The sequence below is a fragment of the Ixodes scapularis genome, unplaced genomic scaffold, assembly GCF_016920785.2.
Source record: "Ixodes scapularis isolate PalLabHiFi unplaced genomic scaffold, ASM1692078v2 ptg000323l_1__unscaffolded, whole genome shotgun sequence".
In the NCBI taxonomy this organism is placed as follows: Eukaryota; Metazoa; Arthropoda; class Arachnida; order Ixodida; family Ixodidae; genus Ixodes; species Ixodes scapularis.
Window position 1 is genome coordinate 1,345,663 of NW_024609965.1, and position 125,062 is coordinate 1,470,724.

General features: G+C 46.2%; 3 protein-coding genes and 1 non-coding gene across 4 annotated transcripts; 2 read left to right on the top strand and 2 right to left on the bottom strand.

The window, feature by feature from the left end:
* Positions 1-12,410: 12,410 nt before the first annotated feature.
* LOC115332002 (putative nuclease HARBI1) lies at positions 12,411-20,135 on the bottom strand. Its single transcript, XM_042287797.1, has 4 exons — positions 19,830-20,135; positions 17,441-17,925; positions 16,541-16,780; positions 12,411-12,871 (listed from the first exon to the last, which is right to left on the bottom strand). The coding sequence occupies exons 1-3, from the start codon at positions 20,133-20,135 to the stop codon at positions 16,543-16,545; spliced, it is 1,029 nt and encodes a 342-aa protein (XP_042143731.1). The 3' UTR covers positions 12,411-12,871; positions 16,541-16,542.
* Positions 20,136-22,777: 2,642 nt separating this feature from the next.
* Positions 22,778-80,643, top strand: LOC115330892 (flavin-containing monooxygenase 5-like). The gene is made up of 5 exons (XM_040212720.1): positions 22,778-22,926; positions 27,774-28,191; positions 45,764-46,090; positions 64,547-64,750; positions 80,344-80,643. The coding sequence occupies exons 1-5, from the start codon at positions 22,778-22,780 to the stop codon at positions 80,641-80,643; spliced, it is 1,398 nt and encodes a 465-aa protein (XP_040068654.1).
* A 13,443-nt stretch (positions 80,644-94,086) lies between these two features.
* Positions 94,087-94,159, top strand: Trnat-ugu. Its single transcript has one exon. It is a non-coding gene; the product is annotated as a tRNA-Thr (tRNA).
* A 13,624-nt stretch (positions 94,160-107,783) lies between these two features.
* LOC121834058 lies at positions 107,784-110,044 on the bottom strand (the record flags this gene model as incomplete). The annotated part of the gene is made up of 3 exons (XM_042287798.1): positions 109,887-110,044; positions 108,711-108,894; positions 107,784-108,083 (listed from the first exon to the last, which is right to left on the bottom strand). Coding segments are annotated over exons 1-3 (642 nt in total), but the record flags the coding sequence as incomplete, so codon positions are not given.
* Positions 110,045-125,062: the final 15,018 nt, after the last annotated feature.

Here is a 125,062-nt window from a genome sequence, read left to right on the forward strand (position 1 = left end):
TCTTTTTTTTTTCTGGGGAAACGTGGAAAGGGGCGAAGAGGGGGGGGGGGGGGGGGGTTCTTTACGAGGGATCCGCGAGTCGCTCTTGGACTAGCAAAGAGCCGCGGTTTGGCCTCCCCTGATTTAACGTATCGGTTGTTCCTGTTAAGAATATTCTAAAATATGAGTTCCGCATAAAAAAAATATCTGAGACTGGCAATATTCTGTCAGACACCATTCCTTCGCTGACGTAGGATGTTTGATATCTTCTGTTTTAGTTTACAGGTGAAGGTTCGTCTCAATAATTATTAATTATTAGGTGTACGTTCAATTGCCATTCTTTATCCTTATCAATAAATCTACGCGGGGCCTTAATTACATTGAAAATTTAGGCTTGAGAGTCCAAGAATATCAATCTGCAGAAGACTGACAGTGTGCAGTCGAGAATCTGAGTTTTAGAAGAATAGGCTAGGTGTTCATGCTACCGCCAGGAAAAAAGGCAAATGGCACTTCATCGCTAACTTACCAGTTTGAACCGAATATCAATGGCGTTGAAACGATTTTTGTTGAAGCTGGAAGCTAGGAATTCATCGAAATTAACACAACAACATCAGCCTCCGACAAATATCGGTACAACGGCACATATATTAGAAGATGCAGGATTTTTCAGGTTAAGACCCGAGAGGCCTAACTGGCTACCGGAGGGTCACTACGCAACAGCCCTTCCACTTGTGGCGTAGAGCATCGTATTGCCGAGGCAGAAGAAACATAGTATGGAGCGGGCTGGTAGCAAATAAAAAACGTAGTAGAAGAATGAAATAAATGTAAACGACACGAAATGCAACTAAACTGCAGCAGAGTCGGTCGCACTTCCCATCATACAAGCACAGATTATATCCTTTTTCGTAGTTCCACATATGATATAAAGTTTGACTCTTTATCAATCGAAGGATTATCCAGAATTTTCAGGTTATACCTCTGGACATTTCTATAGCTTTTTTACCAGGGCCTACACAATTCATACACCATGTCTTGGGTAAGGGCGGTCAAATGTTTTCGGATTATAAAGTAATAGAAGGCTCGGAACACCCCTACGGAACATCTTTTTCACTCCTCACAAATCTCCACTTATTTAACTTTTGACTCCTTACAACATTTTATATGTAAAACATCTTCATTCGCCGTTAATAGTTTGACCTGCTGAATTAGTTTGTACATTGGACCTCTTGGCTTACATTGCTCAATTGACCAATCTCAATAAACGTTCAACGCATGCATGTCGCCGCCATAAATTTAGTTCATATGACTACAGTCAAGAGCGGCGGCGGCCGCCGTGTGAGGATTATGCGCGTAGACGACATCGTAGCGCTGCTGTTATGAGCCCTAGGAGCGTCCCCCGACAGCCTCGTCGTCGGCGCTGCCCGGCGTGTACTACTGTGGTTCGACTGGAGCTTTCGCGACGCAGAAGAAGTGCTAATGTGAAAATTTGTCGGTTTTTTCTTTGAGCTAATGCCTGTAGAATCTGTACTTTCATCTACTTTCATTATTCGCGTGTTTTTGATGAAGATCATTTGATTATCATCGACTCCCCTCCCCCCCCCCCCCCCCTCCTCCCTTTCCCAGTACTGAGAGATCGTTCAGCAACGCTGTCGCTTCTGGCTTAATAGCTGCGAAAGAAACGAAGCGATGCTGATATAACGAAAAAAATACAGAATTGAAACTCAATAAATCTCACTTTTTCAATGGTGAGAGCAACAATAAAGTGGTGTCTTGTTTTTCGTCATCGTGTTGCTGATGCGGGGACCAGCGTTGCGTAAGGTGCAAGGCCAAGCGCGTTTGGGAATCGCCACTGTGCCACTGCAACTGACGAACATATAGCAAATTGTCTTTTGTGGAAGGCGGTTTATGAAGAAAAATACCTCGATTGGGAGTACATGAAGCATTTAAATGCAATATGAACACAAATATCAACAACCCTTAAAATGAAAAAAAAAAAATATATTCTCAACTCACTGCTTTATGCCTCTTCAAAAGTGGTTATAGACTTCATCGATATACACAGCAAGCACATGCCAGATATGCAGCAACATACTACGCAAAAAGACTACAAAATAGTCATAATACTGTAAAATCCTTGATGTTTGCGAGCCCTCAATTTTCGCGAATTTCAAGAAATTGAAGAATTCGCGAAATTTCAGGGCGCGCGAAAATTTCGGTCCTCAAGATTTTCAATGCAGGCGTCTGGAATTCGCGAAATTTAGTGGTCGCGATTATGTCATCTGTGACCGATTCGCGAAAAATAGGGGCCGCGAAAATAAAGGGATTTACAGTATATTGCGGCATAAATTCCTAACCTCTTCGCCATTGACGATGTGCACATAGTCACGAAGAATGAGGCGCGGTTCAAAATGCCTCTCGCACACCGCTGATGTCTCGGCGAGGCCCGTTTATCTTCTCGATTAACATTTTTTTTCCTACTGTAGTCTGCGTGACTCCTTCTTTGACGCACGAAACAGCGACGGCTTAGGATCGCTGGTGCTCCGGCTGCCCTTGTTGACCGGGTAGCCCGACCTGCATCCCGGCGCGAAGCAGTGCGTGTGTCCGTCTTCTTCCTTGAATTTATGATCGAGACGGCAACGGAACGGTGAAGACTCCCCACCAGTACACCACAAAGAAAGGTTCTACGGTGCTATACGTTCGGGAGAAGCGTACCGCCTCAGTTTCCTCTTCTTCACTCATCGCACATCTGCCATCTGCCACAAATTTTGCTAGGGCTCGGAACTCCAGCGCCACTCGCGGCATCTACGTTGACCGTCTTCACGCAGCTCATTCTAAGCGGGCGTCGCTCTTGCCACTACATCCTCTAGAACACTGTAACAGGACGCAGGCTCCAGTTCACGACGTAAGTCGCATAGCCTCGTGCTCTGCTCGAAAAAGCCCTCGGTGAGGTTGTCGCGCACGCAGAAAAACTTTGGTTGCCAGGATGCATTGCGGCAGCGGTGGCGTAATTGAACTAGCTGTGCGACCCGTCTATTGAGTCGTTGAATTCCTTGACTCTTTACTAATTGAACCGCTCACCTCGCCAAATCGTTTTTTTTTAATTTCTTGAACATATTAACCACCATAAATGCAGACCTATTGAATCATCTGACTCGTAGCCACGTTTGCTCTACCGACTCATTTAACGTGCATGCATCTTATATCCCTTGAATAAAACACCCGTCGCTCTCGGGCAGGGGGCGCTAGCGCGTTAGCTCTCTGCGGCCATGTTCTGCTGGCTGCACCCTTTACGTATATTACGTATCATATAAGCACCGCTGTGACGTCCGATTCTGCATGTGCCGCGTTCAAATGCAGGCTTCTTTTATATGCCCCATAACAAAACGTCTAAAATATAAATAGTACGCAGTTCATGCGCGGCCTCGGCATCTTATCAAACATTTCATCGGCTTTATTATTTATATTGCTTTCTTTTATACAGGGTGTCACAAAAGAAAATTTACACTGTCTTTTTTACCGCAAAAATAAACTAGGCATCGCCGAACGCTCATTCTCTGCCCAAAGGTAGAGATAAAGGTCACAACCAGATGCCAAAGTTTCAACCTGATCCGATAACTTAATCAAAAGTTATAAGTGATTTTCTGAAAATTTCAATGGGAAATGGAGCCCATTTTTGCCTGTTTTCGGTTTCTGGTGCCATAGAGCCCCATGTGTTTGAAAACTCCGTCGGCTGCCATTTTCCCATTGAAATTAGAAGCGCGAGCTCATAGCGTTGGCAGTTGCTCTTAATTCACGAGAGCGTGTGCCGCCGAGATGTGCCCCAGAGCAAAGAGCTCGCGCTTGTAGCCTTTCCTGCCGTACATCATAAGGTGAAACAGAGTATACAGAACAACATTAGCAGTTGTTTCGCACCGCGAAAAGCTCCAGTCAAACCACAGTAGTAAGCGCCTAACAGCGCTGATGATGGGGCTGACGGGGGCGCGCTCCTAGGGCACAGAACAGCAGCGCCATGGTGTCGTCTACGCGCAAAATCTTCACAAAGCGGCCGCCGCTCTTGCCACTACAACCCCCTCTAGAACAGTGTAGCTGTACTTTCGTTCCGCGGGCCTGCATGTTCACACTTCTGTTAACGAGGGCTAAAAGGTCGCGCTGAAGCCGCCTACGAAAAAGGGTGAACAGAGTATAGGAAGTATTCACTGGCGGCCATAGTTGTGTGCACGACTACTGAGCCCGTGCTGATGGCGAGCTTCCCCGCTTCTTTTGCAACGTGCATTCCACACCATCAAGATTGCCCGTCTCAGCAGCCTATTATTGTGGGCTCGTTCAGGGCATGCGCTCTAGACATCGGCTTCAAATATGGCGCCCAGTGAATACTCCATATAGAAATGCACGTCTCAAAACCAGGAGTGCGGTCTAGCACGTGCTCATAGCTTTCGCTGCAATCTCAGCTTAAGGATAAACAGAATGTAAGGTGCATTCAGTGGATGCCATATTTGATTGCGCTGTTCAAAGCGCATGCTCAGAACGAGCTCACATTACTATGCTGTCAAAACTTACACTCTTGATGGTGTGGAATGCACATTAAGAAAAAAAAAAAAAAACTGTTGTAGCTTGCCGTCAGCACGCGCTCAAAAATTGCGCACACAGTTATGACCGGGCACGTCAGGGGATTCTAGTGCACAGCAGCTCGGATAACGTGGAGCGAAAGCTCGGGCGGCTCTACGGTGGGCGGCTCTAAGCCCTGGGCCGGTTTGCTCATCTTGCGGCTGCGGACGCGGCCGCGGCCAGGAGGGATTTTTCTGTCACGTGACCAGCTCCTTGGGGACAAGAAAGTACCTAGCGTCCCTTCCTAATGGCGGAGAAATCCGTGTCGCTTCGAGTACAAAAGTCTAATTTCGCTCGCAGAAACTGACTGCACAGGCTTTCAACTGAGGTCCAATTGACCGCCCCATCATACGTTAGGAGCGGCAGGTAAAGTTACGGCCAGGGAACGTAAATATAAACCAAAATAAAGGAAAAATCACGCTAAACAAAAGCGGCGGTTGTGTATTTATATATATGTGCCAGCGAAGTCAAGCATCGGGTGTGTGGTCGAGTGAAGAAGAAGAAGTGCTCGCCATTGAACGCCCGAATTTTCGCCTTCCGATTTTAAGTCACTTACTGGGGCCCTTGTGGCCCTGGGACCTGCTGCAAAGAAGGCAGCGATTTAGCAAGACGCAAGATGAGCTCCAAGGAGAGCAGCATGACGGTCCTCGTTGACCGGGTAAATGAACAGGCAGTGGAATGCTCCAAGCAGTCCAAGGAATATCGTATCATTCTTCCACGTCTACCGACAGGTATGCTAGTTACAAACTCCCTCTTTCTGCATGCGGACATGTCCGGAAGGCCCTACAAGGCGACAGACTTCAAAAAAGTTCTGTTTTCGATGATTGAACGAACCGATTTAATAGCATTGGGCCCATATCAAATGAGCCATGTCTGGATGGCTGTCTTCGCCAACGGAGCCGCAAAATGCAAAATCAAGGCATGCGAAGAGCTTGAGATCAAGCAAAAAAGGTGCCTCGTGATTGATCCAACCAAGGACGAAATCAAGATGAAGCTTCTGTTGCTACCACCTCAGCTTCCAGACAGTGAAATCAAGAAGGTGTTGGAACCGTTTGGAACGGTCAAAGATATAACAAGAGAGAAGTGGAGATTTTCAGATCTCGAAGAAACAGACACCCTGACCCGAATAGTGACCCTCGCCCTCAAAGACCATCTCACGGTTGACAAGGTCCCACACACGCTGAACATCTACGGAGTGAACACCCTGGTGGTCATTCCCGGACGACCTCCGCTCTGCCTGCGCTGCAAAGCGATTGGCCATATCCGCAGGCAGTGCTCGACCCCCCGCTGCACGCAGTGCTGGCGATTTGGCCATTCGACCGAGGAATGCATTGTTACCTATGCATCTAAGCTACAAGGTAACGCCTCTCCAGTGGCTGATGTGAGCGAGCACATCATGGACGTCGATGAGATGTTCACGAAAGACTTGGAACCAATGGGCGAGTCTCAGGAATCCCACGAAAATACCTCCAGTTCAGGTGAAGGGCCCTCGGGTCAACATGATGAAGCACCCAAGCCTAGTCGGGAAGAGGTCTTAACGCAAGAAACGCTAACTAGAACCAAGGACGACAGCTCAACCAACAAAGCCAAGGAGGCAAGAAAGTTGTCCATCCAATCAACTTCGCCTACTTCGAATGAGGGAAAAGACGAGAGGACGACAAAGAAGGCGAAGGTGGACACAAGTGAAGCCCTTCTGAATGAGGAACCTTGCTGCTCTAAAGATGCCCTCGTCGTTAGCGAAGATGAACGAGGGCGCGTGGACTTGCAAGAACAGCGGGGAAAGTCGAAGTTTAAGGAACGGAAAAAGACAACCTAACCCGATCAGAAGCCAACGTGTAAATGACCACAGTCAACCTTGGCACCACCCAGACGAGTACTTTCACCATATGCTCACTTAACGTTAGAGGTATAAATTCGCGCAAAAAACAATATCAGCTGTTTCGGTTTTTAGAACCGCACAACATCGACATAGTAGCACTCCAAGAGACAAAAGTTTCTGAAGGAAATGTTCTGTTCTCGGCAAACACCCTATGGGCAAGCTCATTCGACATCTACCACTGCCCAGCAATTGATTATTCTGCTGGATATGCGCTCTTGTTTCGAAAAGGTTTTGACTATCGAATGTGCAGTTTAATCGAAGGTGCGGATGCAGGAAGGCTCCTAGTTGCTAATGCCCTTATACAAGGAAACCCCTGCCGCATAGTCGTTGTTTACGCGTACAATGACCAAGCGCAAAGAGAAAACTTATTTAATCAAGTAAGGATACATGCTGATACCAGATTCGATGTTATTATGCTCGGAGATTTTAACTGTGTTTTGCATGTCAAGGACAGAATTCCGAACAAGAAAATTATGGACCCAAGTGTAGACGTTCTCCGAGCTCTGGTTAGGGATTGCGACCTTATAGATGTTTGCACAACACAGAACGTTCTTCAATACACACACTTTCAGGGTTCATCACATGCGCGTTTGGACCGAATCTACGTACCTAGTTCGGCTAGTAGAGCACTTAGTAACTACAATGTGATCCCTACATATTTTTCAGATCATTGCCTGGTCATTGTCAGTGTAGATTCGGATCGAAAAAGAAGAAAGGAAAGACCACAGTCATGGGAATGTTGGAAAATGAATGAAACATTGTTAGGAGATAATGAATTTCAAAATGCAGTAGAAGGTCCCATACATGACCTTGAACAAGTCAAAACCGGGTGGTGCCAAAGTTGGGAACTGTTTAAAATGAGGATACGGGAACAAGCGATTGAGAGGTCATCGATAATTAGGTATTATGAAAAAAAAGAAGAGAAGCGCTTAAATGGAGACCTCTTATACCTATACAATCTTGAATGCCAGCAGCCAGGGATGTATAAAAATGAAATCAAAAACATTAAGAAACAAATCGAAGATTACGACAAGAAGCGCTATGAAGGAGCTGCTGTGAGGACTCGCACCCTACGACTAATTGAAGGTGAACAGCCCACGAAGAGAAACATTCATGCTGAACGAGAGTACGTCCGAAAAAAGTCAGTGTCAGTGATAAAACTAAATGGTCAAGAATTGACAAACGAAAACGATATTCAGAATGCATTCGTCTCTCATTACGCCGAACTTTTTGCAACAAGTAATAAGTCTCCCCATCCACGTCTGCGTGAAATAATAGCAAAATTGCCCAGCTTAGAAAATGAAACGAAGGAAAAACTAAATTCTCCCCTTGATATACAGGAGATTACGCAAAACATCACCGAAATGAAAAGTAATAAAGCTCCCGGTCCTGATGGATTGCCTGCAAGCTTTTATAAAAAATGGAAGGAAAGACTAACACCAATTCTTTGCAACGTTTTCAAAGAATCTTACGCCGAGGATACCTTGCCACTGTCGTTTCGGAAGGCACATACCATACTTATTCCGAAATTCAAGGACCCAATCAAGCTGCAAAGAGTTGAAGGCTACCGACCTATCAGTCTCCTGAACTGTGACTACAAGATTTTGGCTCGAGTGCTGGCTGGAAGACTTCAAACAGTAATAAGTCGAGTCGTCGGTGATCATCAGACATGTTCCATCAAGGGAAGAAACATACAAACTAATCTCCACACCGTACGATCAATGTTGGAGATATGCCAACGTACACAAGACTCTGCAGCTATATTGCAACTTGACCTCGCAAAAGCGTTCGACAGAGTGGACCACTATTTTCTTTTTGCGCTCTTAAAGCACCTAAATATTGGCGAAATTATTGAAAAAGGCGTAAAGCTTTGTTACAAGGACATATCGACAAGATTACTTCTAAACGGATCTCTGACAAAATCTATACTAGTTCGAAGGTCGGTACGCCAAGGTTGTCCACTCTCGCCGCTACTCTTCAATATCTACCTAGAGCCTCTCTGCAGAAACATCATCAATGACAAAGACATACAAGGGTTTCGCCTTCATGCGTGCGAAGTCAAACTCCTGGCTTACGCGGACGACTTGGTCCTGATTTGCTCCAACAAACCAAGCATCGTAACAGCGATGTCACATGTTGACGACTACTGCCCAGTGTCTGGTGCTTTGGTGAATAAGGATAAAAGTAGTGGTTCGTGGTGCGGGGAGTGGGGTACAACACCTGCCAAGTTCGTCGACATCGAGTGGACAACGAGCAAGCCGCAGCTTTTAGGTGTGCCACTGAATGTCATGGACAATCCGAAACCCATGTGGGATTCTTTAGAAACCAAAGTCAAGTCCGCCGTTCGTATATGGAAGCTAAGATACCTTTCCACGTTTGGCAAAGTAGCCGTTTGCAATATATTTCTTTTGTCAAAATTAACATACATTCTTCAGGTCATGCACTGTTCTAGACTTACAGTTAACAGGTTTAACAGGATTTTTGCAATGTTTATTTGGAATTCAACATACGAGCCCATGCGGAGATCAAACCTCTTCCGACGAACGGAGGACGGCGGCCTAGGTCTTGGGCATATCTTTGTTAGGCAGCTAATGGCGAGATGGAAATTTTATCGAACACCACAGCACCCGTTTCTAGAAACGTGTAAAACATATTTCTTATCAAAGTACACAGGAACAGCAGTAAATACAGAGTCATCGAGCAAAACGATCACTTTACGCGGCTTCTACAAAGAGGTAGCAGACACCATTGACTTCCTGAGAGCACGGTTTACCGGTGACTTCTTAGAGACATGTTCCAAGAAGAAGTTACTTAAATGTCTACTAACTTCTTTGTTTCCAGACCCACTGTACCGATTGGGTGTATTTGCTGCTCCCCCTAACTGCGAAACTGATGTTTTAAAAAGAGTCAAACGCTTGCCCATTCCACCGAAGTGCAAGTCGTTCTTTTTTCGCTTTCACTCGCGGACAATACCTGTAAAGGAGTGGCGAGAGTCACGGGGTTTTGACGTATTTTGGAGCACAAACTGCAGGCTCTGCAAAACAACTGAGACATTCACCCATGCATTTGTGCTCTGTGTTGATGCAGTCTTCTTCTGGGACGTTTTCAAGAGGACAGTGAAAAAAGACTTTGAAGTCGAAGAAAGTAATTTCCGTTACCTACATTTTGGAGACCAGTTAGATACGGTTCTCGACACATTAGTTGTGATAGGTTTATATAGCCTGTGGAAGACACGGAAAGTTGATACGGACGGAGGGGTTGCCAAACCGTCTTGGGTGAACTTTAAGAATATTGCCACATTCGTTTGTCAGAGCATGCTAGCGTGCTGCGAAGATAATGAAGAATGGAAACAAGCCATAGAAGGCATCAGTCGTTCGCCTGACGTCATATGAGTCCGTGTCACTAGACCAGGATTTTAACACTTTAGGGCCCTCTTTGCCAACTCCCTGTAGTGGAAAACTGAAGTGTGCTGTACATCCTTTGTTTCCAACTATTTCCGAGCTTTCTAATATTACTAGTAACACTCTCTTTGTGTAGGTTGACAACCGTTCAATTCTTTTGTGTCTTTGACGCTTTGTACATAATGTAAATTGTATATAGTGTTCTCGTGTATGTACCCATGTAAATAAACACTTTTAAAAAAAAAAAAAAAAAGTTGTGTGGTCGAGTGGTTAGAGCGCCGGGACTTGTCCCGTTGGGAGAGTTCCGGGTTCGAATCGCGGTAGATACTTTTTTTTTTTTTTTTTTCTAATTTTGCGCGTGTTTTTTTTTATTTTTAAGTGTAATCTTTGTTACTACTCATCCACTCGGAGTACTGCGCCTTACACAGTTTTTAATGTTTGCCCCACCTGTTGGGTCGACAAACCGGAAGAAAAAAAGATTACGGTAAGCCAAGTTAACGCCCTACTACAATCGTTTCATAATGTTCATTGAAAGGAAACCAAGATCAAGCGATGTTAACGCGCAAATACGAACGTTTCATAATTTTCATTAAAAGGACACGAAGATTACAGCATCGGTATGACTTTCTCACAAACGGGGTCGAAACAAGCATCCTTTCCCAGCAACTACAATTTTATGTGTTTTTAAATATACAACGCTCTGGCTACGACTCTTTTCAATAACAGGAGACTCCTATTTAGTAAAACTAGAAACCGCAGTTGTGACAATTAAAAAAATATATATATTCCCCGAAATATACACACACACACACAAAAAAAAAATAACAGCCGTGGATGCATTGATTGAGCGAAATCCTACAAGCAAGGCAGCAAGTCAAACGTCTGACAACGTCGTAAAACCGAAATAAAAAAGATTATACTTTTACTTGCATTGAATGTGATAAAAGTTTTATTTTTACTCTTTACATCTCGCTTTGGCAATCGTTTTGAAATATTAACAAATTACTTGTTGAATTTTAGTATGAATAGCAGACGATCACAACCGAATGCAAAAATGAGTCAGGCGTCGACATCGCAAACCATCTCTCAAATGCAAACGCCTAAAATGACTTTGGATCAACAAATGGAATTAATTAGAGCAATTGGAGAACGAAAACAACAAATTCTAGAGAAATTCAGCAGCACAGTTACCTGGCGAACGAAGAGACAGGCATGGGAAGATATTGTCAATGACATAAGCTTTCCGCGGAGTGCACGGCAGCTGCAGGAGGCATGGCGGAAGTTGGTAAAGAAAGCCAGAGACATGTATGCGCTCTTCCGAGCGCATGAACAACGAACTGGTGAGTCAGAACTACCCCCCCCCCCCCCCCAAGAATGTTATATAGCTCATAGGGCCTTGTCTACATTCATAGTGGGAGTGCAGTCAGGCAAAGTATAGAACTTGAACCTGCGATAAAGCAAATTTCACTAGGAAAAAAAAAAAAAAAAGAAAGAAAGCTCGGTAATACCAACAACCGTAGGATATAAAATCAAACACGCGCCGGAGTGAGTAAGAAGCCCATGCAAATTTAATTTGCTTATTACGATTCACCATAGGCACTCTAATATAGTAAAATATGTGGAGGGCTAGTACTAGGAAAAGATGTGTTGTGCCTACTGGGAGAAAGCTATAGTCGATGACAGGTCAAGAATGAAGGGAGAGAGAAAGGAGGGTGGGGAAAGGAATCAGGGGGCTCTGTAGAATAGACGAGGTTTCCCCCCGGGGGCTCTCTCTAGCTTGCTTTCTCCTCCCCACCTTTCATTTTCCTCTGCTTTCGCTCTTGACCTATCATCGACTGTTGTCTTTACACTTAGAACACGCCTCTGCCTTAACGCAACAGGTGCTGGCCCCAACCCGCACGTAGTGACGCCCATCTTCCAGGCTGTGCTGGACGTCATTGGGCAGGACTCGCCGAATTTGGGTGGCCTGGATGACGTCATTGTCGGCGACACCGAGACGTATGCAACTAGCGTTCATTCAATCTTCAGGAAAATCAAGCTGCTCACTGAGGCTCAGTTGCCAATATCTCTATTTTCAGTAATCGTTTCTGGATAAGTCCTGAATTTCTGGATGCACAGTGGAGCTTATCACCTGCAAAAGTGTTTAATTGGTATTTTCTATGTCATCTTCCTTGCTTTTTTTTCTTAACTCGAAAGGTAGCTGGAAAACAGCGGAAACAGAAAGCCATAAAATATGTATTTATCAGTTTGGGAACATGGTGGACATTAACTTTTTAATTCAACAAATAAGAAGCCCTTTTTTTTTTTTTTTCTGCGCAGTCGATGTAGCAAAAACCAGGAGAATTTGAAGTTGTGGAAAGCTTGCGAAAAGGACTGTTTGCACTTTTATAGTGTGTGAGTGCACATATATTGTAAAAAAGCAGAAAGAAGGACAGGCGATACACTCGTGAGTTATTTGAACAAAAAAATATCTTATTTCTTATTTCTACATGCTACTAAACAAAGAAATTACCTCCAGCCGTACATCGCCTAGTGATGATGTGAGTATAGTAAGGTAAAGTTCAGTAATATTTTCACACCGACCAAAATGTATTCGAGGTGAGGGTAGAGTGAAGGAACCGATTATTGACAGATGTTTCTCAAATGACACTGGCTTCACTATAAACAGGCGGCACAAAACTGCAACCGAGATAAGTCCTTACTACTTTTCCCAATACTGCGTAAACATACCTAACACAAAAATGGGCTGCTGGAAACTGTGAATTGTTTTAACAACGCAAAATGTGTGCCTTTTTCGCACTCGGCTAAAATCAGCATCCACATGGTTCTGTACAGTATTGGCTCTGCTGAAGTTCTGCTGCCACCGCACGAACGGGCTGCTAGGCAGGAGGCTGGTCAGCCCGGAAACCTTGGCCTTAGGGCAGACGAGCCCCTCCCTCCTCCAGGCATCCGACCAAGTCGCTGGTGCAGGACGGCTGCGCGTCGTTTCCAGCGGCGAAGTGAGGAACTGCAAGAGTGTAAAGCAGAGAACATTGAGCTTGACAAAGCAGCCGCTAAGAGGGCACTGGATGCCGCTGAAGCAGTAATCTCAGCCGCCGCGGCGGCAAAAAACTATTACGAGGAGGCTGCGATTGCGCAACGGATGGCTCGGGCGGAAAAGGCAGAGTTATTTAAGTTAAAAAAGCTCAAGCTCGAGCTAGAAATTAAGAAACTTGAAGCTTGAAACTTGAACATGACAACTAACAAAAAGCGTTTTTTCGTAGTGGCAGCCGTCAGGGCCGGCTATACACCCACAAGAGCTCTGGGCAAACTCCGGCCATGCGCCTCATCCACCCCCCCCCCCCCCCCACACCCCACCTTTTTATATACGCCCCCATTTGAAGCTTACTTTCTGAATGGCGTAGAAGTAAAAATTCTGTTGCAAATCAGCGCTGTGTCTGTGTGTTTCCTTTTACTGGTCCTTCGTCTTTAGCGCTGTTTTAACCCATTCAATCGTCCCCTATCTACTAGGTACGACATCACGTTGTAAGTAAACATGCAGTAGTGGCCGGTGATGGCCCAACAGGAGCGTTTTCTCAGGCGAGAACCACATTCTAAACACGAACGGCGATTGAGCATATGTGCCGAGAGAGTGAGGGAGAGAAGGAGACGAGAGGGATCGTCAGAACGCTGGGCTCCGATACGAATGATCAGTGGGTAGACTCAAAGCTATTTAGCTTTGAGCCTACCCACTGATCATTCGTATCAGAGTATGCCTTTGTCTCCACTGCGCCCGTCGAACGCGTTCGAATACGAAAGCCACCACACGCTTGACGTCGGCGTTCCGCGTTTTTAACGCGTTCGACGAGCATAATGGAGACAAAGGCAGCTAGCTTTGAGTCTACCAACTAATCATTCGTATCAGAGCTTGACGTTCTGACGACCGCTCTCGTCTCCTTCTCTCCCTCAGTTTCTCGGCGCATAGCGTCGTGTCGGGCACCGTGCTCATATAAATCAAAAAAAAAAAGTGAAAGCCGTTTACAAATCCCTGTAACGCCGAATTGGAGCGCAGCTCTTGAGGAGGAGGAGTGAAGGGTACTAAGGGTAGACCCCTCCCCCTTCTCCTCCTCCTCCCCTCATTCTGTAGTATGCTCGGGGGGGGGTCACGTGACCTCGGGGGGGGGGTGTCACGTGACTTCGGGAGGGGGTCACGTGACCTCGGGGAGGCGTGACCTGGGGGTCACCTCAAGGTCACGTGACCCCCAAGGTGACCCCCACGTGACCTTGGGGGTCACGTGACCTGAAGGGGTCACGTGACCTCGGGGGGTCACGTGACCTCAGAGGGGTCACGTGACCTCAGAGGGGTCACGTGACCTCAGAGGGGTCACGTGACCTGGGGGTCACGTGGGGGTCACCTTGGGGTCACGTGACCTTGAGATGACCTTGGAAGGGGTCACGTGACTTTGGGGAGGAGACCACGTGACCTCAGGGGGCACGTGACCTGAGAGGGGTCACGTGACCTTCAAAGGGTCACGTGGGGTCATCTTGGGGTCACGTGACCTTGAGATGACCTTGGGAGGGGTCACGTGACCTTGGGGGTCACGTGACCTTGGGATGACCTTGGTTACGCCGACGCCGACGGCGACGGCGACGCCAACGCCGACGGCGACGGCGACGCCAACGCCGACGGCGACGCCGCTCAAGCCGGGAACGGGCCCCTAAGAGCTGCGCTCTAAAAAAAGTTGAAAGGAGGGGCGTGGCGGCGCCCCCCGTTTCATGGCGCCTTGACCGCCCAGGTAGCCCACCCCTAGGGCCGGCGCTGGCAGCCAAACATAACTGTTAAATAAAAACACTGTGATATGATTTTAGAACTTTTTAGAGCGCAGCTCTTAGGGGCCCGTTCCCGGCTTGAGCGGCGTCGCCGTCGCCGTCGCCGTCGGCGTCGGCGTAACCAAGGTCATCCCAAGGTCACGTGACCCCCAAGGTCACGTGACCCCTCCCAAGGTCATCTCAAGGTCACGTGACCCCACGTGACCCCCTGAAGGTCACGTGACCCCTCGAGGTCACGTGACCCCTTCCAAGGTCATCTCAATGTCACGTGACCCCAAGATGACCCCACGTGACCCTTTGAAGGTCACGTGACCCCTCTGAGGTCACGTGACCCCCGAGGTCACGCGGTCGCCTCCCCAAGGTCACGTGACCCCTTCCAAGGTCATCTCAAGGTCACGTGACCCCACGTGACCCCCAGGTCACGTGACCCCTCTGAGGTCACGTGACCCCCCGAGGTCACGTGACCCCTCCAGGTCACGTGACCCCCAAGGTCACGTGGGGGTCACCTTTGGGGTCACGTGGCCTTGAGGTCACCTCCAGGTCACGCCTCCCCGAGGTCACGTGACCCCCTCCCCGAAGTCACGTGACACCCCCCCCGGAGCATATTAAAGAATGAGGGGAGGAGGAGGAGAAGGGGAGGGGTCTACCCTCCCCTCAGTACCCTTCACTCCTCCTCCTCAAGAGCTGCGCTCCAATTCGGCGTTACAGGGATTTGTAAACGGCTTTCACTTTTTTTAGAGCGCAGCTCTTAGGGGCCCGTTTCCGGCTTGAGCGGCGTCGGCGTCGCCGTCGGCGTCGGCGTCGGCGTCGGCGTCGGCGTAACCGCGCGGTGCATCATGGGAATTGTCCCATAATGCACCGCGCGAGCCCCCCACCGAGGTCACGTGACCTCGTGGGGGGCACGTGACCCCCCCCGAGGTCACGTGACCCCCCAATGACGTCATCGTCACTGATGACGTCACCAGCATCCACATCGTCATCATCATCATCACTGATGACGTCATCATCACTGATGACGTCACCGGCATCCACATCGTCATCGTCATCATCACTGATGACGTCACCGGCATCCACATCGTCATCGTCATCATCACTGATGACGTCACCGGCATCCGCATCGTCATCGTCCTCATCACTGATGACGTCATCAGTGACGTCACTGATGTCGTCAGCGGCATCCACATCGTCATCGTCATCGTCACTGATGACGTCACCGGCATCCGCATCGTCATCGTCATCATCACTGATGACGTCACCGGCATCAGCATCGTCATCGTCATCATCACTGATGACGTTACCGACATCCGCATCGTCATCGTCATCATCACTGATGACGTCATCAGCGACGTCACTGATGACGTCACCGACATTCGCATCGTCATCGTCATCATCACTGGTGAAGTCATCAGTGACGTCACTTATGACGTCATCGGTACCCGCATCGTCATCGTCACTGATGACGTCATCAGTGACGTCAGTGATGACATCATCGGCATTGGGGGTCACGTGACCCCCACCTGGTTAGTTTAACCCCCCCCCCCCCCCCAGTGCCCTTCCCTCCTCCTCCTCAAGAGCTGCGCTCTAATTCGGCGTTACAGGGAGTCGTAAGCAGCTTTCACTTTTTTTGGCAATGTGACATTGGTGTTATGTTTGATGCAGTATCTTGTAGTCTTTCAGTATGCAAATAAAAATACTGCTGTTTTTATTTATCCTCTTGTCACATTCCTACTGTTCTCTTTGAGACAACCTTAAATACATTATGCGAAAGAGGTACAGTTAACAAGTTCAAATAACAAAGATGAATCATTCACTTTAGAACATAATGTCTGCGAATGCCTCTCACGCAATATGGAATAAGTCTACTTACATTCACGAAAAAAACCGGGCCACAATAGCAGCTCGGGCTGCCACGCTGTCTGGCCGTATTGCTTCTATGGGATCGGTGGGAACCTCACTTGGCAGGGAAGTGCTGGGAAGGCTGCACGGAAACCATTTGGCGAGGTTGTGGAGGATGCAGCAGGCCACCACGATGTCGCAGCATCTCTTGGGTAGCATCCGGAGCTCAGCGTGCAGGCAGTTAAACCTTCTTTTCAGTTGGCCAATGGTCCTGCAAAAGTGGCCGGATGCTGCAGTATGTATAATGAACTACAGGGGCTTACATTTTAATTGGAGGGCACTTCTGATTGCTCCTCGCATCGTTGTATCAAAACAAAGGTAAATTTTGAAGAATGCACAAATGGCACCCCCTGCACTTTTGCACAAACATAGTGAATTTTTTTAAACCTATGCATAATTTGTTAGATATAAACTTGTTAGGCTGATTAGATTATCTTCAATATATGTGAAAAGAGTGTAAAATTATAATAATTGGACGCTAAAGAATGGTTTCTCTCAATCGCATTCTGCACCATAAATAACCAAAGATAATATTCGAGCTAAAAGCTACGTTGTAAAAAAAGCGGAAATGAATGTAACGTGCACTTTTTTAGTTGATATAGTTCACTTTTAGCCAATTTTAAGCGGGGAGCAAGGCAAAAGAATAAGACTAAATTATTTGAAGGCTTCATTTTTATTTAATTAGTGCCGTCATCAACTTTGTTTATGTATTTTTCACATTCATATTAGATGCACTTAGCTGTATTTTTGTCAGCATTCATCCTACCAAATGTCTGACGAATGCTTGAGGGTTTCTATGTGACTAAGATATAAATGATTTGAACCACTTAGATGGCGATAATGAACAAATCATGTTAATGTATGTGCTTACCTTTCCACGATACACCTGGTCGTGATGTGAGCTTTGTTGTATTCCTCCTCTGGCGATGACGAGGGCACCAGGAAGGGTGTCATGAGCCATGGCTCGCACGCATATCCGCTGTCGCCCAGCAGCAAGCCGTCGTAGGTTCCATTGGATAGCTTTACGGAAAGGGCGCTCTTCTTGAAGATCTTGGAGTCGTTTGCACTGCCAGGCCACCTTGCTAACACATGACGAATTTGGAATGCAGCGTCCACCACTAGCTGCACGTTGATGGAGTGGTAGCCATGGCGGTTGACGTACGCTTCTTCGTGGTCCGACGGTCCTTGAATCCGAATGTGCGTACCATCCACAGCACCCACAACGGAAGGAAAGCCCGCCACCTCAAAGAACTGCTGCTGCACTTCAGCCGCCTCAGCTTCATTTGGCCACCTGCATTGAAACATTTGTCGTCTGCTCTGGAATCTGTGCACTAAAATTATTGTCACATACACCCACTTTGTGAAGAGTTACAAGAAGCACTTTTTTTTTAATACGACCAATTACAGTTTCGAAATACCAAAGTATATACATTGTGTGGACTCCTTTTAAAAATAATAATTGTTGTGGTAGATCAAAAAATGCTTCATTCATCATTGTTCAAATTATCGAAAAGTACGAGCTCATAACACAGCGAGTACTTGTAAAGGAATGCATTTTCTAACATTGTAGAGAGGGAAGTACAACTGAGAAACTTTATATTGGCCAAAAGTTGTTCCTTCTGTTTTTTTTTTTTTCTTTTTTTAAATGGGAATTAAAACCTATTCATATTGGTGTTTGAAAGGGGAAAAATAACATTTTGTTTCTAGGGCTCTGGGATCGCCAATTTGTTTTATTATTTCCTCCAGGTATTACGACCGATTGCGAAAATATTAAGGGTTTACAATTATGAATGCTTCAACGCCTTCCACTTCGGTTATTATCGCTCTCGTCACTGATACACTAACCGCCGTATTCAGAAACCTCACTCAAACTACACTCAAACTGAAGGGCCCCTCCACTTCCTTGAGGAAGGCGCGAGGGCCGGCGCTGGCCAATCGCGAGGACGGATCCGCCGTCGCGATTGGCCAGCGCCGGCCTTGCGCCTTCCTCGAGGAACTGGAGGGGCCCTTCAGTTTGAGTGTAGTTTGAGTGAGGTTTCTGAATACGGCGGTAAAGGCTCGTTCGCACACTTGCAACCGAGTAGGACCTTCTGAGGCAAGACCGCGTTTTGAGCCTCTTGCGACGGCTTTGGAGCTGCTCCGCAGCAGCGCATCTGGTCCTACGCCATTGAAAGGGGCTTAGAAATCGGTCTTGTCTCACTCGGTCGTATACTTGGTCGCAAGTAGGTGAACCCGCCTTTACACTCGCTTGTGTGGGCAATCTTAAAGGGACACTGACAGGGTATTTATGCTGGCCGAGGTTTTTAGTTGTACGTGACATGTGAGAGCCCAACTGCTCAGAAAAGAATTTGTGACTCGGAATTCGGTTTCTTTCCACCCGAAAACCGCCGATCGAGAACTGGACTGTTCGAGTCGCGCTCACTCTCTTCAGCGCGAAACACGTGTACGACGAAACCGTCCAATCCGACGTGCGAGCTGCCGGAATGACCTTCGGCAAACGTTGAAAACCCTCGCCTCCGAGCGTCATATTGCCTGATCGGACGTCAGATCGGACGGTTTCGTCGTACATGGGTTTCGCGCTCTCTCCGCGGTCACATGCCGTTTTCTGTAGTTTAGACACAACCACCAGATATGATCAAAGTCGTGGGTCATCGAAGGCACACACTGAATATTAAAAATAGAAAAGACATATGAAACGCATTTTTTGTGTCTTGTAAACAACAACATTTACATTGACATAAAAAAAAAAAGTTGCACAGCCATTCAGTTGCATTGCCGTCTAGTTTAAACTAGGGAGCCTTCAAAAAGGCTCCCTTGTTTGAACCAGATGGCTGTGCATCTAGCCATCTCGTTTGTACGAGATGGCTAGATGCACAGCGAGAAATATAGAGGAGGAGAGAGTTGACTTACGCCGAACCTCTCCTCCTCTGCATTTCTTCTTCCTCCCCAGTTCGGTTTCGGTTTCGAGCAATTGTTTTTTTTTTTTTACTTAAAAATATACGTGATGCTGTAGCAAAATATTGATTGTGTAGTATTCTGACACCATCAAGAATCGCCTGGCAAAGCAAAAAAATATTCTTCAAGTGTGTCACTTTGACACCACTGAACACATAATCCTCCATCAAGTTAGCTGGCATGACATCAAATGAACAGCTAAATCAAGGACTTTATTATAGCCCGGTTAAACGCCACAAAGGGTATAAATATGTTGCCACTTACCGTATTAACCTCTCTGCACGACGCGCTAGTGCTGCAGTCACCTTCCTGACTATCCGCGATGCAGTGGATACGTGGACGTGCACGTAGTCGCCAGCCGTGATGAGAAAGTTCCCGGTAGCGAAAAACCGAAGCGCAACAATCACCTGCAGCTCCGTAGAAACGACTTGACTGCGGCGCGTCTGTGGTTCCAGGTCTGGCCGAAGAAGCTCGACCAGATACATGATGCCGTCGTAACCGAAGCGGAATCGCTGCTGCAGCTCGAACTCGTCGAACACGTCGAGAGGATTAAGGCGCTCTCGGAATACGCGTTCCCTGCCTAGCATCAGAATGCCATACTGCCGATACATCCGTTCTCGCCGAACAAGGCGTCTCGACCTAGATGACATGTCTCTATGTAGGCACACACAGACAGAGAGCGTTGACAAGTCCGTCAATCAGTCGTAGTCAGTCCGTCGGTCGGTCGGTGAGTATGTCGGTGGAACGGTTTAGCAATCGGTCAAGAAACGGTTGAAAGAAATGCAGGTGCGGCAGAACCGAAAATGGCGCAAAACACGCAACAGGTAGGGTAGCCAGACGTTTTGGGACGCAAAAGTAGTCTCTGCGTTTAGAACTATTAAAATAGATGTTGAGCAAGAAACAAAGACTCAGACATAGCAAGGACGGTTTGTAAAAATTATCACAAACAAAAAACACAAAAAAACGCGCAAAATAAAAAAAAAAACTTTTCGCCGGATTTGAACCCGGAACTTTTTCAACGCGACGACCAGTCCCGGCGTTCTAACCGCTCGACTACGCGGCCGATGGTGCGAACCTTGCTGGCACATATATATAAATACACAACCACCGCTTTTGTTTAGCGTGATTTTTTCTTTATTTTGCTTTATATTTACGTTCCCTGACCGTAACTTTACCTGCCGCTCCTAACGTATGATGGGGCGGTCAATTGGACCTCAGTTGAAAGCCTGTGCAGTCAGTTTCTGCGAGCGAAATTATACTTTTGTACTCGAAGCGACACGGATTTCTCCGCCATTAGGAAGGGACGCTAGGTACTTTCTTGTCCCCATGGAGCTGGTCACGTGACAGAAATATCCCTCCTGGCCGCAGCCGCGGCCGCAGCCGCAAGATGAGCAAACCGGCCCAGGGATCCTGGGTTCAATCCCCAGCCCTGCCCGCTTTGATCTTGATGAGCATCGTACCGGCGTGCGGTCGTGAATCGCTACTGCGTGGTGCACGTTAAAGACCGCAGGCTAGCGGGTGTACTGCACTGGCTAGATTTCGCATCTACAGCTGGGAGACAAGTCGCTCGTTGCGGCAGACTACGTTCGAGACTGCATAAATATACACACACCCCAATTTTTCGTTAATACTCTCTCAAGACGAATTCAAGCATGGTGCCCCAACTGGTGCCCTATGAGTGCAAGCATGTGCACCTTGAGCATGAACATAGCTTTGGAAAAGTTTTAATTTCACGGACTTCTCTGCACGAGCAGAGGAATGGCGGTGGCCAGTTTCCATCTGTCAAGCATGGCGCTCGTGCAGAACAAGCATTCTTCAAGGCGACATGTACGTAATTATGTTTCGTGCCCCTTTCAGAGTCCCTCGTAGAAGCTCTCGCTTTCGAATCTGACGAACGTTCGCGCGCTGAGCTGTGACTCTGCAAACATATGAATGATGTATCGATCACATTCCAGCAAAAGGAAGAGGACTTACAATTTTCGTGTTTATTTTCCCCTTATTAACGCTGTCATTAGCACCATACTTCTAGCAAAATGAGCAGCGAATCGAGCATAGAATTAAGAATCGTCTATTATTTATTTGGTGCCTACATCACCCGGTGGGCATCACATTAGGGGGACGGAAACAATTATACAAAAGCTAACGTATAGCGGAACAAACAACAAAAAATACCAAATCATCCAGGAGAAACATGCTCATATATACTTCAATAATATGAGAACACGATCAACAGCAAACACAGGCCGAGCAAAGTAAACCGTAAAAATAAACTACAATAATCTGATTTCATCAAAAAAGCATTGAAAGTTATGATCCTTTACCAGTAAGTCGGGCAGCACGTTCCGGTCACTAAATTTTTGGGGGTCGGGAAGGGGGGGGGGGGGGGAGGTGAAATAAATATTTCAAAAACCCCAGTACGTGTGAAAAATTCTCAGATCTTTTTCTTATTGCCAGTCTGACGCGAAACATAATTAGGTGCCACTATGTATCTTGATTTATCTATCCCGATGCTAAAGTAATATAGATTATGCATCAACTTCGGACGGAGAAACTTTCGTCGTATTTGTGAAGGTATCCATCCGAGTTTGAGATTTGAGATACATTATCGTGAAAATTACAGTTATTTAGCACCTATCTCGCAGCCTCATTTTGAATTCTTCCGATTTTGTTTATAATTATTTGCATGTGCGGGTCCCAAATAATACAGGCATGGTCCGTAATCGGGAGGACGTAATAAATTTAGAAGGTTTCTTTCAAGTGAGCCAAAACGTTTCTGAAGTTGCGACGCATAATGTGCGGCATGTCGCTAGCCTTAGAGCACAATTACTTCACGTGATTATTTCATCTGAAATCATCGGCTAAGGGAACCCTGAGATAGGTTGCCTTAGTACTAATTTTTAAAGGGTGATTGTTTAGGTTGAAAACAGCAGGGACCGTTTTACGTTTTCTAGTGAGTCGAACATGAACATGTTTGGATACATTAAAATACATCTTCCATTTATCACACCACTTTGTAGGTCTTGAGCGTCGTCGTCACCGGACATTTTGCTGTAGAAAACGCAGTCGTCAACATGCAACCTGATACACGATGGAATTGCATGTGTGATACAATTATTAAAGATTAGAACAAGGAGAGAGCCTAAAATTAATTGAAATTTCTTTTAGTATCATGCAGCGCATCAGCAATGACAAAGGGCCACTGCGTGTCTGCATTGTCGGAGGCGGATCGAGCGGCATCCTCGCTGCACGTCAGATGCTTGACGAGGGCTTCGAGCCAGTCATCTACGAGCTGTCGTCCAGTCTGGGTGGCCTGTGGGCCTACCGCGGCGACAGCCAGGAAGGCCTACCGTCCGTCATGTGGTCTACCGTCATAAATAGCAGCAAGGAACTGGGCGCATTCAGGCACGTACTTTAGAATACTTTTGACCGTCTTGGGAGGCAGGTTTCCCCCAAAGTCAATGGACCCTGGCAAAGCAGCACCCTTGCCTTCTTTACCTCCTAGCTGGAAAAAAAAATACTAACTTTCAGATGAACCAACCTCGCAATGTGATTGGCTGATCTGTTTCAGTTCCCATGACAATCGCCATCTTGGTCCCTTAAATCTTCGAAGCTTCTAAAGGGTTGTTTAGATCCAGTGGCGACCGCTATGGATCATCATCGTACTGAAAGAGATCCTCGTCACTATAAGAGACTGTGCTTACAATCAAATTACCAATCATGCATATCTCTACAAATCTCTTAAAACGGTTTTGTTCCTCTTGGATATTCTGAGACAAAGAAATTAGTTTTCAATGCCGTCAAGCACCTACACCAAATCTCGTGGTGGTGGGAAGGTACGCGCTTGTCGCACATCTTCGCACCGCCACGAGATGCGGCGTTGCACGTCATGGCGGCGCCGCATCTTGGTACTCGAGGGTACCTCGATAAAGCAAGCTGTCACCTGGAATAGACCTTTTGCTAAATTGCTCAACCACTAAAAAGCATGCTGCGAGTGTAGGTACACGCGCTGCACGCGCTGACTTTAGCAGTAGTAACTCTTCTAAAGGAAATGCTTAAAACAAATTGCGTCTGGCACACGGGTTTATCAACACTTTATTTCGGTGCTTTGCTTTGAATGTTTTATATTTGAATGCAAGTGCGTGTGGCGCGCGTACATACATTCCCAGCATTATCCTTGATGCTTGGGTAATTTAGCAATAGGTCTACTGAGATCAGCTAACAAAGAATTGAGAGGTGATACAGAAATTATACTACATGAATAAAAATGGCAACAATACGGGGAGCTTGGCACTACTTTCCAAAGATTCAGGGAATTTAGTTTAGTATACAACGCTGTCAAAGTTACTGTCGTGAGCGCGTGGCTTCATCCATGGTTTTGCTTGCGAGAGAACGCGTGAAATGATCGACGAGATTAAACCCCATTCACAAGCTAGCAACTTGGACGGCAGCGTCGTACACTAAGTATGAGAGAGAGTAAAATCCTACTTAATCAAGGGAAAGCAACAATAGGAAATGATGAACCAGCATGCTCGTAGATATATCTTTGACAGGCACACACTCAACCCAGCATTCCCGTGGGGTTCGTGCAGGAGAGACGGCTGTCTCCGAGAAGTCCCAAGCCTACGGTCTCCCGGAGACAGCCGTCTCCTCTGCCTTGGAAAATCAGGTATCCCGGATTGCCGGTGATAGCCCTCTCCCTCCGTGCAGCGTGAAAGCGGGAGGGACAGCGGGATGCGCGTGCGTTCTCTCAGTGAGGGTTTCCAACATGATTCGGCGCTGAAAGCGCGCTATCTAAAATGCAAAAGAGCGATGTAAGATGTATTTCCCCAGTAGAGTATCTGGGCTCTGCGTCTCATGAGATTGCGTGAAGCGCATTGAAGTCTTAGTGCTCTTGAATTGAGGTAATCGCGCGTGGAAGTTTATCGCACCCGCTAATATATATACTATCTTCTATGCGAAGTTGTGACGTCATACTCCGACTGCGTTATCCTTTGGTGCGCGCGCTGGCTGTTGCCTGTTCCTGCCGTCTCCCGTGTCATGCAGCTGTCCATTCACTTTCGCGTCCCCTCGAGGCGCCAAGCAAAGGCGTCGGGCCGTGGATCGCACAAACCGAGGTTCGATTCCCACTGAGTCGCTTGCAAAATCTCAAGAAAATATTCACGCCTCGTTACGAGTATGTGCGATTAATTCTGATTAAGAGCGCCTTCGTTTTCTTTGGCATTCCCTACTATGGATTGTGCATCCTTTATCTTGCCCTCGCCTTTGTGCGGCCTTTTTCCTATTGTACCCGAGCTAGACACTTTTTGCACAGAATCCAGCCGATATTCTGCTCGCATGCATTCTATAAAGGTTCATTCGAAAGTACCCTTAAAGCTTAAGGTAAAACAAAAACAATCACATACGGTTTAGGAATAATATAATTTTAAAGTGTGAATGTGTTCCGCCCCTGAAAAAACAAAAGCAAAACAGTTTTAGTAACTGAATAAATATATGCATCAACGAACGGTCATTTTCCGCCCCAAATGTATCGCTAGAGGACAGAAACAGATGATAAAGTTTCATTACCAAGCATAATGTTATTAACAATTTATAGGCGATTTTCAGAATTTTTCAAATAAAAAATTGCAGTCGACAAAGTTTTCGAATAGAAAGAGCTCTATGGTGCCTGTTACCAAAAACGGGGGAAAATGGACCCCGTTTTTCCATTAAACAATTTTAAAATATAGCAACTTTTGAATAACACAACGCATAATACTGAAACTTTGGCATCTGGTTCCAACCTCTAGCACTGGATTTTGGAGTAGAATAAGCGTTCAGCGAAGCCTATTTTAATTTTGCGATAAATGAACACTGTATTTGCTCATTCGTGCGCTTGTTTAGATTCTTTTTCTTTTTTGGTGAGTGGCGGGGGGGGGGGGGGGGGGGGAGGGGGGGGGGGCAGACGGGGACACGCGTACATCGGGAGTGTGAAATACCTTTGGCCAAGCTTTCGTTTTTTCGATGATCTTAAGAGAGTTACTGGTATTGTTAAATAGCCAAGAAGGTTTTGTTAACACAAAAACTCATATTTTCTAATATAAATTTTACTTACGAGGGAAACAAGGTGCAAGTGAAAAGTTTCGGTTAAACATTCGCTACATCACATCAAGTCTGGAGCGATGTTTTCGTCATCGTCTGAAAACCCGGCGCGCACTAAAGCCAAGGCTACGTATATCCGCGGTATTCCGTTTTGCAAAAATACCAACTACCAGCTCAAGACCAGGTTTTATTCGATCAGTTAATGATTATTTCGCAGGCTGTAAGATCGCAGCGCTTCCCGATATATAAAACAAAAAACAAGGAATAAAACGCGAAGCGAGAAGCGTAGCCTCAGTTGGTCAAGCCTTGTGATTCGATTTTTTTTGAAGTTGGATCTAAAAGCGCAACGCCAAAGTAAAAATTCAATGCCGCAGTTTTCTAAACTGCCCGCTACTGAAGAAAAGCTGTGCGGGGAGTAGCGTTTCCGCAGCGTTGCATAGACAAAAGCGTCTTCTCCGTTTTTAATTCTCGAATAAGATGTTTTAAAGTGAACTATGAATTAGATGTTATACAACTCGTGGATTCAACGGCAATCAATGACAGGAGACGCTGAACAGCCTGACCAACTACTGCTTCATTGAAGCGTGATTCAAGTACAAAGATAAATACGTTTTCAAATTCACTTGTGCATCGTTTGCGAAAGCGCCCCCTATTGAAAAAAAAAGATAATCAACCATACGTCCGATATAGCATAATACCCCATAAAAGGACCATTTGACGTATTATGCTATTTTACCCAATGAAAAGACGCGCAGGCCAATTTGATGTTTGATCATGGTTGTTTACCATATTTTCTTTGTTAGAAGGCCCGTAAATTGCATTGTAGCCGTTCTTCTGTCTTCAATAGTATTCATTTAGCATAATTTGAATTCGATAGATCAGACGAAAAACACCGACACTATTTGAGCATCTTGGTATGCGAACGCAAAAGGAGACAAAGGACACACAAAAACGCGTCAGACACGTACAGCCTTCGTTAGAATGTGTTCGCATACCGAGATGTTTAACCAACGACGTCTCCTAATTTTATTTATCTTGAGAATTCTTATGAGCGTATTACGTGTATAATTTAAGAAAGAATGCCTCGAAGCAATTAAAATTGTTAATTGTGCTAGCAAAACTGCTTCATTTGGATTCTTTGTTTGGTATTACGTACGTCCCATCTCTCGTATGGCCACACGTTGTGGATCCTTTTTTTTTTTCGCGTGTGTTTTTTTTTTTTTTAAATTTTAATAAAGCTCTTTTTTCAGGAGGCTCTATCAGAAAACTGCGCCCAAAGTCCAAAATGGAGACAAAGCGGCCTAGATTCCCTGACCAATTTAGATCTACAGTTCTCGACACTGTCAGCGGAGAAACGATACCAACTCGTTTTACTTTAAAATGGTATTGACCGTCACCAAATTTTACTGCTTACGTTTGTGCCCTAAACGACAATTTTCAACAAGACTACAATTTTAGATTGCAGTCTTTACACGTCAAAACAAACAAAAAAAATAAAAAACAGGGATTATTATTATTTTTTTTTAATTTTGAAACCAGCTGAACTTACAGAGACTATATAAGGAGAGATAGAATAAAATACATCCGGTCGCTGGTCGGATATCTTGCCTCTCCTCACAGTTTTTTATGTAAGTTCAGCTGGTTCCCCATTCCAATATGTAAAATCAACTAGTTCAACACATTTTCATCGTAAGGGATCATCTCTTGCCATTCGCATCATCATGACATGTGTATCTGAGACAACTTCCTTTCCTGGCACATAAGTTAACAATTCTATTGTTATTCCCCATTCATTGGGCCATCTTAAAAGTACCGTAGGTCTCTTTGATATCGGTGAATCAGCCCGCGCACCAGGATAGCCAGCACATGCCACTCGCGGAGGATCACCAATTGATTCGCATCCAACCATAAGGATCTCTTAGCTATAGGGCATGCGAATATTGTATTAAATGTGTTCATTTATGCAATTAATCTATATCTATTTTCATACAAACCCCATTTTCTGTGAAAACATGATGGATTTTTTTCACTCTGCATTCGTTTTATTCTAGTACTTGATTGATTGCTCGAATATTCATTTTCATACTAATTAACTGTTATTCTTCTCTTATCGTCACTATTTATAAAGGCCTACATATCAAGACAGCGTTCACTGTTCTCTATTTCTGCAGCGACTTTCCCCCTCCCAAAGAGGCTCCCAACTTCATGCACCACACCAAGATGTTGGCGTACATCAGGAGCTACGCGGACCATTTTGGCATCACGGGTAAAGTACGCCTGCGTCACGAAGTCCTCCGTGTGGCACAGGCCGAGGACTACGACTCCACTGGTCGCTGGGACGTACTCGTCAAGGATCTCAACGGTGACGTGGAGTGCAGAGAGACCTTTGACGCAGTGTTAGTGGCCTCGGGGCACTACGGGTTCCCTAACGTTCCCACGTTCAAGGGCAAGGAGAAATTCAAGGGCAAGATCGTTCACACGCACAGCCTCAAGGTACCGGACCAGTTCAAGGACAGGAGGGTTGCCGTCGTGGGCATCGGAAACTCCGGCGTCGACGCTGCCGTTGACGCATGCCATGTGGCTGCCGAGGTGAGTCTCACCTGCTTGACAGCGGACACATTGCATTGCAGAAGACACACCCGTCAACAGGGTCAGGACAATGCGTAATACCTTTCCTAAATATAAAACAAAACAAAAACAAAAAACGATTCCGCATGCAAGCAAGCGGAGCTGCTTGCGTCACACTGCGAGGCTCATGGGGAACTTCGATGAGGCTTTTTTTCCAGACCAGCTTTCTCACTTTCAGCGTTCGACTGTTAGATTTTAAATTTTAGTGCAATATAAGCATTGATTTGATTTATTTATTCTCTAAACTGGCTAATTTGACATACCATGTGAAATCTCTACGAGCCCATGTCGCAGACACCGTCAGTGCTCAGGGCGACAGCGTTGCTTTTTAAAGTGGCAGTTTTACGCGCGAGTTCTTACAAGCAAGGCATTCTACTGAACTAAGCACAGGCACCGGCACGTTTGTCTGCAGCGTTGGCATTTAGAGGAACGTTTGGTGTTTGTATGATTATACAGCTAGACGCTCGTCTGCCTCAACGTGCGACTTGTCTCTCAGCTGTAAATGAGGAATTTGGCCAGCGCAGTACAAACCGCTAGCCTGAGGTCTTTAACGTGCACCAGGCAGTAGTGATACACGACGGCGAGCCGGTTTGATGCTCTTCCAGATCAAAACGGGCGAGGGTGGGGTTGAACCTAGGATCCCTAGGTTCTCCAGAACGAGCTTTCACTCCACGTGCTCCGCGCAGCCACGCGGAGCACAAAAAAAAAAAAAAAAAAAAGAAATCGGGCGATTTTTTTTTGTTTGTTTACAATTATAATATAATTTACAGTACTGTATACAAGTAATACTTTACATTATATACAGGCAGAGCGTTACATTTCCGTTAGATTATATTTTTATGTACAAGGAATTCGGTATTACATTAAATATATATATATATATATATATACATTATAATATACATTGTAGATTATACACATTATTATGTATTCATTATATGTAATTTAAAGATATGCAATCCGTTTTTTTTTTCATAACATACAAGCAGTGCGTTCCATTCGCTTTACATTATAAGTTTTTTTTTCTTATTACAGATTTGTTTAAAATAAAACCATGAAAGCTACATTTATGCGGTTTGTGCGTGTGAGTTATACGCCGGAGGGACATTATGTGGGTGTTTAATCTTTGGTATAAGTAGGCTAATTAATTAAGATTTGTTAATTAACTTTTTAATGGGTGAAAATAGACAGATTGCTTCAATTAGGAACTTGTTGAGCGATATCGAAAACTACTAAATCAGTCATTTTCAGAAAGAATATCAGTGCGTGAGAAGCGTAGTATTGCACTAAAGTTAGCACTCGTGGAGCAGGTACAAGGCTAGCGGTTCCGTTAAAGCGCTTGCGCAATGTTCCCACCTCTTCTCTAGCCCCAGCCTTGTACCAGCTCCGCGAGTGGTAACTTTAGCGCACTACTGCCCTTCTCACGCGCTCAAAGTCTTTCTAGAAATAACTGATTTAGGGGTTTCTGAAGACGCTCAGCAAATTTCTAAGTGAAACCATATGACTCTTTTCAAGAATTAAAATTTAATTAACGAGTTTTAAATAATTATCCGACTGATCGCAAAAATTAACTACCCCCATATTGTCCCCCCGGGCGTATAACTTCCTGGCACAAACCGCATAAGTGTAGCTTTCATGTTTTTTTTAACAAATCTGTAAGAATAAAAACAACGGTATAGTGGACATCTACAAAAGCATAAGAGTCATCACAAAAAAGGAGGTGTCAAGTAAACTTTCTAAATCGACTGGTGCTATCGTGGATTAAATTATACCAGGGAAACAACTGACATTTTTCACGACGTATTTCCATTCATCATTTTCATCACAGCGGGCCAATTATGTTTGAACCTACTTCAAAAGAATCATATATATATATATATATATATATATATATATATATATATATATATTAATTTACCCAGGATGTATTTGTGAAAACTGCTTCAATATTCACTTTACGCGTTTTCCATAAACTTCAAAGACCTTGAACTACTAAAACGCCTTGAATGGTATCGAGGTGTTCGGCGAAATGCATGTAGGGAAGGTTTGTCTCTTCCACTTCAATCTTTTTTCAGCGTCCATTTGAAAAAAATCCGAAAGGAATACAGCGTCAACACGAAAAAATAAAAGCATGGGTCAACCTTTCGATAACTTTGCAAAGTCTACAATGAGTGCGTCCGTATGTTTCAATCCCGCGTGTGTTCATCCAGAAGTTTACAACCATGGTATGAAAGTGAAAAAGGTGCTTCATGCCTAAGCCCCAGGCAGAGGCTGTGTACTCAAGCTTCGATCAAACGAGTGACATATAGAGACAGAGCTTAAGAGATACTGAAACAGAACGAAATTTTCTCCTTAGAAAGCTGAGCATCCGGTTAGCATCGTTAATTATGTGCACTGTATGAATGCGCAAGGACAGCTTAGGAGTTATATGAAGACCAAGGTATTTATACACTTACACGGATTCTAATTGCATGATCTTAAAACAGCAAATAGGCGAAACTTTGTTACGACGGGATGCGGACATTGATTTGCACTTGGGGATGCTTATTTCCAATAGCCAAGTGCGGCACAAGTTAGCTAGTGAGATTAAATCAGACTGCGAAAAGCTGATGTAATTTTTGGTTCATATTTCTCGGTAAATTACACAATCATCGGCCGATAATAAAACAGGCGAGATGCAGGTTGGCAGATCTTTAATATATGTGAGAAAGAGTAATAGCCTAGAACTGAACCTTGAGGAACACTTGAGTTAAAGAGGGTTAAAGAGAGATTAGAGCCATTGACTGTTAGAAATTGCGATGATAAAAAAAACACCAAATTCTACGAAGTAAGTTTCACTCGATATTAGGTTTACTTAGTTTTAAAAACAATAACTGATGACTGACTTTATCCGAAGCTTTAGAAAAACCAAGAAATAGGTAGTCCGCCTGTGATGCATGGTCCAGAATAGCATGCAGATTATGAGTGAAAGATAAAAGTTGGGTTTCGCAAGAGAATAATTTCCGAAAGCCGTGCTGATACGGGTTAAACAGGAATTTGAGTCAAGGACGTTGGCAAGATTACAGTGAATAATATGCTGTAAAGTTTTGCAGGCAACGCTGGTTAGAAATATTGGACAGAGTCTATTAGGTGAATGCTTAGGCCCGCACATATATGCAGGCACAACCATTTCCACTTTCCAATCATCAGGTAAACATGGAACATCTAAAGGGTGCTGAAAGAGCTTTGCAGGAATTATAGAGGAAAACGTTTTGGTGTTTGTAAGGATTTTGCAATTAATTTCATCAGCACCAACAGACGAGGACAGCTTACGAAAATCAATTAGTTTAATTATACCTAAACAATCGATTATTACTAGGAACTTTAAAAATAATTAGCAGACTCAAATTCAAAATTAGAATTGTATCCAAGAGCAGGAAAAGGCCTTAGACAGCGTGTTGTTTAATAAACTAGAAATAACATCGTTCGGCAACACCTCGCCTTCCTCGTCGGTTAGTGATACGGGACAAGTTACTTTCCGGTTTATAGTACTGCAAAACTGTTTCGCGTTTTCTATTAGTAATGATGCTAACGTTGCTGTAAATCAAAGTACGTTTAGCCTGGCTTACAGCCTCCTAGTAGTTTTTGGCAGCGAGTTTGTGGTTTCCCAACAACTTTCACATGACGAGCCTTCCGCTGTACGGAACAAACCTTTCCTTTTATTTGCTAGTCGTTTCAGAGTTACGTTTTACCACGGTGACTGTGCGTCAAATTTAATCACGCGGCACGGGATGTGTATGTTACTGAGCCTTGTGGCGCTTTCTTGAAATAAGTCCCAGTTAGATTAACCGTTTGCCTGTCACATGATAGCCAAAATAGATGCACGACAATGCAAAGTTGTTCATTAATAGCTAAAAATCTGCTTTACACTAATGCCTAATTACATTTGTGTCTTTATGTATTTAGCTGTTTTTTATATTAAAAAACAGGTGCAGCAAAGTATGGTCGCTAAGACCGGACTAATACGAAATCGGTGACACAAGGTAAGGGCAGTTAGTGGAGACCAGTTCAAGTACACTTGATCAGTGAGCTGTAATTCTTGCTGGCTGTTCAACTAGCTGATTATGGTTGAAATTGGAACACATGTTTAGGAAGTGATTGCATTGGAATGAAGATAAGATTAAAGTGGGGTATTGGTCTAACCAGGCGATACTGAGGAAATGAAATCCCCCCCCCCCCCCCCCCGAAAAACGAGAAGAAAAAAAAACATTGGTGATTTGGAAAAAATGGTTACCACAACATGAAGAGCATCGTGTAGCTTGCCCACAAAACTAGTGTTACACTGAGGAGTGTGGTAACAGACAGCAAGAATGCATCTCTTAAGATTCATTATCACGTACTCCCAAGAAAGTTCCAGATGAGAAGCTAAATGTACAGTCAGCACGGAATGAAACACGAACGTCGAAACGCGTGGCCATCGACACAGGCTGCTCCAGCTGGCGGGCTCCTGAGAACTAACGGAAATGCGTCGGGGTGTGAGGGTGCGGGTCCTACTAAGATGTGCTCGAACCTCGCGCGGCGCGTCTTGGACTTCTGCGTTTCTCCGGTGGCGCGCTGTGGGCGCCGTCACTCCAGAGCCGTTTATTGGGAGAGTTTGGCTATACTTTGGTTTGAATAGGCGAGCAACAGCCCCTAGCAGTGGTCGTGAGCTCTAAATATGCGACACCACTAATTTAAGCCGTCTTAGCGTTGCTAGAGTGAAAAAGGTCTAGCTATCGATGACTGAAAACTTTGCGCAGGTGAGTTCTTCGTCACGCCAATATTAAAGTGTAGAATAAACGAACGTGCACCCCAAACCAGGCCCGATTTGCTAGAAAAAGCGTCTCAGCTACCGTGGTCTCAGCTGAGGTGGAGAACGAAAGCACTACCAAAACCTGCGCACAAGTCGAGCGCGACTTCGCGGCTCAAGACGCTCGCTCGCCCCACCCTTTGCACTGATTTCTTTCAGCCAGTTTTAGCTTAGACGCTGTTGTAGCAAGCCGGCCCAGAGCAAACTGTCACCGATACTCCATCTGCACAAACATCAGCAGTGCATAAAAAGGCATGGGCACGAGCGCGTGGCTTTGGAAAGTGCCTCCTATGCACGAGTTCTCGTACAAACAAAACCATTTCGCTGAGGTAGGCTCACGCGCCTGTGCCTTCGTCTTTACTGCAGACATATGTGAGATGGAGTAGAGAGGCCCATATTGAGCGCTTCTGTTTCACGCTTTAAATGACGTTTGCAACATTGTGACGCAGCGGCCTCCTGATTGATTGACGCTGTGTCCTACCTTTAGTTTACGCTCTAACCGCGGGGGGAGTTTTCGGCGCTGGCGGCGGCCTTTGCTCCGCCCATTGTCTAAACTCTCCTATTATGTGGCTCTGTCACTCGGGGTACTTTTGCGTCGCCGCACTTACCCCTCATTCACACTGGAAGCGGATCCTCGCTCGCAAAGCGGTTTCGAACGCGGTTGTATAGGGAGTATTCACTGGCGGCCATATCCGTGTGCGCTGCTGCTGAGCGCGTGCTGGCGGCGAGCTTCCGCAGTCCTTCTGGAGCGTGCATTTAGCACCATCAAGGGCGGCAGTTTTAGCAGGCTATTAATGTGAGCTTGTTCAGAGTCAAATTTGAGGGCGATGTTTAGAGTGCATGAGTGAGAAAACGTATTTATTAAAGGAATGGGATACATCAAGAAATCGTGATGAATCCCATTCCTTTGATAAATACGTTTTATCACTCATGCACTCTAAACATCGCCCTCAAATATGGCGTCCAGTGAATACATCCTATAAAGATCCAGTACAATTGCACGCGCACCTGATGTCATCGAATGCGCGCGCAATTGTACTGGATCTTTACACAACTGCGTTCGCAACCACTTCGCGAACGCGGATCCGCTTCCAGTGTGAATGAGCGGTTAAAGTGCATTCATATAGCAGCAAAATAATTTGATGGCCTAGTTGGTTGAACACAGTACACAAAATTAGCGTGACAGGGACGAATACAGGGAAGAAAAGGAAGACAGGAGAGAGCGCTCTGTCCTGTGTTTTCTTTGTTTCCTGTGTTCGTCCCCTGTCGCGCTAATTGTGTGTACTGCCTTCATACACACGCGCGCTTTTGCTTGAGTGGTGACATCTCAACCATTTTCCCGTCCAATCGTTTTTTATGCATTTTGAAGTGCGCGCATTCCGGTTACCGTGTAATCCGGTGTCACTCACCTCGAGCGCGTAGCTTTGACTAATGCATAGACGCTATTTTACCGCCCAAGTCACGCACCGAGTGCGCGAGAGCGTCACGGGCTGGCACATTCAGGGCAACAAAGGATGTCTTCACCCTGAGACAGACAGACATGTAGTCACCCTAGCCGCACTGTCACATCGTCACCCGGTCGACTCCTGTGGCTTGGGAGCGGCGCGAGGAAGTGATGCTATGCGGAGCGCAAGTTCGCCTGCTTCTTGTGCAGGGGGTAGCGGTGACGTCAGAACGCCGAGCCCTGATTGGCTGATCGCGACCCCCTATCTGAGCGTCGTCTGCTCCTTTGCAACGTCGTCTGCGTCTGTCTTATCTTTCCAGCGACTTTCGGAAGTGCAGGTCTTTACGAGCGAGCTCGACTTCGCCTTTCAGAGAGGGCAGACGAAATAACTCGAGCGGTACGTTGTTTTCGTCTAACAATTAGCAGACGCGCATCAAGGAGAGAAGTCGAAGGACTCACTGGCGAGGTGTCCCGGGGTGCCGAGGTTTGTTTGCTAAAAACCGAAAGTGAGGGTGTTTAGTGTCCGCAAGTTCCCTCCCAAATACGTTCACCCTCCTTTCGTGTGCGGCGAGACCCCTCTCTCTTTAACGGCGTCGGCGGGTTGTCGCGATTGGCGCGGTTGGCGCAGTTAACGTCGCCTGCTTTACGTCGGCTAGTCAAAGCGATGGCTGCTTTACCTTTCCTGCGTCTGTCAGAGATTCACCGTTTTTTCACCGGCGAAAACGCAGCCTTCGAAAAAGGTGAAAGGACACACCTGAAGGATACGTCCTTTCTTTTGAGGTGAAGGATTTCACTCTAGTTGCGAATGTCCAGGCGTCGTTTAAAAATTGTAGCTACGCGGTAAAGATGATGCTCCCCGGTAAAGGTGACATTTTAGAGAGTCACTGTGAGTGCCCTCGCGGGGCTGCAAAGTGTAGCCACATGGTGGATACCGCACTTTACGCGGCTTTAAAGGGACTGTCCAAGACGGACCTTCCACAGCAGTGGAAGGTCCGTCTTGCAACGCTCCAAAAGCAGCATGCCGCGGCTGGTCGCTCGCTCAGGTAAGAAGTAAACAACATATTCATCGCAATGTTAAAACGTTTAGTTGCTCGAGTTTTTTTAATGGTACCTCGCGTTTAATGAATTGTTCAAAGGTAATCAGCTAAACACCGATGACAGCCGATGTAGTCACTGTAGATAAACAAATGCGGCTGTGCGATCGGTACTGAGAGCACATCATAGCCCAGAAGTGCTCGATTGCCGCTTGTTGTCACATTTTTTTCGCTCGACTAAAAGACTGTTGTGAGTTAGCGTAGTACGGTATGTATGTGTGGCGTAAACCCATGTGGCAAAAGTTTAAAAACTTGTGCTATCCTGTGGAAGAGAATCCGAGCAAGATTGGTCGAGCTACCCGAGCGGCGACGAAAGTATCGCGGAAGTTATGTCGTTGACTCGTTGACACCAAGAAGTAATTATTGTTATAATGCAATTAAATGCAAAGGTGAAAGCGAGCTGGACAAGAATGACGAAAATAATCCCTGGAGAAGGGGAAAAAGAGGGACAATGGTGTAGATTATAGACGCATTAAAGAAATTAATAATTACATGTATTTTCACTCCTTTACATTAGCGAAGAAAACGAAAGATAAAAAGAAATATAAAAAAAACGCGATAATTGTTTGTTTGTTTTTAGAACTATGAGCAATTGCAACCCAGGTCAGAGATTAAATTAGAAAACATTAAAGCTTGACGGGCTAAGGAAGAATGTTGAGCCAGCACATCTCTTTCTGAGACAAGGCTATTGATGGAGTGCTTATGCAAGATTCCCCGTGAGACAAGGCGGTTTTTGCCTCAAAGAGTTCTCTGGATTTCTTGTTATGATAGCGCTTGGGGATTTTAGTCTATTTAAATATAGGTGTGAAGTGGCAGTCCCGGACGTGTACGGTGAGAAGCCCCGAATAAGGTGATTTAAAAGAAATGCGGTGCTCTCAAAGACTCACATTCAGACAGCGACCTGATTATCCAACGTACGCTTTCATACAAGTGAACGGAATTTCATAACCTACGTTGGCGTTGCGGTGACGTACTTATGAGTATGACTGACGGTGCAACGTTTACTATTTTCAGTTAGCAAATTGATCTTGACATATTTTTTTTTTAGCTTGTTCGGTGCTGATAATGCCACCGATACTTCGTATTTTGAGGCCATTCTTTTGAAGTTGAGAGATATGTTCTGGATAGAAGGTATCACAACCGGCTGGCTTTCTTTTTTTCTCACAATTTCGTTTTCTTCTTCTATTGGGAGTTATCAGGCATTTGGTTACATCAAACAATAAATAATTAAATCCCCGGTGAATGCATGAAACACCAAGTTGGAGTAAGCGCTCTGTCCTGTCCCCTTTTCTTTTCCTCGCTTTTTGCCGTTTTTTTTATTTATCAATTCATACCGTCTTGAAGCTATTATATCTGAATTATTTTAAGTGTTTTAATAATTTCCTTAAGACAACCATTTCGATGCAAATGTGTATTTATTTCAATATAATTGTAAAATACTGCGGGAGATAGCTTGAGTGCCTGCCTGGGGTTCGCGGTATGAAGCCGAAAAGAAGACATCTGCGCGAAAGTCACACGACTGCAGCGAGATATCTATAGCGAATAGATAGTTGCATCTCGTTGCCGGCTACGCCTAATTCTACAAATCGCATTTGTTCGGACAAATGATGATCTGTCCCTACAGGCTCATGGAGTGATGCCTAGCGTTCGACTTCAGCCCAACTTGCCAGAGGCCGCTTCTCTTGCGCCGTTTAATTTAATTTTATAAATTTTAAGAAACACCAGTATTAGACTTTAGTTGACGGACCTGTCACTTATCTCATATCTTCGGTACGTCGTAAGCAAACGTTGATAAAACACTGTCAATTTCTTAAGGCCATTATTATGAAATGATATTAATGAATAATGTAGCGGAGCCCATTGTGAAACAAATTTCCTACTCGGGCTAGATTGAACTAGCTAAATATTGCTCGAGTACTTAATTTTCTTGAAAAAACAAAAAACAAGCGTTTCACAATATCACCTCTTTTGCATTCCCGGCATTATAGAAGTATTCAAAAATTTGATCCCCGAAAACCACACACCTAATATTCGTTATTGAATACATTGTGTATCAGCTTGCGGGAATCCTTCTTCACGATGCATAATTCATGAATTAGTTTTCTTAGTTGTTTATTTTGCTGGAAATTAGTGTCAGCGAGACGGCTGTGTATAATGGTCATTCAATTTGTGTATCATTTGAGTATACTTTTCTTTTCTGTTTTTTTAAACCTCAGAATTTAGTTTCATAACAACTTCGTGGTTATTAAAGTAGCTGAGTACCACTGTTTTATTGCCTGTTTGCTACAAGAGACACGTTTGTATGATAAGCTTAGGTGAAAACGAATTCACATCCATTGTTTTAACTACACACACACACCCATCACCAGCCCACGCACCGCTACCACGCAAACCAGAGAGAAAGAAAAACCGACGATGACAGAGCGGCAACTGAGCACGCGCCCATTCTACCGCGCGGCGGCGCAACACCTCCTAGATAACAAAGCCATAGGGCTGAATAAGATGGCGTCATCGGAGAAGGACAGCAATGGGCACAGATGAGTCACGACGATTCCGTCAACGTTCGGCTCAAACTTGACTCGAAGGAGCACTGGCACCGCACTTGCTTCTAATCTGTGTCCAGCGTTGGCCTTCTTTGATGATGCCATCTCATTCAGCACTACAGCTTTGTAATCTAGGAAGTGTTGCGCGGCGCCTCCGCCTCTCTGGCTGCGCGAAAGTTGTGCTCGTGACTTTGCCGAAAACGAAGGAGCTCGTTTCGATGAAAACACGCCGGTGTCTGTCAGATTGTCAGCGCCGGAGAGAGAGGTAGCGGTTGACCTTTGCTGACGTCAGCGTCGTACCCGGATCACCTTATCCCATTTTTCTCCAACTTTCCCCGGCGCTTACAAACAAAAGACACCGCCGGAGTTTCGTAAACACGAGCCTTCTAATGCTAACGCATTAAAACACGAGCACGCTCACTAAAGACTGAATGTCACGGTGTATTCAGTACAATTGATATAGCCAATCAACGTACAAATTAAAAAAAAGGAACTGCATGAACGTGAAATCTTGAAGCTGCTTGATCGGGTTTATCGGCCCGTAGTGTTGGCTTCGCCTTGATCTAAGGCAAGGCGAAGTCAAAATTCAGGTCTTAGGGCCACACCAGGGAAGGATATCCGGCACGGCGCTGCAGAAAAAACAGCGAATTAATTTTTTTACCAACTGGAGATCTTTTGTCGTGCAACCGAAGTCTGGATTGCAGGACGCCTTCTCAGTAATAGGCCTCCGTTAGACTGTTAGCACCTCGGACAGATTTAAACCCGCCAAATGGGGACCCTTGGCCAGCGCTTTGTCTCAGAGCCACCGCTACTTTTTTTATATATTATTTCAGGTTAAACTTCACCGAGACGGCTATGAAACAAAATGTAGTCGCACAATTGCCACAAGTCACAATGGAATTTCAAAAACAATATTTTAAATTGATAAAAAAAAAAAATTCGCGATCATGGGGGAACTGGATCCGCCCGAATCCTTTTCAAGGCGTCAATTTCCTTTGGGCATTCCAGTAGACAGAGAAACGCGGGTAAAAGCAGCTGCGATACACTCGCAGCCTCACAATTGTTGTTCTTACATTTCTGGCTCGCTCACTGCAAGCATCCACGCATCTGACACCCCGACATTTCGTTCTCTCATCACGTCATTTTGGCCTCTGAGACGGTGTTCTAAGCGGCACATGACGACAAGTGCAAATCAAGACACTCTTGAACACGTGTCGCAATCTCTATTACATATTAGAAAACTGCAAGGTGCCGTGACTGAATGTGAAAGGTTTGCGATTGAATATTGAACTTTACGTGCAATCTCTACATATGCAGCTCGTGGGAAATGTAATATCAAGAGATGCCTCCTATTTATTGTCTTGTTTTTTTTTTTTTCGTTAGCTGACATGAGTCTAGTTTTTAGAGCACGAGGAAATAACACAATTTTAAACTTCATAGAGTATTTAAAAACAATATTCAACAGATCTTTCACGTAAATTATCGTGGCCATTGGAACGTCAGAAGTCGAGAAGAACAATTTTTCAATGTCATAAACTGTGGCCTATTAAATGGTAAATATTAAAGTAACAACTAATAATAAACGTAATATCGATACATTCAAGTGTACTTAAAAAGAGTTATTTAATTCAGCATTACCATTGTGACTGTAGAATACTATGAAAGTTATAAACCTTCCAAAATGAAGCAAAACTGCATGCACGGTGAGCTGCCACCTTAAAGAAGTACTGAAGTGAAAATAAAGGAAAAAAAAAGATTATTTCTTTTAAAGGAAATAATCGAAACCCATTATTTTTTTTTTTTTTTTCGAATTTGTGTGCGAGTTTGTTTTTGCGTAATGTTGACGTTTTAGACGCAATTCAGGTGGCAATCACGTCCCGTTCTAAGCCACGCCTTCAAATCAGTGGCCCCGCCCATTACTACTAGATTGGCTTGGATGCTCGACCGAGCATGCTAGGAAGCCTATTGTCTCCATTTTCCCGGCATCCGGTGCGTCTAGTCTGAAAGCCTGACACCGCCGTCTTGTAGTGCGAGGCGACGCGCGGAAGCCTCCGACATCGTCTGCTATTCTACACAACCGTCGATCGTCGTCTGCAACGTCTGGAAGACGCGGACATGACAGCTGCGCGTCGGTGTGCGTTTTCGCCTTTGTCCGTCTGCTATTCGCCTCCGCACTCAAACCTCTGCAACGCTTGCAAGGCGCCACCATGAAAGTGGTGTTCTAGCGTTTCACCATAAACAAGCCACGGCGCCAGAGTCTAATTCAAGCGTCTTCCAGCGTCTACCGAAGTGCGGTAAATCGAGCGAAAGGACTAAAAAAGTTCACCAAAACAAATATAAAGTCTTTCCAGCTTTTTTGTTCTCGTTAGTTTCTCGCATGTCATCCGCGAGCAAGGTGGGTGTGCTTCACAACGCACAACTAAAACGCGACCTAAAAACATTCGCATTCGCAGGCCAGGTGCACTGCAAAACCTGAAGCTGCTTTCCTTTCGCAAAAAAAAAAAAATGACGGGAACAAGTTTGGATAAACTAGACGCGAGATTGCCGCTAGCCAAATATCTCACAAGTTCGCACCTGCGTAGGTATACTCTCGGTATTGAAACCATGGTGGCAATCACAAGGGCTGCATAGTTCGCAGAGCAGTAGGGCTTCTTTTATGGGAACCAATATCTTTATTTAGCATCAGCATGTGCAAAAAAACAAATCACGCCAGATCAACTAACATACTCAAAGCGAAACTCTATGCATAGGCCAGTCACGCTACCGCCCACTACAAATCCAAAGCTCACCCACAGCGCAAACAGCGCTTCCAAGGGAGTGTGTTTACGACAGTTGCTTGCTGCAAGATAGAGGGGTTGAGATCTTCGCCTAAACACCTCAGTGAACGCAGAACAGATCGCACTTATTAAAATAGACGAGCTCGACGAGATGCTCCCGTTGATTACTCGCTCCGAAGACGCCTACGGCCGTGTTTGCTGTCGTTTGAAACCAAACCGGAAAGGAAACCTCGGGGAAATTTTTGAAAACAATAATGACTCTATCTAAATTATTTGTTTCTCAAACAAAAACAAAAACAAAAAAAACTATTATCGATTAAAACACTATTACGGCACAGAGTGAAAATTTTGCCATTAACATTTCACACGTCAATCACCTCTCCAATCATTGAGAGCCTAGAAGAAGTGCTTAGTTTTGAAAGCACCGTGTGGGACCCGGAGCAGGGCTGCCCGCCCCCCCCCCCCCCTTCCCTAAGTGGCGTCTAACGGCGTAAATATGGGTAGACAAAATTGTCTTATTAGAAATTTTTCAAAATATTATTAAAATCATTAAGAAAATCTTTTCTTCCCGTCAGCGTCCCTTTAACGGTGAATTGGCAGTATTCCATTTCATTCGTTTTGCTTTTTCTCATCTTTTACTTTTCTGGCAACAGCAATACCATAAAACGAGCATAAAACCGATGAACTCTGCACACGCGACATTCACTCGCTCGTAAAACGATTTCACGACGACAGCTGTTAAGGGCTCATCCACCGCACTTCAAATGTTCATGGAGGACGTTGTTGGGCGACCGTCGTCGATGCCGACAGACGCATGAAAAACGTAAACCCTCTACCATTCGCCTCGTTTTTTCCCAGATTTCAATCCCCTGATCCGCTCATTATGAAGCGAGAACGCTGCCACAGAGCCAGGCCAGCTGCTTCCACGCACCGCAATAATAAACCTGGCGAGTTGAGGACATCTGGTCCAATGCGTCTCACGCAGCACCCACTAGGCCGCGCAAGTGCTGAAGATGTCGCATCACGCCATCTGAGTCTGACACCACGTCCGTTAGATGGTTTCTTTGCTTATAAAAAAATGTACATGATTGTAAACCTGAGACTGGACCCCCAGTCTCAGGTTTACAATCATGTTCAACTTACACCAGCTCGCCTGCACTCCATTTTTTCTTTTTAATTGTATCGCACATTTTTAGGCATATTTTTTTTGAATGCGTGAAACGTTCTAGCATAACCAGCGTTTAGGGATATTTGCACCTCGTGACTGCACCGATATGCAATCGGTGTAACGTAATAGACATTTAAGGCTATATTTGGCGGTGAAGATGAACTGGTGTATAGGTCACGTTACATCAGGTCACGTGACGACAATTTGGCCGCTAAATTTAGTTGGGAAACTGAATTTATATAGGTCACGTGACGCCATTTTTCCGCTATATTTAGCGGGGAAGACTGAAATGGTGCTGAAATAACGTGATGTCATTTTTTCCGCTAAATATAGCGGGGAAGTTTAATCAGGCTTCACAAAATTGTTTGAGCCGAAGAACGTTTTACGTTAAAGATAAGCGAGCAGACATTGGGGAATTGTAGTAGACCGTTTCCGCAGACCGCTAAGCACCCGGGTAGCGCTCCGTAATCCGCCACAAGACCTTGAACCATGCAGAGAAGGCTGACGGCGCGCATCCGCAGCTGCGGCGTTTTCTTCACAGATACAGTAGCGGAGGAGAAGAACGGTCTACTACAATACCCTATTGGCGACGGCTGCTCCACGTAAGGTGCCGAATGCAGCAGAAGAAGCGAAGCACGTCACCACAAAGTAGTGTGAAGGTCACCAGGTTTACTCTGAGATACGTAAGGAAACCTTAGGGTCCGATAAGGTGTGTCAGTTATGGTTGCGACTGTACTGCAGATTCACACGGGGCTTTTAGAGCGCAGCTCTTAGGGGCCCGTTTCCAGCCTGAGCGGCGTCGGCGTCGGCGTCGGCGTCGGCGTCGGCGTAACGGGGGGGGGGGGGGGTCACATGACCCCCCCCGAGGTCACGTGACCCCCTCCCCCCGAGGTCACATGACCCCCCGTCCCCCGAGGTCACGTGACCCCCCCCCCCCCCCCCCGAGGTTACGTGACCCCTTCCCTCCCGAGGTCAGGTGACCCTCCCCCCGAGATCACGTGACCCCCCCCCCCCCGAGGTGACGTGCCCCCCCCCCCCCGAGGTCACGTGACTACCCGCAGGTGACGTGACCCCCCTCAGTACCCTTCCCTACTCCTCCTCAAGAGCTGCGCTCCAATTCGGCGTTACAGGGATTTGTAAACCGCTTTCTTTTTTTTTGTGTTATGGCATTGCTTCTTGCAGAAATGTGGAGCTTGAAATAAACGAGTCGCAAGGCAGCACCCTTGTTTATCTTTCTGTGTATTCCTCAGCCTGCTCTTTTTTTTTTTTTTTTTCTCTGATGCTGTTTATAATTATGATGCCTGAAACGTGTCTCCCACTGGTGTGTTTACCACATCCCAAAAAGTGGACCTTCGATGTCCGCCTCTTAACGTCCTACAAGTGTCATGTCGTCGCCTTCCGCGATCCTGGCCGCGTGACAATAGTGGTTGTGGATGTGGCAGATACCTGTTCTGCTGCAGGTCGCTCTTCATGTTGGCAGGCCAGGGAAACTCCAGCAGCCAGGAGTTGGGAGTCAGTGGAGGCCATGAAACCACGGCGCTCGTGCCTTGACGCTCGCTTTCGATAGTACTTTTTGCCGGGACTTTTAGCATCAACTGCCAGAATCGCGGCATCAAAAAACGTGACATGCCTTCTTCCAGGGAGTCATTTGTTGCCACATCGAGGCACTGCTGATATCCGTAGAAAATAGGACGCCAAACACACGAGTCGAAGACTCGTTCTAGACACCGCACTCTAATGAATCGCTTACACGGCCAGGCTTCCAACTTATGAAGCTCCATTGCACCAGAAACTCAATCAGGGCACAGCACAATGTAAGAGACACTCAGGAGTGTGGTGTCCCACGAAAGGGCGTGAGGTTCGTCCAGCGAACAGGCGAAACATGGTTTGTAGCCCAAGTACGGGAATTTAACCCTGCTCACCCAATGTGTGTGTAGAGTTTCCCTTCCTTCCGGTTCGTTAAAACATTTTCCGTCCAAAAATAAAAAAATACCGACGCTGATAATATGCAGTTAAATAAAAAAAAAATAAAAAAACGACCCTGATGATATGCAGTTGAGGGCATCACTTGCAGTCAAAAAGCTCCCCCAATTCTACATTTGCCAGGCCGCATGCCAAACAAGAACACTGTTTCCGAACGGCGTGACAGAAGGAAGCAGAAGTTCAAGAATGTGGCAGATTAGTCAACCGCTGACTATGCGGAGCACAATTTAGTCTGCTTCTTGCACGGGGGATGCGATGATGTAAGAACGCCGAGTTCTCATTGGCTGCTTGAAAAAAAAATACCGGGTAGATCTCAAGGCATCTAACATCGAGGTCTCCCCACTATGCTTCCAATCAAAGTCAATCAGAACTCGGCGTCGTTCTGACGTCACCGGAACCTCTGCGGTCAAGATGCAGACGTCTTGCTCCCCGCATTCATTGGCGACGCGAAGGACGCTTGGGGCGCTTCAATAATTGGTTGTTAAAAATTCTTCCTCCACGCCCGTTTCATTTTTACAGAGCATATCGTTTCCTCGAAGCCTAAGTATAGTACTTCGCTCGTACTTAGTTTAAATAATAAGACGCAAATTGTCGACCAGTTCGGGATTGAAAAAATAAAAAAATCCCCTTAAAGGGAAGTTGAAGTGCTCTTCTATTTAAGGAAAAACACTTCGTCTTTATTTCCTCTCCAGGATCTCGAATATCAAGTTATTTTTGAATTTGGTGCAGGAAGGCAGCAGCAAATGATTTTCAAAGTACCACTGATGGTCCTATATCCCGGAGCGTCTGTCACAAAAAGAGTTCTCGGAACCTCCGATCTCGCGCATCTTCAGCGCCTTTCAAAGCGCTGCACGCGCAATCTTCGTATTTTTAAAAAGGTCAAGAAAATACGTCATGACGTAACGACTGGTGCCAGTGCGGGGGAGGTTGAAATTGCAACCTGGCAACCTTGTATATGCACGCGTAACCCTAAAGCAAGACGCGCTTGGCGGCCGAAATATCCTCTCATGATGTAACGACTGGTAAGAGATTGTTTGTGTTTTCTTGCCTTAAGTCATATCTTCACGAAAAACCATTGTCATACATAGATTCACGGGATAAAACTACGCTAGAACCAACCACCATCTTATTTTCTGAAAAAAGTGTTTCAGCTTCCCTTTAATGGCAACACCGAACGTCTTGGCGCAAATCTCTGGGAGTATTACTGGGTTGAAAGGTTGCAGTGACGTGATTTGGACTTGGAAATGCTGCGACAAGCATTGACTTTATTTTTGCAATCTTGCATCATCAACAGAGCGAATTTGCGGGGGAGAGGACGGAAAGGAGGAAGGCATTACCACACCGTTAACCTAAGTCGACCAAGAACCCCTGTTAACGAAAAGAGATGACATACCCAGATTCTTTCAAGAAACAAATGTTTAGTTGTTGGTAAGATCGTAAGTTTTAGGTCATCAAAATGAATCTGGGCCGTGCTTTGCCCATGACACCATATTCGTCCGTAATGTTAGATCTCCTGCAAACATCTCCCTCAGCCGCATTCCACACCCACGGCCTCTCCAACCCTTACTCAGAAATGCGCTCATGTCATCAAACTGGTATGTTAGGAATCAACCAATAAGTGGTAAAAGTCACCAGCTCTGCGGTATTACCTTGCACAGAAGAACCTGTAGGAAAACAAAACAATTGCGGTTTCCAGGTGTACCTGTCGACGAGGCGAGGATCGTGGATCTCCCGGAGGATGGGGCCGCACGGCAAGCCGATTGACTTTGCGCTGTCCACCAGGGCGCGTATCCTGAAGGGTCGCCTGCTGCCTCTTTCCGTCAGCCTCGACACACACGAAGCGATGCTGAACCGCAACTTCAATCACGAGGCCTATGGACTCCGGCCCAAGCACCGCATAAACGCCCAGCATCTTACCACGAATGACGCCCTACCGTCCCTGATCGTCAGCGGTCTCATCCGCATTAAGAAGACCATCGTTGAATTTACCGAGGACGGCGTACTTTTTGAAGGTGACGAGGAGGTAAGTTGGGAAAGGATCCTGCCTACACAAAGGAATTTCAAAATATACGAGGTGGTTTACGAAACACCGACCATAATTAGGAAGTTCTAGTAGATCGTTTCGATACCATCGATAACGATGATAACAATGCCTGCTAACGAAACCATGCATTCGCAATGGCGTGGGCGATGCATCGGGTATCGTTATTGTAGGTATTGGAGGGATCTATAAAAAGCTCCTATTGTCGTGTTGAGCTACGCATGGCAAGAAAATAAGGTGGACATCGTATTTGTCAGAAACAGATTTGACAGCGACTTGCCTTCGGACAAGAAACCAATTTCCAATGCCAGGCTCGTCGCCCGTGCACATAGTTCACTGCACGAATCATTCCAAAACACGGTTTGGAGAGCTCTCGATGTATGTTGGAGTAGTTTTTTGTGTCCATTATTTGGTACTCATTTAAGACAGCTCCTAATGACGCCCACTGTACGTATATTTTATTACCTGCAGAACACTCATTCCGGTGGCTGTCATAAATAAATGGTCATGACATGTAATGTCTTATTACAGCACACTCAACATTCGCAATGCCGCTCAATTTAGCAAAAGGCGAAGGGACTTCGTTTTAAGGGGAGCCTAAGCTTTTGGTAGAGAACTAAATTAAGAGAGGAATTGGCGTTGATTAAACAATTAGGCAAAGCAGCACCAAATTGCTGCTTTCCTAAACTAAACGGAAATAAAAATAAGAATTAATGATAAAGGGTCAATATATCAAAAAGGGGGAGAGAGAGGGAGAAAGAGAAATTACACAGCGACAAAATGCAGAATAAAAAAGAAAGGAAATAAATTTCCAAAAGCGTCAATTTCTACATCAGTTCAGCTGCACTTTCTGGAGTATTTGGTGCAGCTGAGTCTTCTTGAGGACTTTTAGAAGACCTTCAATAGTCTTATAGCTTGAGCTGGAGGCATCCAAAGACTGAGCACATTATGGTCTACCTATTGGTCATTTATCAGGCTCTGTCTTGTCGTGAATTTCTTCCTTTCAAGGCTTCATTCAATGCCATCGCGCTACACGTGTTGGATTTCATGGACCTTTCTACGTGATATGCAATGGGAAGGGTCAGCTTTACCTATTTTATCGAAGATAATTTTTAGTGAATGCTACTTTAAGTCTTAGACGATGTAATGATGTCTCAATTGCTCTTGGGATTCCAGGTGGGGGTGAATCTTAAAACGTCCCATTCGCATTTGAACCTTGCACATTTTGTCCCATTCTCATTTGGTCCTTCTTGTTTGAACCTTCTCATATGATCCGAATCGTGTTTTTCGCAACTGGGCCCATTCTCGTTTTGCCTGTTATCTGAAAACGTCCCATTCGCATTTTAACCGTGCGCATTTCGTCCCATTCTCATTTGGTCCGCCTTGTTTGAACCTTCTCATAAGATCCAAATTGTATTTTTCGCAACTGGACCCGTTCTCATTTCGCCCGTTCGAGCTACGACCGAATGGCACTAGTTCGGCATGCTTCTAAAGTTGTTATGCCTTCGAGGCTTTGCTGATGAGCCTTACCTTGATTGATTGATTGATTGATTGATTGATTGGGGTTTCATGGCGCAAGGGCTACTAAGTCCAAAATGCGCCAAGAGTGGAACTATTGTATAAGCAAAGGTTTGGAAGAAGAAAGAGCTATAGTAGCTGATGATGTAATTAAACTATGTATATGAGATTGTATAAGTGTATACAGAATGAAGGCGAGTTCGGATTACTAATTAAAATCATAGTCGGTGTATAAGGCCGATGTCCTTAAGAAAATTAAACAAACAAGCATGAGGAATCAGCGGCTGTTCGCCAAGTAAAATAACTAAGTGCAGTGGAGTATGTTCTTGATATATTTGCGAAAAATTTTTGAAACGATCTTGGTCATACTTCGGGCACTCAAGTAGAATGTGTGATAGTGATAGAGGAATGTTGCAACGTTCACACTCTGGAGCATCTTCTCCACGCAAAAGATGCCCATGGGTGAGATGCGTATGACCAATCCGTAGGCCGCACAATACCACCTCATAAAGGCGTTGCCGATGCCGGGCGCTCTCCCACTCACTTAGAAAAGGTTTTACAGCATGCAGTTTATTATGCGTTTCATTATTCCATTCGCGTTGCCACTTAGCTCGAATGCAACACTTCAAAGGGATGTGGTAGTTTTTGTATGGTATTTTTTGCAGGTATATTTGTCTCTCATTTGCAGAATTTTGCAGCACTATCGACTTTTTCATTACCTGGGATGCCGACGTGGCTTGGGACCCAGCAGAAAATTATCTCAATCTGCTTGTACGAGGCAGCGATAACTTTATTTTGTAATTCTAGAACAAGTGGATGTCTAATGCACTTCAGTGATGTAAGTGCTCTTAATGAGCTCAAGGAATCTGTGTAAACAATCGAGTGGCGAAGCCTTTTTTTCGTTGCATAATCAACAGCTAACAGCAGGCCATAGAGCTCAGCTGTCAGTATGGTGGCTGCATTTTGGATTCTCTTTATCTGTTTCACAGATGGCCCTATCTTAGCACATTCAACCAGAGTCTGTTTTAGTCCCATCTGTATACAGGCCTACGTACTGTTCATATTGATTTTGTAGCTGAAAGAATTCCTGCCTCATGACTTCATTTGGTGTAACTTTTTTGGAATGTTTAGTCAGTGTAAGATCACAATTAATGGTATGGTAATCCCACGGGGCTATGGTGGTTAAGCATTGAACTACTGGAGGCCTGAGATCTAGTTCTACAGACGCAGCATAATTCATATTCCTAATTTCAAAAGGAGGAACAACGGTTGGTTTGTTTTCAAACGTTCTCTGGAACCTGATGTTTTCGAGGTTATCGCGGGTAGGGTGCTGAGGGACAGAGCGAACTCAAACAGAATACATAAACCCCAGAGCAAACCTCCTACTTTCAAGGGATGGCTCATTAGCTTCTGCACACAGGCTAAGTACCGGGGAGGTGCGAAATGCTTCAGTAGCCAATCGCAGTCCCTGGTGTTGAATGGGGTCCAACATTTTTAGGACTGATGCTCGGGCAGAGCCATACACAATGCTCCCATAATCAAGCCTGGAGCGAACAACCGCCCGGTATATGCGTAACAGACATACTCTGTTACTCTTATATCATGGGGCTCCGATAGACATAGTCTATCGGAGCCCCACGACACATGTCATAGAACCTTAAGTATATTCAGCGATTTGAGACATTTAAGTTTTAAGTTCCTAATATATGAAACAAAAGTCAATTTCGAATCAAATACGAGTCCCAGAAACGTATGTTCACTTTTTGTCGCTATTGGTTTTTCATACATTTGTAAACAAGGCTCTTGCAGAACTCCACTCCGGCGAGAAAAACACACAGGCAGTTTTCTCTGGCGAAAATTTAAAACCGTTTGTGTCAGCCCATATTTGTAACTTGTTAATTGCCAGTTGGACCCGACGTTCACATATTGAAGGGTTACAGGACGAGACAGAAATTTGAATATCGTCTACATATGTAGAATATTGCACAAAAGGAGGTATAGCACGGGCAATAGAATTCATCTTTACAATGAAAAGAGTTACGCTAAGGACACCTCCCTGGGGAACTCCATTTTCTTGAAAAAACTCCTTGGAAAGGGTTGTTCCCAATCTTACATAAAAAGTGCGACATTGCAAGTAACTTTGAATAGCACTTAGCATTCTACATCGGACACCAAGACTAAACGAATCCTGCCAAATTCCAAAACGCCGGGCCGTATCATATGCCTTCTCCAAATCAAAAAAGACAGAAACACAGTGTAGCCTATTTACAAACGCTTCCCGCACAGTGGTCTCAAATCGAACCAGGTGGTCGAGCGTGGATCGAAACGAACGGAAGCCGCACTGATATTTGTCTAGAAGGTTGCTTTTTTTTAGGTAATATATGTCTTTTGTTTATCATTCTCTCCAGTGTTTTTGAGAGACAACTCGTTAGTGCTATCGGTCTGTAAATGGAAGCACATGAAGCAACTTTGCCAGGCTTAAGCAAAGGAATGACAGTGGCCACCTTCCAAGACGACGGGAAATGACCCTCCAACCAAACACGGTTGAATAAGTACAAAATGAGATCAAGCGTTGAGGGATGTAGGTAGCATAGCATAGTGTAGTGAATACCATCAGGGCCAGGGGCAGTCTGCTTGAGACTATGCAGTACTGCCTCAAGTTCATGTAGTGTAAATGGTACAGGTCCTGTCAAAGAAAAACGGAGCGCCGGAGCGGCGACCGAACTGCATCGCCGCGCTATCTAGCAGCGCCGGCTGCAAATGATAGATGCCGTTTGCGCATGCGCGCGTGTCGTTCGCGGTGTCCTCCGTCTTTCTTCTTTGATCCTCGCATTATCGGCGTCTAGAGCTGCCCAACGGCGTTCCGATAAACACCGCAAGGTGTTCGGCTCGGGCTCGCACGGGGAGATAACACTGAAGGCACGTGTGAGAGAGGGCCAGTGTTGTCGACGAGCACCGCCCCGTGTGCTACCAGGCGTCGATTTTAGGAAGAGCGTTGCGCCGCTTGAACCACCGATAACGCGTGGGTGGAAGGAAGAGAGCGGAGGCCCCAGCGGAAGGCACGTTCGCATGCGCAGATGTAGCCCATCAGTTCCAGCCGGTGCTGCTAGATAGCGCGGCGATGCAGTTCGGTCGCCGATCCGGCGCTCTGTTTTACTTTGACGGGACCTGTACATTATAAGGTTCTTGATTGCCTCCTGAGGTACTTATAGATATTTTCTCAGCATGGAGTTTGTGCCGAATGAAAGCTGGCGTATAATGATCAGAGCTTGAGACAGACTTAAAATGCTCTCCTAGTAGATTAGCTTGCTCCTCAATGCTTTCGGGGCAGATTTCATGTCTAGTCAAAAGAGGGATAGAATGTGCACGGTAGCAGCCATTGATCTTATGCACTCGGTCCCATACCTCTTTGCACGAAACACTGCTGTTTATGGAAGACGTGTATCCCTTGAAGCTATCTCGCTTAGACTTCCTGCGAATCGACCGAGCGCGAGATTTCATTATCCTAAAGGTGATGAGATTAGTTTGTGTAAGGTATCGGCGAAAAATTCTCCAAGCTTTGTTCTGTTTCTTTTTTGCGATGCGGCAGTCGTTATTCCACCACGGTTTTGGTTTTTTGGGAAGATGTGTTTATGTCATGGGTATGGCCATGATTGATGCTTCTAAGATATGCTTGGTGACATGCTCAGCTATGCGATCAATGGAGAGCTCATGGAGAGATGTACACGCTAAAAGGGATGCTTGTTTAAAAACTGACAAGTTTGCTTCGTCAAACTTCCAACGAGGAATTCGCACTGGAAGTGTAACCGGTCGCCCAATGCGATTTAAACTTATGGGAAAATGGTCACTTCCAAATGGGTTAGGATTGACCCCCCATGAGAAGAGGGGAACAATATTGGGTCACAAAGCGACAGCTCAATGGAGGTGAATAAGCGGGTTGGAGCACTAAGATATGTAGCCTGCGAGTTGTTGAGCAAGCACAATCCCGTAGAAAAAATAAATTGTTCAATCATTGATCCTCGCGTATCACATCTTCCACTACCCCATATAGGGTAATGAGCATTAAAATCTCCAAGCATTAAAACTGGTCGTGGGAGTTGGTCATACAGACATTGAAGTTCGTCCCGAGTTAGAGGATGATTAGGAGGTATGTAAATGGAGCAAACTGTCATCAAGTCGTCAGACAAAACACGAACTGCCACAGCCTCCAATGTAGTATTAAGGGGTACCTCAATACATGGAGTAGATCGCTGAACTATTGTTGCTACCCCACCTGAGGTGTGGGAAGAAAGGAGACGGTCTTTTCGAAAAACATGGAAGTGCCTTAAAAAACCAGAATGGTTGTGATTCAAATGGGTTTCTTGAAGGCAAAAGATTAATGGGTGATGATGGTCTAACAAATAGCACACATCATAGTTATGTAGAAATCCTCGAGAGTTCCATTGGAGGAGGACTTCTTCCATCATATGTAGGGTGGTATTTTTCAGAAACTGTCTAGCTAAACTTTGTAGTCAATTTTAATTCGAGGTGCATTTTGTTTTTTGGACGTATCTTTCGGCCTACCTGTAGTATCACAGGTGGCCGAGGGTAAGAACTCTGAACTAGAGTAGGGCCTGTCATCTTGGTACTGGGGCCCGCTCTCGTCCATCGGTTCATCTGGAGCCGCTGCTGGAAGACCCTTAGGGCTCACCAGCCCAGGCGGCTGGCCAGGTATACGGGAGCCACCAGTGGCACGAGAGAGACCACGGCCTTTAGGTGGTTGAGCTGCAGGGGGTGCACAAGGCACAGTCCCCAATGGTTGGTTTTTAGTGGACGGACCGGCATCCACCTTTCGGTACGAGGGCGGAGCTGCTAGCACCGCTCCTGCTGAGGTTGAGGGGGACAAAAAAGGGTCACACAAACCGTTAAAGAACGTCTGTGCTCCCGTTGTAGCTGTTAGCCGTGCAGGTCCCGGGCGCACGGCATCAGCATAGGAGCCCAAAGATTGAAACGAGCAGCGTTTCTTGGCCTCTGGGTAGCTGACGTTTTCTTTTGTTTTGATGGTCAAGATCTCTTTCTCCTGCTTCCACAGAGGGCATGCACGTGAGTATGCTGGATGGGGTCCTTTACAGTTTGCACAACACAGTGAGCTCTCACACACATCAGCTACATGATCCGTGCTCCCACATTTTGCGCATGTGTCACTTTCAGGGCAGCTGCGCGCGCCGTGCCCAAACCGCTGGCACCTAAAGCACCTTTGGGGGTTTGGGATATACGGCCGGACGCGACAGTTTATGTAGCCAGCCTTTACAGAAGCAGGAAGACAGTGACGCTTAAAGGTGACTATGAGATGTCGTGTGGGAGTTTCTGATCCATCTTTCCGGAACATGATCCTCTTTACGGAAACTACTCCAGAAGAGCGGAGGCCTTCAAGGATCTCTTCTTCGCTGCTGTGCAGGAGAAATGACCCCACGAATGGTGTTTAGGGTGCGGTGAGGAGACGCTATGACTTTTACATCTCCAATGGTGTTCAAGGTGAGCAAAGCAATGCTTAGTTTCTTTGAGTTCACTTCCACAAGCAGGTCTCCGGAATACAGTTTTTTGCATTATAATCGTCTCCAAGGCACGAGTCAAGGACCTTGGCAACAGCAAAAGGCGAGAGCTTGGACATTGGACGCTGATCATTTTCTGAATGAAGTACAAAGAAATTCGTAAACATGTCTGATTTAGACCCTTTAGCTATGAGAAGAGGTTCGGGGGGCAGGCGCTTGCGTAGTCGCTAGAAACCGGGTTTCGGTTTAGGAGGGGCGGTCATAAAAAGGCAAAAAAAACTTCGGCACCTGTGGCGCACCACCCACCACGGAGTCCAACAAGGGGACAGGCAACACCTCATAACAGTACGGGCTTGTCTGGGAATGCTGTTCTGCCAGTGGTACCAAGACGCTATAACCAAGCGTGGTTTAGACGAGAGTAGCCATTGACACCCAAGGTTAGCCCTTGCCGCCAAAGAAGGGAGAAAAAGAATCAAGAGAAATGAGAAAGAAATGAAGGAAACAGGACAGGTAAAAGTGAAAGATCGGAGGGGATAGTAGGAGAAAAGGCGACTAGACTGAATCGTCCTTGCCGGGCGTTACAAGGACTCCCGTCTACGAGAAGCAGGGGCTGAAGTGGTGTATTGCCTCACCCGGGGGGCCCCGAAGGGTCCAAACCTACCCCGGGCTCGGCTCAACCACCAGGATGCCCTTTTTCCCGGACACGGGAAAGCCAAGCACAGGCAGACGTGGGCGGGCGAACCCGCATGGCTCGGGGTCCGTGGAGACGCCACACTCCAAACACCTGCTTTCACAGGTGCCCCCTGCGGGGAGCCTTACCTTCCTTGGGCCCCCAACATACCATCAGATATATGTTACGTGTAGAGGTACGCACTGAGAATCGTACAATGACGCCTGCTTCCCTTCCTCTAAGCAAACGAAAAAAAAGCGATGAACATTTAATTTGTAAACTTGGTTTGAACAGAACTAGCATACATAATAGCAGTGGTTCTCAACCATTGATATTTCGCATTCCCCTTCTAGAGAGGCGGAGATGATGGAGGTCCCCGTTTGGGATGAGGGGAATCGAAAGGTATAGGCTATCATAATAATGATTAAATAAATGAATAGAAATAATTGCTAGTCTGAAGTAGACTTATCTCGTTGACATACACCTTAGAGTACTCACCCGAAAATTGGAACGTTTCTTCCCAACATGAAGAAAGACAACTAATATTGCCGTGCTTTACTGATGAGACAAGGCTTCGCGGGCATTTAGGATGCCTTCGCTAGCCCACATTTGAGAACCACTGCATTATAGAAGTGGTGGCATTGTCCCACGTCGAGAGACCCCAAAAAACGTAACATTTCTGAATATGATGTGGCTGCAATAAATAGTTGGTCTGTTTTATGGTCAGCTAGTAGCCTTTCACGACGATCTCGACGCACTGCTAAAATCCTTAGCAGAGAGAATATGTCAGTAGCGTGGCACACACACACACGCACGCACAAAATATATCGATGTATTTATTAATATTACCCCCCCCCCCCCAAAAAAAAAAAACGATTTTTGTGTTGAAGGAGTCAAATGCGACGGGTCAAAGCGAGATATTCTTGAGAATGGCTGTTTTGAAAACGGCCAGGTGAGAAGGGCAAAACGAGAACGGTCCCAAGTGAGGAGGATTGGAATGCGAAAGACGAAACGCAAAAGGACCAAATGCGACGGGTCAAAGCGAGAAGATCTTTCGGAGAATAGTTGCTTTGATAAGGGCCAAGTTGGAAGGGCGAAACGAGAACGGACTCAAATGAGGAGAATTGAATTGCGAAGGACGAAACGGGAAAGGACCAAATGCGCCAGAACCAAGAGAGAAGATCTTTTTGAGAATGGTTGTTTGGAGAAGGGCCAAGTGAAAAGGGCGAAACAAAAAGGGGCTCAAATCCTAACCACCCCATGGTGGAACACGGAAATGGAGCTGATCATCTATTTTCTATAGATATGTGTAGTGATATGGACGAGTTTCCCACATAGATGACATTTCTTTGCTTATATTCCTTAATGAGGTATTCGGTTCGCTTCAAGAAAATTAAATTAAGATCGTTGACGCGTACACGTAGGCATCTCTGGTGGCTTCGCTAGCAGAAATATTCCCGGATATTCCACAATGAGCGTACATAAATGCATAAGTGCGTGATATTCCTGGAAGGAAGCATGGCGTGCAGCTTCCCGTATTTCATGGGCAGCCTGCAAATATGCAGTACATTTTTTTATTGACGAGAGAGTTTGTTAAGTTCACAGGGGGACCCGGCATCTTGCAACAGATAGTTAAATATATAATAGCTACTGTAAAGAAAACAAATGCTCAAAGGAAACAAATAACCTCACATGGCAATCAAGCCATCGTTCCGCCCTTTCGTGCACGTTCCAGAAGATGATCGTTTTCTTCCTCCCTTTATTTCTCGTTGATATCGGCGTGCACACTTTATTTTCTTTGAACACTTTATGAATGCTTGGTAATATTGTTCTTTTTGCTCCATTTGGTTTTACCTGTCTGAACAGCCGTCTTAGAGTCAACAAGTATTGCCCAAAAATTTAGGCTTTTAGTTTTTATATGTTTGACAGTTGATTGTATCGTAGCGAGCTCTGCCGTCCTTGATGATGTAACGCGGCTTATATTTGCTTTTATTGGTATGCCCGTATGGAATGCATGCCCTTAGAGATGATAATGCAGACATCGTGGAACCCCACGTGAAGATGTGACTAAAGTATCAATAGGTCCGGTAGATCTATTCAAGAGCAATTTGCGTTATCACAGGGCTGGGAATTGCTGATTTTGTTGGGATTTCTGAAACATTTGTTGTAACTTATAAAGAAGGGGGGCGGAGGGTACGTACATGGCAAATATGTCGGAATAGCTGCGGTTTGAAAACAACTGGGAATATAACCTTCGAGCGCTCTTATGACTTATTCAAAACCAAATGAATGCTTTTCGGTCGCGAAACTTTTCAGATGGTGTTTGTATACCTGAGTTGTGCAACGAAGATCAGCACGCGAGATACCCTGTGTTTATAAAATAGCAAGCGAGAGTGCTCGCACCTCTGCCAGTTCCCTCAGTTTAGAAGTGCAGTTAAGCAGTACTTAGCACACGCGAAGAACTTCTGCCTGGGCACTTTCGCATTCCTTAAGGAAAGATCGTGATGCTTTCCTTATAAGCACTCCCCGAGTTTCAAAACCACAAGTGCAGAAACAGAGCACCTCAACCTTGTTCCACTTATCATTTTGATTATCAGCGAATGAGGTCAGCTTCTTTTTAACCGTTTTATTTGTGCGTTCAAGGTCATCTGTCTATCCAGGGTTAAATCTATAAGATTGTGTTTCGTAACATATGTAATAATAATTCCATATATCGTAGTTTGGTATATATTTGTATGTTATTGGTGAATACCATCGCAGCAGACTTTCCTGGTCATATGTTGAGACAACGGTGGCAACGATACCACATTGTAATGTCGACGATATTTTGTAATAGCGCATTGTTCATATAAATAGACCTACTTAACACCTATAAACCGTTGTCGTCAGCATAAATCGAGGCATGTACAGTTTTCAAAACATTTTCGCAAGGGCTATGAGGAATATCCTAAATAAAAGATGTCTGATAACCCCTCCTTGCAGAACACCATGCTAATTTTTATAAAAGCAGTTTTTTTTTTTTTCGTTTTCACTACACAATTAATTGTGTCTCTCCCCGAGGTAGCTGAAAATCAAGGCGATTAGACGCCCCCCCTGTTCCAAAGCCTTCATACCATAAAAACTGGCCTCATGCTCTACAGAATCAAGTGCTGAATTTATCCGCGAATACAGCTATTGTTTTATATTTGATGGTTTTCATTTCTTCAATGCTAATTATTCAATAAATTACATTGTACATATGCTGATCCTTCCCCGCCCAAATATATTTACGATGGAAGACAAACGTCCTACTTTTTCTAGATCTCACACTATACGCTCCATCAGCATTCTTTCCATCACTTGGCTAACGCAGTTAGTCAATGCTATTGGGCGGTACGGGTTAATCTTGTCACGAAGGACAATTGATGAGGCGATTATAACGGAAGCAAACTAAGCGTGTAATGGGCGGACTTCAGCCCAAAACAAAATAGAGAAAGGCTAGCGTCGCAAGCGACGATGGCGGCGAAACAGCAGGATCGAACACAGGGGCGAGATTGACTTCGGCTCGCCACGCGGAGTCCCTTTTGTAGACGGGTGGGCTTCTGAAACAATAGGCGTAGAAGATTCGGCTCCTAGAACATTTTAATCTGGAATAAGCAACAGGGTTCTCAAATGTACCACAACGCGATATTACAGAAACAACAAAAACGTGTATCCGGGGCCAGGCATCGAACCTCGGCTTTTCACGAGGGAGGCAAACACCATAATCGTTAGGCCACGGGCACGCTACTTACTTGGTCAGTTGCGCGCGCGGCAATATCTAAAGGTGACTCTCCAGGTTTTACGATATGCGGGACTCGGGCTATTGTTTTATTCTTCGCGTATTTTTTCCATATTTCAACTTGGAACTGTGGAATCTTAGCAGAACGGTTTTAGCACCTTCACCAAGTGGCGCAAAGCTGAGTATCGTACACCGTCCGAGCCCTGTAATGACTTAGCGCCCCTACCGAAGATTACTCTTCAGTCCTGATGTGTTATCGAACCATTTCAGTGTTTCAAACTCTCAATCATTCAAACCCCTTCAGCCCTAGAGACACTTCAGACACATTATACCCTTCAGATCTTTTGGACCTTAAAACATTGTAGCGTTTCAGGCCCTCCGCGTTTCAGCTATTTAGATGTCATAAGGACTATGAAGCATCGACCACATTTTCAATTGTTTAAAACCTCATTGTAAGTTTATTTTAGATATTGTCTTACATGCACGTTCAAACTAATAAATATGATAAGAGCCAACGTTACTCAAACCAGGGCCAAACCAGCTCTTGACAGAAGCGAACATATCAAATAGCCACAAGTGAGTTCTTTTTGTCGGCAGAAATAACTTTCGAGGTACTCACAACGGTGCTGGGTGAATTCTTGAGATAAATGATAGTTCAACTTTTAAAACCGACCGAATGCTCAACACTCGCACAAACACACGCACTTTGTCAAGTTCGCCCGGTCCAACACGCGAAATGATTCAGACAAGACCAGGAGAAACATTATTAAAAAAATAAAAGTAAATCAGGAGGTAAATCAGGTAAATCAAGCAAACGAAAAGTTCAAAGCAGACCAGAGCCCCCATGGTCAAGTCCCCACAAAATGTCGACTCACGCCTGACGTGGCGTGGCTTTAGGAGCGTTGCGGCCTTCGGTGTGGCTACAGGAACCGGAGCGTCGCGGGGTCGTTGTGGACTCGGGCACGGGAGCATTGACGGGTTCGTCGTCGCTTCTGGAATTAGAGCGTTTTCGGGTTCGTCGGGGCTTCTCGAACCGAAGTGTTGCCGGTTTCTTAGAAACCGGAGCGGGGCCGGTTTCGGTGAGGCCTCAAAAACCGGAGCGTTGCCGGTTTCAAGAAGGGTCGGGTCAGAACAGCCCCCTCCGTTTATCGCGATCCTCTTCTTTTTTTTTACTCCTCTTTTTTCCTCCTTTCTTCCCAGCTCTACATTCGTGGCACACAGAATGTCAGTAACACGTTTAGCGAAAATCACGAGCGCAAAACCAACATTCAGTGTCGTTGACAAAATTCTGAGCACTGTCGAGGTGTAGTTTCTGGTGTCGTCACGGTAGTGTCCCCGGCGTATTTTTTGCTCGCTTGAAAGTTTATGAAGCCGGACGAACCAATAAGCGGAAGAAACTAGGGAGTGAAATAACTCTTTTATCCGCACAATGAGCTGTTTTAGGAGGTGTATCTACGTGTGTTGGGTCGGGATGACGACATTTTAGCGATAGCTTGTTGCTGCCGCCCGATAGAAAATTAACAAATAGCTTCCCCGACGGTCCAATCCGAAAGGGTCACGTGATCTTCCGCAGACCTGTTGAAACTATTTGAAGGGTTCAGTGCTTTTTACTAAAAAAATTTTCAGAGACACGACGGCCTTCTGAAAAAAAATATGAAGGTCTTCACACACCTTTCAGAGATTCTTGGGGGTATGTCAGGCCTCCTAGAAAACATCAAAAGAAATCTCTCACTTCTCCAAAAAATTTAAATTTCGAAACTTTTTAAAACTTCTGGTGGGTCCTGCCTACAAATGTTTAATATGGATGCTATATATTAAGTGCTTTTCGAGATCCGTTAAGATCTCGAAAATATCTGTGTTTGGTTCGAATGGGAGTGTGATATATGGTAAAAATCAAATAGGGTCTGAGGAGATAACTTGAACCATACCTCGGCGCGCACCCTCACACTCTCCTGTCCAATCGAAGATCACATATACACTTCTGCGTGAGCCTAGTTAGGCATTTTGTCTTCAGAGCAGGGTTGGGCAGAAATACTCAAAAATGTATTTGAAAATACAAATACTGGGATACATTAAAATAGTAGCTAAAATACTGATACTAAAATATATCTGTAAAAATGTATCGCGATACGTATCGGAAATACATCTTAAATAGAGGCAAAAAGTATTTGGAAATACAAATACAGGAATACATCTTAGGGAGGGCAGAAATACAGATACAAAAATTCTGATACTGGAATACATTTTTCGAATTGGTTTGAGCGCCAACTGAGATGAAGCTTGAAGATTAAAGTGGAAGTTTCTGATCCCGAAATTACTTTCCCGTAGGCTTGGCACTTTGCTTTGAAGGTAGTGGTTTCAGACGACGAGGGGTCTTCAATGGGCTTAAAAAAACGTTTCATCAAGGACTGTCCGCTGTCCCTTCCCTGACATCCTGTCTTTCTGACGAGAAATGCGAGAATACTTCGATCTCTAAATAAATTCTATGTCATCCTAAATCCCATCAAAACGTCACAACGCCTGTCCAATATAAGGACGCCCCTGTCAACATGGATCAAATGATGTCATGGTGGAATGAACGGGTATTCTTGATCTGTAGTTGTGACCTTGACCATGCAACTTTACCACGTTGCTGTAAGAAAGGACAATACGTACTATTATTGTAGGTTATCTCGTTGAAGATCATGCAGGCGCATTTGGAATTTTCAAGAATAGTGAACCACCTGAAACATTCTGGAACACATGCCTTCTGTTACGGCTGAAAAAACGATACGGTGGCATCCCTGTTATGAAGGTCCTTACTGCCGACCCTCCGCCACCGACGCATGGATTGCAGTCCTCAAGTTTCGCCTAGCATCATCCAAACAGAGGCCTCGTGGATTGCGACCTGATATTGCCGGCACAGGTGCGAGCCCTTCGAGAAACAGTGCGCTCGAGACGAGTCGCAGGTGTACGAAGTCTGGGTCGGCACAGCGAGGCCACGTCTCGCCTCCTTTCAAGTTTCGGATCACCAGAGCAGGGGGTCAACGTTCACGTCGGCTGATGATGTGCGGGTGAGCCGTGCAATATTACGGACGCAGCCGCAGACGCTTTCGAATATGTGGTGAACTTCACTGCGTGAGTCATCCTACTATTTCAAGTCAAGCACCGCCAGGCTCGCGCTGCAATGGACTGTGAATCAGATTTGCCGGCTGGGAGTATTGTGTACGCTAAGGCAAGAGAGGCGGTTAGCCGCGGGCATTGAATGCCAGGAAACAATGACTGAATGATTCCCTATTTAAGGACTTGCGGCAGAATGTGCTCTCACGCACTCCACTCGTGGCACGCCACCTGGTTCGAGTCCCCGACCACGCAACATTTCTCAGAGAAGAGAAGTGGACGCATAGAAAAATAGTTCGGAGAATCGGAGGCAAGCTCGGTCGGCATGGTAACAATGCCCCAGCATCTCCTTGACCTAGTACCTCAAAAGTAAAAAAAAAAAAAAAAAAATAATAGATGCGCACGGATTTTTTTTTTCCTCGGAGGGGGGGGGGGTGGGGGGGGGGGTGTATTCTTCAAGAAATGTATTGAAATACATTTCACCCAGATTGTATCGCGATACAAAGAAACATTCCAAATGTATTTCGATACGGGAATGCAGATACTGGTGGAAAAAATGTATCGCGATACAGAAATACAGATAAAAAATGTGTTTCTGAAATACTATCGCGATACATTCGTATCGCGATACTGCCCAACCCTGCTTCAGAGCTATCTTTAATAAATGCTCTGAAGTGTCCTGCCAGACCGAGGAACACTCGGTGAGAGTGTGCGTTAGACGATTTAACAAGTTGAAAAATTCTTGCCACAGACTCTTCTTTTGTGTTTTCTGTAGAACCGTTAAAAGCTTTACCGAAATACACTACCTGGATCTGGAAGAACTTCCTCTTCTTGAATTTAACCTCCAGTTTTGCGGAGCTAAGTGTTGACAACACTTGTAATGAGTGTAGCCGGTGTTCCTCCTTTTTTTTAAGTATACAACGATGTCGTCGATGTACACGCTGAAAAAAGTCTCCAAGTGCGAATTCAGGACCTGGTTCATTATCTTCTGAAACCACGCAGGGGAAGTCTTCCAGCCACATGAGAGGCCGTTATACTCATACAGGTCAAAGGGTGTTGTGAACGCTGTATACATCTGGGTTTCCTTGCACAGGTCAATCCGCGAAAAGTATTGGCAACCTCTTGTTTCATCTATGATGGCTGCAATTCGTGGCATTGGGAAAGGGATTAGATCAGTCTGCTTGTTCAAAGCACGGTAGTTCGTGCACAGCCTGAAAATCCCGTCCTCCTTGGGTGCAGTGGTAATAGGAGACGCAAACGGAGACACCGGAGGCCTGATGATGCCTCTGGTCATGTTATAGGGCTTTTTTACGGACCACTCTCTTGTCACTGATGCTGTCGGACACCGTGAATTCGGAGTAGCTGGTGGGTAGCCGCCAATGCTGAACCATTCAGCGTATAACTTAGACATTTCTTTAGCTGTAGTAAAAAGCTTCGGCGGCGAAGTACCTGGGGGATTGCTGGCCAAAAGTCTGCGGTCAGCCGTATTTTCGACTGTGACTTTATCCTCCTAATAGATGTTTATATTTTAGCCATTTCATGCCTGGCCGTGAGAGTAGGAAGTCATAATCCACCCCACCAATCACCAGAGCAACAACTTCAATACTTTGACCATCTAAGTTAATGGTGACAGTTGTCCATTCCTCATAAAGGTCTTTCTTCCCGTTATAACTTTGAACTTGAATTGTTTTTCCTAAGTAGGTCTTCAATACGTCTGTTTTTGTCTTGTTTACGATCGATATCGAGGTGCCGCTATCAAGAACACGTGTCTTACGCCCATCAATATCAACGGTGATATGTAAGAGGCTCGAAGATAAGTACACAGTCTCATTTGGCATCTTCGGGTGAGACTGTTCACTCTCATTTATTCGTTTTTGTTTCTTGTACTGAACCTCCCCGCTGCTACGCGGCATCCGTAAAGCGGACCGCCTGGTTGTGACTATAGTTGTAACTTGGCCGTTCCCACGGACGCCTTGCTGACGCATATCATTTGGTATTGTACTCCGAGTTACAGCGTTATGATGACGATTTTTATCTATGGCATGGCGAAAGTTTGGTGTCATGGGCACGACAGCTCGAGGAAGAAAACTTCTGTCGATGGGGTTAGTGGAGATAGTGATGTCTTGCACGCTCTGAAGCAAGTCTTCCACGGACTTGAGATTTCGAGCATGCACTTGATTTTTATTTTATGGTGGGGGGGGGGGGGGGGGTTACGTGTAAGTCTATGAAGTAACAATGATACATTTTCGACTCTGGCAAGTGGGGTTCGGCAAGTTGAAGGAGCTTTCTCGTCTCAAAAAAATATTTTAGGATCAGACCTGTCTTGTACTTGTAGAAGACAGCTTGATCCGATCTGTCTACGGGATTCCTCTTGAAACTGGTGAGAAAACTTGCCTTCCAATCATTCCAGCTTGCTTTCGGGTGGTCCACTAGGTGAAGCTCAAACCAAATTCTTTGCGACGATCGTAGAGAAAAAAAAGGAAAAGGCGCATGTTCTTGATGAGGTCCTGCTCCTAGTTTCTGGAGTTCTTCTAACGAGCATACTCATAGAACTCAATCCATACTTCCGGACTCTATGAATATCCGTCAAACATGTCAGGTTTCACTGTTGCGAATCTAGGTTTCTCCTTTTCTGTCATGAAAGATACGTTGGCCTGCATCGGCTCATTTCGCTGTGTTATCTGCTGTTCCTGTAGCTGCAGGTCTTGTAGCATCATTGCCATACTCGAGGTAGAGATCGACGTCTCTTCCGATAAATTCCGACATGGTTGCAGGACCATTTCTTCTAAAACTGACAGTTGAAGGTTTCCCTTCACGTATCTCGCGCTAAGAAGTCCCGCGGTCGACTTCTGTGCCCTCTGTGGGACTACCTCGACCAACTGTGGTGTACTGATATGTTGAAGAAGATCTGTCGGGACATTATCTTGAACATGTAACTCGAAAATACAAATTTTTTAGTAGAACTTGGATGTATGTTGAAGGTTATCCACACTTTGCTGAACCTGTCGGCTGCTTTAAATGTGTAGTGGTTTACAAATTATTGTCACACTGGGGATGCTAATCAGACCCGTGTATTCTATCTTACTTCTTTCTTTTTCCCGCCTGTCCAGATTGTCGTCGTCATCTTTCATCATCAGGCTCACTTCAATTATTAGTATTACTATTGTTATTAGTATTATCAATACTAATATTATCATCATAAACCAACTAGCAGGTGAAAGCGCTTCGCTTTGCAGCGGTGGCGCTGTTGTCGGCACGCCCCATACGGATCCGTTTTATCTCAGCGGTATATGCTCTTTGCGTACGTGCTGTGCCCACACCTGATATTTGCACACGCTGACCTGTTTTCAATCAGCGTGATGATCTCTCGGAACGCTATAGGCACCCTGCGATGATGTTTGGTGTTGCGCTATCTTGCGACTGACGCAAGAAACATTGGGTATGTCTGGGAGTGACAGCTGCATTGTTCAAACGTGAGCTATTACTATGGTGTCGTTGCTTAGTCTAGTGTCTGAAGGAAGAAATACTGGGTAGGCCGGAAAGCCGTGATCGTATAGCATGACAGTATATGGTGGAAGCTACGGCCCTGGCGGGCCAATCGAAACGTGACTACGTATCACTGGATTGAGCTTTTACTTCGAGGAAGTGTCAGGGTTTTCGCTGCGTCATGCTCCAACATGTGTGCGTTGCGTTCTTATACGTCGCGAATATCGAAGCCGTCGGTACACAATGTGTGGCTTAGTGTTCACTCTTTGCCAAGTTACAGCGAGACAGGATATAACCGTGGGCTCTCTCTCCGCTGGCGCCTCCTGGCTGTTGCCGGCTGGCTATAAACCGACAAGCACACCGTGCCCATGCAGGTGACGAAGTTGGACGACGTGATCCTGGCCACGGGCTACAAGTTCAAGTTCCCCATGCTCTCCGAGGACGTGATGCCGGCCGTGGTGGACAACGAGGTCCAACTCTACAAGTACGTGTTCCCGCCGGGCCTAAAGCACCCGACCCTGGCTGTCATCGGACTGGTGCAGCCCCTCGGCGCCGTCTTCCCCATCGCCGAAATGCAGGTGCGTGCTTGAACGCATCCCTACCGGACAAAGGACGTATTTCTAAAGCAAAGTGGGTTTGCATACGGCTTAGTTCCGTGAGTAAAGCGACATATTACTCACGACCGACACACGAATGAAGGTTATATAGGCAATATAGCCCAATATGGGTATCATTATGTCCACAACGTTTGCACTGTTTTCTATAGTGCGTTTGACTGTGATGATTTCAACCAGGGACGGGGGCTAACTGAGTAATATTTTTAGAGTTTAAGTGAAATTAACAGCGAAAAACAACGTCTCTAATTCAGCTCATACTTTTATTCATTCACCCTCCTTCCGAAGCCCCGAGGAAAGCTCACCGGAGAAAAGCTCGCCTACTTTTGTGCGGGTTCGGAGAAAATCTCACCAGTCTTTTGACAGACCCGGAGAAAAGTACACCTCAAATTAAATTTTTATTTAAAGTGTTCGTTACCATTAGTAGTGTCACCGATGTTTTAGGTGCTCTCATGTAGGCGGTACACTGAGGGTCATTCCATGCCAAAGGAGACGGCAATTTTTGTCATATTTTGGATATGCTTGAAAAAAATAATATGAATAAAGACACTTTTGAAAGTAAGGATGGCTAAGTTTGAGGGCTGAATTATGTTTATTTTTGCTGACGTCATGCTCCAAATTGCCGGGAATTTGAAAAAACCTCTTGTGTTTAAAAAAATAATGCTGAAAAGAAGCTATTCTTACCACATAATTTTACGTTTGCATGCAATCAAGCATAAATATATTCTGTCTTACCTTGAAAGGAAAGCACCTTACGCCGCCATTTTGGGTCCAGACAGGCACTCCAAACAGAAGCAAATTTTTAAGATTTCTTGATTTTTTTGTAGACAACTTGAAATTAAAATTTGACTAAGAAAATTTTTCTACTTATTTTTATAAACCTTATACTCGACTAGGTTGCATTACAACAGTAAAAAATCATTCGGACAGTTTTTAATTAAATGGTGAATATGTCACTTTCTTCAAAAACTGCCCTACAGAGGGTAAAAAAAAGCCATGTGGGCAACGGTGCTCGCATTTTCTGAAATAGTCAAAAGTTTAACCGACCCATCTGTTCAACATATCAAAAAATTGGAAAAGTACTTTTTGTTATTTTGGAGAAATTAGTTTTTAAATATGAGGCAGAACGGCATCACCTCCAGGCGTCCACCTCGTCGGGAACGCACGCCGTCGTCTGCTACGGTCGAGTGAAACACTGCGCAGGGTGCTTACTTTCGTTAATTATATTTGTATAGCTAAAGCTGAGGATCTTGACATTATCACATGTCTATTTGTAGTGACTAGAGACTGCATATTTTTTTTTCTCTAAACTATATGTCCGGGTGCGCTTGCAAGTTGAATAGCGACAACTCTAAATATTGTTTGGGATACTTTTTATCAAAGCCGGAACAAAGCATATTTGCAGCGCACCGACGTTTTTGTTTCTTATGTAGATAAATATAAAATATAGTCAAGAAATACTATATCACATTTAGAATATCAGTGTTTCATTAGCTTTCAGTTCATCTCATAGGCTAGAACACTGCGCACGTCTGGAACGTCACGGGTGTGAACCGTCTGCCGCGATGTCTTGAATTCGCATGGAAAACTCTTCCTGCACGATGGACGTGTGTGTTATTTTAGCCACCACGTAATAATATTCTTTTGGCACGCTATTTTGAAGGCTTTAATTCCACTTTACATGCGCTGAGGTGACTGGAGACAAAGCCGTCGTCTACTAACCGAGTTTGTGAACGCAGACGGTTCATCAAAATTGGTTAGCAGAATTGGTCTTCCCTTTTTGGTCATACTGCGTTTACTTGTAAAAAATGAAATAGTGAACGCTGGAGATCGTCAACGATGCTGAGCGATAACGGTGGTTTTCCTCCTTTTCAACCAAAAGGTATTGGGGTACAAATACATAGTGCAACTGAAATACATAGAGTGAAACATTAAAAGAAACAGAACATTAAGAGTGGATATTCAGGCCAACTGCCATTCGAAGGTTATAACAAAACAAAAGCATGTTGCGTGTTTACCACTTGTAAAATATATGTCTCCCCTATATGAAAAAAAGTTATGTTGTGTGTTCCTATCGAAAACCCCTAAATATGAGTATTCGCCTGCCCTTTCTGGTATATTGATATCTTATCTGAGTGACATTTGTACATAGTATTTCTGGTCTATATATTACGTTCATGTACATAAGAAAAAAAGAAATGTCGATGAACTACAAATGTGCTTTGTTTCGGCTTTGATAAAAAGTATCCCAAACAGTATTCGAGTTGTCGCTATTCAACTTGCAAGCGCACCCAAATATATTGTTTAGACCAAAAAAAAATATCCCCTTTCTAGTCACTATAAATAGACATGTCATAATGTCAAGAGTCTTAGCGTTAGCTATACAAATATAGTTAACGAAATTAAGTTCCCCGTGCAGTGTTTCGCTCGACCGTACCAGACGACGGCGTGCGTTGCCGACGAGGTGAACACCTGGAGGCGATGTTGTTCTGCCTCATATTTAAAAAATAATTTCTCCAAAATATCAAAAAAGTACTTATTTAATTTTTTTATATGTTGAACAGATGGGGTCGGTTAAACTTTTGGCTATTTCAGAAAATGCGAGCACCGTTGCCCACATGGCTTTTTGTTTACCCTCTATAGGGCAGTTTTTTAAGAAAGTGTCATATTCACCATTTAATTAAAAACTGTCCGAATAATTTTTTACTGTTGTAATGCAACCAAGTCGAATATAAGGTTTATAAAACAAAGTAGAAAAATTTTCTTAGTCAAATTTTAATTTCAAGTTATCTAAAAAAATCAAGAAATCTTAAAAATTTGCTTCTGTTTGGAGTGCCTGTCTGGACCCAAAATGGCGGCGCAAGGTGTTTCCCTTCAACATAAGATAGAATATATTTATGCTTGATTGCATGCAAACGTAAAATTATGTGGTAAGAATAGCTTTTTTTCAGCAATTGTTTGAAATACAGGAGGTTTTCTCAAATTCCCGGCACTTTGGAGCATGACGTCAGCAAAAATAAACATAATTCAGCCCTCAAACTTAGCCATCCTTACTTTCAAATGTGTCTTTATTCATATTATTTTTTTCAAGCATATCCAAAATATGACGAAAATTGCCGTCTCCTTTGGCATGGAATGACCCCTATGCAACACTGCACGTGGCAATGTTTTCGCATTTAACTTAAAGAAGAGCCAAGCATTTATCACATAAAGTTAAGTCCCGAAAGAGTAATGTTCGGCGCAGTAGTAGTTTTTATAAAAAAACACGAACATGCAAGAAAAAAAAGACATCACTGATTTTATGTTGACAGTGTCACACTTCATATCAGGGAGTATATATCTCTAATTTAAGTGGTTCATTCGATTTAAGTCGGCTTAATTTGATTTAAGATACGCTGTGTAGCTAAAAAGCGTGGAAAATTTATCGTTATATGCATTTTGTAGACATGGCAGATTGTTCTATTAATTCTTCCGATTAGTGAAAACAATGCGAAAAAAAAACCATTTGCTGCTACTTTGACAACTATTTTTTTATGAAAACACCGCTATACTAGTTCAATAACCGCGTAGAGTTTTGTCTGTTTTTTTTCTAGTGAAAAGCTGTATTGGCTTCTTTTTCGAGATTTGATTTTTTTTAATACGACATTACTTTCCCAGTTTTTCTTTATCTCTCGCGCTCTGATTTAGTTAGAAAAATATCGGACGTAATGAAGAACGATGTCAATTGTAGAAATGAAGCTCAACTTATTGATCTGCTGCGAAGACCACTGCTTTTTTTTGTCGTGTTCAGTCCGATATAAACCTTTATGGTGTGATGATTCTTTGATTTAAGTGAACAACATATGCACACACTGAAAGCATCATATGATATGCCAACGGTATAAATAAATATTCAGAAACTACTCAAGCTCCAGCCCTCTGCATTGGATATATTTCCACCGTTCTTTTATTTTTTTTAATTAACCTCTTATTACATTTTTATTAATTCACCTGACGTTGTTACATTATGTTTTATAGTTTAAAAATAAATTCTATATGCGAAGTGTAGAATACCCGATTGCGTGTAAGGCATCCGAGCATCCTTCAGCGAAGTGAACGTAATTCACTTGGGTTAACGCTCGATTCTTGGAATCGCGGGTGAGCCTTTCTCCGCATCCTTAAAAAAGCCGGTGAGCATTTCTCCGCATCAGACAATTTGGCGGTGAGCTTTTCTCCGGTGAGCTTATCGTCGGTGAGCTTTTCTTTGGTGCGCTTTTCTCCGCCGACCCTCCTTACGTACAGAAGTGCAACCGCCGTAGAACCACAGATCATCCTGTTTTCAAAGTCGCGCGCACAACCCTCAACCGCATCGCTAAACAAACTATATAAAAGCACATACAAAGTACAGCCACCTTTCGGATTAGACGAAAAACCTTCTATACTGTTTGAAGTCGGAAAAAATGCGATGCTTTTGAACCACGACACGCATATATTGATGCATTTGGTTCGGACGAAAAGCTTCTGAACTCCTATCTAAAACGTCAAACACACACAAAAAAATATTTTGAACCGTGACACACAGCCAAGGTTGTACCTGCAACCCATCACTCTACACAATGACCCTTGCAAGACAGTCTTGACTCATAAGGGATGATCAACCCTACTTTTTTCTCTCCGACAAAGATTGAAAACGGTCGACAAAGAAAAAATCAACCCAACTGTAAAAAATAAAAAAAAAATGATTGATTGATATCGAACGCACGGAGCTGCATGTTTGATTGAAACCTGCACCCTGAGTTTACAGGACCATCAAAAGGAAAACCGAAACATTGCGGCGAAAGTAGAATTCAAAAAAAAAATCTTTTTGAAGTACTACTAGGTGTCAAAGAGGCCTGACTGGGGCAGTTTCTTCGTGTTTTTATCATGTCATCTGTTCATGTTATCTACACTGTAAAAAATCTTTCCTAGAACAAACGAGAAAATGTTTGGCCGCTCTATGAAGAGGGGATGCCCATTAAAATATTGTTCCCCATATTGTGAAAATATGTGAAAAAAGTCGTTAATGCGACGGTACCCTTTTTTCCAAAGTATAAGGATGCCAATTAAAATTATGCACGCACATAATTTTAACGAGCGTTCTTGTACTTTGGTAAAATGGGTACCGTCACATTGACGCCTTTTTTAACTTATTTTCACAATATGGGGCACGTTATTTTAATGGGCAACCCCTCTTAAAAGAGCTGCCAAAAGTTTCATCGTATTTTTTACGAAATATTTGTTTTACATCTCTTTTTAGCTGAGGCACTAAAGTAGCTCATGTTCCGCTGTCCAACATTTTTCACTGAAGTTTCTGTGCAATGATATTCTGTAATATAACTTCAGCATCCTTGATGCACCTGAAAATATGAGCTATATATTAGGGGATTGCAATGCAGTGAAATAGTGAATTCATGCACTTTGAAGCAGCTCTGCTTCTTTGCCTAAAATGAGGAGAAATAATTTGGCACAGAAACTTTAAAATAAGTGAAATAGGGTGCAGCGGAACAGCAGCTAGCTACAGTGTTTCTCACGGGATGCACCTGCAGACACAGCTGTCAGCTGCTAAAGCCTATTGCAAGACAAGAATAGTAGGTAAGTGGAAAGAAGGAAACCACCATTGCACCATGATTGGTTTTCTTCTCCCCACTCTCCTGCTCTCCAGCCTCCGCTCATGTTGAAAGAGTGGGGGGCTCTGTGTTAGGGGTTTGTTCCTGCTGTTCTTGAGTTGCAACAGACGATAGCGACCTGGTGGTTTTCGAAAGTGCAGGTCAAGCTGGCCGGAACATATTAAAATGTCATATTTGCAGCAAATTCTCACAACATAAACACCCTTGAGATGGGGTTCAGAATTGAGACAGCAGCGAAAACGCGAAATAGTTTGGTCGGTTGTTTGTAAATTATTTTTCCTTAGCGCTCTGTAGCTGTTTCCTTCTTTCTCACTGTCAACAACAAAAACAAGTTAAATTATAGTAGCTCTTTATTATATCTGAAATTCCTCCATGGGTGCTCCTTTCGAAGTGTAGGGCTATCTCATTGCTCCCTGAACATGCTAAAGAAATATGTATGTACTCATATGCTACGCACAAGGCTGTCAAAACGATACAAAACAAGGTAGGCCCGACATACAAACAATACAAATAATCCTGCTCGATCTGCAAAGAGAGACCAGCTCACCTAGATGAAAGCAACTGGTCTTGATCATAAGGGAAGGGCGGCACATTTCGGCGCCCAGTGCTTTCCTCTGAGAAAACCTGCGCTTATCACAGAAAACGCGGTTTTAGTTGAAAGCCAATTGACGCAGGAGAGAGGCATTAAATATCTGATAGAGCAAGTGATGTCCGCGACACAAAAGACACAGACCACTTGTAAAGGGACCACAGCTCACCTCCAGTAAAACAACGTGCCTTGGACCTCGGGCGATTAACAAAACAAAAAAAAACTTGTCTGCGCTGCATCTTGCGCTTTACATGCAGAAAACCTGTAATTGCCAGGGAAAATGCAGATTTAGTTGAAAACCAATTGACACTTCAGAAGAGAAGAAAGATGTTATACAGGGAATAATATCTGTGACGAGTAAGGCTGGTTGGAGACAATAGCTCACTTTCAATGAAGCAATGTGCCTGGGCCGGTTAAAAACAGAACAATTTGCCCGGGTCCCAGCCTAAGCTTTCGTCTGTGGAAACCTGCGCTTATAAGGAAAAATGAAGTTTTAGTTGAAAACTAATTGATATTGCAGAAGAGGAGCAAGACAAAACCTGATGCGGCAAATAATGTCTGTGACGAATGAAACATAAACCACTTCTAATGGGATCATAGCTCACCTTCAGTAAAACACCGTGCATTGGATGATTAACAAAACAAACAAGCTTGTCCACCCTCCATCTTGCGCTTTTTGTGCAGAAAACCTGCAATTGACAGGAAAAATGCAGATTTAGTTGAAAACCAATTGACATTATAGAAAAGAAGAAAAATCGAATGCAGCGAATAATGTCTGTGACGAGTAAGGCACAGACACTTGGTAGGAGACCATAGCTCACCTTCAATAAAGCAATCTGCCCGGGCCGGCTAAGAAAAAAAAGCGTCTTTTTCGGACACCAGCTTACTCTTTCGTCTGAGGAAACCTGCACTTATCAGGCAAAATGCAGTTTTAGTTGATATTGCAGAAAAGGAGCAAAACAAAGCCCGATGCGGTAAATAATGTCTGTGACAAATAAAAGACGGACCACTTGTAACGGGACCATAGCTTACCTTCAGTAAAACACTGTGCCTTGGACGATTGACAAAACAAAAAAAACTTGTCCCCACTCAGCACAGTTGCCAGTTGTAAATTGAGCTGCGCATGTGTGCGTCTGTTATACAGTCACTGCACAGTAAATATTATGAATATCATTGTGTTGTACCAATTGACGTATTTGGAAACTAGTCACTACTTATATCAGATATTTCATATAAGTTTGTGAAGTGACTTAGTGAATTTCCCTCTTAAATAAGGAGCATGCAGGGTTCACCAAGAAACTAGCTCACCTTGTTCAAAGAACACCACTCTGGCCGGAAACGCAAACTGCCCCTTGTTCAACGGCAGGCTTGTGTTGTATGTGCCTCTGCTTATCAGAAACTCTATCTTAGTCTGACTTCACGCTTGCGGGGGCTATGATTAACCTGGTCTTAGTGTAACACAGATGCTCTGGTCGGACAGGCACAAAAAGGCCTGATACAAGACCACTATAAAAACAGGAAATAGAGTTTCTGTGAGGAATGAAACACACAACTCAGATAGGCATAAATCACTCACCTTAAAACAATAGCCATGGATGGCTAAGAGCAATCTTCTGTCCTTGATTGGCTGGTGCTTGCTGCCAAGACCTGCATGTATCAGAAAGAACAGTCTTATACCCAATTCACACGGCAGCGTAAATGTACCTTTAGCTTAGGTCCCTTAGCTGAAGGTACCTGTAGTAAACGGCGTTCTGAATCACACAATAAATAAACGAAGCACTTTGAGTTGATGTCGATTGCATTCCTGATAAAACACGAAAGGAGCATGTGATAAACAATTATTCCTCGAAATCGGTTCGATGCGCAGTTTTCGATTATCGTGTGTGAAATATCACATTTAAGACCTAAATATTATTTGTGTTTGCTTTTGCGACACTTTATTCTTTTTTGTCTAAGTCTAAGGGCGCACCTAAATTAGTCTTGCGTTAAAACGTCCAATCCGTCTGGCCACACTAGCCCTAAATCATCTGCGCTTACCAGTTTCGATTCCGAGGTGGGCGACCTTTTTCTGTTTAGCTGCTCCATTTTTCTGCAAAGTTCTCACTGAAGTAGCTAAATAGTGCTTGGCAGAAACGAACCACGTCGGAGTCTCACGGTCACGCCAGTCACGCCATCGAAAGGGATGGACGACGAGGATAAAAGGTCTGCGCGGGAGAGTCGGACGACCTCTTTACAAACTTGAAAAAGAGCTCACAGTGGTGCATCGCGTTAGGGTTCGTAGCATACATTGCTTTCCACGTGCCGCCGCTGCTATTTGCTAGCTGGAGTATGCGTTCCTCGTTACTGTAATATTCCAGCGCATTTGTGTTCACAATCATTTCATAATTTGATACTTATATATATATTCATTTTGTTATAATGCATTAAACAACATACATTTCTATATCTGTGATTTTTATTTTGAGTTTGTAGGTCCGAGGCTACTCCCTGTAGCTGTAAAGGCAGCTTGCCGAGCTCTGTTTAACACAGAACCTTTCTTAGCGAGAGGGACCTTTATGCGCCGTGTGATTACGATCTCCAGCTCCCTTTACTACAGATACCTGTGCCAAAGATACCTTTACGCCGCCGTGTGAATTGGGCAATAGTTGAACTCGAGTGTTTTTGAATAAGAGAGAAAACAAAATACTAATGCAAGACCACCACGCATAGAAAATGGCATCCGAGAGGAATAGAACACAAAACTCGTATAGGCTTGCAATAGCTTGCCTTGAAAAGACTTGCTCTTGGTGTACGAGAACAAACTCGTGTTCCTGATTGTCAGCCCCTTGCAGCCAAGAAAACCTGCACATATCCAAAAGAACCCAGTCTTAGGCCAAGAAAACCTTCACATATCCGAAAAACCCAGTCTTAGTTTAATACAAATGCTTTGGCCGAACAGAGACACAAAACCCTGACACAAGACTACTATAAAGACAGGAAATAAAGTGTCTGTGAAAAATAAAACACATAACCCCGATAGCCATCAATCCCTCACCTTGAAAACAGTTGCCATGAGTGGCAGAGAGCACACTCCTGGCTTTGATTGGCTCGTGCTTGCCACGAAGACCTGCATGTATCAGAAAAAGCCCGGTCTTAGTCGAACTCGGTTTTTTTTGCAGGAGAGACAACAAGACTAATACAAGACCACTACACATAGGAAATGACATCCGAAAAGAATAGAACACAAAACTTATATAGGCGGTCAATAGCTCACCTTGAAAATAATTGCTTTTGGTGGCCGAGAACAACCTCGCGATCTTGATTGGCAGCCACTTGCTACCAAGAATACCTGCACGTATTCGAAAGAACTCAGCGTTAGTCTAATACAAATCAGTGTGTCTAGAAAATTATTTTTTTTTAATATTCCCTGACTCTTCCAGATTTTCCCTGACAAATGTACAGGCGGTTAAATATATAAGATTATTACGACACAAGGCACTGAGCATTCATAGGATCATTTATTGCGGGCTTAATGCAACTTGCACATTCCGAAATATTCGGGTTCGTCTAGTCCGGATTAGACGAGTACTTTCTTGCCGCTGACATCGTCAGTGAAGAGGCCCCAGGAAACATGATAAAAACATGACGCTCAATTGCACATGTCAATGACCGAAAGACAGATGGCCGCCAGTTGCACACTTTCGGATACTTTGGCGTAAGGCTTGGATTGGATTGGGGTTTGGGGGTTTCCCATTTGTTGCTAAATCTAGTAGCTCTAACTGGATCCAGCCTAGTGTTGCACCCCCAATCCAATCCATTCCAATGTAATGTAACGTTTGGACTGGATTTGCCGGCTGTTCCTTTTGCATCGGGTAGCACACTAAACATCGAGTGAGCATTTAGCAGAGCTCGAGCTCCGATCTAAGAAGAATTTATTGCCTATTTTTCTGCCCCGAAGTCTTCAAGCCTTTGCTCAGGGCAGTCGATGGTGTTTCCGGCTCATTGTACCTGACTAGGCGCACTTTTTGACAATATCCCTGACAATTTCCTGATTTTTCCCGGAAATTAAAATTTCCCTGACAATTCCGGACTTTCCTGGTCGCTAGACACCCTGCAGATGTTTTGATCGGACATACATGCAAAAGACTGGCACAAGACCACTATAAAGACAGAAAATAGTGTGTCTGTGAGGAGTGAAACACACAACTCAGATAGGTATCAATCACTCACCTTGGAAGTACTTGCCAGGAGTGGCAAAGAGCTAACTTCTGGTCTTGATTGGCTGGTGCTTGCCACCAAGACATGCATGTATCAGAAAGAACCCGGTCTTAGTCGTACTCGGGTGTTTTCCGCAGAGGAGAGACAACAAGACTAATGCAAGACCACTACACATAGAAAATGGCATCCTAGAAGAATGGAACAAAAAACTCATATAGGCGGAAAATTGCTCACCTTGAAAATTCTTGCTCTTGGTGGCCGAGTGCATACTCATGTTCGTAATTGGCAGCCATTTGCGGCACAGAATACCTGCACATATCCAAAACAACCCAGTCTTAGACTAACACAGATGCTTTGGCCGAGCAGAGACGCAAATGCCTGATACAAGACCACAGAAGGCAAGAAATAGTGTATGTGAGAGATGAAAACAGAGCCAAGTGAAGAGGCTCGTTCTCTGTTTCACCCTAGTCAAATAGAGTGGCTCGTCATGCTAAAACAGTGCGTCTTTGCTAAAAAAAAAAAAAAGCATTATATATATTTTGCTTCATTTAGCAGAGTTTTCTGCTAAGGATACCTGCGCACCAGAAAACGTCAGACTTAGTCACGCCTATTTTTCTTTTGATGAGCGGCAACGGAATCCTCCACAGGTACCGAAACAAAATATAAGCCTAGCAAGCCAGGCTAGTTCGCCTTGATGCAAGCACAGTGCCTCGGCTGACAAATGAGGTTCTATTCTTGGTGCCTTCTCAAATTTGGTGGAAATAGTCAAGTAAATGAAAATAAAGATATCCCTCCTGCAGCCGCCAGTTGAGAAAGAGATTCATATGCCTCGATAAACAACCTGAAAATGAGATCGGGGTGGTGGTTGAGTGGTTCGAGGTGTCAAATTTCGAACTTACAGACTGTTTTGTTCTGGTTTAAGTACTCCTGATGTATGTTTTGGCCCTTATTATATTTGACTTTTTTTTCTATTTTTGGGGGACAAGCACATAATTTATATCCTAATTCACCTTTATAAGCGTTTTAATTATACTCTGTGGCTTTCTAGCACTCGTGATAGGTTCTCGGTGAGAGTAGTTTTAATTTATTTTTTTCTTGCTGTCGCTGCTGCTTGCTTCTTCACACTTAAAATGCTGATAACTCAACACAAAAGTAACAAAAAATGTGTGTCAAATGTAACGAAGATCAGCATTTCCATATTGTACTCCTGCTTCATGCCCCGACCATGCCACCATACCGTAGCCGAGTGCAGTGACGAATGGTCCCAGGCGCTGCGACCCGATCGTGTATGGCCTTCCGGTGTGGCATGACTTGTACAGCACACATGCTTCGTGATGGAGGCAGCGAGTGAGGTGCGACCCGCTGGAGCTGTGTAAGCTACAGGTTTACAGTGTGCAAAGGGCGGAAAGATGCCCCTCCCTTTGCACAGCTCTCAATAGCTCACCGAGAAGCTGTTGCATAAAGGAGCCACAGAATGGGAATAAAAGCGCTTCTAACTGTGAATTACTCTGGAAATTATCTGTCAACACGTTAAAATTAAAAAGAAAAGTATATATCATGTACTACAAATGGAATAAAAAAAAACAAAAAAAACGTCTTCATGTGGGTTTGAACCCAGAGCTCCACGGTTTTTGAATTATGTTCTCTAACTTTCTCAGCAATTTTGAGGCTGCTGGCGGGTTGTTTCCCAGCTTTCCCTAGCTTACAACCATATTAAGTACCAAAGTGAATACTTTGTTCATGTCCGGAAGAATAAACCTCCACATTTTTTAATTAAATGAGCGAGCAAATATTTTGCAGTTTAATTGGGAACAAAAAGGGCCTGTTTGATGCTGAGATTTCTTACGACGCACATATTGATTGCATGCCTCAAAATTCCAACAAGTCATCCACTTTGGTACTGAAACTTATTGTACATCCAAATAATATATTCCTGGGATACTGTATATATTACCATTGATTCCACACCTAAATTAAACATTCACGGATGTCCATTCCGCAGTTTCCTTCATTTTCCTCAGAAGGTATGTATAATTAAGCTACTGAAATTATCCTTGTAAATTACTAGAACACCAACTGTCACAACTTTCTTGTGGCCCTGTCATATGTATTCATAACAACGAAACAAATCGTTGATTGTTTGAAGGAATAAAACGGTGATGTGCAGTAATGTTAACGAGTGGTTGCACAGGAATTGGAAGCAAGAAACCAGTTACTTAATTGGAGAGGCCAACTTCTAAGATCTTACTTGCGGTGGAATGAATAAAAATTAATGTATATGCTTATGCTACAAAAGATATTTCATACGTTTATTGAAAAATAAATCTTGACATAATATTAACTTTAAGCAAGAAACTACTGTGATTAGCTTCGCATGGTATCATGACAGTTATGTGGCGACATTCATCGTAACGTCTTTAGTACCTAAATAAATTATAAGAAGTCTCTATGGCAATGTTTTGTTGTTTGATTGATGCATCTGTTGTTTCGTGTGTGTGTGTTGCGCTTTAGTTGATGGACAGAGAAGCAGCCAGGGCGTCTTGTCCTTGTCAAGTGGAAGGTGGACAGTAATGAAACAAGAACCGATCTCTGGTTATCTTGAATTCATTATGTGGGTAAGGTAATACACAGTTTTATATTAGAGCACGATGAGCACCCAGCAGCTCAAGAAAACAAACAACAACGCATGAATGAAAAATAAAGGCAGGCTATTGTGGCTGCCATGTGCCACAAGGCTTTATCGACAGCTCGAAATTGTGATTTGCAATCGAAGTGCTAAAGCGTGATGCAGACATAGTTTAATCACCCAAGCGAATCGGGGATATGGCAACAAATCACACCTATATACCTATATATATATATAATAGGAATGGGTGAAGATTGACACTTTTATAGCGTCGCCCCTTGTTGGCGAAGCTTGCGGGTTGGAACCCCGCCCCTGGCTCAACTTTTCGGCAGCTCTTTTTCTCGTTTGCTTTCTCTTACTTTGATCCCATAAATTCAATACTTACTTACTCCCCTCTTCCTTCACTACACATATATACAGGGTGTTTCAGAGAACGCAGGCCAAATCGCTCCTGCGAAAACTACTCATCGCAACGAAAAAAGGCTTGTGGCGTTGTGGTCCTGGGCCAGGGGCCCATTTAAGAAAATTATTAAAGTCCGGGATAATTAACTTGTTAATTGTTCTTGACCAATTAACTTTTTTAATATTGTGTTTTAGGGCATGGTTTAAATTAGAAAATTGCTCAGCATCATCGAAAACCACTAAACCAACAAATCGCAGAACGATAGAAGGCACGCGAAGCATTTTACGGCTTTCAGCAAAACCGCACAAATTCCACGGGTGTTTTAATTTCGGTTTGTCATCGGAGCGCATCTCGGCCCCGGCAGCACCGCGCCCCGTGGAGAGAGTCGTCTGCATCGCGCGATGACAGCGCAGCAGAGGTTGGTTGCACTATCTCTTCGCGGGGAGCGGTGCCGTCGGGGCGGAGATGCGCTCCAATAAGAAACCGATATCAAAACACCCATCGAATTTGTGCGGTTTTTCAGAAAGCCGTAAAATGCTTCGCGTGCTTTCTATCGTTCTGAAATTTGTTGGTTTAGTGGTTTTCGATGATGCTGAGCAATTTTCTAATTTAAACCATGCCCTAAAACACAATAATTAAAAAGTTAATTGGTCAAAAACAATTAACAAGTGAATTATCCCGGACTTTAATAATTTTCTTAAATGGGCCCCTGGCCTAGGACCAAAATGCCACAGGCCTTTTTTCGTTGTGATAAGTAGTTTTTGCAGGAGCGATTTGGGCCTGCGGTTTCTGAAACACCCTGTATATATATATATACATACATACTCAAACCTTCCCGCTCAGTCGAGATAATTGAGGCAAACTCAAGCCTCGAGCCCCAACAGAGCGTTCCTGCCGAATTTGAGATTCTAGCCAAACTGGGCCTCTAGCCAAATTGGAGCGTCCAGACTGATTGATCTCTTCAGCCAAATTAAGGCCTGTTCACACATGCAGCGTAGTGCTAAAAGCCTTGGCGAAGTGAGTGATCAAAACCGTCGCTGTGGTCGGCCTGCCATGATTGTCCGAATGCTGACTATGACGTCAGCAAAGGATTCTTCTTTGACGGAACTAAGATGAATGCAAGAATTTTAATTTTGACCGTGATGGCAGTGTTGCATTAAGAGCGCAATGATTTCAAGCTTTCACCATGCTGATTACAATGACCATCGAACTTGTTATTTTCAAGCTAAGGACGTCACGAGTGGAAACCATAGGAGGGCGCTACCAAAAAATCTCGCCGCTAATAGCGCTGACCTTGCGCTAAGCGCGTGCTGACCAGAGCGTTTACCCGCGTTGTATCGCATTGTCGCAACTGTTGCCCAGGGCAGACGATAAGTAGCTGACGACACGTGAGCAGCGCTACATCTGCGCTTCGCTGCATGGGAGAACCGGCCTTTAAACCGTCATTCCAATGGACACCTCCACCGGACTGAGGCAACACTGCAACGAACACCGTGTCTTTTGTATGATACACGAGAAGTGGGAGTGTCTAGCGCATTAAGGGCTCATTCACATTGAAAGCGGATCTGCGTTCGCAAAGCGGTAGCGAACGCGGTTGTATAAAGATCCAGTACAATAGACCGATCTCACCAGTCAGCTTGACTACGCCACCGCTGCCGCAATGCATCGAGGGAACTTTAGCCTTTTTGTACGTGCAACAACCTCGGTGGACGTCTTCGCGTGTAGACCACGAGAAGGCACGAGCCCTCGCTGTGTCTGCCCAGTGGCGTCACAAGGGGGGGGAGGTGGGTGGACCGCCCCGGGGGCAGCGCTCAGGGGGGTGTCGCAGCGGGCTACCACCCCGGGTGCCGCTGACCCTCGTTACGCCACTGCGTCTGCCTCCTGTGAACTAAAGTTATGGCGACTTTACGCATGCGCCCAACGCTTAGTGAGATCGGTCTATTGCACGCGCATTTGATGTCATCAAATGCGCGTGCAATTGTACTGAAACCTTAAACAACCGCTTTCGCAACTGCTTTGCGAACGCGGATCCGCTTCCAGTGTGAATGCGCCATAAGAGGCTCTGCAATACATCGCACTCTGCATAATTCCCCGCAGGCCCGCTGGATGGCGCAGCTTCTGGCCGGCAAGTGCAAGCTTCCTCCGCAGCCCGAAATGTACCAGGACATCGCAAGAACCAGGGCAGCCCTGCGACGGCGTTTCGTTGACTCGCCCCGCCACACCGTCCAGGTGGACTGGGTCCGGCACATGGACGAACTGGCGGACAAGATTGGCGCCAGACCCAAGCTGCTCAAATGCTTCTTCACCGACTACGAGTTGTTCAGGGCTCTGCTGGGACCTACTGTCCCGTACCAGCTAGTACAGACTCGAAGGGCCGCATCCTTGGCCAGGGGCTAGAGACGCTATCTTGGGAACAGAACGAAGAGTTCTCTATCCCCTGAATAGTAGCTGCACTAGCTTCGAAATGACGAATCGCAGCTTCCCAACGTTCTACGCTATCCTATCTTCGATTACTATCCTCATCGCGTACTTGGCCTATAAGGCATGCAGATAATCTTAGATTCCTTGAGTGTTCGGAGGAGTGCTTGCGGTTGTAGAAGGACAGGGCACTTAATCGATTAACTCACCAATTGTTTAATTAATCTTTTAATCGCGATTACTTTTAAGCGGGTGATCGGTTAATTTTTGACAAACAAAACCGATGTAAAAAACCAACTCCTTCACAACGGAGACGTGGTTGAGTACATGAAGGTATATTTTAAGTGAAATTTTGTTCTGGAGTAAACTATAAGGGCGAGATTTGTAACTCCAAACAAGTGCAGTAAGTTATGCCTCTCCCGGAAAGAACAACATCGTGCGATTATCCGTTTAGCTGAGCAGAGACTGTTGTAAACAATCAAGGGAATTTGCTTTTACCGGAGTATATCAACGAATTCCTGCTTCTGAGGCCTAAGTAATCAGTTGTGTGTTTGGAAGCCTGACGTTTCTTAACTAAACTTGAAGCTTCATCTGAAGTCAAAAATAGTGCATTGCGCTCTTTATCACATTATTAGCATAGGCAAAAAATGTAATTTGGTGGTTTTTTTTTCAACTACATGCATTATGCATGGGAATGAACGAAACCGATAAATGGATTAAGTAATCGATTAAAGAGTGCCAATTAATTGAATCAAAATTCTGACTCGACGCCCAGCTCAAGTTTGTAGTACAGTCGTCGCGGACATAAACTGCAGGGTACACGACGCTTGCTCTCTATCCCTGGATCTTTTCCAAACCGAAAAAAAGTACGGACCTGTTTATTTTTTTATTTTTTATTTTGTATTAAAGCAGCGCTTATCGGGGATGCTGAAGCCGATCTAATGGATTTGTGAATGGCAACTGCGGTGCTAATTTCTTTTGGTCCTGAAGTCTCAGTGCACGTAGAGAAAGCCGTTTATGGCCCCGCGAACTGGGACATCAGAATCGTAGATGTTTGGATGGTGGCACTGTTCGGATTAAAGAAAAGCTTGCGAAACACTGTGAACGCGCCTTGCTCTTTTGAAACGGCATTCAGTCAGTCTCAGCTCGCGTGTGACGTGTGTCAACGGTTGCGATTAGGTTTCCTTTGCACCTAATAACATAACCTTTGTCACAGACACCGGATCAATGTATTATTTTTGGGTCTTGGCGGAATACGTTCGTCTAGCCAGAACAATTACAGCGAACGAGACGTAGCAACTTACTTCTAAGAGAGTCTCTGGATGTGGCAAACCAGTCAGAGCGAACGCAGATATTTGCGTGTAAACTGAATTTTTTATTGAATTGTTTTACTCAAATTTTTATATTTCTCAATTTCAATAAATAATACGTAAGCTGACAATGTTCGAATCATTATAGATGTAATTTCTGTTGTTTATATATTTTATATTTGTATTATTCCACTATTGTTTAAAGAAACTGGTGGCACCTGCAGAAAAACTGGGATTGAACACCCCTTGCATGAAACATTTAGTTCCATTCGAGAATAAAAAAAGGATAAAACTTCTTCGAGCGAATTTCGGTGGAGACAATAAATATCGCTGGGTACATAAGATACGTTTTGGGAAGCCTAATCTTGGCCGCTGCAGCTTCTAAATCCAACACGAGACAACTTGTTTTGAGCGAGAGAGTGTGCTTGAGCTCAGGCTAATAATCTCACGTGTATTCATAATAACACGTACCCTACTTCGTCGGCAATTTCTGAAAATGGTTTCCATTAGACTGAAATTATTGTATTTATCTTGTGTGAAATGTGCAACCTACTTGCCACAAGAAGTCATGGGCGTCCGCATATCTTTTTTTTTTCAGGAGGGGTGGTTTGGGGGGTGAGGGTACATGCAGTTTTGATTTTGAAGGGAGTAATCCTGAAATTACGGGGCAAAAGCCTTGCTGTGGCAAACCAAGATTCGCCAAACCGGTACTATGCAATGTTTAAAGGTTGGTTTACACAGCACCGGTTTCTTAGGCTTCCTTAAGCACGATCGGACCGGATACGCGCGTGCTGTCTTCTGGCGCCTCCGGTGAGGTATGAGAGCATCTACGGTTCGAATACAGCACTGCCATATAGATGGCTGTCAGCGCCCCTGTGCGGCCGGGAGCCGTACTCTACTCGAGGACAACCGTTCTGTGGCTATTTATTTATTCATTCACGGTGCCTCAGAGGCCCGATAAAGGATATTACATGATTGGGGGGGGGGGGGGGGGGGGGGAGGCACATTCAGTGTAAGCTTCACCCAAGACGAAATCAAATAATAAGTACAAGGTCAAATAAAAATTCTAAAACACAAAAAATCTTGGATTACAGGGAGAGAAAAGCAACTGCAGAGCGAAGACATATAGATAGAGGAAAGCGGATGTGCAAATGAGGTTAAAGTGCTAGCATGCACTGCAAGAACCCAAAACGTCGTGATTCAAAATAAACATTTAGAAACGATTAAAATGCAAATAAAAATATGCGCTTTGACGCAAAAATGACAGAGCAATAAAGGCACCAGAACAGCAAAACAGCGAAATTCTGGATGCAGCGAGGGACCTTGATGGGAAAGAATAATTGGATAGCGCATTACAACAAAACAAAAATTTTTTTTTTTTTTTTGTATTTTATGTTGACAATGGCTTCGGGAAGATCGATGCAGTTCTCGATCGCGTTAGGAAGTGCTGAGTTATTAAATGCGGTTGTGGAACCAAAGATGCGCTTGAAGCTTTTTCTACAATTTTGACGATGAGATATTCAATTAATTCGGTGGTTCTAAAAGTGAGGAGCCTGATTGACCAGAATTAAAATGCAGGCGATGAAGCAGACAATGTACTGAAATTAGGCGGCGGGTTTCGAGGGGGTGAAGGGAGTTATTCTGTGAATTTATGAATCAAATGCACGGGAGCGCGTGCTTGTCAGATGTTTGGTTAATATTGATTGTCCTCTTCGCAATCCCTTTAGGGAGCCACCACATATTTTCATGAATTACAATTGATGGGGAATAAAACTGAAGAAGTTAAACGTTTAATTGGGCGAACTTGTGCCCTAAAATAAAAAGGGAACAGATGAAAGCAGAGCGTAGTGGGCCCTGAAGGCGGCGTGACAGCAGAGTCGAAAACTGGGACGAAAGAGACTCCGGCTCGCCACGCGGAGCCCCTTATGTACATGCGTGAGCTTCTGGAGTAATCGGCGTAGAATGTTCGACGCGTAGAACATTCGGACCTCGAACAAGCAACAGAATTCTCGAATTTACGAGAAAACTAAATTGCAGGAATAACAAAATATGCGTTGCTCCCAGGAATCGAACACTGGCTTTTCGCGTGGGAGGCATGCACGATAACCGTTAGGCGACGCGCAGGCTGCCTACTTGGCCAGCTGCTCCCGCCGGCATTACTTTCCCCTTTAAAAAGTAAATCGTCCCGATGCAACACAAAACAAAACAAATAAAAAGAACGGTAAACTAAAGAGCAGGGATGGACAGTATTTTAAATACAAGTATTTGAAGCACGTATATCAAATACTTTGTGTATTTTGCATTTGTATTTAATTACAAATTGGGTAATGTATTTGACGTGTGTATTTAAATATAAAAAACGTGGGTATTTCAAATACAATTGTAATTAAATACAATTTTTTGGGCGAAAATACATCCCTCAAATTCATTGTGACGACTCAATTTGCTTGTCCTAAGACGTGTCCAGAGCAGAATGAAAACTACGTTCTGCACCGAATGCAGTGTCTCCCAATCAAGCACAAACGTTTAGTGACTTTGTGATTACGGTGCTAGTCCAGGGCAAGAATAGGGACGAAATCGACGTTCACAGGCAGACTGGCTAGATAAGTGCCTGTGAGAACTTGTGATGCTTTCCAGACTTATTTTCATCCGTACTTTTGCCTGGAACATTCTAAATGCGCGGGTTGTCCAGATTTTTGTAACTGGTGCGAGTTGCAACAATACAAATTTTCCTAGCTAGTGCTGCGCGTCTTGGTCGTCTCGGTTCTTTGTTGCTCTACGCCAAAATTTAATCGACAAAAAACCCAGGTAGCACACTTGCTTGGTTTAGCTGGGGCCAGGATTGGCACTTAGTTGTGATAGCTTGGCCACAACTGCCCAGCCATTTACGTCCGTATGCCAGCCTGGCGTTTCACAGTCTTTCCTTGCCCCAGAAAGCCACAAAACTGCCAGGGAGCGTCTTTTCTGGTTGTCCAATCGATTTCCTTGGTCATTGATGGCCAGAGTAAACAAGCCGCTGCCAGTGTTTGATTTACCCTGGCTGTCTATTGATTATCCTCGGTCAGAGATGGCCAAGGTAGCAATGCCTCTGCCAAGCTTTGAGGTTCCATGGTGGTTCAGGGAAATTCCCTGGTCCCTTTAATAAAAGCAACAGCCAGTGTTCGGGCATGTTGCAAGATCGAAGATAGGGTGAGCCATGGAATGGCAAGGAATTGCCGCTATGCGATGTTCCTTGGCTCAAGCTCGTATTTTATTGGACCCAGAATGCCCGCTGAAAGCCACTGTTACTCTATAGTTCGTTTAACTTTTTTCACTCTTTTTAAATTCTTATGAGCGTTCTCTTAACATATTTTGGTGCTTTGTGGCACGAGCCCTCGCACTGGAAAGCGACGTTTCAGTTCAAGAAGTCTGTTTTAGCTAGAGACCTAAAAAAGAACACGTTTTCCCCATTGACAATGAAAAAAAAAAAACTATTTGAAAACACTTTGGATATGAACAGTCCAACCCCGAAATGAACTGGTTGTAGTGGAATTGTGCTGGACAAATTGGAAATTTATACCTTTACCGCTTTTTACCGCGGCCGTTATCTACCCTGGCTTGCACGGAGAAGCCGCTTCCAGCACAAGTGCCCGAGGTGGGGAGCCTCCCACGTGATGTTCGAACAGCGCGGGAAAAATCCCGCACCCACAGATGAATCAGGCGCCTGGAATTGCGCCAGTGCCCCGGGACCGGAGATGATGCAGTGTCCCCGCGCGCAGTGCGGATGCCTTGAAAGAGGACAGCTGCTCACATGGCAGGACACGGAGCGCGTGGGCCAATCAGCGCGGCCCTTGCGTCCGCTCGAAGCGCCAGTTTTGAGTCGGCGACCGGCGCTGTTCCGAAAACCAAAAAATAAAAAAAAATAAAATAAAACGGATCTTGCGTTAATGGCATCAGTGGCGCAAACTTGGGTTTTTGTTCGCGCTGCTGTTCTGCTTAAGGTGGTTACAAGTTGCTGTGTTTGTATAAGACAGTTTGCCGGTGCCTTGAGTGCTGCCTCTGCCGATGGGTTCCTGCGACTGATGACGTCCTCCGCCTGAGTTCCACTCGCTCGTGGGCGAAATGGCTGCATCCCAGAACGGCGTGTTCGGAATTCGCTCCCTCCTCATTGCAGCGGGGGCAATGGCTGTCTGTGTCTCCGCGCCAGCGAGCCAGGTAAGCAGGCTCAACCATTTGTATTCATTTTCATAATCAGGTGCATGTGAAACGGAACCTTTTTGCAACCCAATCTGGAACAGCTATGCTAGTAATATAACCGCCAGTGTATGCATGCCGCTTCAGAAATCCTCTACCTCAGTGGTTAACCACTGTGGTAGAGGATCCTGCTGTTGTTACGCCCTTCCTGCCTTCCCAGTCTGTCACCCGCTATGCAACTCGCCATTGCGAGCTGCATAGCAGACGACAAACTGGGGAGGCAGGAAAGGGGTAACAACAGCAGGATCTTTTCATTCCTAGGAGTAGCTTTGCGTAAAGGCTGAACTGCATGTAAGCGATTAAGCGACCGACGAGATTCAGCGACGAGCGGCGGGGATTTCCCACGGTCGCTTGTAGCGTCGCTCGCTTTTTGGATTTCTTGAAATCGTCGCTCATCGCCTTTGTCTCTTGCTCCCGTCGCTTTCATGCGGTTTGCCGCGTCGCGCGAGTCACCGAACGACAGTGAAGCGGATCGTCTTCACTTCTCTCTCGCTCGTCAAATCGCTTACATGCGGTTCATACTTATTTGCCGCGAGACTGGCACCACATGTGCGATTGGAACACGCTTCCATATCCCCTCTCATACTGTTTATGATAGTGCATTTTTTTTATTCGTGGCATTAGTCACATACCGTTTTAGAACAGACGGGTGCAAATAAATGTGCCATGGTTCTAATTACTGATGTTTATTCTCATTTCAGATGCCTTGGCGTACTATGTTAGCGACCACCGGAACCCCGACACTTCAGAAGATGGGGAGAATCTGGCCAACCGCCTGGGACACATGAATAATATCATGGCAGTTTTTTTTTTGCATTGTACATATGTTTTTATGTTTATTTTTGAGGCCTGCAGTATGCATTTTTTTGTGGAAATAAATTGAATTTTATGAATATACGACGTGTGTTGTCAATCTAACCAGTTAAACTGGTCTAACTGCATAGGGAATTTTTTTAGTCTAACCAAGCTTGGCTGACAACCCGGCCACTAACCTGGCCCATGCTATATATACAATAAAGAGCCAAGCTTGGGGTACCACTGAGCTTCCCGCCTGGCCCAGGCCATAATTTCACCGGTGAGCCATTCCATCGCTATACAGTGACCTGCCGATGGTCGCCGGACTGGCATACCAGGATGGGGCTGCCTAGCGCCATGGGGAAAAACAATCTAGGCCCAGTGAAACTTCCCTGGCTACCCGGACTGTCTCAAGCTTGAGCCGGTCGTAATGTGCTGCTTGGGAAAGCTGCTTGAAGCTCTGTACGTTTTTCACCTATTACGTCCAAGCTGATTAAATTGTTTTGTGATTATATTTCTATTACGTTACTAGAGCCTCGCATACTAACTCCAGAGTGTGCGATGCAAAATTAAAATGAAATCCCCAGACCCCGTTGCAGGTGCCCTGAAGTCGCTGACGCAAATCTTGAGGAATGCATTTGGAAAAGTATTTGGAGGAGACCAAATATATTTGCCTGTATTTGTATCTTGTACTTAAATGCTTTTTTGAGAAATGTAACTAGATTTATAATTAAATACATTTTTGACGAAGCATTTTGTAGTTGTATTTTGATACATATTTGCATGTATTTTGCCCACTCCTGCTAAAGAGTCATTTGCAATACATAAGGTCCACAGTCCTATCGAGCGTACTACGGCTTCAGGAGCACGGCGTGGACGACTTGAGGTCGTGGTGGGCGGCGTGATGATGTTCTTGTTCCGTCGGGCATCACCTCGTAGTTCAGATCTCCAAGTTGACGAAGTACCTTGTAGGGTCCAAAATACCATTTCCGAAGTTTCTCGCTGAAACCACGGCGGCGAATCGGTGTCCAGACCCACACCCGGTCTCCGGGCTAGAAGTGGATGTCCCGATTACGAAGGTTGTACCGGGCAGCGTCGACAAGTTGTTGATCTTCAATTCGTAGTCGGGCGAGCTGGCGAACTTCTTCCGCTCGTTGAGCAGCCACTTGGACATCGGGGCTCCCATCGTCATCTGGTTCGTGGGGTAGCATCGCATCGAGCAGGGTCGTTACTTTCCTGCCATGCACCAGCTGAAAGGGTGTCGCCCCGGTGGTCTCTTGCACGGCCGTGTTGTAGGCAAATGTAACGTACGGCAACACCTCGTCCCATGTCTTGTGCTCCACGTTGACGTACATGGAGATCATGTCGGAGATGGTTTTTAGTCTCTCTGTCAGCCCGTTGGTCTGCAGGTGGTACTTTGGGGTGCGCCGATTGCTGGTGTTGCTGAGACAAAGGATTTCCTGCCTCAGCTGGGGTATGAACGATGATCCACGGTCTGAAATCAGAACTTCGGGAGCGCCGTGCCGGAGGACGATGTACTAAATAAAAAAGTGAAAGCTGCTTACAACTCCCTGTAACGCCGAATTAGAGCGCAGCTCTTGAGGAGGAGGAGGGAAGGGCACTGGGGGTGGGTTAAACTAACCAGGGGGGGTCACGTGACCGGGGGGTCACGTGACCGGGGGGTCACGTGACCTTGGGGGTCACGTGACCCCAATGCCGATGATGTCATCACTGACGTCACTGATGACGTCATCAGTGACGATGACGATGCGGGTACCGATGACGTCATTAGTGACGTCACTGATGACTTCACCAGTGATGATGACGATGACGATGCGAATGTCGGTGACGTCATCAGTGATGTCTCTGATGACGTCATCAGTGATGATTACGATGACGATGCGGATGTCGGTAACGTCATCAGTGATGATGACGATGACGATGCGGATGCCGGTGACGTCATCAGTGATGATGACGATGACGATGCGGATGCCGGTGACGTCATCAGTGACGATGACGATGACGATGTGGATGCCGGTGACGACATCAGTGACGACACTGATGACGTCATCAGTGATGATGACGATGACGATGCGGATGTCGGTAACGTCATCAGTGATGATGACGATGACAATGCGGATGCCGGTGACGTCATCAGTGATGATGACAATGACGATGTGGATGCCGGTGACGTCATCAGTGATGATGACGATGACGATGTGGATGCCGGTGACGTCATCAGTGACGATGACGTCATTGGGGGGTCACGTGACCTCGGGGGGGGGTCACGTGCCCCCCACGAGGTCACGTGACCCCGGTGGGGGGCTCGCGCGGGGCATTATGGGACATTTCCCATGATGCACCGCGCGGTTACGCCGACGCCGATGGCGACGGCGACGGCGACGCCGACGCCGCTCAAGCCGGAAACGGGCCCCTAAGAGCTGCGCTCTAAAACTTGGCCACTTCCACAGCAGTCCCCGAAGGAAGACTTTCGTTTCGGCGTACCAGGCGAGATCATCTGTGGCGACGATTATACATCTGTTTCCTTGCGTCGACGGCAAGAAAGGAATAAGTAGATTTATTCCGATCTGCTGGAACGGCGCGGTTGGTTGAGTTATCGGCTGCAGGAGACCTGCCGGCGTCGTCGGCGGTTTCTTCCGTCGCTGGCACTCATCACACGATCGTGTGTAGAGGTGAACGGTCTTTGGCAGCTTGGGCCAGTAATACCTTTCATGAATTTGGGCCAGCGTACGGCTGTAACGAAGGTGTCCGGACGTCGGGTCGTCATGGCAGGACTGAAAGATCTCCGCTCTAAGGTCGGTAAGGATTACCAGCAGCCATGGCGAGCTGTTGTCTCCGAAGTTCTCCTTGTAAAGTACACCTTGTCGCAGGACGAAGGTCGGCGGGGCTTTCGAGAAGACATGGGGGATAGTACCCCCTCGTCCTTCGAGGTGTTCGATTAGCGCGCGCAACTCAGGATCATCTCTTTGACCTCGTGCGATGTCGTCGGTGTTCACTGCCCCAAGGAAGTACTCGTCGTCATCGTCGTCGTTGATACCGGGGGACGTCTCGACAGGGGCTCTGGACAGGCAGTCGGCGTCGCTGTGCTTGCGGCCTGACTTGTCGACCACAGTTATGTTTCACTCTTGTAGCCGGAGGCACTATCGATCGAGGCGTCCTGATGGGTCCTTTAGGTTTGCAAGCCAGTAGAGCGAGTGGTGGTCCGTGACAACACAGAACGGGCTCCCGTACAGGTACGGGCAAAACTTCGTGATGGCCCAGACGACCGAAAGACATTCCTTTTCAGTCGTGGAGTAATTTATTTCCGCTTTGAAAAGTATCCGACTTGCGTTGGCAATGACTCGCTCGGTCCCTTGTTGCACTTGAACGAGTACCGCGCCAAGTCCGGCGTTACTTGCGTCCGTATGAATCTCGGTTTTCGCATCTTGATCGAAGTGTCCAAGAACTGGAGAAGTCTGGAGTTGCCACTTCAGCTCGTCGAATGTCTGCTGTTGCTCCTCGGCCCATTCGAACTTCTAGCTGTGCGTCCTTCGTGAGGTCAGTGTGATGTTTGAAAATCCTTGCGAAATCGGGAACGAAGCGCCGATAGTACGCACATAGTCCAAGGAACCTTCGCCCGGCCTTCATGTCCGTCGGCGCTGGAAATGTCGCGACGGCGCGAGTCGTCTCTGGGTCTGGGCGAACACCATCGTTGCTAACCACGTGGCCTAGAAACTTCAGTTCGTCATAGGCGAACCTACTCTTCGATAGCTAGAGAGTGAGGCCGGCGGTCTGCATTGCTTGGAGAACAGCTCGGAGTCGTCGCAAGTGCTCGTCGAAGTCGCTTGAAAACACAACGAAGTCGTCAAGGGAGACGAGACAGCTCTCCCATTTCAGCCCACACATTACGGTGTCCATGACACACTGGAAAGTTTCTGGTGCCGTGCATAGTCCAAAGCGCATCTCCTTGAACTCATACAATCCATCTGGCGTGACGAAAGCTGTCGTCTGTCGGTCACGTTCGTCGACTTCGATCTGCCAATAGCCGCTCTTCAGGTTCATCGATGAAAAATATCGAGAATGGCGCAGCCGGTCTAGCATGTCGTCGAAGCAGGAAAGTGGATAGACGTCTTTCTTCGTCACAGCGTTCAGCCGCCGGTAGCCCATGCAGAACCTAAGCGTTCCGTCCCTCTCCTTAACCAGTACGACTGGAGAGGCCCACGGACTGCTTGAAGGTTGGATTATGTCGTCATTCATCATATCTTGAACTTGTTCCTGGATTACTTCCTAGATTATCTTTTACGGAGACTCGGTACGGCGATCGATGCACAGGGCGCGCGTCGTCCTTGGTAACGATTCGGTGCTTCGCAACGGTGGTTTGGCACACCTTCGACGACGTTGCAAAGCAGTCGCGGTATTAGGCGAGAAGGTTAATCAGCTGTCATCGTTTCGGGCCCGGGAGCTTAGGATCAATGTCGAGCTGCGCTGGCGACGTACTGTCTTGCTGAGGTGGCGAGGATTTGTCAGTAATGGCGGCGACTTTAGCGGAGTTTTGGAGTTCCTCGACCTGACCCACGGCTGCACCTTTTGTGAGGTGTTGCGCTTCAATTCGGAAGTTCGCCACGAGGACCATCCTGAATTTCAGCAACTAATCTTGCGACGCCTATTCCTCTTCCAAGAAGCAACTGGAAGCTTCCTTCGAGCAGAACTTTGCCGCAGAAAGCTTCGGTGATCCCGACGGGTACGAAAACACTCGACCGCGGCGGTACGTTCACGGGGCTTGCGAGGACTCGGACCGCAGATGACGTCGCTTTGGGTTCCTCCGGTGGTGAAACAGGTTTTCGTAGCGTCAACCGGTTTGCTCCGAAGTCGATGACTGTGCCAGACTCGCAGAAGTAGTTCATTCCTAGGATAAAGTCCCAAGAACATTCTTGCAGAATAACGAACTTCACAGGGCCCGTCTCACCGTGGATCTCAACGCCAGCAGAGCATGATCCGACTGGGGTGATGAAGTGTCCACCGACGGTTCGTATTCGAAAACCTTCCCACGGCGTTGTCACTTTTCGCAGGCGGCAAGAGAGCCTCCTACTCAAGACTGAGTAGTCTGATCCGGTGTCCATGAGTTCCGATGCGTCGTGGCCATCGATAATAACGTTTAGTTTGTCGGACACCGATGCGGGGACGTCGTTGGGATGCGTAGCGTTGAGGGAGTGGGAGCGCTCCGGCGTTCTTGGTGGCTCTTTACTAGGGTCGTCTTCGGCAACGCCCCCTCCAGGCGTTGCCGCACTTAGTTTTCCCAACGAGATAGGGAGGACACGCTGCCCCGACGAGAGCGGGGGAAGGGCGAAAGCGCACGTCGTGGCGAATGTGAACGGGAACCTCGGGGTCGAGTCGGCACCGGGGACAGGGGCGGTCGGAGGCATTCCTCAATGTCACGGGGGCGTTCGCCGTGCCTTGGGTGAGTGTCGTTTGGCACAAACCCTCGTAGGCCATTTGACGATAGGGGCACCTCCTATAGACGTGATCGGCCTCACTACAGTGGCAGCACATGCAGCGGTCGCCTGTCGGCCGTCCGCCACACGTCGGTCTTCCTCGGCGAGGGTTGCTCCGGAAGGACGTACTGGACCTGTCTTTCCTGGCGCCGAGGAGACTGCGGCACCGGAGGGTCTCGTCGGGGTGGTGCCGTGGCCTGGCGGTTAGCTTGCGGCGGTCATCGGATCTTGGCAGCGTAGCTGAATGTTGGCTTGTCTCGCGTCGTCGTGTTGGTGGAAATTTCAGGCTGAACGGCTCGGCGAACCTCCACCCGGACAATCTCGGCAAGTGATAGTGAGGACGGGCTATCCACAGCGGGGAGCATCTTGCGGGACTCTTCCCGGACGACTTCGCAGATGATGTCGCGAATGCCGGGGATACTAAGCGTGATGGCGTGGCCCAATGTAGAAGAAGCAGCAATGCTCGAGTGCCGATGGTAGTGGCTGGCTCTTGCGAGGAGGGCACGTTCCATACTCGTGGCTTCCTTCACGAAATATTCGACGGCGGCTGGAGGGTTGCGGACAAGACCGCTGAAGATGTCATCCTTTACGCCTCGCATGAGGATCTGCAGCTTCGTTTCGCCGGTGGCTTGAGGGTCGGTGCAAGCGACCGGGCGCAAAAAAACAACAAAACTGATATTGACGAAAGTAATCCCTGGAGAAGGGGAACAAGAGGGACAAAGGACAAACATAAATTTCAAACCACAGCTAGGTGACTGGTGAGCGACCGAAAAAATCCACCTGGTCCGGGTATCGAACCCGGGACCTCTCCATTACAAGTGGAGCGCTCTACCAACTGAGCTAACCAGGGTTTAGACGTAAGTAGAGCAAACGCGTTTTATCAGCTGCCACCAGTCGAACACCAACATGGGTGAAGCTTGCAATTTAAGGTTATAATTATAATGCAATTAAATGCAAAGGTGCAGGCGAGCTGGACAAGAATGACGAAAGTAATCCCTGGAGAAGGGGAACAAGAGGGACAAAGGACAAACATAAATCTCCAAACACAGCTAGGTGACTGGTGAGCGACCGAAAAAATACGCCTGGTCCGGGTATCGAACCCGGGACCTCTCCATTACAAGTGGAACGCTCTACCAACTGAGCTAACCAGGGGTTATACGTCAGTAGAGCAAACGGGTTTTATCAGCTGCCACCAGTCGAACACCAACAAGGGTGAAGCTTGAAATTTAAGGTTATAGTTATAATGCAATTAAATGCAAAGGTGCAAGCGAGCTGGAAATGAATGACGAAAGTAATCCCTGGAAAAATGGAACAAGAGGGACAAAGGACAAACATAAATCTCCAAACACAGCTAGGTGACTGGTGAGCGACCGAAAAAATCCGCCTGGTCCGGGTATGGAGATTTATGTTTGTCCTTTGTCCCTCTTAATTGTTCCCCTTCTCCAGGGATTACTTTCGTCATTCTCGTCCAGCTCGCTTGCACCTTTGCATTTAATTGCATTATAATTATAACCTTAAATTGCAAGCTTCACCCTTGTTGGTGTTCGACTGGTGGCAGCTGATAAAACCCGTTTGCTCTACTGACGTCTAACCCCTGGTTAGCTCAGTTGGTAGAGCGCTCCACTTGTAATGGAGAGGTCCCGGGTTCGATACCCGGACCAGGCGGATTTTTTCGGTCGCTCACCAGTCACCTAGCTGTGTTTGGAGATTTATGTTTGTCCTTTGTTCCTCTTGTTCCCCTTCTCCAGGGATTACTTTCGTCATTCTTGTCCAGCTCGCTTGCACCTTTGCATTTAATGGCATCCCGAAGGAAAAATTCATCAATGTAACCCTGCTTGGCAGTCAATGTTTTCTAGTGGACCGCTGACTGTGCCTGACTGTACGTCAAGCATGTCTGATTGGCCAACAAGTTACTTTGACCGACAGTCAAACTCCAGTCAGATCCCGCTTGTCGGCTTTCTGATGGTTTCCTGGTGGCAGTCGGCCGCCGCGAAATGCCATCAGGATGTCTTGGTGGTGATTCTGACTGTACATCAATTGTCTCTGACTGTACGTCAGAAAGCTTTGACGTGCAGACAGACGTACGGTCAAAGGACGTAAAGTTCGTTCGGATACCACTATTTCGCCAAATCTATGAAAACGAAAAGTAATCTATGCACGAGAAAACGATTTTGGGACGTGAGCCCATAAAACCGCTGACGTTAAAGATATGACACACAACCGACCAACAACCTTGATCAGAAGCCCGCCGAAGCGCCGAACACGACGCTGACGACACTTCGCACTTCGCTTCGCCCATAGAGGCTTCGCCATGCTTTCATGAACGATCGCTCTCGACTCGTTTTGTTTGCCCGCTTGCTCCAACCTGTCGATCCTGCCCGGGCTCTACAGTGTCTTATGTTTTAGTAGAATTTCTACTCGAAAAGACCCAGCCTGTTGTGAGTTCCGACGATGTAGGGGACTTAAGCGGTGTAGTTGAAGACGACAGGGTGTACCAGGTCTACCGGGCCGGTGATGCGCGAACAAAAGGATCGTTCTACGACGCGAAAGTACTCTACATGGCATGTGAGTAGAACTGAAGTGCGGCGAGTGATGTACGAGTGCTTTGCATAACATGCTGACGGCTTAACCGCATTTGCAGCCAAAGCATTTAGTATAAAACGAATAGTCAAATCGAGTTTCTCTAGCGGTAACGTAGCATAGCGGTTAAGGTGTCCGATTTGCATGCATGTGGTCGCGGGTTTGATGCGCGGTGGTGCTGCTTTTTTTTTTTTTTTTTTTTCTCGAACATTTTGTTTTATCGAGGCATTTGGCGATATTTATGAGTGCGTATAGCTTTACTCTTATATAAATGCTGCCCTTGTTGATAAAAGTCCCTTGGCAGTGGCAGTGAGACGTCATCTGATGGACCATCAGATGACGTCTGATGGTCCATCACGTTCCACCAAGGCTGCTGACTGGCAGTCAGTGTCCCAAATTACGTAGCTTGATGGAATTTTCAATAGGGATTATAATTATAACCTTAAATTGCAAGCTTCACCCTTGTTGGTGTTCGACTGGTGGCAGCTGATAAAACCCGTTTGCTCTACTGACGTCTAACCCCTGGTTAGCTCAGTTGGTAGAGCGCTCCACTTGTAATGGAGAGGTCCCGGGTTCGATACCCGGACCAGGTGGGTTTTTTCGGTCGCTCACCAGTCACCTAGCTGTGTTTGGAGATGTATGTTTGTCCTTTGTCCCTCTTGTTCCCCTTCTCCAGGGATTACTTTCGTCATTCTTGTCCAGCTCGCTTGCACCTTTGCATTTAATTGCATTATAATTAAAACTGGTAATCGTCTCGTTTGCGCCCTGGGTCCTCATTCCAAGACAGTCCTCGGCCCTTTCCCGTCGATATTGGTTCATGAACTTCCCTCTCAGCGAATCCTTGCAGGCGGTGCATGAGGTAAGAGAAATCTCGCGATTCTCGAACCAGTGCCTGGCCGTTCCTTCGAGCGCTAAGTAAAGACCCTGAAGGCGGTGTTTGTCCGTCCATCCGTTGTGCTGGGCCACTCGCTTGTACCGTTGTAGCCAGTCCTCGCCGTCTTCATAAGGCTCACCGTGGAAAGACGCGGGCATACGGGCAGCGACGGGAAGGACAACGACGGGTGGAGTGGTCATCATCGCGGTCTTCTTTGATTTCTGCGGCAAGGGTCCGAGTTCCCGGGGTAAGCCTTGGTTACGGCGACTTGACCGGGCATCGGTATGGTCTTCTGCGAAGGGTAGCCTCCAGGGACTGAGCACGTGACTTGGACGGCGTGTTTTTGGAGGGCTACGGTCCACGGGCATAGCATGCAAATAGCCCGCACCTCCACCAAAATGTCACGAATGACAATTGACGAGGAAATAAAAACTAAAGAAACTAAAAGTTTAATGGGGCGAGCTTGTGCCCAAAAATAAATAAGGGAACAGATGAAAGCAGAGCGTAGGTGGCGTCGAAGTCGGCGTGACAGCATAGTAGAACGCTGGGGCAAAATCGACTCCGGCTCGCCACGCGGAGCCCCTTATGTACATGCGCAAGCTTCTGGAAAAATCGGCGTAGAATGTTCGACGCGTAGAACCTTCGGACCTCGAACAAGCCCAACAGGATTCTCGAATTAACCAGAAAGCTAAATTGCAAAAATAACAAAAGGTGCGTCGCTCCCACGAATCGAACCCTGGCTTTTCGCGTGGGAGGAAGGCACGATAACCCTTAAGCCATGCGCACGCGGCCTACACTCTTAGAAAAAAGGGTATGGATAGTCCTCCCTTAGGGAAGGAACGGTCTTGTAACCTATGTTCCTTTAGAAAGGGAGAAACTTTCGTCCCTGAAGCAGGGGAGCAAAGTTCCTCCGTCGCTTACATCTCAATATGGCGGCTCCGAATCAAGCAAATCGAGTTCGATAAGGCTTGACGAGGACGCTACGTCTCTTGTACGGGACGAGAAAAGCAGCAAACAAAATCGTAACACGAGCTTTCGCAAACTGTGTTTATTTCCGAAGCCAGATTCCCCCCACAGGTACAGAAACTTGCGTTTCGAAAGCAGTTACTCAGTCTTCTCGTCGACAGCACTGCGATGTTAAACGGAGACAACCGATACCCAGTTACTTCGCTCACTTTGCGTCTTACCTTTGGTGTTCCTCGAGTGACAATTCCTTCGTCAACCGCACATCACGGAGAAGGGCAAGCTCAATCCGCGAAACCCAAAGCCGCTCTCGAAAGAACAAACTCGAAGCCGCTGTTTAATGCGTAGTGTGAAAGGTTAAATCGCTAACCACCAGATGGCGGGGTCAAGCAGAGTAATTGCAAGCAGCTAGGCCAGGTGGCGCTAGGTACCGCCCAATTCATGTTCTACAAAAAATAATTTGCTTGTTCAGGCCACTACTGCGCTTGGGGATCCTCTACTGCAGACACATAACGCTCATTACAAGCATCAGGTGAACATACGTTGAGCACATACACGGCACACACAAATATCACTACAACGGAACACCACTTTCACACGTACACTACACCCGTAATCTGCGTTTCTGTTTTTTATACTGGTCGTTTTGAACGTACGGAACTTTTCGATGACTCCCTAAGCAATAAAAAGTATTCCCAGCGTGTTGATTTTTTCCCAGCAATGTCATACCTCTGAGAGTATTTTGAATGGCTCAGGAGATTAATCTCTTATTAAAAAGTAAACGCTCGATCATGCCGTAATTATTTGAAAGCCAATAAATCAAGCCGCTCCCATGCGGTTCGAAGCCATGACTTTGTTTCCTTACACGGCACGTCGTAGCCTGTATTTCTATTTGTGCTGTTCGCGCAAAGCTGCAATTGCCGTCTTGAATTAATCTCTGTAGAGCGGATACTCACTCAGCTGGAAGTGATGCTTCACGGGCTGGGAAATCGCTTTCGATCAACTTGAATGCAGTCAAAGCCGCGACTTGCGGCAGGTGTTAAGTGTACGGAGCTACACCCTAGCGAGCCCTAAAACTTCTAGCGCTCATCCTAGCGCAGTTTCTCCAGGAACCGTAGTATATTTAAACAGCGAAATAAAGGGTAGCTTCTTTTTTTTTCGATTTTACCTACTAATGTTTTTTAATGCCGAAATTCCATACTGTAAATATACGTACTTTCTGTCACGATTTCGTACTATTCAGTCCTTGGCCCAGAGCGCAATCGCTCTTGGGGACGAGACGATTCCGACAATCACATTGGCCACTGTAAGATAGTGATAGGAGCGTCTACTGTTCAAACCAGCGTTCCCACATGACTATCCGCACGTTGATCGATTGCACGTAATCCCTCAAGTGGTATTAAACTTTTTAATGTAAAGCGGAATGTCAACCTGCGACACCCCGCCCCCTCCAATTACGGCCCGACTGTCGGGCATCAATGCCCGACAGTTTACGATCTCATCTTGTTGTTACACGACTGATACGCGAACACACGGTCACATCGGCGATAATTCCAGTCTTCTGTTCACAACCCACAACACTGCCATCACGATGTTGCAGCTATGTTGCTGGCACGCACAAATACAGAACCACGTTGAACGCCGGTTACACTCGGTATCGGAAAACAGAACCGAACTCAGGACGGAAGGCACCCAGGCAGTCGGCAGCAAAACCTTCCCGTCTTGGACGCAGTTCCTGCGGTTTCCATAACGTCGAAAACGTCGACACATTTCCGCGTGGTTTCGCTGCTGTAGTGACTGTAGTGACTGTAGGACTGTAGTTCCGTGCCGCGCGAGACCCGCAATCCGGAGACGGCCATCCCCCAGTGTACGTGGCGCTGCTGGCACTGCTCCGGAACTTCGCTGTTTCTAACGGCTTCGTTTGCTCGTTTGATAAAATTAGTGGTAAAAACGTCAATGCAACCGAAATGTTCTGCACGTTTGGACTAGAAGACGGAATTACAGGCGGCCTTCGCTGCCGCTGAAGCTCAATCAACTCAACAGCTATTTATTAAGTAACATGCGCGACCTGCTCGAAAAACGAAACCGAAAGAGGATGAGCCGGGAGGGCGAAAGCTTTCTCTCGTCTGCCTGGAGAAGCAGAAAAACGTTTCGTTCCTCCACTTTGCTCGTGTCCGCTTGGGGGTGCGTCAGTAGAACGGAGGAAGACGCGCCGTTGCTACTTTTTTCCTCCATTTTTTCTTAGAGTGGTATACTCGGCCAGCTGCGCGCGCGGCAATATGCATGCCTTTCGCTTTCCGCCTTCTGGAGGAGATGACGACGGTTTCTAAACGGGTTCACTTTGTGCTTTATTGACTATCGCCATTAGGTCCTTGGGAGACCCATGGAGCAGAATAATACTTTGAAAATCCGTTTATGGGGCCCACCAGGATTCCTGAAATGTTCTGACGTACTAATCATAAATGTTTCATGTGTCTGAAATGTCCGTCAAAGCTTTCTAATGGGCCTGACGTACCCTTTAAGAATTCCGAAAGGGTGTAAAAGACCCGTCAGAGCTTTTTGAGAGGCCTCTTCGATTTGTCCCATTCTTTTTCGTGAAACACCACACATCATCATCATTTTTGACGGGTTTTCGTTATGGCTCACACGACCCTTCCGGATATATGCGTCGGGGAAGCCGCTATGCCATTGTTGGATCGAGCGGCCAAGACTTGTTCTCGAGGGCGCCGGTCGAGTGGCGTTGGAGGTGAACGCAGGAGTCACGATCCCTGTTCGTTCGGTCTTTCGTGAGTAACACGGACGTTCACAAACTTGCAGAAACTATATTTATTGCAAAAACGAACATTGAGAATTATTTGTAATGTGCCTTATGATTACCATAGTGAGGGTTTGTTTGGAAAGTTCAGAATGCTAAAAATATTTAACCAATGTGACTATAGATTATGCATCAGCTTAAAACTCGAGAGCAAAAAAAATACGCGTTTCTTGTCAGACTTATCCAAGTTAGTGCCGAACGATCACGTCTATTTAACCCGACACATGGAATATTGGAAAGTTACCGGCTGTAAGACAAACTATGGTACACAAACTCTACGTTACATTATACCTAAATTGCTCAACTACCTCGCCAGCAACGAAATTTGTTTAGACTCCATATCAACTAAAGATTTGCGTTCATTCTATTTGCACTTGTGATTCTTTATCGATGGCTACTATGTTACCTATTATCTACTTGTTTGTTTGAACTGTATAATGTTATTTTTAGGGCTAAAACAGTGTCTACTGGGTAGTGTTTATAATTATTCTGATGAAGATTTTTGTGTTTCTTATGTATATTGCTTGTGTACGCTTCTTTTATTTCTTTTTTCTTGTGCTGCTGCGCCTGTCACCGTATGGGGCATCGGGCTCGTCAAGCCTCCACTGGAGGCTTTTTCCCTTCTGTCCCTCGATATCATTTGGAAACTGAAGTTATTATTGTTATTATTAAATTGGGGGTAAACATTCATGTGCGTAAGTGTGGGCGGTATAGTCGGAAAAGGAAACAAAGGCAAGCGTGGTTTGGGGCTCAGCGCGTCTGTCACTGGCTGGGTGTCCCGTCACCAAGGAGGCAACTGGAGGCGACCGCCCCATGTTGGAAATTGACGAGGCGCCGGCCGAGCGACGTTGGGAGGTGAACACAGGAGTCAAGATCCCTGTTCGTTCGGTCTTTTGTGAGTTGAGATCCGTCTGCGTCGAAAACCCCCGCTGCACCCACCGCTAACTCTGCCATGCGAAGGAGAACAGTGCTTCCCTCCGTCCGGTGCTGGGAAAAGGTGCAAATTCAGACGGGCCCTTCTACAACGGTCTGTGAGGACGAGTTGGGCGATAAAGCCGGGGAGGCTGGCATAGCCATTTTCAGTCCGCTCGTGGGCGGTTTGCTTGCTGTTACCGTTGTAGATGTCTTTAGCAGGCCGGTTTCCGCCAGGAAGGTGAGCATGGCTTTGAAGGCTCGCTCCTTGGTCTGTTTTGATCTGTGCGGTTTCTTCCTTGATTCTGCAGAGGAACCCCAGTGGCGGCGCAGTACGCCGTCAGCACCGCCCGAGCGTGATCGTGTTCGGTGCATTTCGGGAGGAGGTGGCCGGTGTCGTCCCACTCGCCGCAAGCCTGGCAGTCGGGGTCTGCGTCCCACAGCATGTAGCGCTCGCGCACAGGGATTATGACACTGCGGGTCCTGAGACCGTAGATAACGGCCACTGCCCCACCTCGTTTCTCGCGCCTCTTCTTCGGTCCGGCTTCAGAAGCATCCAGCGAGCAGAAAAGGAGACGCCTGCCGCGACGGCATCAGGAACGACACAATTACTGTGCTCACGATTTCTCAAGGGTGGCGGATGTCGGTTGCGCGTTCGTGGTTTGTGGCAAACGGGCTTACTAACTGTGTGTATATGCCCCTGTGGCGCACCTGCTCGGTTTTATTAGTCGAGCTACCGTATATCCGGAATTTAGCCAGCGGCATTGTAAATACTTTGAAGATTTGTTTTGTGAGAGAAAACTTGGTTTTCTTCATTTTATCTGGTCGCTTTCGGTTACAGCTCCTTGCACCCGCGTACGAACAAACCTCGGTTCTTATCGTCTTTTTTGTTACAACATGTAGTAAACTTAATGTCTAAAATAAATTTCAGGGCGTTTTTAACTTCATTTTTTATATGATTCACAGCCATTAGGGCTTCTAAGGTGTTCATGGGCTAAGAGTATCTAGGCCGTAGGGTCTGACGTGCTGAAGGGATTTTTTTGACAGTGTAAGGGGCTGAGAGGGTTCGATGGGCGGAAGGGATGTGATGGGCTGAAGGTGTTTGGAGCACTGAGAGGGTTCCATAACAGATCAGGGCTGAAATGTTATTTTCAGTGGGGACAACTTCATTGACTGCCTTTTTCCTGTGGTATATTACGGTGCGTAATCCCCCGGTTCAAAGTTTCTGCTGTACGTAACCGTAAATGAAGATTTCTCCTCCCCATCATGACTCTCCCTTAGCATCCTCTTCTTCCATGCGGTGCTTAGCGATTGGTCTCTGGGTTGCTAATGGAAAGGCACGCCTGAAGACTTACCATCAAGGTTCTCCCTTAGTGTCCTCTTATTCCACGTGGTGCTTCGCGATTCATCGCTGGAGAGCTGGTGGAAAGGCACACCTGAAGTCTTCCACGATGTAGACTTCCATTTTGGGACGCAACAGTAAACTATTGAGCCAAGCAAAAGAGAACACGTTGAGCAGCAGGGTCGCAGAGCCACCACATAGAATGATGCGCAAGATGTCTTCTGGGAAAGAACAGGCCATCAAAAAAGAAGCGCGCAAATTTAGTCCGGCCGTGTCTTACGTATAGTATAAGTCACCGGAGCAATCGTGTGTCAAATGTTCCGGTGACTGGTAGCCAGGCTGAATCTCAAGCATAGATGCGACTTCTCTAAGCATTCTTAACCTAACGCAACAGAAGTAAACGGGTCTGTGCGAGCCAGCTTTTATTAGGATGGGAGTTCTGGTCGCACTATAATACTTTCATCGACGGAAATAAGAGTAACGTGGAAGTGTCAACTTGGCGGGTGTTGGTTTTCTGAACAAGATGGCGTCAAGCTTTCTCCATGCTTGTCACGCACACCATCGTGCTTGTCGTTCACACTTGATAGCCATGTCATCGCACTGCCCGTCCGTCCCACAACAGACAGACTGTTCGCTGCAGACGAGTTGACAGAATTATCGGCGGACACGCCTCAAGCATGTTCGAAACATGCCTGCTTTCTACATAGGTACGCTTCGAGCATGACTGCAGATCATGTTTGTGTGAGGGGTCTGAGTTCCATACGGCACCCCTCAGCTGCGCGCTCTCTTTTCTACGATGCATTGAAGTTTTGCCGCGGAGTACGCCACCGAAGGAATGAGTCGTCAATCCCCTGAAATCCCAAGGCGGGGGTGAGCGGGGGGGGGGGGAGGAAAGCTGCCATTTTGCATCAACCCCCGGCCTGCCATATGAAAGACTATAGAGCTATAAACATTGTTTGAGTTTAGTTATTTAATTTTTTTTTAAATGTCTGGACCCACCATGGGTTAGATATAGCGCTCCCTGTTTTTTGTAAATGCCGAGAACCCCGGAGCCGGTTAGAAATAGAGATGTCATCGAATGAGAATAACTCAACCTTCGTTAGAAGAAAGACTATTTCTATATATTTTTGTGTTGACCCAGAACGCAACCCTCACTGAACTAGCCACGAGGCGGCCTCTATTCTCAGACCCGCATGCATTATGTCAAGTGTCCTGCATATGCGCGGACTACTCGAGGGTCATCCACCGATATCTGGAATCAACTGACGGGAAGAAAATTGAATCAGATCTGACGGTTTGTCGATCGGATGTGGATTTCCAGGGCCTGCAGATGGAGTTCGGATCCAGATATCCGCGGGTCCGCATCTTAGTTTTTGCGAAGGCGGACATGCATAAACGTATGCGACCGCAGAGTATAGTTTGAATAGGTTTGTGACACCAAGAACTGCATCATAGAGTCTTTTGCGCAAGCAAATTACTGTCCTAAAAGGTATCTCTCGGAAAAAAGATTCTCCTTCACGCCAAGAAAAAGCTGTCTCTCCGAAGACCGCTTTACCGGTCATTCACACTAGAACCGGAAACGCGTTCGCAAAGCGGTTGCGAACGCGCAACCGCTTTGCGAACGCGTACGCGCAACCGCGGGTCCTGCATATGCGTTCGCAACCGCTTTGCGAACGCGGTTGTTTAAAAATGCAGTACAATTGCACGCGCACTTGATGTCATCGAGTGCGCGCAAAATTGTACTCGATCTTTATAGAACCGAGTTCGCAACCGCTTTGCGAATGCGGATCCGCTTCCAGTGTGAGAGAGCGGTTAGAGAATTTCATCTTGCCAAAAATGCGGTCGATAGATAAAGTAAACAATGAAGGGGCCACTATCTCCCGGGAAAGCGTGTACTTGTTTGTCTGGGAAAGAGTGGACAACGTTCGGTGGGGTGCGAATAAAACGAAAACATACAAGCCTCAAAAAAGTTTAAAAAAAATCGTAGGATGAAGTGCACCCACGGAGAGAGACCCTCATTAGCGGACCCTGATTCAAAATAGACGAACCAGTCTGAATCTGTCCATCGTTGACGATATTTTGTTTTGACACAGACACTTTGGCTAGTGAAACATGGCTTGTGCGTGTGTGTGAGTGTGTGTGTGTTGGGGGGAGGGTCCCATCAAATGCAAGTGAGCGCCTTTACTCTCTCACTTTTTTTAAAATTATAGGAAATGACACAATGCTATTATAATCTGTCCTTCCTTAATATTAGTGTTTAAAAAGATACGTGTCTGCACAGGTAAGTGTTACGAACCCCAAAAAATCTCCTTACTTTTGCGTAAACTGACGGTGGTGTATCGAGATCAGGTGCGTACTTGGGCTCTGTCGAACAGCTCTTCTAGGGGCGAACGTTGAAAAAAGAGTTGAAAATAATGATTTAATGCAGACGGCTGATTTTCTACACTGCCTAATATTTTGACGAGTCTTGCGCAAAACGTATGTTGCTTTGGCCAGCCGACGGCTGGTTATTTGTTTCTGGAACAAAAGGAAAATTTATCAAACTGCCTGCTTTACCCCCAGGAGGCGCCTATTCTTCTACTCTTGCAGGTGACGATTTTTTTATTCTTCCTTCTTAAAGAATCAAGTGCTTTTTCACGCTATCCCCGATTCCAAATATTGTACGTCCGTCCGTTCGGGCATTTCCCGCTGAAGTTATCGGGGAAGATTATATCACAAGACCTATACAGGCGGACCAAAGGTAAACACGAAGAAATATTGGCGCCTTCTATGACGAGAAAGAGCACTTGTCCCTCAAACCATAGCCTCCTCTATACTCCCAAAGCCTGGCAGTTCGGTGACGGAACCATCTATAGAGAGCCCGGTGGCAGGTTTAGAGCGTTAGGATTTGGTAGCACCGAGGATTTCTCGAGGAGTCAGGTGTTCAGCGCACAGCTTTAGCAGCGGCGAGGATCCGAAACATGGTCTTCAAACCCGATAAGAAATAAGCGGTAACCCGAGGAACGCGAGAAGCACGACCGGACGTTCCATCCTTCGGGAAAAATGTGTTTCTGCGTCTCGCCGCCGCAGAGCGCCCGTTACATCACTCTTGTAGTCTCTTGACTGCCGCTGTATCTTTTCGATTTCGGAGGCCGCGTCACCTGACGATCTGCCAGGCTTTGTCAGTATAGACGAGGCTATGCTCAAACAAATGAAAAATCTGCCGAAGGCATCGTGGGTGCATCTTCACGGCTACCTTTTCGACTCGCCTGGTTCATGCACTTGTGAACTACTCAAAACATACAAATCCCTAAACGTGTTCAGCTCCTTCGTCTGCGCCAAGCTATCGACGGTGGGCGCCTACCCATTTTAGACGCCATAGATGCGCGCCCAGCTTCCCCACAGGGGTCGCCCAGCGAGGCCTTGGTTTCAGCTGACGATCTTCCGACAGTTTTATTACCCTTCTTTTAGCTTAACGATAGTCACTTTAATGCACAATTTTCTAGTGTTTTGACTTGTTTGCCTCGGGGCTGAAGGTTTGTGTCCCATATCACCGTGCACATAGCATTTGTACGTGCCCTTATGACCCATCGTTGTGCGAATATGGGCCGTTCGATCTGCTACGGCGCCAGCGCCACATTTCGCGATTGTCGCATTGCGCCATATCTGTCGGCAGCACATTGAAGCAGAGTAGCACAGTCTGCCAATGCCGTCATCCTGCGATCACCCAGGCTCTGCGGCGTTGGAGGCGTCCCTCGTCTCGAGATAATCAAAATAACTTCCCTTGTGCCATTTTGTTCGTGCCGGCACGCGTCGGCGACTTAAAAGCACCACACTCAAACACCCCCCAAACACAAGTAAACGTAAGAGAACGGAAGCATCTCTTTCCCCCTATCACGACGGTCGGATGTAGCACGCAGACCCTGTATACATGTGAATGCAGTTCCTCAAGTGAATTTATCGGCAAAATTGGTGTCACCTGACCTGACATCGCGGGACATAAAGACCAATTCAATCTCCCCGCTGCGGAAAAATTGACGTCGTGTGACTTATACACTAATTCAGTTTCCCCGCTGAATTTGATGAGAAAGTGGCGTCACGTGACGTCATTTGACGTCACATAACCTTTGCCTCTTAGAGAAATTGACGGCACGTGACCTATACGTCTGTTCAGTTTCCCCACTAAATTTAGCGGAAAATTTCACGCCTTGCGACCCAAATATCAATTTTGTTTTCCTGACAAAATTTACGAAAAATTTACGTCACATGACCTATATACCTTTTCGGTTACGCGCTAAATTTAGCGGGAAAATTTACGCCTTGTGATCTGGGCACCAATCCAGTTTCCTCGCTAAGTTCAACGGGGGACATCGACGTCATGCGACCAGACCCCACGTGTCCTATACAACCATTCAGTTTCCCCGCTAAATTTAGAGGGAAAATATACGTCAAGTGACGCCTTGACGCATTTTATGCATATGATCCTAAAGGTCAATGTCGCTTCCAATTTTTTTGCCCCAGTTTTAGTAACTTCGTGTGCGTTATACATTCTAGGCAAACTGACATTCGATTGTTGAGGGCGTTCTTTGGAGGGTTTATATTATGAAGTCTGAGCCCACTTTCACCAAAAAGGTGCTTTTCAGTCTACCGCAAGAAAACAAAAACATAAAAAAACTTGGAGGTATATTTTTAGCCCAAATGTAACGAGATAGAGCATATATAGAGGCCAGCACATGCTTGTTCGTCGCTACGGAAAGAGAGAAAAGCACCCGCCATACGCACGGACACTGAAGATCGCACCGGCTAGTACCTTCTTGTTTGCAAATTACTGCGTAGGGAAGGTCGCACAGTTCAGCGTGCTGTTTTCGTGGCTAATCATGCCCATGTTCGTCGATTCCGAAAGCGAGCTAAGTACTCTCCGTACGAACAGCGCTGAAAATGGCGCCACAGTCAGAACCCCTTTTCACCTACGACCTTGACCCGTGTCTGATCTGACTTTACTCACACAGGCTCGAGTCTAAAGGTTGAATTCTGCAGAGCCAAGCTCAAAATTCGCCGTGCAAATACATATTACAACACGCCGCCGCGTATTCGTGGTTACCAATCTTCATACAACAAACGAGCGATGAAGTCCGCCGAAACCGATGGAGGATGCCAAAGCGCCAGTTGCGTGGGCGACTCCATCTGCACTCCAATGACGCAACTGCAAAAACAAAAGCCCGAGTGCAATATCTGTAGTGACCAAGCAGAGACAGCAGCTCCAACAACAAGAAGGTTTATTTCAAGCGATAGCGCGGCTTAAATAGTTCAGCGCCGATGCTTATCGACGCTTAAGAGAAGGAAAGAGAAGGAAAGGCGCACGCTCGCCTGCCCGTCCTGCACGTCACCGCACGACGTCACTTGGTACGATATCACACCGCCGGCTTGTCGCTGGTCCTGCGCGTCACCGCATGACGTCACTTGGCACGATATCACATCCCTCCCCCCTAGTCATCTATGCCGTATCGGTGCACCGGGCGACGCTGGCGGGAAGAACGCCTCAATACGGGAGTCTCAACCGCAGGTGACCTCGCCCCCAGACTTGACGGGCCCGGAAGGGAAACCCCGGCCTCAAGAGGGCCAGGCTCCGAACCGGGCGTTCCCGGAAGGGCAAACGAAGCTGTTGTCCCGCCGGTTGGAGTTGTTGTTATTATTATTATAATGCAATTAAATGCAAAGGTGCAAGCGAGCTGGACAAGAATGACGAAAATGACGAGTTTGTGTTTGTCCTTTGTCCCTCTTGTTCCCCTTCTCCAGGGATTATTTTCGTCATTGGAGTTGTTGGTTCCCAGGCCCTTCGCACGTGGTTCCGGTGGCGTCGATGGATACTCCCGTCGGATGTCTGGACCTCGTACATGACGTGACCCCGACGCCGTAGCACACGAGCAGCCAACCACTTCGGACCTTGGCGAAAATTCCTTGCGTAGACAGAGTCACCGCACTGAAAGCTTTGTTCTGGAGGCTGCCGTTTGCACTCCACGTCCATCGCATCGGGGTGAAGTTTTGACAGGCCCGAGCGCAGGCTCCCGCCCAGCATAAGCTCAGCTGGGTTCTTGCCGGATTCCGAGTGCGGCGTGGAATGTTGCTTGAACAAGAAGCGAGACACCTTGCAGGCTAGAGAGCCTTGCCTCTGCTTTCTCAGTGCACACTTTAGCTCCCGAACCATGCGTTCTGCTCTCCCATTACTCGCAGGGTGGTAGGGAGCAGTATACATGTACTCAATGCCGTTCAACTTCAAAAAGGACTGCATGTCCCGGCTAGTAAACGCCGTGCCATTATCTGAAACAATCAAATCTGGCAGTCTGTATGTTGCAAACATCTTACGCAGCCGCTCGATCACTGCAGATGAGTGCATTGACGTCATTATTTCCACCTCCGCCCAGTTTGAGAAAGCATCAACTGCGACTAGGAAAACCGCACCATCGACAGGACCCGCAAAATCGATATGCACTCGGCTCCATGCTCGCTCCGGTTTCGTCCAGAAATGCGTAGGCGCTTTCGGCTCACTTTGCCGGTTTTCCTGGCACGCCTTGCAGTGCCGCACAAATTCTTCGATCTGCGCATCCATCTTCGGCCACCAAACGTAGGACCTCGCGATAGCTTTCATTGCCGTCACTCCCGGGTGATTAGCATGTATCAAGATGAGGACACGTTTTTGCAGCACCTCAGGGATTAGCACGCGGTTTGCCCAAACCACACAGTCACGATGCACGGACAGTTCGTTCTGCCTTATCTCGTACGCACCGTAGTCTTCCGGTACCCCTTCTTTTGGCCAGCCGTCGATGATCCATTTCCTTACTTCCGATAGCCGACTGTCTTGCGACGTGCAGCCAGCAACTTCTGCGGCGGTGACTGGCGGGTACTCAGCGGCTTCGAAAAGCAATACGTCGCCCGGCGTTTCTGCTTCCAACCGAAATGCTGGTACCGGAAGCCTGCTCAAGCAATCAGCGTTCGCATGGTCCTGAGTTTTGCGGTAGTCAAGCTGGTATTCGTAGGCCGACAGCATTAGGCTCCATCGTAGCATGCGTGGTGACAGAACATCCGGTATTTGTTTCTCTCGCCGAAATATTCCTAGCAGCGGTTTGTGGTCCGTAAGAATAACAAATTTTCGCCCGGCTAGGTACTGATGAAAGTGACGCACTCCAAACACCACGGCTAATGCTTCTCGGTCTATTTGAGCATAATTCCGCTCAGCCTTTGTTAACGTCCTTGACGCATAGGCAATGGGTTGCTCCTTTGCCGTCTCGTCACAGTGAGCGAGTACAGCACCCACACCCACCGGAGACGCATCACAGGAGATTATCAACGGAGCACTTTCGTTAAAATGAACAAGCAAGGACTGCGATGTTAACAATTTTTTTAAGCCTTCAAACGCCCGTTGGTGCTCTTCGTCCCATTTCCAGGTAGCATTGTCATCAAGTAAACGGTGCAGCTTCTCGGCTATTTCGGATCTGCCCCGCAAAAAAATGTTGTAAAAATTCACCATACCCAAGAAGGACTGGAGTTCCTTCTTGTTAGTTGGGGCCGGGGCTTTATGGATGGCCTCGACTTTCACCTCGGAAGGGTAGATGCCACACTTATCGATGCGATGACCCAGGAACTCGAGGCTTTCCTGAAACAACTCGCATTTGTTTGCTTGCACTCTGAGTCCAGCCTTATCTAGGCGTTCGAATACATCCGTGAGCATGCGTTCATGCTCCTTGGCCGTTTCGCTAACCACCAGGATATCGTCCAGGTACACAGCTATTTTAGGTAGCCCAGCAAGGATAGTGTCCATTGCCCTTTGAAACAGTCCTGGTGCCACAGATACGCCGTACGGTAGGCGGCGAACTTTGTAGAGCCCTTGTACGGTGTTTATCGTGAGCAGTTCGGCAGTTGTATCGTCGACCACAAGCTGCTGCTAGCTGCACTCAGCAGCACCGCCCTCTTGTCCACGGCCTCCAACACCTTGTTGACGGCACAGTACAGTTCGATGCGCTCGACGTATTCTTCCCATGTCGAATTTCCATGAACGTCAAACTCCGAAATGCGGCCACCCAACGCCATCACGCCTGTTTCCAGCGGCCCGCACGGGCCAGACCGTGCCTCGTCGCCAATGTAGTGACCAAGCAGAGACAGCAGCTCCAACAACAAGAAGGTTTATTTCAAGCGATAGCGCGGCTTAAATAGTTCAGCGCCGATGCTTATCGACGCTTAAGAGAAGGAAAGAGAAGGAAAGGCGCACGCTCGCCTGCCCGTCCTGCACGTCACCGCACGACGTCACTTGGTACGATATCACACCGCCGGCTTGTCGCTGGTCCTGCGCGTCACCGCACGACGTCACTTGGCACGATATCACAATATCAAAGCACAATACCATCAGAAAACGGGGTGTTCATTGAATACGGTTGAAGGGCTCGGCCATGGTTCCAAATATTTTGGCGGTCGGAAATCAAAGTCAGTCAAGGACTGCCGGTGGCGGCGGTCTCCGGGCGAACAAAATAAAGCCCCTTCATCTTTCAAATGTAGCGCAAGGTACGTCGATGCACAAGGCACGTGCAACATGCAGCCCTTGGGACGATCATGACGGCACAGCGCAGCACTGAGCTAGATTTCAGACGCCATGAATTTCGCAGAAGTGACGCGCGGCACGTGTCTCGAGCATTTCTACAAAAATGAATGGCGCCAGCTTTCCCAGGATACAGGAGCTTTAGAACAAAACCTAGCTCATCTAGGTCGGCGCGAGAGAGCCCGTGGCCCGAGCCAAACCCGACCGTCCGAGCTGCAAGCGCAGCTGGGAACAACTTGTTTATTAGGAACAGGCAGCAGTTAAATCGTGGGTGAATCCTCCTTAAAAAGGCCATGAAATAATTATTATGCTTTCGCTAAACGTTACTGTACAGTTCTCCCAAGGTTTTTAAGATGATAATATACCAGGGGTGGCCAGGCTGACCCGGCCTGAGAGCCGCAAACCAAACCACACAACTTCCAAGAGCCGGGGGGGGGGGGGGGGGGGGGGGGACAAACTTTTGGCTAGAGCAATAATCTATAAGAGTCAAAAACAGTCTAATTATACGCAACGTAGCAGTAGCACAAGACTACCAAACCGCAAGCTGTCTTTCAATGTAAAACGCGTTCCATTTCTTTTTTTTTTGGGGGGGGGAGGGGTGAGGAGGGAGCCGCGAGCCGCACTTTAACAAGCGAAGAGCCGCATGCGGCTCGCGAGCCGCAGCTTGGTCACCCCTGTAAATATACAAGCGCTTATGCCAGTTACTTTAGCCTAAAAATAAACACCGAGAAACACGGATTTTTGAAGGACGAGTCAGTTGAATCTGATCTTTGCACTTTTTTAGAATATAAAGTTTCATTTGTTCGCGACTACGCACAAGTCGATTAAATATATTTTGATATCAAGAAGGTATTCACTAAGGTTAATCACAATACTCTTCTGACCAAACTAGACAGTCGAAATTAGTGTCCGACGTACTGCCATCGGTTTAAACATTATCTCTCATGTGGTAGAAATTATGTTCGTGTGTCAGGGCTCAGGTCTGTTCACTTCTGTCGCCTTCCGAAGTGCCCCAAGGAGCCATCCTTGGTGCACTTTTATTCTTGCTTTTTGTGAGCGACATCTTTTATTGGGGAGGAGATCGAACAGCCACGCCTCTAGCGGTACGCTTCATCTGTGGGGACAACAAAACGTATTTTCTTGTTTGTTTTTGATCCGAAAAATTAAAGATCACGATTCGAAGGCATTTCCTTGTGCGACTGAAGCACTGGTAAGAAGGAAGCGCTCGTGCCCAGACCGCGCTCGCGAGATTCAATTCCTTTGTTATACTGTGTGAGTAAACACCGGGCTGTGGGGGGAACAAACTCGATAAAGCGCCTTCTATAGTTCGATCTCCTGCCCAATAGCGTGAAGAACTCTGAAGCATTATTAAGGTGAAAGCCTTATATGTCTCATCGTTCAGTCGACCTTCCAAGTCCTTGAGCGAAAACACGTCGATAGAACGAAAACGACGAAAACAAGCCTAAGGTACGTCGTCAAAGAACGCGCTGTCTTCGGACGTTCGCTATCACAGGGACCACAGCCAACGCCCCGATCCGAGTGAGTCAATGAAACGGCGCCAAAAGTGCGTTGCTAGAGAACGCGCTGTCTTCGGATGTTCGCTATTACGTGTACATCGGCGCTTGGGCTTTCGCCTTCAAGTCGTCTAGGGATAATAGACCTGTGGGTTTTATTTGACGACGACATCAAACTGTTGTAATGTATTTGTTCGTACTCAGAGTGCCAACTTCTTCGAGATAACGTGTTGGAAATTTCAAGCTGGTAATCGAATAACTGTCTTTTGCTTAGTGAGCACAGGAGAAAACACATGTCTGACTAGAAAGCGAGATTCACTTGTGTTTTCTTACAGAATGCACAGCAGTGTCATAGCCTGAGTGTCCGTCATTCGTCATCAAAAACGTTTTGTGGATTAATCTTTAAATTTTGATAATAATGTTTGGACTATATGGTAATGCCTCCCTTAGGAACCTTGGGGCGATATCTCGTTTTACGAGGCAATTTTATTCGACTGTTTCTCTTGTGCGTTTATTTTGCTGCTTAGTGCGTACAAAGCAGGACTTCCCTTTTTTGTTTGGAATTGTGTTGAACACACTGCGTCAAACTCTAATGAGCGTGTTTAAAGACGCTTGATAGGCATAATCTATGACAGGCCCTTCAGGCGCAAGTGTTACTACTACTGTAATATACTACATCAAAAGACTAGGGTGGAGCACTTTGCTTGATAGGAGACGTTTACACGATTTCATCTTTTTATATAAGGTTGTAAAAGGAAGTATTAATTCATAACTTTTGTTAAGTACTGTCTGTTTCCATGTTCTTTTGCGGTCTACTCGGTCTTAGAGCCCGTCCTGCCCCGACTCTCAATGATACGTCATCCTTAACAAGAATGAACTAGAATTTAACAAGTTTGATCAATCTGCTATAGACATTTTTGTAGTGACATCACAAATTTTCCACATAGACTGGAGTCGATAAATAAGAATAATTTTGGATTTATGTGGCGGACCTAATCTACAGCCAGGGCGATCGCTACATGTCGTACAATGTTTTGCAATGTTGTCAAACGTCTTTTGCGAAAGGGAAGGATACATTTTAAGGAATACAATAATAAAAAAAAGAACGAACCTTTATTCTCTTTGGAAACGTTTTTAGCACCAGCTGCGTAGCCATTTTCATTCAATTAAAAAAAAAATTAAACACTTCCAAAGATTGCAAACTGGAGGGACATCAGGATCCTCATGGCCATTGCATGAACGATGGCAGCGCTCGATGTAGCGCTGGATTTCACGACGTTCGATTAAAGGATTCGATCGTTATAAAGTCAGCTCCAACCATTAAACATGCCCCATCATAGAATATTTGAAGCCACGATTGTGAGTGGATACAACGGCCAGCGTTTCAAAACAGCGCTGGCCGACGTTAGGGCGCTAACGTGCCCAAACGTTGGCCATCGGCGGTGCAGCAGACGCCGCCATCTTGTCCTCGCCCACCTCAATGACGCGCCCCTTCCCCACCTCAACATGGCGGAAACATTACGTGGCGCCAGAATGGCTCACAATGGCAGCGCACAGAAGCCTTTCGTGCAAACCTACAGACATGCCAGGCGCGATCCAAAGGAAATGGACGCCACGAAAGGACTCCGCCTGTTTGAATTGCGCACGTATGCCAAAACAATTCGATGTTTTACCGACTGCAAAAATCTTTTTCGCAATCAGACTATGACTTGTCGGAATCGCTCGACCTAGAGCCACTAAATGAGCTGCGCTCAGAATATTGGCGTTCCGTTCCCCGACACTGTTGTGGGCGCCGCGTTTTTGGTGCTTGTGCAGAGCAGGCGCAACTGCCAATCATCTTGATTCAAAAGTGTGACTTCCTCAGCATTAGATTCGGTGTTAGGAAGCGTATGTAAAATTGCTTTGCTTTGTCACGTGCTGTTTAAACATTTGGGGAGGACGGAAAGGTGGGGTGCAACTGAAAGCGACACGCTTTCAGTTGCACCTCAAAATGTGGAAAGCGATCAGGTGGACCTAAGCGACTTCGATCGCAGCGCCACCTTCGTAGAGTGTACTAGAAAGGACTGAGTGAGACGACCGAAGCGTTCTTTCGGCGCCGCCGCATGTGGAACGATCTTGGCGTTGGAACGCAACGCGTTTTTCATAAAAACCGGCTAATCCAAACCGCTTCGCTCGTACACACTTAAAATTTTTACACCCTTATTCGTGTAAATGGCTCGTCCTCTGGCTAACGCCTTTATTCGTGTAAGGGTGTTAGCCGCCGGAGGTGGTGAAAATCGTGTTAACTGCTAACACCCTAAAAACAATATGGCGGCCAGTATGCGACAGGCGATACGAGCCTGGCGAGCCGTACGCGGCTTCTCGCCGGAGCAAGAGCATACGGCTCGCACGCTCGTTTGGTGTCATCTGTAGGCGCAAAAAACTTTCCAAACGTCTCTATGTCCAAGCGCCAACACCGCAAATAATACGAGTAAGGCCGAAACCGCTGGAGACTGAACAGCCGAGACTGTCGCCGAAGTCTCGCTCGGCCTGCTCAATGCCGGTCGCATTTTCATCGCATCAGAAGCGCTTATAAAGAAGGGATAGCTTTACAAAACACTCACAGGCTGGCTTTATTGAACAAAACGCCCACTTGCCGTGGACAAGTTGACAACGAATCGCTCCGACACCCTCTGTCGACAGCGGCTAGGAGGTATCGCACTCGCGCTCCGTGTGGCTCTCGATTAACTATTGCCTGTGCTCACCTCTGTTACGTGCGTTATCCACTCATGAACGTTTGTGCGTGAACAGCGGCATTCAGCACCTAGAACACGCGCTGGGGAAGCCGCCTAACCTCCTTTTGTTGCAATCGGGCAGCATAACACGGCGACACAGCTGCCAGCGGAACCGAACAACTCGGAACGATCAAGACGACGGATGGACTAATGGCATCCAGCCCTCTAATAGTTATAGATCACCAACCGCCACACTTTTCAAATTGGGCGGCGACAACCCCCATCTAGCGACGAAAAAAAAAAGTGATCAACATTTGAAAAAAGTAAACTGCAGCTTTTTTGCTGCCCACCGCGCGGTTACATTCACTTACGACATGAACATACGGACGACACTTTACATACACACGGGCATACAAGCACTGATCAATGCACAACACACAATAAATAGTACATACATCCTACGTATACAAACAAACAAGTGCCCCGAGCGGTATATATGCCCTCCTATTTCGCGCATCGGTTAGCCCAGTGACCACGCTAGTCTTAATCAAGGTATGAAAAGATTACGCCAATTTTATTTTTCAATAATATTTTTTCTGCATTTGTCTTAGGTAGGTACACATATCCCTTAATAACTTCTTACAGCATAATGTATTATAATGATACGCGCCTAACTTCTAGTAACACAACGTGAGTGACGAGAAAAAAAAATCGTGTGAATTCTGTCTGGCAACCACACTCGCGGCGTGGTTGCTATGGCGACGCTGTCGGTACGCGCGCCGGCAGCCGTCCAGCTGGTTCGGCCGTTCGGCTGGATCGGCTACGGCCGAGTGCGCGAGTCCACGGTGAACGCCGCGAACGCAATCGAGAAAACAAAGCGTCGACTACTGAAGCTGTACGTAATCGAGATTCCGCCCGTTCGCTGCCGAATTCTTCGTAGTCTTCTTCCGCCCGTTCGAAAGGGAACAGCCTACCAGTACGATTACCGCCGTGGCTTCAGTGGCTTCATCTTCGGAGGGAACTGTCAACTGAATTAGTTCCAAAACGCGGGTGCATCAGGCAGCGCAACGTGGCGCGGTCCACGCACAAAGTCGGTAAGTAAACAAAACACTCAATGCCGTTCCATTCTTTTTTTTTTTTTTTTTTTTATTTACGGGGGCGCGCGGTGTTTCTGGGTGGCTCAAGGTATGGGAAAGCAACCGGAAAAATCGGCGCCTGATCGACCATGGGGTGAAAATTTCAAGGCGTATCGTACGCAAACGACAGCGTTTGCCAGCGGAAGACTCGGTCGTCCGTGGCGAACGCATTTTTAGTATTTTTAAGGATGTTCTAGCTGCAAAAGAAAGGAGCGCCTTAAAATTTCACAAGGTAAAATACACTGCTGAGGAAACGACGCCCCTTTGCGTGCAGGCGCCGATTTTTCCGGCAGAGTTTAGCGCGCTGTGAAATGCAGTGTGCATTTAGGGAGAGTTTTGGCATAATATAATGTTGCTCATTGGAAATAAAAAAAAGAAATGCTGGCATCATATGTTTACACACTCTTAGTCATTTTTGGAATCTTAAGTACCCTTTTTGTGGCAGGTATTGGACGCCAGCACATTTTACGTAGGAACGAAGAGTGGAATCCGGCCAATTCCCTTCCACATTAACATCAAATGAGTGCTGTGAAAGCAAAGAAGAAAGTGAGGGTGAAACAGTTCCTGCAGTAGTAAGTGCCAGAAACAAGAAAAGTGCCCCGAAGTGGAAAATATACTCCCTTGAAAAGGATCCAAAAGAAATAGAGGTTATCAGGTATACCGCCGAGCGTCACTGACCTGGACACTCCATTTCAGTTTTTTAAATGCCCATGCCCTGATGAGCTGTTTACAGCGATATTTGAGGGGACCATCCTGTATTGAACTCAATGCCACCATGAACACCATTTTCGGGTTCTGGTCACACCTCCACGCAGGATGTCCTGCTTCAGATCAAGGAGAATATCCTTGACAGAATCTCCTGTACGACAACGCGGGCGGTCCTGGCCCTGGATATAAAGGGCGCCTTTGACAACGTCAGTCACACGCTGGTGTTCGAGAACTTGGCCTCAACTGGGTGCGGGCCCCGGATGTATGATTATGTGCGGGACTTCCTGACCAACTGGATGGCCACCATCGGAATCGAGTCCATCCGCACAAGCACCATCCCGATACCGAGCAAGGGCAACCGAGATCGGAGGGGCAACCAAGATACCGAGATCGGACAGCGGGAGGCAAGACTTCCTCGAAGAAGTCATTGAGACGGTGCAGAACTACCTCGAGGCCGGCAACCTCCAGCGCGCCCCCGATAAGTCTCAGCTGTTGCTCCTCCGCGCGGGCAAGCCAATTCCCGAAGAAGAAGAAGGCGGACATCCGCCTCACGTTAAAGGATGGTACCCCCGTGCCGGTGGTGAAGCGGGTTCGGATACTGGGGCCTTCACCTCCAGCGGGACGGCGGAGCCAAGTACATGGTCGACCGACTCGTCAAGACAACCACGCAAGTCATGCGCATGGTGAGAAGGATAACGAGTCACAGACACGGGCTCGAGGAGTCGGACCTGATCCGGCTGACCCAACCACTCGTCGTGAGCCACATCGCCTGCGCAAATCCGTATCTCAACCTGACCTGCTGTCGAGAGGTAAGGGCAAGATGGACGTGATTATTCGCAAGGGGTACTAGCTGGCACTGGGGGTGCCGCCGTACGCGTCGAACGCCAAGCTCCGGCTGCTAAGTGTAAACAACACCTTCCAGGAACTCATCAACATGCACCTAGCCAGTCAGTGGGAGCACCTGGCCTTCACACTGAGTGGGCGGCATGCCCCGAGCTCGCTCGGCATCCCCATCCCCGCATCGCAATGCGAGGCTATCCAGCTGCTGCTGGCCCTTTGGGACAAGATCCAGGTGGCACCAATCCCGTGAAAGCTGAACCCATCTTTGCATCCAGGTCGCTGGATGGCTCCCGGTCCCTTGATTCCGCTTGGTCCCGTCGTGTAGCATAGGGCCCCTGGTAGCAATCGGTTGCTAGCCCAGCATTTAAGCATACTCCAGCCTTTTTGTATGTAAAGCAAAACAATTACTGCAACTGAATACTTCTTACCTGACAATAATCGTAGTTTGCACTGCTCAATGCCCTTCTGTTTTATCTAAAATACCGCAACTAAGTACTCCGAGTACTGGTCGGAGCACTGCAGTGCAGGTGAAGTTTCTACTTCACCTGTTGCCCTTCTGTTTTATCTAAAGTACCGCAACTAAGTACTCCGAGTACCGGTCGGAGCTCTGGGGTGCCAGGTGAAGTTTCTGCTTATAAAAAAGTGTCTGCCCAAAAGCTTGCTTCGGTACCACGAGCTGCAACAGGAAGCCTGATGCAGAGGCTTTAAGAGCAAGCTCCATGCTTTGAATGTTGCTAAGCATGCACGCTTGTGCAGTGCAACTGTCGTTCAGGACAACGTGCTCATTCTTGGCATTTCAGTTTCACTTGCACTTAAAGGGATGTTGAACCGAAATCTGGATTCCATAAAACACGGCGGCAAAAGCGTGTAACAAGATGCTACAAACACCAAAACATCACTCATACAGCGATATTTCGAATGGATGACCTTACTTTTAAAAATAGGAGGCGCATTTGACAGATTTGTTTGTCTTGTTTCTCTGAGAAGGAAAGGGAACGACCTCGCGTCTTCTCCGCCTCGCCGCCTTGAGGGGGCGAAGCAGAGAGGAGAAAACAAGATATCTTGACGTCACGCGCCTCATCGGCCTCGTTCAATCTCAACCTCTTTCTCCAAAAATACGGCCGTCCATTCGAGATATCGCCTTGTGACTACGAGTAGTGTTTTAGGGATTGTAGCGTCCCGCCTACGGCTTCTGCATCATTTTCTGAAATCCAAATTTCGGTTCACCAGCCCTTTAAAGGGAAACGGAGTGTGGCAGCGATTGGATGATTTCTTGTGTCAGCCGGAGTTGCCTACCATTACCACTGTAGGGCAGCAAAGGCTACAGGCATGCAAGAGCGACTTTGAGAAGCGCTTTCGCAGAACAAGAGCTTGCGATAGAGCGTGTACTAGCTCGCACTTGTCGCCTTCGACCGCGCTGTCACCCTGGCAAGCCTTCGGCAACACCTTCAGAATGCCCGCATTCTTCAAGAAAGCCACAATGTTATGAATATACCACAACAATGCCTGGCTTTTATTTTTTTCTAAAAAAGAGCATTTATTAAACTTTGAAAATGCAGCAGTGCACGCTCATTACCTCCGGTACTGCTTAGTACGTGCTCACTCACGCTCACCTTATCCAGGCTGAAAAGCTTGTGCTCGGACGGGGCGTATTGAACACTGGTGGTGTCTTTTGACTGAAGTAATATACAAAGTATGAACAGGAGTGATAAAGAAACACAACATTTAATGTCGGTCATCTCCACTTTTAAAAAGTATCTCAACGTGAGATTAATTTGACATTTCGTACCAAGGGTGATGAATTCCAGACAGGGTGACACAAACCGTTTTGATAAAAACGTAAAAACAAAATGTAACTACTCCATACAGGTGCCTAATAGTTTGATGACTAGGAAACAACACGGAGGACTAGAGAAATGTGATGAATATAAATGAATAAAGCTGGTCATGAATTGAAGCATACTTAGGTATGTGAGCCACACAACTTGCAGCTGCCATCTCAAGAAAAACAAACAAAGCCTTTAATGATTTCGAAAATCGGAACAATCCTGGCAGGAGTTTCACAGACTTTGGCGATTGCACTATGTGATCAGCAATCAGGCTACAGGTGTTTTCTTGATTGTATTAATCACCTTGATTGCAACTGGCCGTAGCTGTGAGTAGATTAGAATAAGACAAAGCCTCTCAAGAAGGCAGCTCGTATTGTACGTCTTCTGGCCATGGGCGAAGCCGAAAAGCCAGTAGGCCGCCATGACCACAGTAAAGCCTTCGAAAAGCCAAATGGTTCCCTCCTGCATATTAAAGCAGAATTGATTCAGTCAGAGAATAATAAAGGCCGCACTGATGAGTATGATTTTAAGCATGAAATGCTTTTAGCTCCCGGCCACCAAACTGATGACATATCTTTTCGGAAACTAATGCCAAAAATCACTTCAAAACATCCCAGGTTTCGAAGTAGACCTTTGCGTTGGTTTTCTTATTTGAAACCGGCTTTGAAACCTACTGGGTCTCGAAGTCAGTTTTGGATTAGAAACGTGTACACTAGCAGGGTTCAAAATTTGCTGTCAAAATTTTGTTTCCTTGAGACAAGGAAAACAAAAAGGAACATACACACCACCGTCTCAAAACCAGCACAGCATACAGCTGTCATTTATTTCCACAAGTCATCTTTCTTGTCATCCCACACGCTACACATGCTATGGAACCTATTCCTATACACACTATGAAACCTATTAATTCCGAACTACAGCTTTAAAAAAATTATCCAACATTCAAATTACTTTTTTGTATGACATCTCACTACCGAATTCTAAACCAAGAGCGCATCATTCGTTTAAACCGTTTAAAGCAATCGCCTGACGAGGAGCCCGTTGTCGTCACGCTTTGACGGCGCACTTTAGTTCACCTTTCTGCCGCCGTCTTGGGGGGGGTCTCAGGCATTGTCCCCGTGCAAATATTACCACAACTGTTTAATTGATTGGTGCGGCACACAAACTTCTGTTCAGGCTGGAACTTGGTCAACAGTGTCTGAGATGAGCCCGACGCCCATTTCAGACATCAAATAAAATTTCGAAATTGCTTTTATAATCTCTTTAAGAGTTTGAATGCAGGCGTCTGGAATTCGCAAAATTTAGTGGCCGCGATTATGTCCTCTGTGACCGATTTGCAAAAATAAATGGTTTTACAGTAATGATCCAGATTGTGATTTATTGGGAATTAACCAGTACTGTTAATAACATGCTCTGTATAGTCCGCTCTGCTGGTGTTTTTTCTGCCGTCATTGCATCCACGCAGCTTGAAAGTGCACTGCTTTATGCGACAGGTGGCACGCACACACCGTGGCACTCCACTTCATAGCGTGGCATGTGGTGGCAGCAAAAGGCTCTGCCAAAAACATGCTAAGCACAGCATTTGTGGCGGCAGAAAAGATACAAGGCTATTATCTTGTTCCCGAGAGTATAGTATGTTGCAGGTTAAGACGGTACGGTGAGGGGAAGAAGCTCCGTCTACACTCTTTCCACTTTAGCAGAAAGGATGCTATAGAGAAAAGAAGGAAACCGCCAATCGTGGCAAGCAAACCCTTTTTGGACTGGCAGAAGTGATGGGAGACGCCAGGCAGTGTAAAAAAAGGGGAAGGGGGTGGACTCCAAACGTGTTTACCAGTAATAAAAAGGGGGAAGAGTGAAAGGAGGTATTCTTCTGTAGATTCCTCTTTCTCCCGGAGCTGTGAATGTGCCATGGCCGGACTGGGCTCAACTCAATGCCCCAAATCATATTTAAAAAAAAAAATTATTGCCGGCAGAGTTTTGCGGACTCCTAAAATGCCTTTACGGAGAGGTTCCACAAACCCTCTTTCCAGGACCGTTGGCCTAGATTGCGGGCATGGGCATCTGCAGTACGTTTTGCAGGAAAAGGAGGGGGAGGGGGGCAAACCTTGTTTTCTTTCAAAGTTATAGGTTTGAAAGCTACACCCCTTCAGAATAATCCCCCCCCCCCCCCCCCCCTTTTCCGCCACTTTGCTGAGGCCCATGATTGTGGGCACCTCATCACTTACAAAATGTTTCCTAGGACCCATGTGTAGAAAGTAGGAGCCACCATTCAAGCCCCTGTCATGACTACAGTGCAGACATATCACAATAGCAGGGAAGAACAATAAATAATAATGGACAGTCTGACCGGAAACAATATTGGTACAGTTTCAGACTCGCCACTCAGCTTGCCAGCTGAGCCAGGCTAGAAAAACGAAATTGGCAAAGTGAATGAGTTGCGAGTATAAAGATGCAACAACAAAACCCTACTGGAGTTCTTAGAAAATGTTGGGGCCTTCTTGTCAATGGAAAAGGCACTCAGTAATTAAATCCAATACTCTTTCGGATAGTGAGATTGATATCGTGGTAAGGTGGGTGCTTGTCCCAAGCTCTTGTTTTAGCACCAGTGGGTGTCAAGTTACACACAGCCAGAAAACAAATCAGCATAGCCAAACGAAGCACAGGACAATTGCATCCGTAAAATAGCCGATGTTCCATATTTCAATTAGTTTTTGATCTCACTCTGCGCAGCACACAATTCATAGCAGACGATTGTCCCTTTTTGGCTCTGTTCGCAGAGCCAAAAAGGGACAATCGACAAACAAGTCTGTTCGTCAAACGACGAACAGACTTGCCAGTCTGTTTGTCGTTTTGTTTCTGTCAGAGAATGATACCTACCTAGTAGCAAACAAACTCATTATTATTCCCTCATGTTAGCAGACGATGCGTCTGGTAGCGGTATTTTATAGCGAGTTCGCTTCACACGCACTGGCACCGTTCGAGTTCTCTCCCAGAATGCATCGCACTCGCAGAGTGTTGCACTGAGAACTGGACTCAAACGAATTCGCCAAATGCACCAAGTGCGGAAGACTGATGCTGCCGCCATCTATGTTGTAGAAAGAATACCGATCTCAAACCGAAACTGGCGCCTTGCTGTTCGGAGTGATGGGTGGGAATGCGAGAGTACAGTCGCTACCAACGTTTATCTACAAACGTTGGTTGCTGCAGCCTGTAGTTTATAGTTGCGATGACTTCAAGCAACTCGGCTGTCATAGGGATAGTTACAGACGGCGTAAATTTCCGCAACCAGCTGTCTACAAAGCAGCTGGTTGCGATCTTTCAATTCTCATAACCGTTCACACTGAAGAAAATGGATGATGCTGTCCGAGCAGAAGCTTGATCCATTTCAGCATGGCATTATGCGTGGACCACTGAAAGGGTACGCCTTAAAACTAGTCTGCTGGAATACCCAGCAAAACTTTTCGATTTCGATCGTCATTACAGGTGGATCAGATATTAGCTTTGGTGAGGGCGTTGAGAACGAGAGCTTTCTCGAACAAAATATGACGGGGCAAGTTAGCTGAAGTAAGTAAATGTTAAACATGATGATGTTGCCCAAGCCTCGGGTAAGATCACTAAATTTAGCTTTCTCTGATGCTTATTGGGCAGTCAAAGTTTCTGCTGGAGCAGTTTTGTCGACAAATGTTCAATTTTTCACCCGCACAAGTTGGTGATAAATATCTCGGGGGCCGCTGATGCATTTGTTCTGAGCATTTCTTTACACACTGGTATATTTCAGCGTTTTTACGGCAACAGAGCGACTTAAAACCTCCAAATAAAGCACGGTTTGTCAACTGCTTCCTTCATGAAATAGGAGACGCTCACAGTTCAAGCTCGCGTTTGATTCCGTTGCCCGCGGGACGCAATTTCTATCAGGAAATCTACTTTTTTTCCTTTCAGTTCTGCAACACATCGTAGCAGACAAACTTTCGTCATCTGCTCCAGCACCTTGCCGGCCTAGCCGGAGCGAGGCACGACGGGATTGCATTTTGGCGCAATCTCGATTTTCTCGGTGCAGCGAGTGCATGCATGCGTGGGGCGTCAGCAATGAAACGAACTCGGAGAGTGCAACCACTTGTGGAGTGCCGGCTGAAACGAACCCGCTCCACGCTGCGGGTGCCGTGAAACAAACTCGCTAATACTTCTCCAGTGCAAGCCGGTTGAGACCTCAATGACCAAAATCGGGCTCTCGGTGAGATGGAATGGCAAACTGAGAATGATTTCATGACCAGGGGCCAAACAAATAACAGGTGCATTGTATGGTGAGAGTATTAGCACCGAGAAGTTTGGGAGGCGACCTTTTACAGCGAGCCGGGGTGACGTCCTGCTGAGGACAAAATTTACCCCCTCACTCGCCCTACAAAGGCCGAGACGGCGTTAGCAGTCAACATATTACTTTCGTTTTTTTTTTTTTTTTTTTTTTTTTTGTGCGCATTTTACGTAGGAAATGCGAATCATTATATGCGGCCTTATTGACGTATGGTCTGTAGCTGCAGGCGAAACTTCAACCAACATTCCGAGCATGGTTTCCAGGGCAGACAGTGCATGAATCACAGATGGTATATGAAAAGGAAGAAATGCCACCACACTTGCAGGAGCATTGCAGTATATTTACATCTCGCACAATCAATGCTGCTGATGATTTGAATAAATTAAGAGGTTTTTTTCAACTTTGTTTCTAAACAAAAACGTCTCAGCGAAAAATCTGCACTCTGCTCGAGCAACATGTTAAATATATTTTGGGCCATGGGGAGAAAATTACAAGTGAGACCGCCCAAAGGCCTTTGACTTAGATGCCATTTGTATGCCCGCAAAGCAGGGTCTGATGTTCTCCTAAAGCGCGAGACAAATGGACGGCAGAATCGTCCGATCCGACAGTCCGAACGCCGCTCCGAATTGAGACACACGCACATGCTTCCGACCTTGCAAGCGACACAACAATCCGTTCGGCTCCGACCAGGAGATCCAACTTCCAAGCACTCCAGCGGAGGTCCGCGTTCATAGATCTCTGGTCCCAGATTGATGGTTTAGCTCGCACGAGCGAAGCTAGGAGCTCGTTCTTGTTAGCGCGTGCATTCTTTGCCGGGGCCATCTTTCTCAAATGGATCAGCGGGATCTACGCGTCCGGCTTCCCGTCGCCCGTCCCGTTTTCTTATTCGTCCCGACAGACCAAGTATGTCATCATGACGTTCGCGCTAGCTGTGCTGTCATTGGCTGGACGCATCCGACAATCCGTCCGCCGTGCGAAACTATCTGGCGCGTTTGACGCATGTCGGATCGCCGATCTGACGCCTGAAGCGACCAAATTTTTCGGATCAGGCAGTCGTACTGTCGGATCGGACGTCGGATCGGATGGATTTTTCGCGCATGTGTCTCATGCTTAACTCATGAATCTGCAAAGAACAGAATTTCAGTGTCTGAAACACTTACACCGCCGCTTCCACAACCCCTTGCACAACCGCCTTATATCGTGTGGAGGGGGCGGGGGGTTCATCGACGGAGTTGCCTCCACCGATAGCTTTCCATACTTATAACCCAATTATAAGGGTAAACGTGACAAACACGGTTGGAAAAGCTATGAAAATTCTGTCAGCATAAGTCTCACCCAGCGCCTTGTACACTGGGTAAACGAAGCCCCGCTTCTCAACGTGCTTACAGCTCACAACGGCCGATGTTGACGGTGCCTTTCCCATCCTTAGTCTGACTGTCCATGCTCTTTTTAATCTCGAAGTTTTC

Bases quoted from the DNA above. Each gene is read 5' to 3' on its own strand.
- LOC115332002 (XM_042287797.1), bottom strand. From the start codon at position 20,135: ATGTATCGGCAGTATGGCATTCTGATGCTAGGCAGGGAACGCGTATTC. The intron at 17,926-19,829 runs GTGACTGCAGCA...CTCTTCACAAAG, and splicing joins CATCGCGGATAGTCAGGAAG to TGGGTGTATGTGACAATAAT. The intron at 16,781-17,440 runs GTAAGCACATAC...CCACTTTTGCAG, and splicing joins ACCAGGTGTATCGTGGAAAG to GACCATTGGCCAACTGAAAA.
- LOC115330892 (XM_040212720.1), top strand. From the start codon at position 22,778: ATGCTTGACGAGGGCTTCGAGCCAGTCATCTACGAGCTGTCGTCCAGT. The intron at 28,192-45,763 runs GTGAGTCTCACC...TGCGGTTTCCAG, and splicing joins CATGCCATGTGGCTGCCGAG to GTGTACCTGTCGACGAGGCG. The intron at 46,091-64,546 runs GTAAGTTGGGAA...GTGCCCATGCAG, and splicing joins TTTTTGAAGGTGACGAGGAG to GTGACGAAGTTGGACGACGT.